Below are 144,179 nucleotides of genomic sequence, written 5' to 3' on the forward strand. Positions count from 1 at the left end.
TTCCCCAGACTGGACCGGCTGAGTGATGTCAGCTGACAGCGGGCTTCACCTGAAAACGGGTCACAGGAGTTCAGAATGAACTGCACTCCTCTGATCCACAGGAGAAGTACAGACAAAAGAGCTTTGCCTGAACTTCTCCTTCAAAGAATATGTTCCTCCAACATGTCCTATTCCTGATCTGTGCCGGCTGTCCCATGTCCTGGTATGAAGACGTCTCCTCTTCTCTCTGTATTGCTTCCTTTGTGTGAGATCCCCGGTGATCCTGCCAGTCCCTCTGATTCCCAATTAAAACTGACCACACTAGGCATGAGAGCTCAGTGTGGTCAGTTTTGTAGCTTTGCTGGGAGCTCAGTCTGCTCTCCTCCAATCACCAGACTTGTCCTCACACCCCCTCCCTGCACAGCCATTCACTGGGAAGACCAGTGAACTGAAGACAAGTGATCACATGAACAGTAGTAAGGAAGACGTCACTTCCTGACATCATTGCTTACTACTAGTGAAATCTGTGAATGATCACCAAGGTCACATGGTACAGGGCTATTCCCAACAGACTTGTACCATGTGACAAGCTCTGACCAATCACAGCTCTCACAGTATTTCTCAATGGCTGAAAGAATGCAGCCAGAGAGAAGGAGAAATTATTACTTTTACAGCCTTTATGGGTGTAAAAAAAACATAAATAATAATATAAAAAAAATAAAAATGTAAAACTTTTTTTGAAAAATTATAATTTTGGGTTATTTTTTTTACTTAAAAGATAGATGAATAAATGTTGGCTGATTTATGAAGAAAGATTATTTATTTGCAAAATTTCATAAGAAAATCACTTTTCTTTTTAATTTTTGGACATTTTCATTTATATAGCAAAAAAATAAAAATTCCAGCACTGAATACCACCAAAATAAAGTTTTATCTGCCTCAGAGTGCGGGAGTGTGACCTCATAGAGCGGGAGTGTGACCTCAGAGTGTGGGAGTGTGACCTCATAGAGCGGGAGTGTGACCTCAGAGTGTGGGAGTGTGACCTCAGAGTGCGGGAGTGTGACCTCATAGAGCGGGAGTGTGACCTCAGAGTGTGGGAGTGTGACCTCAGAGTGCGGGAGTGTGACCTCAGAGTGCGGGAGTGTGACCTCAGGGTGCGGGAGTGTGACCTCAGAGTGCGGGAGTGTGACCTCAGGGATTAGTATGGAGCCCTGTCTGATGAAGGAAACCAAGGGCTCTATTTATAGAACATTCATTGGACCAATGAGACAATCATTCCTCCAGCTGTGACAACATCCGGCCCTATGTTACATAACACAGGGATTTCCTATGATCGCCGGCTCCATCTAGTGGCCACAATGAGGTGATTTTTCTGAAATCTCTCCATCAGTAAAACTAGCCCAATATGACATTATGGCCACTAGATGGAGCCAATGATCATAAGAAATAAAATAAGGCCAAAACTCCTCCCAGCTGGAGAATGCTGGTCACATCCGTTCAACATTGTTCTCCATAGACCTCCAAGTGTTGGTGAAATCTCCCACCACAAAATGTACTCAGCCAATCACAGGGCTGGACTCCATTTTTATTGTTGTGTCCTGCAGAGTCTACAGTACTCATGCGTGTCGGAGTGTGATCTCACGGATGAGGATGAAGCCATGTCTGACCAAGGAAGATAAGGGGGCTATTTATAGAAAATGACATTATGGCCACTAGATGGAGACAACGTTCATAGAAAATAAATACGGGCAGAATGTCGGTCACATTTGTTCCTCAATTTATTTATTTTTTTTAGACCCCTAAATGGTTACAAAATCTTCCACCACAAAATCTACTCAGCCAATCACAGGGCAGGACTCCATTTATATTCTTCTCCTGCCATCAATGGCCAACCCGGTCCCACACTTCATCCATGTCTTTGAGGACCTCTGATCTCCTTATGAACTGTTTCTTCCATGATGAAGATCAGCCATGGAGTATATCTGAGGTGTATATCAGGGTGTGCTTCTTCCCCACATGAGAGCTGGGATGTCCAGCAACATTCATCTAGAAGACATTTCCCACACTCAAGGCACTAATACACCTCCAGGGTTGTGTGGGACCCCTGATGTACAGGAAGACAGGACTTCAGTGAGGAACATTTCCCTCACTCATGACAGGAATATGGCTTCTCCCTCATGTGAGATCTCTGATGTTTGTGCAGACTGTAGTTCTCTAAAAAACATTTCCCGCACTCAGAACAGGAATACGGCTTCTCTCCCGTGTGAGATCTCTGATGTGTGTAAAGATTGGACTTCTGTGAAAAACATTTCCCGCACTCAGGACAGGAATATGGTTTCTCCCCCGTGTGAGATCTCTGATGTGTGTAAAGATTGGACTTCTTTGAAAAACATTTCCCACACTCAGGACAGGAATACGGCTTCTCCCCCGTGTGAGATCTATGATGTGCGTGAAGACTAGCCTTGTCTGAAAAACATTTCCTGCACAGAGAACAGGAATACGGCTTCTCCCCTGTGTGAGATCTCTGATGTGAGTAAAGATTGGACTTATCTGAAAAACATTTCCCGCACTCAGGACAGGCATAAGGCTTCTCTCCTGTGTGAGATCTCTGATGTCTGCGAAGACTAGTTTTGTCTGAAAAACATTTCCCGCACTCAGGACAGGAATACGGCTTCTCCCCTGTGTGAGATCTATGATGTGCGTAAAGACTAGCCTTGTCTGAAAAACATTTCCCGCACACAGGACAGGAATACGGCTTCTCCCCTGTGTGCAATCTCTGATGTGAGTAAAGATTGGACTTATCTGAAAAACATTTCCCGCACTCAGGACAGGCATAAGGCTTCTCTCCTGTGTGAGATCTCTGATGTGTGTGAAGACTAGTTTTGTCTGAAAAACATTTCCCGCACTCAGGACAGGAATACGGCTTCTCCCCTGTGTGCAATCTCTGATGTATGTAAAGATTGGACTTTTGTGAAAAACCTTTCCCGCACTCAGGACAGGAATACGGCTTCTCCCCCATGTGAGATCTTTTATGCCTATTAAGATTGGATTTACAATGGAAACATTTCCCGCACTCAGTACAGGAGAAGCTCTTCCCTGTTGGAAGGCCGGCCCGGTCCCGCACAGTCTGAGGTTCCTCAGGATACGAGGAATCCGATGGTCCATCTACACTGGGTGGTGCCGGATGGACATTGGAGGGAGCCGGGTTTTCTCCTGGACTATACTGTGTGATGTCCTCATCTTCTACTTTCCAGTCTGGAGACAAAGTGAGACAATCCTCGGAGGTTTTCCTCATCTCCCGGCCATGGACTAAAATACAAAGACAAAGAGGATTACTAGACAGGAGCTGATTGGTTCCCCCAAACCAGGACTCCACCCACATCAGGCAGCTTGGTCTCTGAGGAGTTTACAATTCCACCCTCAAGGGAACTAGGAAATGGCTCCTCTGATCTCCTACCAGGTCATTTCTTTATTCATGGACCTTAGTCAGAGAGTGAGGAAACAACCAGAACTGTCTTTTATAGGAGGGACAGTGATGAGGGGATTATAGGACGAGGGTCCCCACCCCCTCTATCACTCATCGCCATCTTCCCAACACAAGAAGTACTGCACTTCCTTATTTAGTCCATGATTTAGTCATGAAGAACAGCGGGGCTGAGCCCCACCAGAGGTCAGAGAGTGAGGATGGGGGAGAACAACCAAGATGAAGACTGGACTGATCCTGAAGACCACCATCATTGGGGTATAGACTCCTCCCTCATTATCACTTTCTGTTTAAGGGTCCAAAGTTGGAGGATGTTATCACATTATTATCACCATGTAAAAGTCTGTGCTCCAATCACATCATCCGATATAAAATGTCCAGCTGGGAGGAAATGGGAGAAAAAGAAGTAAGGCCTATGTAATGTACAACATATTATATAGGATACAAATGTTAGGACTATACAGTATCAGAATGATGTAATGTACAACATAGAGTATATAGTGCAGGGGTCAGGAGTATGTAATGTACAATATAAATGATACAGTGTAATGGTCAGGACTCATAAAATTAGTATTCAGCAATCAGCAGACACATGAATTGTTACTGTAGACAAGTTGCAGAGATCCCACACCGCTGCCTCCCATCTCCTGAGACTGCACTCAGTGACTTGGGTCTGAGACACTACAGACATATCCCTCCACCCGGCACAGCCAGCAGATAACAGAGCAAGGAACCCTGGGAGAAATGTTCTGTCAGAGATCTTACTAGACCCGGGAATGGGGAAGAAGACTCAAAGCACACACCCCAGGTGCCTAGGTCTAGTAATGTCTATGGTGAAAATGAACATTTTGCTGCCAGCTGAACCCCAGAACCTCCATAAATCCAGTCTAGATACATAAATTGTGTCTGCAGCACAGAGAAGGAAGATTATCCGAGAGAAATCCAGGAATACAGGACGGGGAACACAGCTCAGGAAAGTGACCAGGGGATTACAGGCTGATATCACCCAGTCCCCGCCCTACTCTGGACCAATCAGTGAGCAGTATGGGTGGAGGAATGGATTTAGTGTTCATGACCCACCTGTGCTGATCTCTGTAGGAGTGTCCTCCTCTATAAATGTCCCCGTTATTCCATCCTCCTCCATAGACTGCTGATCATCCCTCACATACGCCTCTTCTTCTTCTGCTTTCACCTCAACTTTTATATCTATCAGATCTTCATCCCAATAAAATAATAATAGAAGAGCTCATCTGTAAAACATAAACTCCAATATTGTAGCATCACATAAAAAAAAATCACTTCTATGAGTCCATGTTCTTAATGTTCCATCCCACCAACCTTGTAATAGTGAGGGATGGTGTGACCTTCTTGTGTGGAATCCCGGGAATACAGAGGACGGGGACATCTCTCTGGGGGGTTCCTGGTATTAGGTGGCTCCATCATATCCTTGTGTCCTTCTGAAAACTCCTCCATCACTCCATACTCCTCATCCTCCTCTTTATACTCTTCTTTAACATCAATATTATCATCCCCGAGGATTCCACTCTGAAAGATATAATAAAACATTCATTGTAACAAACATGCTGTGTATAAATCACAACTACCAATAATTGTCATCATCTACCTGATGATGGTGAGGGATGGTGTGACCTTCCTGTGTGGAATCCCGGGAATACAGAGGACGGGGACATCTCTCTGGTGGGTTCCCATGACTGGATCCATCTGTAGGAAACACACACACTGACTGAATCCATTGTTTCTATGTGTTTATCAGATGATGGGGGATCTAGGTGGATCCTCCGTACTGCTCTCTCCTTTACAATAAAGTCTCCTCTTACCCGGTGATGTGAGGGGCGGCTGATTGTCCATCATGACGTCCTTGTAGAGATCCTTGTGTCCTTCTAAATACTCCCACTCCTCCATGGAGAAATAGACAGTGACACCCTGACACCTTATAGGAACCTGACACACACAATGATACAGTCACCATCCAGACACATCCCTTGTCTGTTACTGGAGAATGTCCCAGAATTCCCGGCACCGCTCACCTCTCCTGTCAGCAGCTCAGTGATCTCTCTGGTGACTTCTAGAATCTTCTTCTTCTTTCTCTCTTCTATCAGGGAGGGAGGTGGAGGCAATGTGATGTCATATGATCTCCAGACTTCACAGGAGGAAAACTCTACATCTGAACACAAAGAGTCACATCAAATGATATTCCCAGAATCCTCCTCACCTCTCCATTCAGGTCTCCATTTTATTAAAGCCCCACTTCAGGCTGAGGTATAATTCCCCCCCACAGGACCCCCACACTACGCAGGGTATAGGCTTGTTGCAGCATTCTGATGTCATTACATACAACGCAGGACCAACAGTCCCACTTTACATGTGAGGATACCAAGGGCCCCCACATCCTAAGAGCATCAGAAAAAATCAGATGGAGGGACATTGGGGGGAGGAGCTGTGAGGTCAGTGTGATGTCATAGGATTCTCTGACTCTGGATGGAGGGACATTGGGGGGAGGAGCTGTGAGGTCAGTGTGATGTCATAGGATTCTCTGACTCTGGATGGAGGGACATTGGGGGGAGGAGCTGTGAGGTCAGTGTGATGTCATAGGATTCTCTGACTCTGGATGGAGGGACATTGGGAGGAGGAGCTGTGAGGTCAGTGTGATGTCATAGGATTCTCTGACTCCGTATGGAGGGACATTTGGATGGGGAGATTTGAGGGGTCCTCTATATGAGGCTCCCATGCAAACCAAATCCTTGTTCCTGGGTGCGTCCTACCTCTCCTAAACTGAAGAGTGACCTTTGACCTTTACCATCCAGAAATCTGTCCGGAATCTGTGGAAGTAAGCTGTCATGTGATCAGGTGACGTGCGGAGGAACGGAGTGTAAATAGCAGACAATTGTCTCCAGAGCCCCTAATGGTGGGGATGGATTTGGCGGCGTGCTGGTGCCAAGTTTCCTCCCCCCAGGGTCACTGCAGGTGTGGAGAAAAGCTGTGTAAGAGGATATGGAGGAGAGATGAGGAGGAGATCCAGGAATCAGGAGAAAGGTCAGGGCAAGCAACAGACGAGCGCATCCAAGAGACCAAGCCGGGGTCACTACACAGAAAATCAATCCAAGGAAACAACAGGCAGGACGAGGAATAGCAAGAAGGAGCTGAGAGACAAATGAGAATATTGCTCAGCCAATGGGAGATGATCTCAGCATGACTTCCATCATGAAGGAGATGAGGGGGAGGGGAGGAAGTCACTGAAGGTGACCATAGATCCATGGAAATTCAGCTGGTTCAGCAGGGATCGCTCACATTTCCATCCATGTGTGGCCACTGACGGATAAAAGCCACTCCCCCAGTGGCTGCAGCCAATAGCTTCAGTGCTGATCCATGTATTCTGAGAGCGGAGGAGTCCCCCCATTGTCAGAATACAAGAGTGCAGCGGGGAGGATTCCCCCATCCACCTCCAATGTGTGGATGGGGGAATCACTTCAGTTTTTATGGTCATCCCGCTGGCTGAACGATAAAACTGAACCATGTAGGCCAGCTTTGGGAGCAAATATATTATCATCAACTCCTCCCCCTGAAGGGGTTCATCTGGGTTCCCACACTATATATGTGTGTATCATCATCTGCTGGAGATAGAAGATGTCACAGTGACTATGGAGGAAGAGGATAGACATGACTATGGAGGAAGAGGACGGGCATGACTATGGAGGAAGAGGACGGACGTGACTATGGAGGAAGAGGACGGACGTGATATGCAGGAAGAGGACGGGCGTGACTATGAAGGAAGAGGATGGGCATGACTATGAAGGAAGAGGATGGACATGACGGGGGGTTACTGGGTGTAAATAGGAAATAACATCTTATTACCTGCTCTTCTGCTACTTCCACCGATGTCTCTTTTTCTTTGTGCCACATGGAACTTTGTCTTTATTCCAGGTCACTTCCTGTCTGTACCTGACATCACTTCCTGTCTGTACCTGACATCACTTCCTATCTGTCTTCCATAGAGACTTCCTAACTGGGTAGAAATGAGATCACCACCTTGTGGAGCTCAGAGGAACTGCAGCCCCGAGAAGCATCTGGTAGTGTAGATCTCATTTGTTGCCTCAAGTTTTTGAAAATTTAAGAAAAAAACAAAATATTTTTTCTTTTCTTTTTTTATATTTCAAAACCTTGTGAGAAAAAATTAGATCAGGCTTTCAAAGTGGTCATTGGATTTCAGGCTCCTGTATGTGGCTAGGCTCCCAAAAAGTCTCACATATGTGGCAGAAGCAGAATGTATTTTGAGCTGTAATTCCACATATACCCATGGCTTGTGCAAGAAATAAATCATTTAAATTACAACTTTGTGTAAAAAATGTTTTTGTCATTTTCCAGAAACTTGTGGCAATAAAATAAATCTTCCATGGACTCAATATGCCTCTCAGCAGATATCTTAGGGTGTCTACTTTCCGAAAAGGGGTCATTTGGGGGTGTTTGTACTGTCCTGGTATTTTAGCACCTCAAGAAATGTGATGGGCAGTCAGAAAGTAAAAGCTGTAAATTCCATTATCTCTCCCATAGTTTGTAGACGCTATAACTTTCACACAAACCAATCAATATACGCATATTGGGATTTTTTTAACCAAAAACATGGAGCAGAATACATTTTGGCCTAAATTTATGAAGCAATTTTAGTTTTTTTAGATATTGTTTATGACAGAAACAAGAAAATATTGTTTTTTTCAAAAAAACATTTTTTTCTCAAAATTTTTTTTGTTTATAGAGCCAAAAATAAAAAGCGCAAAGGTGATCAAATATCACCAAAAGAAAGCTCTATTTGTGTGAAAAAAAAAAGGACATAAATTTCATTATGTACCATATTGCATGACCGCACAATTGTCCGTTAAACTAGCGCAGCGCTGTATAGCAAAAAAATGGCGTAAATTCCATTATCTATCCCATAGTTTGTAGACGCTATAACTATCACACAAAGCAATCAATATACACTTATTGGGATTTTTTCACCAAAAACATGGAGCAAAATATATGTTGGCCTAAATTTATTTATTTTGTTGTTTACAAACGGTTTTATTTTGCAAAAGTAGACTGTAAAACAGTACATTTTCAAATGATACTTACAGCAAAAACAAGGCACTTTTGAAAAATACAATACAGAAAAGTATATTAACATAAGAAAGAGAAGAAATAGAAAAGAATAGATTGCAAGTACATGAAATATGTAGACAATAAAGTAGGTTGAATGATACATCTGTCAACAGTATATGCCAGTCAACCTTCACTTGGAATGCTGTTAATCATGCAATAAATGTCTACAATCCCTCCATGATTCTCATTTTATATCAAATAAGTGCATCCCATCCAGTAAGGTATAATGAATACGTTCCATGAGCATCACAGCATCAACCCTGTGTAAAACAGAGGCCAGGGGTACGGCATTGGACCTCCAATGTAAGGCAATGACCCATAAAGTGGCAATACAAATAGTATGTATCAGTCTCATAGTGGCATCAGAGACCCCTGGGTTATGAGCCCCCAATAGACAGGTCTGTATAGACAATCGTACCGGGATACCCGCCAGTGAGGTAGCCACCTCAGATATCTTACGCCAAATCAAAGATATGGTTGGGCAATCCCAGAATATATGAACCAAAGTACCTGTGAGACCACAGCCCCAAAACATAAAGGGGACACCTGAGGGAACAATACATGTAGTCTTGATGGAGTATAATACCATCTGGTTAGAACCTTGAGGGCCGTCTCACAGACAGAAAGAGATCTAGAACACTTACATAGGTTATCCACCATGGAATCCCAATCCTCATCCGAAAAAGTGATACCACCATCCTCCTCCCATCTTCGTCTATACAAAGGGGGTGTAGGAGAAAAACAGATCAAAGATTGGTGATAAAGATCAGAAATAAGACCCCTTCCCCTAGGAGAGACACGGCTGATACGTTCAAAAAATGAAATCGGAGAAGAGGGTATAAGGCCAAAATATGAATTAAACAAATGTCTAATCTGTCGGTAACGATGGTACTCACGAAGAGGAACATCAAAAAACACGCGCAGCATATCAAAAGTAATAGAAGATCCTCCTCTTTGAAAATCAGATAATCTAATAAAAGATCGATCATACCACCTAGGAAACGACTGTGGAGGAGCTAGTAGGTTAGAATAACATTTTTCAAAAACACCCAAAACTTCTTGAGGTAGAGATGAGATAGCGCCGAGTTAGTGCGTAACTTATAGACATGTGGGGGGCGCAGAGAGTGATTCAATTTCCTTGCAAACATAATGGATGCGGAGTTGCTATGCGGCAAGAACGAGGCCTTCGACCAGCGGAGAGCTTTTTCAGTCTTTTGAGAAGGCAGAGTATTCAATTCTAAACGCTTTTGAGATAGTAACCGTTTATTAAGAAGAGATGGATTAGCAATATGTGTTTCTAATTCTCAGGTAAGTTGCAGAATTTGCTGCCATCGTTTTCTATTTCTGGAAGAAGCCATGGAGATAAGGCGGCCACGTAGGACCACCTTATGGGCTACCCATAGTGTGGCTGGAGATATATCAGGAGTAGAATTAGACTGAAAATATTCCAGAATAGATGTAACCACCTCTTGGCGAGAGTTAATATCAGTGAGCATAGAGTCATTAAGTCTCCAAGAGAAGGGGGTAGGTGCCAATCCTATAAATGTGATAGATAAGGCCATTATATTGTGATCTGACCAGGGACTCAAGTGAATACAAGCTGTCCTAGAATTAGATAGTAAAATGGGGGTACAGTAGATATAATATAATCTGACATAAGAGTCATGTGGGTGAGAATAAAATGAGTAATCCCTGGCTCCCACATTATGTGCCCTCCAGGTATCAACCAACTGGAGGGCATCCAGTTTTTTAGTGAGGGATTTTGGGAAAGTTTGGGAAGATTGCGAGGGAGAGCTATGGTCCAAAAGTGAGTTTGCTACCAGGTTAAAATCACCACCCACCAATAGATGGGGGGACAAAAACCTATCAAGAATGCTAAAAAATTGAGGAAAAAAGGAAGCTTGTGCCGAATTAGGCGCATAGATATTAGCGATCGTAAGTTCACGACCCGAAAGGATGCCTTTAAGAATGATAAACCTACTGTCCGGATCACGGTACTTACAGTATGTTGAATCTCAAAAGGGAATGAATTATGCTACAAAAATGGCTACACCTCTGCTTTTAGAGGAATGTAAGGTATAACACCCCTGCCTATAGGATTTATGAAAATATGTCGGGTGTTTTGCGGATGCAAAGTGGGTCTCCTGTAGTAAAATAATTTTAGCCCCTAATCGCTTATATTGAAGAAAGGCTGTTTTGCGCTTGTTTGGTGAATTGAAACCCTGGACATTATGCGAAATACATTGAATAACCATGGCAACATGGAAATAATTGCTATCGGCATAAAAGTACATATTGACAGGACATCTCTAAAAACTATTTGGCTAGACATTAGAATCAGCAGATCCACAACAAAGCAATAATCTGTAGTGACAATTTAAGGAACATCCAGACCCCGGTGTGGGCGCCAGGACATCCACAAATCAGCACAAAACCATTATCATGTACTAAGGCTTTATAAAGAAGAAAGATAGAAAGCAATAGAGGTGAGGTTTTAAGAACTTCTACAATTAAAAGGTTAGCTAGAAAACATGGATCAGGTGGGCCTTTTGCCATACCTGAAAAAACAGAAAAATCAAACATCAAAGGGCCAATCAGGCCCAAACCCTGACGCTGTAAAGCATGGAAACTAGAGCCGCCACTCCACAATCGGGAGGTGACATCTCCGGCCATGCCAAGCGGCAGGGTGGGGTCACGTGTCCAAGAGTCTTAAGATCATGAACATACGGGCGGTGTAATATAGGTCCGAAGACCTTAGTTAAACTTTACACATCCAGATATAAGTACCAAAAACGCAAACATAATATGCAGGATATAGAGACATCTCAATAGTGACCAAGAAAAACATCCAAAGGATGTATGAGACACAAACGAGCAAAATCCATCAATAACGGTTCATCCTGGTTCTTGTCTGACTCTCCTCCGTTCTCTTCTTGGAGATGGAGTGTGCCATATTGGAGATACCCGAGGAGTGGAAGGAGGACGTCGACGAGAAGGAGGATCAACCAAGCCCAATTTGGCCAAAATATCCTGGCCCTCAGGGAGAGAGGTAGCTGTGTATGTGCTTCCATTGTGGGGGACTATCAACTAAAAGGGGAAGCCCCATTTATAGCAGATCCGAGCTGAATAAAGGGTGGACGTAATTTCCTTCATTTTTCTGCGTCTCTCCAACGTAGCCGGAGAGACATCTGGGAATATTTGCAAAGCGGAGCTTTCAAAAATGATTGTTGGGATATTGTGGGCAGCCCTGAGTTTTCTTTACTCAGGAAATCCTTCATACAAAGGACAATGTCACGAGGTGGTTTATCGTTAGGAGGTTTTGGGCGCAGGGCTCTGTGAATGCGGTCACAAGCAAAGGACCCGGTGTCATGGTCCGGGAGGAGTGATTGGAATAGCTTGGTCATGGCTTTTGAAAGGTCACTCACAGACTCCGGGACTCCTCTGACTCGCAAATTATTCCTGCGGTTACGATTATCAAGATCCTCAACCTGTGCCTGCAATTGTGCAAAGGCTGTCTGTAAATGATCGTGATCCCTGGAAAGCTCACCATGAGCCCGGCTGAGTTCATCATGTTTGGTTTCCAAGCGGTCGGTTCTGGAGCCCAATGCCGCTATTTCCTGGGATAGAACATTCGTGCTCTTGTGGAGTTCTGATTGGAATTTAGCAGCAACCTTAGTGTACATAGTTTCCAGGCAAGATTCCAAGTCCCCCTTTGTAGGTTGCTGTGCACATTCAGTGTCCTGAGTTAATGTATGAACTACGGTATTCTGCGTGGGACCGGATGGAGATGCTCCTTCTGTATTATCTTGAGACATGTTGCTTATCTCATGCGTTTTAAGTAGGTATGTCGTAAGGGACTTTTGAGCTTGTCCCTTCTTTTTCTTGGTGGATGGCATATAGGAAGTCCCTTGGGGGTGATCAATTGAAAATTAGATGGCCCAGGAGACCTATAACGCCCTAAGCAGGTACGATGATAGTCACATGGATGCGGTCAGGCACATCAGCAGAATCGTTATATTGTAAAAATTATTATTAACTAGTTGCCGACCGCAGATAGCCGAATGACGGCTTCACCGCGGCCGGCCAGTTCTGGGTGGACGTCATATGACATCCCCCCAGAACGCGCTCTCCTGCGCGCCCCAGGGGGCGCGCACCCGGCGATCTCCGTGATCGCTGTGTCCTACGGACACAGCTGATCACGAGATGTGGTAAAAGGCCAATCATACCGGCCTTTTACCACGTGATCAGCGGTGTCCAATGACACGCTGATCACAGGGAAATGCAAGTGCCGGTTCTCGGCTGCACTTTCCTCACGCTGTCAGATCGTGAGGAAAGTACTGCCGAGAACCGGCAGTTGTCAGAGCGAGGATCGGCACCGATCATCAGGGCACTGATGATCAGTGCCCTGATGATCGGTGCCCAGCAGTGCCACCCACAAGTTCCGCCCACCTGTGCCCAGCAGTGCGCCCACTAGCTCCGCCCACCTGTGCCCAGCAGATCACCCACCTGTGCCCAGCAGTGCATCCACCTGTGCCCAGCAGTGCACCCACCTGTGCCACTCTGCAGTGTCACACACCTGTGCCCAGAAGTGCCACCTACCTGTGCCCAGCAGTGCCACCCACCTGTGCCCACCAGTGCCACCCACCTGTGCCCACCAGTGTCACTCACCTGTGCCCACCCACCAGTGCCACCCACCAGTGCAGCCCAGCAGTGCTGCCAGTCAGTGCCACCAGTCAGTGCCCAGCGGTTGTGCCAGACAGTGCCGCCAGTCAGTGCCCAGCAGTGATGCCAGTCAGTGCCGTCTATCAGTACCCATCATCAGTGTCACCTATCAGTGCCGCCTATCAGTGCTGCATATTAGTGCCGCCTATCCGTGACACCTCATTAGTGCTGCCTATCAGTGCCGCCTATCCGTGCCACCTCATAAGTACTGCCTATCAGTGCCCTTTAGTGCTGCCTATCAGTGCCCATCAGTGCCGCCTATCAGTGCCCATCAGTGAAGGAGAAAAATTACCTGTTTGAAAAATTTTATAATAGAAACAAAGAAACTTTTTTTTTTTTTTCAAATTTTTTGCACTTTTTTAATTTATAGCGCAAAAAGTAAAGCACCCAGTGGCGATTAAATACCACCAAAAGAAAGCTTTATTTGTGAGAAAAAAATGATAAAAATTTCATATGGGTACAATGTTGCATGACCGCGCAATTGTCAATCAAAGTGCGGCAGCGCTGAAAGCTGAAAATTGGCCTGGTAAATAAGGGGGTATAAGTGCCTGGTAGGCAAGTGGTTAAGCCGCAGAAATGCAGAGTGGACATAGGCTGCAACAGGCCCCCCAACGAGACCAAGGATCCAAGAGCTGGCTCCAATTCCCACCACAGGAGGCCTTTGGGCCCAGCAGGGGTCACATTCACGGGGAGGAGCACTTGGACCAGATAGTGGGAGCCACGGACCACCAAACGTTGGAGGGGGATCAGAAAACCAGCACCCGCCCCCACTATACTGCTTGTACTCACTGCGATCCCGATGGGACAGGATCAGGGCTGGATGGAGCAGGTCACACTAGGCCGCAGGCCTCCACCGCCTCAGAGGAGGGAAATAAGGTCCGCCGCCCCCCCCAGATATAGGGAATGGTCCAGCTGCCTCCGATGCCCCGGATGGGTCCACCTCCACCCAGATGGCTGCGGATTCTGTGCTGGGGCTCCGCAGTCGCACCAGGCCTCGGACCTCCACGGTTGTGGAGAGGGGTAATTCAGTCTGGATCCCCTCTCCCAAATGCAGAGGATAGTGAGGGAGCCCCCCTGTGACTCGGATGGGTCCGCGGTCGCCAGATGGCAGCGGAGATGAGGCCAAGGCTCCGCAGCCGCACTAGGCCGTGGATGTCCGCGATCACGGAGATGGGCAATACAGCCCGGATCCCCTCCTCCAGATGCAGGGGACTGTGCAGCAGCCTCCGGCACCCCGTACGATGCCCCCGCTGCCCGGATGACAGCGGATTACAATCCTGGGCGCCGGAGCTCTGGATTAGGTGGCCGCTCCGGTCGCCATTTTGGACATGCCCCGAAAAACCACTTTCTTGTCATCAGTGATGGAAATGTTCCTCACTGAAGTCCTGTCTTCCTGTACATCAGGGGTCCCACACAACCCTGGAGGTGTATTAGTGCCTTGAGTGTGGGAAATGTCTTCTAGATGAATGTTGCTGGACATCCCAGCTCTCATGTGGGGAAGAAGCACACCCTGATATACACCTCAGATATACTCCATGGCTGATTTTCATCATGGAAGAAACAGTCCATAAGGAGATCAGAGGCCCCCAAAGACATGGATGAAGTGTGGGACCGGGTTGGCCATTGATGGCAGGAGAAGAATAAAAATGGAGTCCTTCCCTGTGATTGGCTGAGTACATTTTGTGGTGGGAGATTTCACAAACACTTGGAGGTCTTTTTAAAAATAAATATTTCTACCTCCTGTATACCGGACACTTCCACCCCCTTCCTGCCCAGGCTGACTGGTAACTATCAGCGCTCTCACACTCTGAATGACAATTACACAGTCATGCAACATTGTACCCAAATTATATTTTTGTAATTTTTTCACACAAATAAATATTTATTTTGGTGGTATTAAACACCACTTGTTACCATTTTTCTTGTTTCTTGTTTTTACAAATAAATGGTCTTTCCTTATAAATGTAGACAAAGGTGTATTCTGCGCCATTTCTTGGGTACAATAACCCCAATCAGTGTCTATGATTCAGTGTGTAGGAGAGTTATAGAGTCTACAAACTATGGGATAGATGTCTGAAAATCCATCATGTCTGATGACGGCAGATCTCATTTCTGAGGATCAAAAACACCAGAACGGTACAAATTGTCAGAACTTTATCTGTGAGGAAATAATCCGTATACAATTCATGGAAACAGGCGGGATCTGGAATGAAGGAGATTCCCTACTAATTCTCACAAAGTAACCGACATCCCAGTTCTGTATTTGTGATAATTGGAAGACAAAATAAAACGCAATAATGTGCAAAAATATATATTTATTAATAATATAAATCAGTACAAAATGGGGATGAAATATAATAGGTGATGATAAATAATAAACAATACAAGATAACAGTACAATGATCTAATCCACAATAATGGGGAGAAATACAAGCCAGCAATTACTTCCAAATATTAATGAATTACATCCAACTGTCTGGAAATGTCGTGTAAGAAATCAGTAACTCAGCAACATGTGACAACAGATATACAAATCCCCCCCGTGATCTCTCTACACCCAGATATTCAACGCTCAACGTGTACCTTGCCATGACTTGATCTGGAATCCCATACACAGGCCAATCCAATCCGCTTACAATCTGAGATGAAGATGTAATGTTACATGAAGTAGTCTACCTTGTCATATATATACTGTATACATCCGGATAAACCATTGACTAGAAGCCAGAATCAGCCTACCGGGCACTTCTACCCCCTTCCTGCCCAGGCCAATTTCTAGCTTTCAGCGCTGTCACACTTTGACAATTGAGCGGTCATGCAACACTGTACCCATATGACATTTTTTATCATTTTTTCTGATAGATAGAGCTTTATTTTGGTGGTATTTAATCACCTCGGGGTTTTTTATTTTTTCTTAAACAAACCAAAAACTACTGAACATTTTGAAAAAAAAATTTTTTTTCTTAGTTTTTGTTATAAAATGTTGTAAGTAAGTGATTTTTCTCCTTCACTGATGTGTGCTAATGAGGCTGCACTGATGGGCACTGATGAGGAGGCACTGGTAGGTGGCACTGATGGGCACTGAAAGGCAGCACTCATATATAGCACTGATAGGCAGCACTGACTGGCACTGATAGGTGGCACTGATGAACACTGATAGGCAGCACTGACTGGCATTGATAGGCGGCACTGATTGGATTGATAGGTGGCACTGACTGGCACTGATTGGTGACACTGAAAGGCAGCTCAAATGGGCACTGATATGTGGCATTGATGTGCACTGGTAGGCAAATATGTGGCACTGATGGGCACTGGAATGTGGCACTGTTCAGCACTGACAGCTGGCACTGATGGACACTGGCAGGTGGTACTTCTGGGGCCACACTGATCATCAGGGGACACTGATCATCAGTGCCCTGATGATCAGTGTACATGTCCCCTCTGCAGAATGACGATTACTGGCTCTCCTCTGCTCTGTCAGTGTGACAGCTCGTGAGGAGAGAAATGCCGATAACCGGCATTTCCCTGTTTACATGTGATCATCTGTGATTGAACACAGCTGATCACATGACCAAGCCGACATCTTCAGCTCTTTCCAAGGGACACAGCGCACCGCCGATCGCCGTGCTGCACGCTCCCAGAGCCACACATGCTTGGTGAGAATGGGAGGACATCATATGATGTCCTCCCAGAATGAGAGAACCACTTTGCGCCCATCATTGGACTATATGGCGGGCGGGAGGTGGTTAAAATAAATCTTCCCCAGAAGAGTGAAACGAAAATAATTTATACTGCAGGTAAAATGACTTCACATTGTAGCAATTGTGCACACCGAGATGGACACGGTCATCCATCTTGTTAAGAATCTTCCAAGCTGTATCATCTCTACTCCCAAATCAGCTTTCCTCATCCCCGCTCCCTCTCTGTTGAGTGACATGTGGTCTGTTTGATGCAGATCACAGGCAGCAAACTCCATGGGAGGGCGTCATGGCTATAAATCCCACAACTGAGCTGGGGCCTAGATGTCTGTTAACTTTGCAATCTCGGCTCGTAAAGCCATAAACCAAGTCCTTCACTGAGTTCAAAACACATTCCAAGGGGTTGTAAAAACAGACTTACATTTAAAAACTCACTTTTCATATAAGTTTATATCTTCAAATAGAACATAATTACCTAAACATGGAGCCCATATTCGGACAGCTTAATTTAAGACCATTCTCCAGGTATATTACAACCCCTAGCTGGCATATACAGGAGAGCTGAAAATTACATCTTCTTAACCATTCCAGTGGATATTTCATATTTCATATCTATCCGTTCAGCCAAAGATTCTGCGTAATAATCTACTCGTGGATATGTATCCAGAATAAGTTATGAACCATAATATAATTTTTGCAGGCTTTGGTCATAGCCTGAGGTCTCCACCTACAACTCCCTCCCCAAATGAGGCGATTGGTTTACTGCTCCAGTCAGACACCCTGTGGAGTTGCTAGAAAAAGCTAAGCTAGGCTGAGTTGAGGTGGGTGAGCGTTGAAGATTCTCCCTTTAACATTGGAACCAACTTTGGGAAAAACGCCCTTTTGCTCAGAAAACTTGAAGCTGCTTAACCCAAGGCTTTTGACAAGTACTTTATCCCTCTAAACTCCTTTCCGTTATCTCTTTGCTGTGTTATTGTTCTCTGTATATTTTTATATATATTGGCTACATCTTTTTCTGTAAATATTTTTATTGCACCCTTTTGACCTTTTAGTAATAAATCTTACTTTCTGAAAGTGTTGAACTGTTTCTAAAGCTCTTTAATGCAAACTATGTATTCCTGCCTCTGAAGAGCGCTACTGTGTGTGTTTAACCCTCTGTATAACCTGCCTGCGGTGACAGTGGTGTACAGACAATTATTCAACCATCCTAGTGTTATTGCTGATATTGCCGAGTTTTCTCTTTCTCTGTACAAAAAGGCAGTGGTGGCAGTGTGAATGGTTAATTGTGTAATTAACCTGACCCAGTAACAATCGCTCAGGCTTCCGGTACATCGATTGTGGTCCAGTGAGCTGGAAAATCATTGTGCAGGGTGCAGCTGTGCATGACATTGTTACGCACATGACAGCGCGGTTTTAGATTGGCTAGTCCTTTGGTCATGAGTTTGGTGAGAAGGTCAGGGGTCTGACGCCGCGCCAGTCACATATTGGATGGCAGCGTATGTGGGATAGTTGCATTAAGAGCTTCGGTGAAGTGTTAGGAATTAGCTCTGCACTGAAGGATTGTAACCTTTGTGGAAACAGTCCTTAGAGACAAGCGGTGCATATGTTTCATATACAGTTGTGTTCAAAATAATATCAGTGTGTTGAAAAAAGTGAATAAAGCTGAAAATCCTTCTAATAGCTTTTATTTCCATCCACACGAATGCATTGGGAACACGACACATTCTATTCCAAATCACAACATGAAGAAAAATACATCAAATTTGTGTTGTTCCTCTAAAAAATTTAAAGAAAAGTGAATATTAGACGGTTCAAAAAAATCGCAGTGTTTGTATTCTTCTTTACAAACTCCAACATTCACTATATAAACTGAGAAATGTTTGAAGATTTTGCTTTCCTTTGAATGACTTCATGAATATTTGGTTGTAGTCGCACTGTTTCTGAGAACTGCTGTACATCTGTGTTGCATGGAGTCCCCCAACTTCTGGCCCCTGTGATCAGGTATTCCAGCCCAGGATGATTGGACCACATTCCACAGTTCTTCTCTATTTCTTGGTTTTGCCTCAGAAACGGCATTTTTGATGTCACCCCACAAGTTTTCTATTGGATGAAGATCCGGGGATTGGGCTGGCCACTCCATAACGTCCATCTTGTTGGTCTGGAACCAAGATGTTACACCTTTACTGGTGTGTTTGGGGTCGTTGTCTTGTTGGAACACCCATTTCAAGGGCATTTCCTCTTCAGCATAAGGCAGCATGACCTCTTCAAGTATTCTGATGGATTCAAACTGATCCATGATCCCTGGTATGCGATAAATAGGCCCAACACCGTAGTATGAGAAACATCCCCATATCATGATGCTTGCACCACCATGCTTCACAGTCTTCACAGTGTACTGTGGCTTGAATTCAGGGTTTGGGGGTCGTCTGACAAACTGTCTCCGCCCACTAGACCCAAAAAGAACAATCTTACTTTCATCAGTCCACAAACTGTTGCGTCATTTCTCTTTAGGCCAGTCAATGTGCTCTTTGGCAGACTGTAACCTCTTCAGCACACGTCTTTTTCCCAACAGTGGGACTTTGCGGGGACTTCTTGCAGATAGCTTGGCTTCACATCGGCGTCTTCTAGTTGTAACAGTCCTCACAGGGAACGTCACACCTTCTTTCATCTTCCTGGAGCTGATTGTTGGCTGAGTCCGCGCCATTTTGGCTCTTCTTCTATCCATTCCAATGGTAGTTTTTCGCTTTCTTCCACGTCTTTCAGGTTTTGGTTGCCATTTTAAAGCATTTGTGATAATTTTAGCTGAGCAGCCGATCATTTTCTGCACTTCTTTATATGTTTTCCCCTCTCCTATCAACTTTTTAATCAAGGTACACTGTTCTTCTGAACAATGTCTGGAACGACCCATTTTCCTCAGAATTTCAGAGAGAAATGCACTGTAACCACCATGTACAACATTTGCTGCCTTCCTTCCTTAAATAAGGGCAATAATTGCCACCTGTTTTTCAAAGAATGAATGACGTCACTAATAGAACTCCACACTGCTATTATTTTGAACACAACTGTATATAGAAAGACATATAGCAACAGCTCCTTCCTTTTTCTGCTTCCTATTCTATCTTTGCTTGCAATTATGCCTGGTGACGCAGAATGCAAGAAAATGAGCAAAAGTAATTTGAGTGCTGAATGTGCCTCATGAGGAATGGACATTGGTTGCAAAACTCGTAAAGATTTGATTTGGCACCTACAGGAGCATGATAGCCGAGCAGACCAGAACTCGAGGGAACCTGACCATGATGGGGTTCCCACCTCCTCAGATCCCAGGGGCTCAGAGATGGCCTCGCAGGATGGGCATACAGAGACTGACACTGGAGTATCATCAAATATTATCTTCACACCACCACCTGAGTGGGCCAGCACCAGAGTGCCTGTAACCAGTAGAAATTCTCCTTAGATGCAGGAAGCCCTGAAATGCATCATGGAGACAGTTCCTGGGGCATACCTAAAGTTCCTTGACTGCAAGGCAGAGAGGAAGGCCTTGGTATATGATATACTCCTGACCACTGCACTCTATACACAGGGCTGTATATGACATACTCCTGATCACTGCACTCTATACACAGGGCTGTATATGATATACTCCTAACCCCTGCACTCTATACACAGGGCTGTATAGGACATACTCCTGACCACTGCACTCTATACACAGGGCTGTATAAGACATACTCCTGACCACTGCACTCTTTACACAGGGCTGTATATGATATACTCCTGACCACTGCACTCTATACACAGGGCTGTATATGACATACTCCTGACCACTGCACTCTATACACAGGGCTGTATATGATATACTCCTGACCACTGCACTCTGTACTCAGGGCTGTATATGATATACTCCTGACCACTGCACTCTGTACACAGGGCTGTATATGATATATTCCTGACCACTGCACTCTATACACAGGGCTGTATAGGACATACTCCTGACCACTGCACTCTATACACAGGGCTGTATATGACATATTCCTGACCACTGCACTCTATACACAGGGCTGTATAGGACATACTCCTGACCACTGCACTCTATACACAGGGCTGTATATGATATACTCCTGACCACTGCACTCTATACACAGGGCTGTATATGACATACTCCTGACCACTGCACTCTATACACAGGGCTGTATAGGACACACTCCTGACCACTGCACTCTAGGCTGATGACCTGGGAAGGCTCTCAATGTGTCATCTATGAACAATTTATGATGAAGACGTTTGTCACTCACAACACAATTTTGTTTTTTCATTCAATAAACTTTTTATTGTAATTATATTTTTAACAAGATTGTAATCATAGAATCAGCAAATAACAAAGGAAGGAATCTGATTGGTCAAGAAGATCCCTTGTCTGGAATGTGGGGGCGGAGTCATTATTATTGGTGTACAATACAATACACAACGTGTTCCATTATTATAACAAAGTATTGTAGAAAAGATCCCAACATAGAAAATGGGGGAAAGGAGGAAATAAAGGCGGATATGAAGGGGAATCTGTGTACGGGGAACACCTTAACAATCACCACCATTTTATTCTCCAGGGCCTCTGATGTCACAGAATAGATGTTTGGGGGTTTATCTCATCTTCAGGACCAAAATCTGCATTTTCCCATGTGTGCAAAATCATGCAGAAACAGCTCTGGCAGTGAGAGGGTTAATGTGGGCTAGATGGGATCACTCTGCTGGGGTGACATTAGAGCTCCCCCTAGCTGCAGCCTGGTAATAACATTGCTGGGAGGTCTCTTCATTTCTCTGCTCCATACTTCCCGTCTTTATAGAAACGTCTCCTGACATTTGGGGGTCTATTCATAGAATGTTTGTATAGCAATTCCCTCAGTGAGAATTCATGTCCATTCCTCCTGTGTGAATGGGGGAACCAATGTTATTAGGATCACATCTGAGCTGCTGGAATGTCTTCCATTGATGGAAAATACATTGAAAACATCTTCTCCTGCCATCAATGACCAACCCGGTCCCACACTTCCTCCATGTCTTTGGGGGCCTCTGATCTCCTTGAACTGTTTCTTCCATGATGAAGATCAGCCATGGAGTATATCTGAGGTGTATATCAGGGTGTGCTTCTTCCCCACATGAGAGCTGGGATGTCCAGCAACATTCATCTAGAAGACATTTCCCGCACTCAAGGCACTAATACACCTCCAGGGTTGTGTGGGATCCCCTGATGTACAGGAAGACAGGACTTCAGAGAGGAACATTTCCCTCACTCAGGACAGCAGAGTGGCTTCTCATCCGTGTGAAACATCTGATGTCTGTAAAGATTGGAATTCTGTGAAAAACATTTCCCACACTCAGAACAGGAATATGGCTTCTCCCCTGTGTGACATCTCTGATGTTTGTAAAGATTGCCCTTCTGTGAAAAACATTTCCCGCACTCAGAACAGGAATATGGCTTCTCCCCTGTGTGAGATCTCTGATGTATGTGAAGACTGGACTTCACTGAAAAACATTGCCCACACTCAGGACAGGAATAGAGCTTCTCCCGCTTGTGAGATCTCTCATGTTTATGAAGAAGGGACTGCCGCACAAAACATTTCCCACACTCAGGACAGGAATATGGCTTCTCCACTGTGTGTGATCTCTGATGTGTGTGAAGATTGGATATCTGTGAAAAACATTTCCTGCACTCAGGACAGGAATACGGCTTCTCCCCCGTGTGAGATCTCTGATGATTATGAAGTTTGTACTTCTCTAAAAAACATTTCCCACACTCAGAACAGAAAAATAACTTCTCCCCCGTGTGAGATCTCTGATGTCTGCAAAGACTGGACTTCACTGAAAAACATTTCCCGCACTCAGGACAAGAATACGGCTTCTCCCCCGTGTGAGATCTTTCATGCACATTAAGCACTGATTTATGCCAGAAACCCTTCCCACACTCAGAACAGGAATGTGGCTTTTCCCCCGTGTGAGATCTTTGATGTGTGTAAAGATTGGACTTCACTGAAAAACATTTCCCGCACTCAGGACAGGAATACGGCTTCTCCCCTGTGTGAGATCTTTCATGCACATTAAGCTCTGATTTATGCCAAAAACCCTTCCCACACTCAGGACAGGAATACGGCTTCTCCCCCTTGTGGGATCTTTGATGTGTGTAAAGATTGAACTTCACTGAAAAACATTTCCCACACACAGGACAGGAATACGGCTTCTCCCCCGTGTGAGATCTCTGATGACTATGAAGTTTGGAATTCACTGAAAAACATTTCCCGCACTCAGGACAGGAATACGGCTTCTCCCCCCTGTGAGATCTTTCATGCACATTAAGCTCTGATTTATGCCGGAAACCCTTCCCACACTCAGAACAGAAAAATAGCTTCTCCCCCGTGTGAGATCTCTGATGTGTGTAAAGATTGGACTTCAGTGAAAAACATTTCCAGCATTCAGGGCAGGAATATGGCTTCTCCCCCGTGTGGGATCTCTGATGTCTGGAAAGATGGGACTTCTGTGAAAAATGTTTCCCGCACTCAGGACAGGAATAAGGCTTCTCCCCCGTGTGAGATCTCTGATGTGTGTCAAGTTTTGATTTTTCTACAAAACATTTCCCACACTCAGGACAGGAATAAGGCTTTTCCCCCGTGTGAGATCTCTGATGTTTATGAAGACTGGACGAATCTGAAAAACATTTCCCGCACTCAGGACAGGAATACGGCTTCTCCCCCGTGTGAGATCTCTGATGTGTGTCAAGTTTTGATTTTTCTACAAAACATTTCCCGCACTCAGGACAGGAATAAGGCTTCTCCCCCGTGTGAGATCTCTGATGTGTGTCAAGTTTTGATTTTTCTACAAAACATTTCCCGCACTCAGGACAGGAATAAGGCTTCTCCCCCGTGTGAGATCTTTGATGTTTATGAAGACTGGACTTATTTGAAAAACATTTCCCGCACTCAGGACAGGAATACGGCTTCTCCCCCGTATGAAATCTCTGATGACTGTAAAGATGGGATGTCTGTGAAAAACATTTCCCGCACTCAGGACAGGAATACGGCTTCTCCCCTGTATGAGATCTCTGATGTTTATGCAGACTGGATATCTGTGAAAAACATTTCCCGCACTCAGGACAGGAATATGGCTTCTCCCCCGTGTGAGATCTTTGATGTATGCAAAGACTGGACTTGACTGAAAAACATTTCCCGCACTCGGGACAGGAAAATGTCTTTTTCCCAGTATGCAATCTCTGATGGGCAGAAAGATTGGACTTGTCTGAAAAGCATTTCCTGCACACAGTACAAGAATAGGACTTCTCCCCTGTGTGAGATCTTTTATGCACATTAAGTTTGGATTTAGAATGGTAACATTTCCCGCACTCAGGACAGGAATACGGCTTCTTTCCTGTGCAAGACCTTTTATGCACATTAAGACCGGATTTATATTGGAAACCCTTCCCGCACTCAGTACAGGAGAATCTCTTCCCTGTTGGAAGGCCGGCCCGGTCCCGCACAGTCTGAGGTTCCTCAGGATACAAGGAATCCGATGGTCCATCTACACTGGGTGGTGCCGGATGGACATTGGAGGGAGCCGGGTTTTCTCCTGGACTATACTGTGTGATGTCCTCATCTTCTACTTTCCAGTCTGGAGACAAAGTGAGACAATCCTCGGAGGTTTTCCTCATCTCCCAGCCATGGACTAAAATACAAAGACAAAGAGGATTACTAGACAGGAGCTGATTGGTTCCTCCAAACCAGGACTCCACCCACATCAGGCAGCTTGGTCTCTGAGGAGCTTACAATTCCACCCTCAAGGGAACTAGGAAATGGCTCCTCTGATCTCCTACCAGGTCATTTCTTTATTCATGGACCTTAGTCAGAGAGTGAGGAAACAACCAGAACTGTCTTTTATAGGAGGGACAATGATGAGGGGATTATAGGACGAGGGTCCCCACCCCCTCTATCACTCATCGCCATCTTCCCAACACAAGAAGTACTGCACTTCATTATTTAGTCCATGATTTAGTCATGAAGAACAGCGGGGCTGAGCCCCACCAGAGGTCAGAGAGTGAGGATGGGGGGAGAACAACCAAGATGAAGACTGGACTGATCCTGAAGACCACCATCATTGGGGTATTGACTCCTCCCTCATTATCACTTTCTGTTTAAGGGTCCAAAGTTGGAGGATGTGATCACATTATTATCACCATGTAAAAGTCTGTGCTCCAATCACATCATCCGATATAAAATGTCCAGCTGGGAGGAAATGGGGGGAACAAAAGAGAATCCATATTATGTGTATATATAGCAGTGGGGGGAGGGGGGAGAGAAGAAGTCAGGAGTATGGAATGTACAACATAGAGTATATAGTGCAGGGGTCAGGAGGATATAATGTACAACATAGAGTATATAGTGCAGGGGTCAGGAGTATGTAATGTACAACATAGAGTATATAGTGCAGGGGTCAGGAGTATGTAATGTACAACATAGAGTATATAGTGCAGGGGTCAGGAGTATGTAATGTACAACATAGAGTATATGGTGCAGGGGTCAGGAGTATGTAATGTACAACATAGAGTATATGGTGCAGGGGTCAGGAGTGTGTAATGTACAACATAGAGTATATGGTGCAGGGGTCAGGAGTATGTAATGTACAACATAGAGTATATAGTGCAGGGGTCAGGAGTATGTAATGTACAACATAGAGTATATAGTGCAGGGGTCAGGAGTATGTAATGTACAACAGCCAGTATATAGTGCAGGGGTCAGGAGTATGTAATGTACAACAGAGTATATAGTGCAGGGGTCAGGAGTATGTAATGTACAACATACAGTATATAGTGCAGGGGTCAGCAGTATGTAATGTACAACATGAGTATATAGTGCAGGGGTCAGGAGTATGTAATGTACAACATAGAGTATATAGTGCAGGGGTCAGGAGTATGTAATGTACAACATAGAGTATATAGTGCGGGGGTCAGGAGTATGTAATGTACAACAGCCAGTATATAGTGTAGGGGTCAGGAGTATGTAATGTACAACAGAGTATATAGTGCAGGGGTCAGGAGTATGTAATGTACAACAAAGATTATATAGTGCAAGGGTCAGGAGTATGTAACATACAACAGAGTATATAGTACAGGGGTCAGGAGTATATAATGTACAATAGAGTATATAGTGCAGGGGTCAGGCGTATCGAATGTACAACATAGAGTAAATAGTGCAGGGGTCAGGAGTATGTAATGTGCAACATAGAGTATATAGTGCAGGGGTCAGGAGTATGTAATGTACAACAGCCAGTATATAGTGCAGGGGTCAGGAGTATGTAATGCACAACAGAGTATATAGTGCAGGGGTCAGGAGTATGTAATGTACAACAGAGTATATAGTGCATGGGTCAGCAGTATGAAATGTACAACAGAGTACATAGTGCAGGGGTCAGGAGGATGCAATGTACATCAAAGATTATATAGTGCAGGGGTCAGGATTATGTAACGTACAACAGAGTATATAGTGCAGGGGTCAGGAGTATGTAATGTACAACAGAGTATATAGTGCAGGGGTCAGGAGTATGTAATGTACAACAGAGTATATAGTGCAGGGGTCAGGAGGATGTAATGTACAAAATAAAGTATATAGAGCGGGGTGCGTGGCTTGGCGCATGACCATCTATGCAGCATTTCTGCACAGCTCCTGGCCTGGACCTCCTTCACAGGCTCCTATCTTCCTCCCAGGCTCTCCACATTCATCCTTATGTGCAAGAAACAACACTGGACCCCCAGGGAGCAACGGGGGACCGGTCTGGTGGCATAATAATCCGGTTCCTGGCCCAATCCACGGCCGAGGCCTTGGGCACCCCGGCCTCAAAGATGGCACTGATGGCTCTCCCCTCCTCATCCCTCTTATACACAGGGCTGCCGGAAGATGGGCAGGTAAGCCCACGGGGCTCTATCTCTCTTTCCCTGGGGATCCTGCAAAACCACCTTCTCCTGTACTGATACCACAGGACTTGCAGGAGTCCTGCAGCCCCTCTCCTATGCGGAGATTACGAGACACACAGGGTTCCCGCAGCCCCTCTTCTGCTATGAGATTACAGGACACACAGGGGTCCCGCAGCCCCTCTTCTGCTATGAGATTACAGGACACACAGGGGTCCCACAGCCCCTCTTCTACACTAAGACCACAGGACACACAGGGGTCCCGCAGCCCCTCTTCTTCACCATTGAGACCACAGGACACACAAGAGTCCCACAGCCCCTCTTCTACACTAAGACCACAGGACACACAGGGGTCCCACAGCCCCTCTTCTACACTAAGACCACAGGACACACAGGAGTCCCACAGCCCCTCTTCACCATTGAGACCACAGGACACACAGGGGTCCCGCAGCCCCTCTTCTTCACCATTGAGACCACAGGACACACAAGAGTCCCACAGCCCCTCTTCTACACTAAGACCACAGGACACACAGGGGTCCCACAGCCCCTCTTCTACACTAAGACCACAGGACACACAGGGGTCCCACAGCCCCTCTTGTACACTAAGACCACAGGACACACAGGAGTCCCACAGCCCCTCTTCACCATTGAGACCACAGGACACACAGGGGTCCCGCAGCCCCTCTTCTACACTAAGACCACAGGACACACAGGGGTCCCACAGCCCCTCTTCACCATTGAGACCACAGGACACACAGGGGTCCCACAGCCCCTCTTGTACACTAAGACCACAGGACACACAGGGGTCCCGCAGCCCCTCTTCTACACTAAGACCACAGGACACACAGGGGTCCCGCAGCCCCTCTTCTACACTAAGACCACAGGACACACAGGGGTCCCACAGCCCCTCTTCTACACCAAGACCACAGGACACACAGGGGTCCCACAGCCCCTCTTCTACACTAAGACCACAGGACACACAGGGGTCCCACAACCCCTCTTCTACACTAAGACCACAGGACACACAGGGGTCCCACAGCCCCTCTTCTACACTAAGACCACAGGACACACAGGGGTCCCACAACCCCTCTTCTACACTAAGACCACAGGACACACAGGGGTCCCACAGCCCCTCTTCTACACTAAGACCACAGGACACACAGGGGTCCCACAGCCCCTCTTCTACACTAAGACCACAGGACACACAGGGGTCCCACAGCCCCTCTTCTATACTAAGACCACAGGACACACAGGGGTCCCACAACTCTTCTACACAAAGACCACAGGACACACAGGGGTCCCACAGCCCCTCTTCTACACTAAGACCACAGGACACACAGGGGTCCTGCAGCCCTTCTCCGGCTTCTCTTTGTTCTGAGGATAGCTGGGATCTGCAGTCCCACATGCGATCCTTACACACTTACATCAAATCTCTCCCTATGAAGACGGATTTTGAGCAATGTGTGAAACATATTGAGCGTACAAACGGGAAATTTCTGCTCTTAAACAAGACGTTTGTACGTGTCTGGAAAGGATTGAAAGTACCGCTGATGGCGTAACTAACGCCTTACAAACCCACAAAGAGACCCTTAACTCCCACACGGTCTCTATACAACATCTCATGTACCAACAAGATGACATTGAGAACAGAAACCGCCGTAACAAGATGTAGATTAGGGGCACCCAGAATCCATTGAATCTAAAGATTTAGACACGGTGGTTACCGCTATCTTCAATCAACTCTTACAGCGACCTAAAGACACCTATATAGAGCCGGATCGAGTACATCGCACGCTGGGCACCAGGAATCCTGATCCATCTTTTGTTCATGACACCTTGTGCAGGGTTCACTACTTCAAGATCAAAGATGCCATCATGTGTGCAGCCAGCTTGCAGGATACCATTGTATTCAATGAAGTGCCGGTGATGCTATTTCCTGACTTCTCCCGCCAGACTCTGGCCATGCGCAGGGCTCTGCATCCTCTCACTCAGATGTTGCAGGAAAGGCATATCCGCTATCATTGGCGATTTCCGTTTCAACTTCAAGCTTCACAGCATGGTAAATCCGCTCAATTCTGCACTCTTGGAGACTGTCCCACATTCCTAGGTGTGCTCGAGCTACCTCAGGTGTCCCTCCCAGACTGGTCCTTTCAGCTCCCGACACCAGGTCTCCCATTTCCCTCTCCCTGGCAGTGGTCCGTCCAAAAGAAGCATTCCAGGTCCTCTTCCCAGAAAGATGATCTACTGTCCAAGTAATTTGAGACGTTTGCACCCTTTTTCCTATTTTTTATGGGTTGATTGCCTCTTTTGGTTGCTCCTGTTGGTTCAGTGACTTTTATATTTGTGCTTGTTGCCTTCCGGGCCCTGGGGCCATGGCTCAAGGATTGTTCTTGGGTGATACTGTCGCTGTTTGCTGTGGTGGACTGGGGTGCCTCCAGCCATGGTCTCAGGGGCCTTGGGCCCTCCCTCTATTCACCTCATCTGCACCTGGTTATGTGTATATGTTTATCTATTGAGGGAGGTGTCTATTTTTTCATGCCTGTTTGAGGGTTCATTGAATATGTTTTATAAGGGGGGTCATTCTTGTCTGAGGGGGACCCTCCCTGAAGTTATTAATTGCCTGTGGGAGGCCTGGGTCGGGATCGGATTCATGCACCTTTGACGTTCCCCACCTAGGTCTTCAGTGTACTGTGTTGTACCACACTGTATGTTTTTTCAGACAGCTTGTCTGTCTGTTAGTTTTTGTCTTCTGCTTTTCATTCTTTTTCTGCTCCCCCCCCCCTTTTTTTCTTCTTTTCCCTTCTCCTCTTTTTATCCTTTCTCTTCTTCTTTTCCTCAGAGCTCAGGAGAGGTTTTGCGCAGCGTTGTTTGTGATGCGTCTTTTTCCTATTTGCTCCACTGCCAATGACTATGACTCCAAATTAAATGTTCCTCTATTAATTGTAGGGGCTTCAACACTCCGGAGATGCGGGGTCAGATGCTCTATCATTTTCACAAATATGGCTTGCAGATACTGCTCCTTCAGGAAACTCATTTCCGCTCCGATGGTATCTCAGTCCTCCGCAATCATTATGATACTAAATGGTATCATAGTACTAACCCGCTGGCTAGATCTCGAGGGGTGTCGATTGCTTTTCATCATACCTTTGGCCCGGAGGTCTTGGACTCACTAATAGACCCAGTGGGTCGGTACCTCTTCCTCAAATTAAAGTTCCAAGATTTTGTTTTCACAGTGGCGAATGTATACGCTCCCAACCAAGATCAAGCTCCATTTCTTGCAAAGGTCCTCTCTAAGCTGTCCGATTTTGGGGGTCCCTGTTACATTGTTGGAGGGGACTTTAACGTAGCGCTTTCTCCAGACCTGGATTCTTCCATGGGTAAATCTTCTCTCCTTTCATCGATCTTATCCCTTATTAAGTCGCGCCTGCATGACCTACACCTTGTGGATGTTTGGTGAACCCAACACCCTTCAGAGCACGAATATAGTTATTATTCTGTGGCTCACACGTCATACAGTTGTATTGACTATTTCTTTGTGACGCAGTCTCTCCTTGATTGTCCGACTTCTTCCTCCATCGGTCACTTCCTGTGGTCTGACCATGCCCCAATACATCTTACGATTCAGGACCGATCATCATCTTTGCACCACTTTTCTTGGCGCTTGAATGATACTCTGCTCAAGGATTCTTTGTGTACCACAGAGGCTTTGCAGACTATACAACATTTTGTTCTTGATCACTCCTCAGACACAACCGTATCTCTTAATCAATAGGAGACTCTTAAATGTGTTATTAGAGTTCTTACTAAGCATGGCTCGTTTAAAAAAGTCTTGAACGGCAGAAATGCCTCGCTTGTTCTTACTCATTGTGTGCCTGGAATCTTCTCATAAGAGCACGATAGACCCGAGGATTGTGGTGGACATAACTAATGCTCGCAGAGATTTACTTCAACTGTTAGATTCTTCTTTTCTTATTGCACGAGACAAAGCACGCAACACTTACTACTTCCTAACAAATAAATGTGGTCAACACTTAGCACGAGTACTCCACCCCCGGCCATACCATCGTCCAATCCAGCACATCAAGGCGCCCGACAATACTAAACTACCATAATCGAGGAATTTCATCCACGTTTAAGCGTTACTATTCTCAACGTTATAACCTATCCGCAGTGCATCCTGATACTCTTCCTGCTTCTTCTCTTACGGCTATGTCTCAATACATTACGGAGATGGCACTGCCTGTGTTAGATACTCAGGATGCATTGGCTCTGGAAGAGCCCTTCTCGACTGTGGAAGTCCTTGGGGCGATCAAGGCCCTGAAGGCAGGTAAGTGCCCGGGCTTGGACAGGTTTACCCCTTGCTTTTACAAATTTTTTGCCGCCTCACTGGCCCCGCTTTTAGCCCAAGCTTTTAATACCATCGATGATCTGAATGTGCCTTCTTCGGCCTTTTTGTTGGCCAACATTTCGGTTATCCCAAAGCCGGATAAAGACCCATCTCTCTGCGGTAGCTACCACCCAATCTCTCTACTTAACCTAGATGTTAAGCTTTTTGCAAAGCTTTTAGCGAACCGCCTCTCACCTTTTTTACCAACTTTGGTTCATTGTGATCAGGTTGGTTTTGTCCCAGGTCGTGAGGCTAGGGATAACACCTCTAAAACTATCCATCTCATCTCTTATATCAAGTGACATGGCTTAAAAGGCTTGCCTCCTCTCATTTGATGCTGAGAAAGCGTTCAATCACGTTGATTGGCGTTTCTTACGTCTTACTTTAGAACAGATAGGTTTGGGCTCGCGCCCCTCCACAAAGGTCCCAAATTAAATTAGTGTATCCTCCCCCATTGTTATCTTATTTACAGCTACAAATCTAAATATTGTGTTGTGCCCAGATGTCCTACATTGTGTCCATCCTGTCCAACCAGTCGTTTGCCTAATTATAATATCTTCCCCACTAATTAGTGCCTTACTTTTGTATTAATGTATTTTCCCCATTGTTACACTGTTTACAACTGCAAACTCAATTATTGTGTCCATCCTGACCAACCAGTCCTTTCTGTTTACAGCTGCAAACTCAATTATTGTGTCCATCCTGTCCAACCAGTCCTTTCTGTTTACAGCTGCAAATTCAATTATTGTGTTTCAGTGTCCATCCTGTCCAACCAGTCTTTTCTGTTTACAGCTACAAATTAAATTACTGTAGTTCCATTCCTGTCCATTCTCTCCAGTGTCATCCAAAATGTCCCTAAACTCAATTAAGCCAGTCCCTCCATTGTCATCCTGCTAATGACCCCCCTCCACCTCTCGTCCTGCTCAGGGAGTTTAAGAGGTCAGTGCTGGTCTCTCCTGTGTGCCATTTCTGCTGTGCAACTACTGAGGGGTCCAGCTGCGGCTGGACTATAGTGGCCCCCTGGCTCTGCCTGAGCCCCATTGAAGGAAGGGAGACCCCTGAAGCTACATCAGCCCTGCCTGAAATGCTGTCAGCTTTTCCTGAGACCACCACATCAGCTCTGCCTGAGACCACCGCATCAGCCCTGTGTGAGTGTATGCTTCCCTTGTGCTATCTGACTGCTTATGAACTGCCTCTTGGATTACAAATTGCTGTGGAGACTTTAACTTTGCCCACCGGGGCTGGATTACAAGTATTTTGGACTCTCTCTCCCTGCACTACTCCCCATTGAGTGACTGTTGTCGGTTTTAATAAAGCTTTAAGTGTTTGCCATCTGCCTTGTGTGTTCTGTCCTTCTTACGCTTCCATCACACTTACCCTTGCTTTCTCATATCCGAAAGGATCTGGCGTCCTGGGGTGCTTTGGCGTTGCCCTGGTTCGGCTGCATCAACACCCTCAAAATGAACACCTTACTGAAATTACTATACGTTTTCCAGACTGTACCAATTACTGTACCTAAGAGTTTCTTCCTCTCCCTACATTCCCTTTCAATTAGATTTATTTGGCGCCAAGGTTTCTCACGATTAAAATATAGGGTGCTTTCATACCCGAAGTCCGGAGGTGGAGTAGGTTTACCGGACTTTGAACTACACTACAGAGCCATACTGCTGGCCCGGATCCTTGACTGGTTTCCCAGGCCCTTCCTTAAAGCCTCTTGTATGATTGAACAAGATTTGTCTCCGGTCGATCTTCGGGCTTTGCCGTGGGGTTATAGTCGAGACCACAGGCGTTTTCTCGGCCTATCCCCATTGACTGTGGCTGTAATGTGATTGTGGTACCAACAGGACATTGTTGCTCTTTTATCGTCTGATCCCTCTCCTTTATCACCCGTTTGACAACCCTGCTCTCCCTCAGGGCTTGGGCTCTTCTGTCATTGGTCCCTTTACACACACCTTATGGCCCATAGCCCGAGACTTTATCTGCCCTCAATCAGGTCTTCCGCTCCTGCGGGGCGGATCTCGGGATTGGTTGACCACTTTACATTTATCCACATTTTGCAAACTCCTACACTCTTCTTCCGACATTCATCGTCCGCTTACTGAGTTTGAGCGGCTATGCTCCCTCTCTAATCTGCCTAGACATACCCTAACCTCCTTATATAAAGGTCTACACAATGCTCTTTATTCCGATCTCCCTCCCTACACCAAGGCGTGGGCGCGAGATCTCGATAAAGACATCTTGGCTGCTGACTGGTCCACGTCATTCTATTTCACCTCTATTTCTTGTTATTCCCAAGAAAAGAACTTTAACCATTTGCCCCCCGCCCTATGGCCGAATGGCGGCCGGCAAATGTCATCAGCGTTCTGGGTGGACGCCATATGGCGTCATCCCGCACAGGCGCAGATTGCACTCCTGCAGAGCCACGCAGCGGCACAATCTGTCACCGGCCATGTACCTCAGACACAGCTGATGACAGATCTGAGTATCGGACCCCATTGCCGATACCATGTGACCTGCTGTGACCAATCACAGCAGGTCACATGACAGTTTTATACAATGGGTGGCTTCATTCATGCCATCCATTGTATACTAGTGTCTAGCTGTGAATGGTCACAGCAGGTCACATGCACATGTCATGTGATTAGCTGTGGCCAAATCACAGCTAAGCACAAAAAAAAAACCTGACTGAAATCAATGTCATTCAGGTAAATGCTTGCTTATAGCAAAGTAATTCTTTGCTATAAGCAAATTGTGTAAAAAAAAAAAAAAAAAAAATACTGATCACTTCACATAGTGAAATATGAAAATTAAAAAAAAAATAAATAAAAAAAAAATATATTTTTTTTTTCATACTGTCACCAGTCAGTGTCCCTGATCACCGCCATGCCAGTTATATGATGACGCTGTACTGCACTGGTGACAGTATGTAAAAAAAAATAGTGAAACTAATTTTTTTAATTTTCTGAAAAATGACAAAAAAAATACAACTTCAAAAAACTCGCTATGCCTCTTATGAAGTACGTCAGACTGTCTACTCTGCAAAAAGGGGTCATTTGGGGGATATCTTTACTGTCCTGACATTTGGGGGATATCTGTACCGTCCTGACATTTGGGGGATATCTGTACCGTCCTGACATTTGGGGGATATCTGTACTGTTCTGACATTTGGGGGATATCTGTACTGTTCTGACATTTGGGGGATATCTGTACTGTTCTGAAATTTGGGGGATATCTGTACCGTCCTGACATTTGGGGGATATCTGTACCGTCCTGACATTTGGGGGATATCTGTACCGTCCTGACATTTGGGGGATATCTGTACTGTCCTGACATTTGGGGGATACCTGTACTGTCCTGACATTTGGGGGATATCTGTACCGTTCTGACATTTGGGGGATATCTGTACCGTCCTGACATTTGGGGGATATCTGTACTGTACTGTTCTGACATTTGGGGGATATCTGTACCGTCCTGACATTTGGGGGATATCTGTCCTGTACTGACATTTGGGGGATATCTGTACTGTCCTGACATTTGGGGGATACCTGTACTGTCCTGACATTTGGGGGATATCTGTACCGTTCTGACATATGGGGGATATCTGTACTGTTCTGACATTTGGGGGATATCTGTACTGTCCTGACATTTGGGGATATCTGTACTGTCCTGACATTTGGGGGATATCTGTACCGTCCTGACATTTGGGGGGGATATCTGTACTGTTCTGACATTTGGGGGATATCTGTACCGTCCTGACATTTGGGGGATATCTGTACCGTCCTGACATTTGGGGGATATCTGTACCGTCCTGACATTTGGGGGATATCTGTACCGTCCTGACATTTGGGGGATATCTGTACCGTCCTGACATTTGGGGGATATCTGTACTGTTCTGACATTCTTGGACCTCAAGAAATTAGATTGGCTGTCAGTACTTCAGGATTGATCAATTTTCAGATCTATACCATAGTTTGTGAACTCTATAACTTTCCTACAAACTAAATAATACATCCTAATTTGGGTTATTTTCACCAAAGACATGTAGCAGAATACATCTCGGCCTAAATTTATGAAGAACAATTATTTATTTGCAAACTTTTATAACAGAAACAAAGAAAAACGTGTGTTTTTTTCAAAATGTTTAGATTTTTTTGTTAATTTAGCAAAAAATAAAAACCCCAGCGGTGATTAAATACCACCAAAAGAAAGCTCTAGTTGTGTGAAGAAAATGATACAATTTTAGTTTGGGTACAGTGTTGTATGACCGCGCAATTGTCATTCAAAGTGTGAGAGCGCTGAAACGTGAAAACTGGCCTGGGCAGGAAGGTGTAAAATTGCCCGGTATGGAAATGGTTAAGCCCCTTTCTCGATGGTACAGAGACCCCGTCTCTTTACACAGAATAGTTCCTTGTACATCCAATCTATGCTGGGGCTGTACCAAAGCCCCATATCTGGTGGGACTGCGACCTAATACACCCCTTCTGGTGGCAGGTCTTTGCTCTATATGACAAGATTTATGGTGAGTCCTTGACCCCCTCGCCGGAAATTGCTCTCCTCTCTATCTTACCGGGTTCACTGGCTTTGCAGAAGAAATATTTGCTGTGTTACTTTCTATCCGCGACCTGCCAATTGATACCTCTCTTTTGGAAATCGGCTACTCCCCCGCCTCTCTCCCTGTGGGTCTCGGTACTTCATGATACCATGTGTATGGAGGAAATGCTGGCATTTGCTAATGATACCTACGATAAACACAAGTTGTTGTGGTCAGTCTGGCCCCATTTCTCCTCCTCTTTATTACTCCGAGACGTGTGTTCCCCTGTTGTGCTTTAATGGAGTTGTGCCCCACTCCCCCTGGTGTGTTCCTCGGTGAGGCTCTGTAGTCCATGCTGGGGTACAACCAGTGGGATCACCCTGCTGGGATACCGATGGATGGTCACCTTGTCTGCACTTGTCACCATGCCTGTCTCCTGACTCTCTCCCTTTACTTTCCTCTCTTCCTTCAATATCTTTCCATCTGATGTCTCCCTTCTCCTTCCCTCCCCTCCTTGTCTGCACTTGTCACCATGCCTGTCTCCTGACCCTCTCCCTTTACTTTCCTCTCTTCCTTCAATATCTTTCCATCTGATGTCTCCCTTCTCCTTCAATACCCCCTTGTCTGCCCTTGTCACCATGCCTGTCTCCTGACTCTCTCCCTTTACTTTCCTCTCTTCCTTCAATATCTTTCCATCTGATGTCTCCCTTCTCCTTCCCTCCCCCCTTGTCTGCACTTGTCATCATGCCTGTCTCCTGACTCTCTCCCTTTACTTTCCTCTCTTCCTTCAATATCTTTCCATCTGATGTCTCCATTCTCCTTCCCACCCCCCCTTTTCTCCCTTGCTCTCTGATTGGGTATATTTTCTAGGCTTTATGGTATGATTTTGTTATTGTTGAATATCACCTGTTTGGCGACACCTCTTTTGTAGCTCTGGTTGGATACGTATTTCTCCATCCCCATGAATCATACTACTACCTATATTGTGCTTTATTCTTGCCCATTTTATTGTTGATATTCTTATAATTTTCCTGTTATGTAATGTTTGATTTGATCAAAAATCTAAAAAAGACAAATTTGCCTTTAAAGTATATAGTGCAGGGGTCAGGAGGATGTAATGTACAACATAGAGTATATAGTGCAGGGGTCAGGAGTATGTAATGTACAACATAGAGTATATAGTGCAGGGGTCAGGAGGATGTAATGTACAACATAGAGTATATAGTGCAGGGGTCAGGAGTATGTAATGTACAACAGAGTATATAGTGCAGAGGTCAGGAGTATGTAATGTACAACATAGAGTACATAGTGCAGGGGTCAGGAGTATGTAATGTACAACATAGAGGATTTAGTGCAGGGGTCAGGAGGATGTAATATACAACACAGAGTATATAGTGCAGGGGTCAGGAGTATGTAATGTACAACATAAAGTATATAGTGCAGGGGTCAGGAGTATGTAATGTACAACATAGAGTATATAGTGCAGGGGTCAGGGGTATGTAATGTACAACACAGAGTATATAGTGCAGGGGTCAGGAGTATGTAATGTACAACATAGAGTATATAGTGCAGGGGTCAGCAGTATGTAATGTACAACATAGAGGATATAGTGCAGGGGTCAGGAGGATGTAATATACAACACAGAGTATATAGTGCAGGGGTCAGGAGTATGTAATGTACAACATAGAGTATATAGTGCAGGGGTCAGGAGGATGTAATGTACAACATAGAGTATATAGTGCAGGGGTCAGGAGTATTTAATGTACAACATAGAGTATATAGTGCAGGGGTCAGGTGTATGTAATGTACAACATAGAGTATATAATGCAGGGGTCAGGAGTATGTAATGTACAACATAGAGTGTATAGTGCAGGGGTCAGGAGTATGTAATGTACAACATAGAATATATAGTGCAGGGGTCAGGAGTATGTAATGTACAAGTTATATAGTATAAGGGTCAGGACTCTCAGTATTAGTATTCTGTAATCAGTGGAAGCTTAAATGTTTACTGTAGAGGTGAGCTGGGATTAAACCATCATGAAACAGGTTAGATTGGAGGTGAGCAAATCCTTGGACAGAATGGTGGCGGTGGACGTGGTATACTTGGACAGAGGGGTGGCGATGGACGTGGTATACTTGGACAGAGGGGTGATGGTGGACGTGGTATACTTGGACAGAGGGGTGGCGGTGGATGTGGTATACTTGGACACAGTTCCCCACACACGGCTAATGTGTAAGGTAAAGTCTATGGGCTGGAAAAATCTGAATGTAAATGGATAGAAAACTGGCTAAAAGATGGTATTCAGAGAGTAGTGGGTAATGATTCATACTCTGAATGGTCTGGGGGTGCCAGTTGGGTACCGCAAAGTTCACTGTTCTTAGTGGGAGTACCCCAAGGTTCAGTGTTAGTAGAGTACCCCAAGGTTCAGTGTCATCAGTGGTGTATCCCAAAGTTTATTGTTAGTGGGATACCCCAAGGTTCAGTGTAATTAGTGGGATACCCCAAGGTTCAGTGTAATTAGTGGGATACCCCAAGGTTCAGTGTGATTAGTGGGGTACCCCAAGGTCCAGTGTGATTAGTGGGGTACCCCAAGGTTCAGTGTGATTAGTCGGGTACCCCAAGGTTCAGTGTAATTAGCGGGATACCCCAAGGTTCAGTGTCTTCAATGGAAGGGGTTAGTGGGGTACCCCAAGGTTCAGTTTTGGGACCCCGACTTATTAATATATTTATAAACAATATCGGGTCTGATATTAAAAATCCCAAGGGGGATATGATCACCATGTATGATACATAAGGGGGATATGATCTCCATGTATAATACATAAGGGGGATATGATCTCCATGTATAATACATAAGGGGGGATATGATCTCCATGTATAATACATAAGGGGGGATATGATCTCCATGTATAATACATAAGGGGGATATGATCTCCATGTATAATACATAAGGGGGGATATGATCTCCATGTATAATACATAAGGGGGGATATGATCTCCATGTATAATACATAAGGGGGGATATGATCTCCATGTATAATACATAAGGGGGGATATGATCTCCATGTATAATACATAAGGGGGATATGATCTCCATGTATAATACATAAGGGGGATATGATCTCCATGTATAATACATAAGGGGGGATATGATCTCCATGTATAATACATAAGGGGGATATGATCTCCATGTATAATACATAAGGGGGGTATGATCTCCATGTATAATACATAAGGGGGGATATGATCTCCATGTATAATACATAAGGGGGGATATGATCACCATGTATAATACATAAGGGGGATATGATCTCCATGTATAATACATAAGGGGGGATATGATCTCCATGTATAATACATAAGGGGGATATGATCTCCATGTATAATACATAAGGGGGGATATGATCTCCATGTATAATACATAAGGGGGGATATGATCTCCATGTATAATACATAAGGGGGGATATGATCACCATGTATAATACATAAGGGGGATATGATCTCCATGTATAATACATAAGGGGGGGATATGATCTCCATGTATAATACATAAGGGGGATATGATCTCCATGTATAATACATAAGGGGGGATATGATCTCCATGTATAATACATAAGGGGGGATATGATCTCCATGTATAATACATAAGGGGGATATGATCTCCATGTATAATACATAAGGGGGATATGATCTCCATGTATAATACATAAGGGGGGATATGATCTCCATGTATAATACATAAGGGGGGATATGATCTCCATGTATAATACATAAGGGGGGATATGATCTCCATGTATAATACATAAGGGGGGATATGATCTCCATGTATAATACATAAGGGGGATATGATCTCCATGTATAATACATAAGGGGGATATGATCTCCATGTATAATACATAAGGGGGGATATGATCTCCATGTATAATACATAAGGGGGGATATGATCTCCATGTATAATACATAAGGGGGGTATGATCTCCATGTATAATACATAAGGGGGGATATGATCTCCATGTATAATACATAAGGGGGGATATGATCTCCATGTATAATACATAAGGGGGGATATGATCTCCATGTATAATACATAAGGGGGGATATGATCTCCATGTATAATACATAAGGGGGGGATATGATCTCCATGTATAATACATAAGGGGGGGATATGATCTCCATGTATAATACATAAGGGGGGGATATGATCTCCATGTATAATACATAAGGGGGATATGATCTCCATGTATAATACATAAGGGGGGATATGATCTCCATGTATAATACATAAGGGGGGATATGATCTCCATGTATAATACATAAGGGGGGATATGATCTCCATGTATAATACATAAGGGGGGATATGATCTCCATGTATAATACATAAGGGGGATATGATCTCCATGTATAATACATAAGGGGGATATGATCACCATGTATAATACATAAGGGGGATATGATCTCCATGTATAATACATAAGGGGGGATATGATCACCATGTATAATACATAAGGGGGGATATGATCTCCATGTATAATACATAAGGGGGGATATGATCTCCATGTATAATACATAAGGGGGGGATATGATCTCCATGTATAATACATAAGGGGGGATATGATCACCATGTATAATACATAAGGGGGGGGGTATGATCTCCATGTATAATACATAAGGGGGATATGATCTCCATGTATAATACATGATGGGGGGGATAAGGGTGGATTGCTGTAGGAAAGTCCTGGATTCTTTTGTCTGCAGCACAGAGAAGGAAGATTATCCGAGAGAAATCCAGGAATACAGGACGGGGAACACAGCTCAGGAAAGTGACCAGGGGATTACAGGCTGATATCACCCAGTCCCCGCCCTACTCGGGACCAATCAGTGAGCAGTATGGGTGGAGGAATGGATTTAGTGTTCATGACCCACCTGTGCTGATCTCTGTAGGAGTGTCCTCCTCTATAAATGTCCCCGTTATTCCATCCTCCTCCATAGACTGCTGATCATCCCTCACATACGCCTCTTCTTCTTCTGCTTTCACCTCAAATTCTATATCGATTGGATCTCCACTCTAAATCAAGAAAATGAGAGAGAATATCATCTGTAAAATGTAAGATTTATGATTGTGACATCACACACAAAATCCATTGTCTCCACAAGTCCATGTTCTAGATGCTCCATCCCACCAACCTTGCAATGGGGAGGGATGATGTGACCTTCTTGTGTGGAATCCCGGGAATACAGAGGACGGGGACATCTCTCTGGTGGGTTCCCATGACTGGATCCATCTGTAGGAAACACACACACTGACTGAATCCATTGTTTCTATGTGTTTATCAGATGATGGGGGATCTAGGTGGATCCTCCGTACTGCTCTCTCCTTTACAATAAAGTCTCCTCTTACCCGGTGATGTGAGGGGCGGCTGATTGTCCATCATGACGTCCTTGTAGAGATCCTTGTGTCCTTCTAAATACTCCCACTCCTCCATGGAGAAATAGACAGTGACACCCTGACACCTTATAGGAACCTGACACACACAATGATACAGTCACCATCCAGACACATCCCTTGTCTGTTACTGGAGAATGTCCCAGAATTCCCGGCACCGCTCACCTCTCCTGTCAGCAGCTCCATCATCTTCTTGGTGACTTCTAGAATCTTCTGTGTCTTCTGTCTTGTAGGGATCAGGGATGGAGGTGGGGGGATGGTGATGGGATTCTGGATTCTCGAGGATCTTGTGGTCATACGATGAGATCTCCTTCTGGTGTCATTGTCGGTAGATTTCTTCATGACTCCTGTACAGTTCTGTGTGATACAAAGATAAATCTCACTCTCCCATAATCCCTCACTTCTATGGTCAGCTCTAGATTTATTCTCCAGGGATTGGCCACAATGTGCCGACTCAGCAAAGGACAGACATCTCCATCCAATGATATGATGACAATGGGGTCAGATTTATAGCTCCTTCTAGAAGTCATATAATAGAGTCACTAATGGTTTACTAGTAAGGCTCACTGACCCACCAGGAAATGTCACCCATGGATTTAGTGGTCAGTGGGCGTGGCATGCTGGTAATCATGGGTCTCCCTGATTGGACTAAAGCTGAGATTGTTCTCTTCTATAACCAATGCCGCCATCTTGTGCTATAACCAAATCTCATAGAGTCCGGACACTTTATGTATTCATAGTACTTGTGTGGATGTCGTTATTGATTACAGAACATCAGAAGACTTCAAGTGACTCTGAATCCCTCCCAGTGTACAGCCCAGTCAGATTTAACCCCTTCATTACACTCACCTCTCCAGTCAGCAGGCTGAGGATCTCCAGGGTGAGCTTCAATATCGTCTCATTCCGGGGAAATTCCTTCCTTACAATCTTCACAAAACCCAAAGTCTGCTGATTGTCCATCATGACATCCTTGTAGAGATCCTTGTGTCCTTCTAAATACTCCCACTCCTCCATGGAGAAATAGACAGTGACACCCTGACACCTTATAGGAACCTGACACACACAATGATACAGTCACCATCCAGACACATCCCTTGTCTGTTACTGGAGAATGTCCCAGAATTCCCGGCACCGCTCACCTCTCCTGTCAGCTGATGGACCATCATGGTGGTCAGTTCCAGAATCTTCTGCTCTTTCTCCCTCTCAGGTATCAGAGAATGAGATGGAGGCACCATGGTGAGGCTCCGGGTTCTGCTCCATCGTCCTGAGATTGGCTCCCCACTAGACTTCTTCTTTACAACATAATCCTACAGATCAGGAGACAAACAAAACAATATCAACCACCTGACATCATCTAAATGTGTGCAAAGATAAAATGGTCTATTGACCAGAATAGACAAGAGTGATGTCATGTGACCTCCCAGAACCCTCCTCACCTCTCCGGTCATGTCTGTGTGTTATTAATAGAGATAAGAGTGATGTCATGTGACCTCCCAGAATCCTCCTCACCTCTCCGGTCAGGTCTGTGTTTTATTAATAGAGATGAGAGTGATGTCATGTGACCTCCCAGAATCCTCCTCACCTCTCCGGTCAGGTCTGTGTTTTATTAATAGAGATAAGAGTGATGTCATGTGACCTCCCAGAATCCTCCTCACCTCTCCGGTCAGCAGGTAGATGATCTCCAGGGTGAGGTTTAGTATCTTCTCAGTCATGTGACTCCGGTCCTCCTCCATCCTCATTGGTGCCATCATGTGATCTATACAGGTCTCCTTGTAGACGGATAACTTTGGGAAATGAAAGTAAGAATGATTTGGATGGTATTGGTCACACAATAATAGGATGTGGATGTGAGGGGGGAATAGGAGGGTTGATGGACATTGAAGAACTACTCCCCCCATGGGAACACATTTTGTTTGGACTGTTTAGTGTTTACTACAGTTTTGAGGTCCGGGGCCCCTTTTCTCTGTTGGGTTTGTTTGGTCTCTGAACTGGTTTTGATGAGTTTTAGATCTGCAGACAAGGAATGATAAATCTGATCCTTCCTATGACTAGTTTGCTCTGAGGCAGTGCTGTGAGGTCAATGTCGGCTCATCATGCAGGGATGGTCACTTTACATCACCCGATGCCCGGGATATGTAGTTCTGGTGGCCGGGCAAGTATTGTGTTTAATCTTTATCCCTGCTGAGGGCAAGCCGCAGGGCTCTCCTTTCAGGTGCCAGCCTCTGCCACCCCGTGTGTGTGATCCTCTCCTGTACCTACTATGCTTCCCCGGCTCCTCTTGCCCATCTGTGGGCCCGGGTCAGCGGGTGTCGGAGAGAGCGGACATGTTCACTCCCTTCTTGTCCTGACCCAGAAGTGATGTTATGACAGATTTCCCAACCATCGAGGGCGGCAAAGAATGTAATGCGGTGCGATGTGCACTACATTACATCCAGTGGAGTACAGGGGAGACATTGGGGGTCTTTTAGACCCTGGATGTCTCAATAAAGAGAACCTCTCATCAAAAGTCATCACATAGAGGACTTTGTCCCCTTAAGTAAATTTTTTTTTTAATTGTAAAGAATTAAAAGTTACACCCAAGTACATAACTCCTCCCTTTAAAAAATGTTGAGGCCCCCCACCCCCACATATATGCACGCCCAAATGTAAGAGCACACGCTGGAGCGCCTACACGTGATAACATTGATTGTGATACACGTTACATATCGCCGGTCACACCAGAATGAGAGGATAATTCTAGGAGCAGACCTCCTCCGTACTCTATACTGATGACCTAGAAGGGGCTATAAATGTGTCACCTATAGATAATACCGGGACTAAAGGTTGTCACCATTTCAGCACACACAACTTAAGGTTTGACATGTTGGATATCTATTTACTCGCTGCAACCTCGGCTTTTATATTTTTACACATAAATGGGTCATTTATTGCTTTTTTGTGCCCTGAAATTAACTTAAGTATATTTTTTACTGAAATTTGGCATTTCCTAGACTTTGTGATAATATTTTCTGACATAAAAAATTAGAACTGCCGCTATTTTATTCTCTAAAGTCTCTACTTTCAGAAAATCGATATTTTGGGAGTTTTATGTCATCTTCAGGCCTAAAATGATTTTCTAAACGTGTGCAAAAAATGGCTCTGGGCGTGAAAGGGAGAAAGGATAAGCCGGACACTCCCCTTTCCTGAGGAGTAGCCAATCGGTACTCATTACACTGCAAGGTCTCTCCCCTCTCTGCTAGTCCCCGGGTGCAGTGCTGGAGACAGGCGGGGGAGGGGAGGAGGAGATAAACAGAACAATGTTACACATATTACACATTTAAATTGCTATAAAACTCTTTTAATTTTTTTAAAGCCCCCAACATTCCTAAAAGAGCCTCAGATTTATATATATTGTTGTAAATAGGAAATAACATCTTATTACCTCCTCTGCTGCCACTTCCACCAACGTCTTCTCTATACTTCTTCCCACGTCACCTCTGATCTGGAACTTCCTGTCTGTACCTGACATCACTTCCTGTCTGTACCTGACATCACTTCCTGTCTGTGCCTGACATCACTTCCTGTCTGCATTCCATAGACTTCCTGTGTGAGTATAGGTGAGATCAGCACCTTGTGGAGTTCAGAGGAACTGCAGCCCCGAGGACTTGGATTAAAAATGATGTTGGTCAAGGGGGAACACTTAGAGCCTAGGATGAATCCAACCCTACACCTCCTCCATATAGACAACGTAAACTGCATGAGTCCTAATATGAGAGGAGAGGTAGTGCGGGCTGTGACAAAATAAGTCCCCCTCATTCCCTCTTTACACCAAGTCATGGCCAGACATGCACGCCTCGGTTAGCAAGTCGCTGTGGGCGTGTGCATGTGGGTGGGATCTGTGACAGCCTCTGATGACTCCTCTGTCATCCAATAAAGCTGATGGACCTCTGATGTCTTCCTTGTCCTACGATGAAGCTGATGGACCTCTGATGTCTGCCTATCCTCTGATGAAGTTGATGGACCTCTGATGACTCCCCTGTCCTCCAATAAAGCTGATGGAACTCTGATGTCTCCCTAGTCCTACGATGAAGCTGATGGACCTCTGATGTCTCCCCTGTCCTCTGATGAAGCTGATAGACCTCTGATTTCTCCTCTGTCCTCTGATAAAGCTAATGGAACTCTGATGTCTCCCCTGTCTCTAATGAAGCTGATGGACCTCTGATGTCTGCCTATCCTCTGATGAAGCTGATGGAACTCTGATGTCTCCCTAGTCCTACGATGAAGCTGATGGACCTCTGATTTCTCCTCTGTCCTCTGATAAAGCTAATGGAACTCTGATGTCTCCCCTGTCTCTAATGAAGCTGATGGACCTCTGATGTCTCCTCTGTCCTCTGATGAAGCTAATGGACCTCTGATGTCTCCCATCTCCAATGAGGCTAATGGACCTCTGATGTATGCCTATCCTCTGATGAACCTCTGATGACTCCCTTGTTCTACAATGAAACTGATGGACATTTTGATGTCTCCCCATTCGCAGATGAAGCTGATGGACCTCTGATGTCTCTTCTGTCATATGATGGACCTCTGATGTCTCCCCATCCTCTGATATCCACCAGTCAATGTTCACTGAAGGAAGGGGGATCCAGGAGTGAACATTCACTGAAAGAAGGGGAGATCCAGGAGCGAATGCTCACTCCAGGAGGGAGAAATCCAGGAGTTAATGTTCACCATGGGAAGTGGAAATCCAGGAGTAAATGTTCAATGAAGGAAGGGGGGATTCCAGGAGAGAATGTTCACTAATCTCCCACCCCTCTAACTGGCATCACCCCGTGTGTCAATCCTAGGTGTGCTAATGGGCCCATGGCAGGGGTGTGTGGGGGGACCTAACTTTACCAGGGTGTGTGGGGAAAACCCCCATTGCTGGGCTATGCAGGGGGACCTACCATTACTTATGTGTATGGAGGAATCCATCATAACCTGGGTGTGTGCGAGAGGGCTCACCATTACCAGGGTGTGTGCACGGGGGGGCACCATTGCTGGGGTGTGTGGGGGAACCCACCATTACAATGGAGTTCGGGGGAGCCAACCATTACTGGGGTATATGGGGACCCACCATTTGTCAATAAGATAACACCGTGTTATCATTAGTTCATTTTTAAGTGGAGTTCCCCTTCATCTTCATACTTCTCCTAATGCTGGATGAGGGTCTGGTATGGATATTAAAGGGGAACCCCACACTTATTTAGTTTTGAAGCAGAGTTTTCCTTTATATTGTTAGACCTCACAGTTGAGCTGAACTTTTACTGCCCCCTATATCTGCAGAGGCAGTGGGCAGTGTCTACACATATCCCAGTAGTGATGGTTGTCTTCGCAGTCACAGCAGGAATTATCCCCAAGATGTCACTTTTGATGGGTGTAGCTCCTGCTGAATGTGACCCATTGAAGTGAATGAGGCTGTTCTTTGACCCCAACAAGTGCAGGCAATGCATGTGACTCACAAACTGCACCAAAAACACAAGGCAGGTGCATTTTTTATGTGGTTTGCCATGTTTTCCATTGATTTCAATGGGGAGGTGCATTTTTTGTGTGGCTTTTTTTTTTACCACACCAAACCTGCACTAAAAATGTGACAAGCAGGACTTCGAAAAATGCAGCGGCCCCGCATCGGCTGAGTGTGAATCTGGGAGGGAAATGTAATTTGTTGGCAATTTAAAACTCTTCTCTAGATTTGTAAATGTCAGGGACGTGCAATGATTGACACCCCCTTACCCAGATAATGGGGACTTGTAATCTGACAGATTCACACAAGAATTGTTCATTGCTGAAGGAGCCCCGAGAACCCTTTGGAGGACCCCTGACTGAGAAAGGCTGGACTAGGCAGTCATATATCTCTGCCCCCTTGGTGGGAGTGGAGGTGACCCCTCTATAAGTGTAGTGATCCCCCCAAAGGGGGTATGTTTGTTCACTCCAGCACTCTGCCTCCCAACCCCAAGAACTGTCTCAGCCCCAACTGACACCCCTGACAATAGTGAAGTACAAGGACCAATGAAAAGCACACACGGTATAATAAACACAGAGATCAGCTTTACTGTAAGACCTCTATGGGAAGTAATAAACATGAACAACAGGTATACGTTCGGTGATTCCAGAGAACAGCAAATCCTGAGACCGGAAGCAATATAACTCACTTTTACACTCAGGCTGCTTTCAGGGGATTCCAACCGTGAATAACCCCAAGAGCAGAGGAAACACTTACATGGCGCCCTCAAAGTGGGTCTAAACCCCTTTACATAAACTCAGCTCTATGATGTCCAAGCAGGAGGAGAGCAGAAGGATGACTCTCTGTGGTGTCAGACTTCTCCCTTCTAACCCCCGACACCACAAGCCCAATAGGCAAACACTGCGCCCAACTGATGCTTCATAGCTACTTTCCAAGGTAGAGCTATTCCCTCCCACACCATGCAATATAGAGGCCTGAATACGCATGCGCGTGCCCGTATGGCACCAGTAACTTCAGTCTCTTGGTAACAGGATGAATGTTGGGGTCTTCAGCGAGACACTTTCATTGGTGCACTTACACTCCTATGGTAAAGTATCATTGTAATCCCGTGGCAGGATTTGTATAGCAAAGCAAACACTGTGTCTGTATAGCAGGACCATCTACACAACCCAGTGCCTGGTGAGTATGGGAGAAGTGTCATGTCTCTGTGTGCCGTGTTCCTGTCATCTGCCAGGGGGCAAAATCCCTCTCACCAGATCCTGGGACTAAGGCCCAAACCATGGTCCTGGAAATGACCGGCTCCTGTGGTCACCTCACGATGAGCCCTTCACACTGTCGGTGTAGGCACTGTACTGTAGGCCACATCTCTCAGGTTGGATGTTCCCTGACTGATGCAGATACCTAAACATGCTGTGAACTGACCCTGAGCACTTCTCTGCCAGGTCCACACTGTCTCCTGCCACATGCAGACTGCCTCCCCTCAGGAAAAACAAGATGGAGTCCTTCACTCTGCTCTCACTAAGCATGCTGGTCTCTGTAGTTCCATCCCTCATATCAGCCTATCAGGCCGTTTCTGTTCAGGACTGCATATCCCACAATGCTTTGCAGCTGCACCTCCTGCTTGAGAAAGTCCCTGTCATTGGCTCCTTTAATACCTCTTCTGATTGGCTCTCTCTGTATTACAGTCTGAGAGGAGAAGGGAGGGGCTGAAATCCCTGACTGCCTTGTGTGTATCCAGTGCAAGTGTCAGATTTCACAGGAGATGCCAGTCAGCAGGTTACAGCAGTCACAGATAGGAGTCATTTCCTCCCTACACAAGGATCTACAGTCCATACACACCCAGCACAAGGCCGGGGTCACACTACCAGACGCTTCTCGGGGCTGCAGTTCCTCTGAGCTCCACAAGGTGGGGATCTCACTTCTACCCACACAGGAAGTCTCTCTGGAAGACAGACAGGAAGTGATGTCAGGTACAGGCAGGAAGTTCCGGGTGAGAGCTGAGTTGGGAGGAAGCAGAGAGGAGACGTTGCTGGAAGTGGCAGCAGAGGAGGTAATAAGATGTTATTTCCTATTTACACCCAGTAACCCCCCATCATGTCCGTCCTCTTCCTCCATAGTCATGTCCGTCCTCTTCCTCCATAGTCATGTCCATCCTCCATAGTCACTGTGACGTCTTTTATCTCCAGCAGATGATGATACACACATATATAGTGTGGGAACCCAGATTAACCCATTCAGGGGCAGATCATTCCCCCACTTCCGGGGCCGGAACATTCTCCTCATTGTGGAGAGGTGTCACCTTCTCACCTCATCAGTCTATACTAATGGATTATACCACTTTTATAAGTGGCGGGGAATGGAGAATCCTATGACATCACACTGACCTCACAGCTCCTCCTCCCAATGTCCCTCCATCCAGAGTCAGAGAATCCTATGACATCACACTGACCTCACAGCTCCTCCTCCCAATGTCCCTCCATCCAGAGTCAGAGAATCCTATGACATCACACCTACCTCACAGCTCCTCCTCCCAATGTCCCTCCATCCAGAGTCAGAGAATCCTATGACATCACACTGATCTCACAGCTCCTCCTCCCAATGTCCCTCCATCCAGAGTCAGAGAATCCTATGACATCACACTGACCTCACAGCCCCTCCTCCCAATGTCCCTCCATCCAGAGTCAGAGAATCCTATGACATCACACTGACCTCACAGCCCCTCCTCCCAATGTCCTTCCATTTGGCTCCTTTCTTTTTATTCTATGGTCTTAGGATGTGGGGGACCCTTGGCATCCTCATAAGCAAAACAGAACTGTAGATCCTGTGTTGTGTGTAATGATGTCAGAATTCCTTATACCCTGCGTAGTGTGGGGGTCCTGTGGGGGGAAATTATACCTCAACCTGAAGTGGGGCTTTAATAAAATGGAGACCTGAATGGAGAGGTGAGGAGGATTCTGGGAATATCATTTGATGTGACTCTTTGTGTTCAGATGTAGAGTTTTCCTCCTGTGAAGTCTGGAGATCATATGACATCACATTGCCTCCACCTCCCTCCCTGATAGAAGAGAGAAAGAAGAAGAAGATTCTAGAAGTCACCAGAGAGATCACTGAGCTGCTGACAGGAGAGGTGAGCGGTGCCGGGAATTCTGGGACATTCTCCAGTAACAGACAAGGGATGTGTCTGGATGGTGACTGTATCATTGTGTGTGTCAGGTTCCTATAAGGTGTCAGGGTGTCACTGTCTATTTCTCCATGGAGGAGTGGGAGTATTTAGAAGGACACAAGGATCTCTACAAGGACGTCATGATGGACAATCAGCCGCCCCTCACATCACCGGGTAAGAGGAGACTTTATTGTAAAGGAGAGAGCAGTACGGAGGATCCACCTAGATCCCCCATCATCTGATAAACACATAGAAACAATGGATTCAGTCAGTGTGTGTGTTTCCTACAGATGGATCCAGTCATGGGAACCCACCAGAGAGATGTCCCCGTCCTCTGTATTCCCGGGATTCCACACAGGAAGGTCACACCATCCCTCACCATCATCAGGTAGATGAGGAACAATCACTGATAGTATCATTACGATCTGTACATTCTCTGCATTGTTACCATTGATGTCATTTTTATTCTATATTCAGAGTGGAAACCTGAGAGATCCTAAAGTTGAGGTTAAAGAAGAGATAAAAGAGGAGGAGGATGAGGATGGGGGGATGGAGGAGTCAGAGCTTCTAAAAGAACACAAAGATCTGTACCAGGACACCATGGTGGAGTCATCCAGCTACAGGAACCCACCAGAGAGATGTCCCCGTCCTCTGTATTCCCGGGATTCCACACAGGAAGGTCACACCATCCCTCACCATCCTCAGGTAGATGATGACAATTATTGGTAGTTGTGATTTATACACAGCATGTTTGTTACAATGAATGTTTTATTATATCTTTCAGAGTGGAATCCTCGGGGATGATAATATTGATGTTAAAGAAGAGTATAAAGAGGAGGATGAGGAGTATGGAGTGATGGAGGAGTTTTCAGAAGGACACAAGGATATGATGGAGCCACCTAATACCAGGAATCCACCAGAAAGATGTCCCCGTCCTCTGTATTCCCGGGATTCCACACAGGAAGGTCACACCATCCCTCACTATTACAAGGTTGGTGGGCTGGAGGATCTAGAACATGAACTCATGAAGACAATGTGTGGATATTGTGTGTGATGTCACAATCATAAATCTTACATTTTACAGATGATATTTTCTCTCATTTCCTTGATTTAGAGTGGAGATCCAATCGATATAGAATTTGAGGTGAAAGCAGAAGAAGAAGAGGCGTATGTGAGGGATGATCAGCAGTCTATGGAGGAGGATGGAATAACGGGGACATTTATAGAGGAGGACACTCCTACAGAGATCAGCACAGGTGGGTCATGAACACTAAATCCATTCCTCCACCCATACTGCTCACTGATTGGTCCAGAGTAGGGCGGGGACTGGGTGATATCAGCCTGTAATCCCCTGGTCACTTTCCTGAGCTGTGTTCCCCGTCCTGTATTCCTGGATTTCTCTCGGATAATCTTCCTTCTCTGTGCTGCAGACACAATTTATGTATCTAAACTGGATTTATGGAGGTTCTGGGGATCAGCTGGCAGCAAAATGTGGATTTTCACTATAGACTTTACTAGATCTGGGCACCTGGGGTGTGTGTCTTGGGTCTTCTATCCCCATGCCCAGGTCTAGCAAGATCTCTGACAGAACATTTCTCCCAGGGTTCCTTGCTCTGTGGTCTTCTGGCTGTGCCGGGTGGAGGGATATGTCTGTAGTGTCTCAGCCCCAAGTCACTGAGTGCAGTCTCAGGAGATGGGAGGCAGCGGTGTGGGATCTCTGCAACTTGTCTACAGTAAATATTTAATCTTCCACTGATTACAGAATACCTATATTATGAGTCCTGACCCTTACACTGTATATTCTATGTTGTACATTACATACTCCTGATACTGTATAGTACTAACATTTGTATCCTATATAATAGGTTGTACATTACATCGGCGTTACTTCTTTTACACCCATTTTCTCCCAGCTGGACATTTTATATCGGATGATGTGATTAGAGCACAGACTTTTACATGGTGATAATAATGTGATAACATCCTCCAACTTTGGACCCTTAAACAGAAAGTGATAATGAGGGAGGAGTCAATACCCCAATGATGGTGGTCTTCAGGATCAGTCCAGTCTTCATCTTGGTTGTTCTCCCCCCATCCTCACTCTCTGACCTCTGGTGGGGCTCAGCCCCGCTGTTCTTCATGACTAAATCATGGACTAAATAAGGAAGTGCAGTACTTCTTGTGTTGGGAAGATGGCGATGAGTGATAGAGGGGGTGGGGACCCTCGTCCTATAATCCCCTCATCACTGTCCCTCCTATAAAAGACAGTTCTGGTTGTTTCCTCACTCTCTGACTAGGGTCCATGAATAAAGAAATGACCTGGTAGGAGATCAGAGGAGCCATTTCCTAGTTCCCTTGAGGGTGGAATTGTAAGCTCCTCAGAGACCAAGCTGCCTGATGTGGGCGGAGTCCTGGTTTGGGGGAACCAATCAGCTTCTGTCTAGTAATCCTCTTTGTCTTTGTATTTTAGTCCATGGCCGGGAGATGAGGAAAACCTGCGAGGATTGTCTCACTTTGTCTCCAGACTGGAAAGTAGAAGATGAGGACATCACACAGTATAGTCCAGGAGAAAACCCGGCTCCCTCCAATGTCCATCCGGCACCACCCAGTGTAGATGGACCATCGGATTCCTCGTATCCTGAGGAACCTCAGACTGTGTGGGACCGGGCCGGCCTTCCAACAGGGAAGAGGTTCTCCTGTACTGAGTGCGGGAAGGGTTTCCATTATAAATCCCATTTTAATGTGCATAAAAGATCTCACACTGGGGAGAAGCCATATTCTTGTCCTGAGTGCGGGAAATGTTTTTCAGAGAAGTCCACTCTTTACAAACATCAGAGATCTCACACAGGGGAGAAGCCGTATTCCTGTTCTGAGTGCGGGAAATGTTTTTCAACAAAGTCCTATCTATACAGACATCAGAGATTTCACACAGGGGAGAAGCAGTATTCCTGTCCTGAGTGTAGGAAATGTTTTTCAGAGAAGTCCCATCTTTACAGACATCAGAGATCTCACACGGAGGAGAAGGCATGTTCCTGTCCTGAGTGTGGGAAATGTTTTACAAGGAAGTCCAATCTTCACACACACCAGCGATCTCACACGGGGGAGAAGCCGTATTCATGTCCTGAGTGTGGGAAATGTTTTTCAGAGAAGTACAGTCTTTTCATACATCAGAGATCTCACACAGGTGAGAAGCCATATTCCTGTCCTGAGTGCGGGAAATGTTTTTCAACGAAGTCCCATCTTTGCAGACATCAGAGATCTCACACGGGCGAGAAGCCATATTCCTGTCCTGAGTGTGGGAAATGTTTTTCATGGAAGTCCAGTCTTTCCAAACATCAGAGATCTCACACGGGGGAGAAGCCACTTTCCTGTCCTGAGTGAAGGAAATGTTCCTCACTGAAGTCCTGTCTTCCCATACACCAGGGGTCCCACACAACCCTGGAGGTGTATTAGTGCCTTGAGTGTAGGAAATGTCTTCTAGATGAATGTTGCTGGACATCCCAGCTCTCATGTGGGGAAGAAGCACACCCTGATATACACCTCAGATATACTCCATGGCTGATCTTCATCATGGAAGAAACAGTTGATAAGGAGATGAGAGGCCCCCAAAGACATGGATGAAGTGCAGTAAATGTCGGGGTGCAGAGTGGTCAGTATATCCTGGAAATGAAGGACACAACTTCAGCCCTTCTTGGGTGTCGGAGTTGCGTTTCCTGATAATGATATAGCGGGTTACAGAGCTAGAAGCCGGGAGAGCCCAGATCTCGTTATCGGGGAACTTTACACAGACAACAAGAACTTCTGAAGTTGATGGCCTTCATTTCAAGGCTCTACAGAACAGTGGTGACCCCGAAGCGTCTCTCTGTCTTCAGTCCATCCTTCTCCCATCCCCCAACAGGAGGGAAGGAGAACTCCTCCCTAAACTAGGGGGGAACTTTCCTCTCATTATTTCCCTTGGCTTCTGTGTGGGTTTGGGTGGTTGGAGGAGTGCGGCACGAGAGGGAACACAGCTTGTTGTTCTATGTCTACATATGGGGTCTGGGTAGAGGGGATCCACCGGAAAATATTTCTACTCTTTGATTTTTTGCAAATTGTTTCTGTTTTCACTTTGAAGGGCGATATTATGTGTGGTTTGTAAAAGGGATTGGCCCAATAGTTACCACCCCACTTAGAGAATAGATTAACTAATATGACCAGCATTCATTCAGCCATGTCACATGGTGTTATTTTATTTCACACAGTGATTTCCTATGATCATTGGCTCCATCTAGTGACCATAATGTATTGAACTGTTTTTCCTGATTGAGGTGTTTTTGAATTAATACTTCATTATGGCCACTAGAGGGAGCTGATGATTATAGGAAATCAATGTTTATTAAAATACAGCAGAATTTGTCACGGCTGGACACACACTTGTCTCTGTCCCCCTACATATTATTAGTGTACCATGTGAGGGGTGGTGTCATACAAGTATCGGAGATCACATTCATACATGTATGAGTACAGTAGACATTAAAGACATAAATAAAACCTCAGGATTAAACCAACCATTGATTTAAAACAAAAAAACCCTATTCGTTCTTTAGAAGGCGCTAAGAATCAGTAATTAGCTCCACCTACTATATGAAAGGGTTAATAGTTCACTCACTTTTGCTCTGTGCCTACTAACTGGTTTGTTGTACATACAAGATGTTCCCGTGGGATGTGAATGCTGGTATCTATGCACACATTTCTTGTTTATAGAAATCACAGAAGTCACTATCCTGTTGTATTTTTGTTATGACGTGCCGTGGAGTAGTTTACTGAAATCTCTATTCTGTATTCTGATTGGTGCTTTATGGAAACCGCCTGAAATATGCCGCGTTATCATTTATTACTTAAAGCTTGATGAATAATAAAGAAGTCACATTTTGCATCACACATCTAGATGTCTGACTTGTATTATTCCCAAAGTACTTTGAACTGGATGTTTGTATGGAGGAGGAGGCCGGCATAAATTGATGTTCCTGACAGAAGTGGTGTCAGAAGTGGGATAGGATCGGCCATCGGAGGTAAGTGAGCATTTTTTGTCTTCCTTTGCCCTGATCGCCCCCTATCTCCACCAAGCCTCTGTGCTGCGGTAGCACGAGCAATTGTCCGCTGGAGCTTTGGGAGCTCGCGGGGTTAAACAGAACCTAGGTTGATGTATAAGAAATGTGTGTATGTCCTCCATACAATCATACAGAGTAGTGTGTTCAGTGATTATGTACGCTTGTAACTAGAGAAACTGTTCAGTAGATGTATTCTAAGTCTCTGTAGGACTGTGAGACGCCCCATCTACTCAGCGAGGAGATTTCTCCATTGACCTGGGATAGGTGAAAGCATGGTGACAGTCTGAAGGAGTCACAATAGGGGTGTACCTGTCCAGGTGATTTTCAGCCTTGAAGCACTTGTGCAGTTGAGAAAAAATTTGTCGGAGCTCTACGTGAGTTCAGTCCAGCTTCACCCGGCACAAAGACTCATCACTGGGAGAGAAACACATAGGCCAGCTCACATACAGTGAAGGAAATGCGTATTTGCTCCCCGGCTGATGTTGAATGTTCGCCCCTCACACAGAAATGATCGATCTAACAATGGAATGTTCGGTGTAACACTGAGAGACAGAATAGCAACAAAAAATTCAAAAGAAATGCATGTCTAACAAATGATGACTGATCTGCATGTTCATGAGGGAAAGAAGGATTTGATCCCCTATCATTCAGCAGGATTTCTGGCTCCCAGGTGTCTCTCATACAGGTAACAAGCTGAGATTAGAACCAGTCTCTTAAAGGGAGTGCTGCTAATCTCATTGTGTTACCTGTATAAAAGACACCTGTCCACAGGAGCAATCAAACCATCAGATTCCAAACTCTCCACCATGGCAAAGACCAAAGAGCTGTCCAAGGATGTCAGGGACAAGACTGTAGACCTACACAAGGCTGGACTGGGCTACAAAACTATGGCCAAGCAGCTTGGTGAGAAGGTGACAACATTTGGTGCAATCATTTGCAAATGGAAGAAACACAAAACAAGTGTCAGTCTCCCCAGGTTGGGTACACCATGCAAGATCTCACCTCGTGAAGTGTCAGTGATTATGAGAACAGTGAGGAATCATCCCAGAACTACACGTGAGGATCTTGTCAATGATCTCCAGGCAGCTGGGACCACAGTCACCAAGAAAACAATTGGTAACACACTACGCCGACAAGGACTGAAATCCTGCAGTGCCCGCAAGGTCCCTCTGCTCAAGAAAGCACATGTCCAGGCCCGGCTGAAGTTTACCGCTGAACATCTGAATGATGCAGAGGAGGACTGGTGGAAAGTGTTGTGGTCAGATGAGGCCAAAATCCAGCTCTTTGGCATCAACTCAACTCGCCATGTTTGGAGGAGAAGGAATGCTGCCTATGACCCCAAGAACACCATCCCAACTGTGAAACGTGGTGGAAACATTCTGCTTTGGGGGTGTTTTTCTGCTAAGGGGACAGGACAACTGCACCGCATCAAAGGGACGATGGATGGGGCAATGTACCATCAAATCTTGGGTGAGAACCTTCTTCCCTCAGCCAAGGCATTGAAAATGGGTCATGGATGGGTGTTCCAGCATGACAATGACCCAAAACACACGGCCAAGGCAACAAAGGAGCGGCTCAAGAAGAAGCACATTAAGGTCCTGGAGTGGCCTAGCCAGTCTCCACACCTTCATCCGATTGAAAATCTGTGGAGGGAGCTGGAATTTTGAGTTGCCAAATGTCAGCCACCAAACCTTAATGACTTGGAGAGGATCTGCCAAGAGGAGTAGCCAAAATCCCTCCTGACATGTGTGCGAACCTGGTGGCCAACTACAGGAAACGTCTGACCTCTGTGATTGCCAACAAGGGATTTGCCACCAAGTAGTAAGTCATATTTTGTGAAGGGGATCAAATACTTATTTCCCTCATGAACATTCAAATCAGTCATCATTTGTTAGACGCATTTCTGCTGAATTTGTTGTTGAAATTCTGTCCCTCAGTGTTACAATACACCGAACATTCGATTTTTAGACTGATCATTTCTTTGTGAGTGGGCAAACATTAAAAATCAGCAGGGGATCAAATACTTATTTCCTTCACTGTAATATCGCATCTTTGCTTTGCAGTGATGATGGGAAACTCCCAAGGTAAGGGGAAGTACCCAGACCCTCCGGAACCACCGTGTAAAGTATTCAGAGGAAGAAAACCTGTTAAAGAAATTTACTAAGGAAGATGGATCAGCTCTAGAAAAATCCCAACTACCAGCTAATGAGACATGTAAAGAGTATGTTGCCTGAGTGTCAGTTTGGATTTTTATGTTGTCCAATGGGTGGACAGCCTGGTGGGGTGGAGTTCAACCATGGGGAGTGCCAGTCCTTTTCCCAGAGATGGGGACAATGATGATGATATTCACATGGATATGATAAAGGGGATATATTTAGGGGACAAAACTGCCTTTCCCTATATATGAGAGGGGGAGCATTGAATTGGTTGAAGTATGCCCCAGGATATAAATGCCTGAAACCAATCCCTTCTGCCCCAGTAACTAAACAGACTAATTATTATTATTATACAGGATTTATATAGTGCCAACGCTATTTATGGCACTTATCGCCTGACACTGCGCTTCCTGATTATACTCAGCTGTATCCTCAGCTCCCTAAGGATGAGGATTATTTGTTGTCACATAATAGGAGGAGGCATGCATTACATTCTGCCCCAAGAGTCTCCCACTGATGAAGGAGGCTGTTTGGCAGTGATCGGTGGTGATGGGGAAGATTCTTCAGAAGAAGAGTCAGGTTCAAGTGTATCAATGCATGAAATTAATAAAGAGTGGAAAGAAACAAAAGTTACATTGGGAAGGACATTAGACCAGATGCAGCAAACTGTGACTGCTCTGACACCCAGGACCAAGAAGGAGGAAAATAAAAAAGGCAAGGTAGTAAGCAAGGCAATGAAATCAGGAGGACAGACATCCATGGTAAAAGAGCAGACAGTACAGGAGAGGGACGCAGCAAGTGAGGAGTCAGAAGATTCAACAGGAGAGGTGAGTCAGCAGGAGCAAGATAATTCAGAAGAACTCAGTATTATTTGAGGTCCAGAAAAGACGCTGAAGACGAGGGAGCCACCCAAGCTTACCCTTCCATCATTGTGGGATGTGATGTGGTGATAAAGCCAATGGTAATGAATGACGTTAATGGCATTATAAAGGGTTGTCCTGATCCTCAGAAAACCCCACTGCTGCCATTAACTACTTGAAAAGAGCAACGCAGAGGCAACAATGTTCACAACAGGACATGAGGATAATCATCGATGGAATTTTGGGATATGATATGGAATCAGGTTGGGATTGGACCACCATGCTTCATGAGCCATTTGGACTGACTGTGCACTATGAGTGGAGAACTGCCGTAGGACAGAAACAGATGTGGAAGGAGTTAATTGCAGAAATTAACAGTCACTAGCTACAGTAGTTGCTTGTAAGCAGAGCAGTAGGGAATCAATTATGGAGTTCCTAAAAAGATTTAAGAAGGTCTGAAAAGAAGAGGCAGGATGAAATCTGACAACACCAGAGTTAGGAATTATATATACAGGTGAAACTCGAAAAATTAGAATATTGTGAAAAAGTTCATTTATTTCAATAATACAACTGAAAAGGTGAAACTAATATATGAGACTCATTACATGTAAAGCAAGATAGTTCAAGCCGTTATTTGTCATCATTGTGATGATTATGGCTTACAGCTCATGAAAACCCCAAATCCACAATCTCAGAAAATGAGAATATTCCATGCAATCAATAAAACACGGATTGTACATAGAACAATATCGGACCTCTGAAAAGTAGAAGCTGCATATGTACTCAGTACTTGGTTTGGGCCCATTTTGCAGCAATTACTCCCTCAATGCGGCGTGGCATGGAAGCTATCAGCCTGTGGCACTGCTGAGGTGTTATGGAAGACCAGGATGCTTCAATAACGGCCTTCAGCTCTTCTGCATTGTTCGGTCTCATGCCTCTCATCTTTCTCTTGGCAATGCCCCATAGATTCTCTATGGGGTTCAGGTCAGACGAGTTTGCTGGCCAATCAAGCACAGTAATCCCATGGTCATTGACCCAGGTTTTGGTGCTTTTGGCAGTGTGGGCGGTGCCAAGTCCTGCTGGAAAATGAAGTCAGCATCCCCATAAAGCTTGTCTGCGGAAGGAAGCATAAAATGCTCCAAAATCTTCTGGTAGACGGCTGTGTTGACCCTGGACTTAATGAAGCACAGTGGACCAACACCAGCAGATGACATGGCTCCCCAAATCAACACAGACTGTGGAAACTTCACACTGGACTTCAAGCATCTTGCAGTGTGTGCCTCTCCATTCTTCCTCCATACTCGGGGTCCTTGGGCCTCTCCATTCTTCCTCCATACTCGGGGTCCTTGGGCCTCTCCATTCTTCCTCCATACTCGGGGTCCTCGGGCCTCTCCATTCTTCCTCCATACTCGGGGTCCTTGGGCCTCTCCATTCTTCCTCCATACTCGGGGTCCTTGGGCTCTCCATTCTTCCTCCATACTCGGGGTCCTTGGGCCTCTCCATTCTTCCTCCATACTCGGGGTCCTTGGGCCTCTCCATTCTTCCTCCATACTCGGGGTCCTTGTGCCTCTCCATTCTTCCTCCATACTCGGGCTCCTTGTGCCTCTCCATTCTTCCTCCATACTCTGGGTCCTTGGGCCTCTCCATTCTTCCTCCATACTCTGGGTCCTTGGGCCTCTCCATTCTTCCTCCATACTCGGGGTCCTTGGTTTCCAAATGAGATGCAAAAGTTCCTCTCATCAGAAAATAGGGCTTTGGGCCACTGAGCAACAGACCAGGTCTGTTTTTCCTTAGCCCAGGTAAGACGCTTCTGACGTTGTTTGTTGTTCAGGAGCAGCTTGACAAGAGGAATACGACATTTGAAGCCCATGTCCAGGATCCGTCTGTGTGTGGTGGCTCTTGATGCACTGACTCCAGCCTCAGTCCACTCCTTGTGAAAGTCCCCAACACTTTTGAATGGCCTTTTCCTGACAATCCTCTCCAGGCTGCGGTCATCCCTGCTGCTTGTGCACCTTTTTCTTCCACACTTTTCCCTTCCACATAACTTTCTATTAATGTGCTTTGATACAGCACTTTGGGAACATCCAATTTCTTTTGCAATTACCTTTTGAGGCTTTCCCTCCTTATGGAGGGTGTCAATGATGGTGTCAGGTCAGCAGTCTTTCCCATGATTGTGTCAACCTCGACAACCCGGACACAGCCCGTCTCCTCCACTTAACCTCCTCCTTTGCACTTGCACAGTGCATACAATCCACCACCCACTCCGACGGTAATATCCTTGATCTTGTCTTCTCCAACCGCTGCGCTCCCCACAACCTCACTAACACCCCCTTCCCTCTCTCTGACCACAACCTGATTACCTTCTCTATCTCCTCATCCTCCAATGCCTACCCCTCCAAATGTCACACTACTACCAGCCGTAACCTCCGCAACCTTAACCCTGCCTCCCTCCACTCCGCAGTTGATCAACTCCATGACCGCATCCTCCCCCTGTCCTGCCCCGACTTGGCTATGACCGCCTACAACAATGCGCTGTCAACAGCCCTTGACTCACTAGCGCCTTTAACCACACGCAACATCAGACCCCGACCACTCCAGCCCTGGCAGACTGATCACACCAAAACCCTCAAACGACACAGTCGTGCCCTGGAGCGACTATGGCGCAAAACCAAATCCCAACAAGCCTTCACCCGATACAAATCTGCCTTCCACACCTACACCTCCTCCCTCCATACTGCCAAACAAGCCTACTTCCTGACCCTCATCAAGGCCCTCTCCTCCAATCCTCGCCGACTCTTCTCCACCTTCAACTCTCTACTCTCGCCACCCCCACCTCCACCCAGCACCTCACTCACTGCCCTTGAGATTGCCAATCACTTCAAAAACAAGATTGACACAATTCGCAAGGACATTGCCGCAACTCACACGCCTTCTCAACCCGTCCCCTCTCACACAGCTACCCCCTCATCCCCCCTCCCCCTCGACATAACCCACAGGGACTTCGTCGCTGCTCAAACTCCCTCCAACCCCCTTCCCCCTCACTCAGCTACCCCCTCTACACCCCTCTCCCACGGCCCCACCACTGCTCTTACCTCCTCTCCCACCCCACCCTACATTCCTCATACTGAAGCTCCCCCAACACTCCGCACCTTTGACCTTACTACCATCGAAGAAGTCTCCCAGATCCTCTCTGATGCCCGCCTCACCACCTGCCCCCTTGACCCTATCCCCTCACAACTCCTACAACCTCCCTCCCCCTCCATCCTACGCTCCCTCACCCACATCTTCAATCTCTCCCTCTCCTCCGGCACTTTCCCTTCCCCTCTGAAACATGCACACATCACCCCCATACTTAAAAAGCCCTCCCTGGACCCCAATGACCCGAACAACCTCAGACCCATCTCCCTGCTCCCATTTACATCTAAACTCCTCGAGCGCCTAGTCTACACCCGCCTATGCTCTCACCTCAACGACAACAACCTCCTCGATCCCCTACAGTCCGGCTTCCGTCCCCTACACTCCACCGAAACTGCCTTACTCAAACTCTCCAACGACCTGCTAACCGCCAAAGCTAATGGCCACTATTCAGTGCTCCTACTCCTTGACCTCTCTGCGGCCTTCGACACAGTCGACCACCCCCTCCTCCTCAAAAAACTACACTCCCTCGGCCTCAGAGATTCTGCTCTCTCCTGGCTCTCATCCTACCTGTCACAACGCTCTTTCAGCGTTACCTATAATGCCACCACCTCCCTCTCACTCCCCCTCTCTGTTGGGGTCCCTCAAGGCTCTGTCCTCGGGCCCCTTCTCTTCTCCATCTACACCTCCTCCCTTGGCCAACTCATACACTCTCATGGCTTCAACTACCACCTCTATGCCGATGACACACAAATCTATCTCTCAACCCCCCACCTCACCCCCTCGGTCTCCACCCGAATCACACACCTGTTGAGCGACATATCAGACTGGATGTCGCTCCACTTCCTTAAACTGAACCTCTCCAAAACCGAGTTTCTTGTCTTCCCTCCAGCCCGGACACCACCCCCCATTGACTTCTCCATCATGTCCAACAACGCCACCATCAAACCCGCCCCGCAGGCCAGAGTACTTGGTGTCATTTTGGACTCCAACCTATCCTTCCAGCCCCAAGTCCAATCTTTAACAAACTCGTGCAGATTCCACCTCCGTAACATCGCCAAAATCCGCACGTTCCTAACTCCAGAAACCACTAAACAGCTCATCCACTCCCTCATCATATCACGACTCGACTACTGCAACTCCCTCCTCACTGGCCTGCCTCGCCGCTGGCTATCCCCGCTTCAGTCCATCCTGAATACGGCTGCCAGACTCATTCACCTTTCCAACCGCTCCGTTTCCGCCACCCCCCTCTGCCAATCCCTCCACTGGCTTCCGATTGCGCAACGGATCAAATTCAAAATCCTAACGCTGACGTACAAAGCTGTCCACCATACTGCCCCGAACTACATCTCTGACCTAATATTCAAGTACCGCCCAACACGCACACTCCGCTCCTCACAAGACCTCCTTCTCTCTAGTTCCCTGGTCTCCTCCTCCCATGCCCGCCTCCAGGACTTCTCCAGGGTGTCACCCATCCTCTGGAACTCCCTGCCCCAACCCATCAGATTATCACCTACTCTCCTCTCCTTTAGGCGCACCCTGAAAACCCATCTCTTCAGGGAAGCCTACCCCGCCCCCTGCTAACTTGCCGACCTCCTCCACTCTTCCTACCACTCCATCCCCCACAGCTATCTCCTCCTGTGCCACCACCCCCTCCCTCCTAGATTGTAAGCTCCAAAGAGCAGGGCCCTCAATCCCCTCATGTTTTGCATTGTATTGGTATTGTTCTGTCACATGTTCTGTCCCCCTTTATAATGTACAGCGCTGAGCGAACTATTGGCACTTTATAAATACTGTATAATAATAATAATAATAATAATAATTCCTACTGAACCAGACTGAGAGACCATTTAAAGGCTCAGGAACCCTTTGCAGGTGTTATGGCTGAATGAGCTGATTAGAGTGGGACACTTTGAGCCGAGAATATTCCACCTTTTCACAATATTCTCATTTTCTGAGATTGTGGATTTGGGGTTTTCATGAGCTGTAAGCCATAATCATCACAATGATGACAAATCACGGCTTGAACTATCTTGCTTTGCATGGAATGAGTCTCATATATTAGTTTCACCTTTTAAGTTGCATTACTGAAATAAATGAACTTTTGCACGATATTCTAATTTTTCGAGTTTCACCTGTATATACAGGCAGTTATGCAGGCATAGAAAATGGGAGTGGAGGCATCTATGGCTATGACATTGGGACATAACACCGTGTTACATACCACACATCACGTATTACAAATTCTGAAGAATCTTCCCACACAACACATGACAGCCCAAAGAGCCAGTGTGTATGAGGTCATTCTCACTTCCACTGTTCATGTATCTATTAAATACTCCTCTCCAAGTTCAGGACCAATTACTGTTTTAAATGGCATGCTTGGTTTGAAGTCAGAATCTGACATTCCTCCCGAGGAACATGATTGTGTTCCAGTTATACATGAAGACACTACTCCCAGACATGACATGTTACAAGAGCCAGTAGAAGGGAATGTTGATATCTTTGTAGATGGTTCATGCACAAGACCTAATGACAATGTCTACTGGTCAGGTTGTCCAACTTCCAGATAAGGTATGGGAAGCAAAGCCCTGCCTTATCTCAGCACAGGCTGCAGAACTCATAGCCCTGACCTGTGCCTGTGAATTATTTGAAGGAAAGATGTTAACATTTACACAGATTCCAAGTACACATTTGATGTAGTGCAGGATTTTGGCAGGGGATCTCATGCATCTTTAGTGAATGATCTTTTAGAAGCCATACACAAGCCCCGTACTATTGCTGGTATCACATGTAAAGCCCACACATCTTCACATGACCCCATAGCTCTGGGTAATGCATTGGCTGACCGTACGGCCAAGGAAGCTGCTGTAAAGCCTTCACAGGAGTCTGCCAGCCTTGTTTTGACTATGTTAGAGCCGCCCATGCTCCCGGAACAACAGTTACTCACAGAATTACAGTACACAGGCACTAAAGAGGATATTCAATATTGGAAAGACAAAGGTATGACATTGGACCAGAACGGTCTGATGTCCAAAGAGGGGATCATAGGGATACCTCAGCACAGTGCACCGGTGCTTATTGCACAGTTTCATGGCATAGGGCACAGAGGATGGCAGAGGACTTTGCAGGAAATGAAAAAACATTTTGTATACAGAATTTGTCACAACGGGTGCAAGATCAGTTAGGTGTGTTATTTGAGGAACAATAATACAGGACAACAGTATGGCCAACATGACCATCTTCCTCCACCACAGGGTCCTTTTGGGGAATTACAGATTGATTTTACACACATGCCTAACAAGAGAGGTAAGTATCTGCTGGTTATATTGGATACATTTTCAAAATGGCCGGAGGTGTTTATCGCTAACAAAGAGGATGCGTCCACTGTGGCCAAAATGTTGTGCAAGGAAATTATCTCAAGATGGAGATGCCCTCTGGTGATTCAGACAAGGGCCCATCATTCACATCCAAAGTGACTCAACAGGTAGCCAAATGAATGGTTATTCAGTGGAAATTTTACATCCCTTATCACCCGCAGAGTTCAGGAATGGTAGACAGAATGAACAGGACAATCAAGGAGAAGTTGAGGAAAGCTACTGGAGGTACATTTGTTAAGTGGGAGACTTATCTGCCCGCAGTGTTGGCTGAAATCAGGATGACACCAAACAAAACAACTAAATTGTCACCTTCTGAAATTTTAATAGACAGACCATTTCCTACCCCATAGACCAAAGGTCTGCTGGTGATTATGCCTGGAGAATTAGAGCTGATCCAAGAAACATACAGTCATGGCCGAAATTGTTGGCACCCTTGATATTTTTCCTGAAAATCAAGTATTTCACACAAAAAAGGTATTGCATTAACACATGTTTTGCTATACACATGTTTATTCCCTTTGTATGTATTGGAACAAATATAAAACAGAGGCAGAAAAGCAAATATGACATAATGTCACACAAAACCCCAAAAATGGGCTGGACAAAAGTATTGGCACCCTTAACTTAATATTTGGTTGCACACCCTTTGGAAAACATAACTGAAATCAGTCGCTTCCTATAACCATCAATAAGCTTCTGACACCTCTCACCCGGAATTTTGGACCACTCTTCCTTTGCAAACAGCTCCAGGTCTCTCTTATTGGAAGGACACCTTTTCCCAACAGCAATTTTAAGATCTCTCCACAGGTGTTCAATGGGATTTAGATCTGGGCTCATTGCTGGCCACTTCAGAACTCTCCAGCGCTTCTTTGCCATCCATTTCTGAGTGCTTTTTGACGTATGTTTGGGGTCATTGTCCTGCTGGAAGACCCAGGATCTTGGACGCAAACCCAGCTTTCTGACACTGGGCCCTACAGTGCGACCCAAAATCCTTTGGTAATCCTCAGATTTCATGATGCCTTGCACACAGTCAAGGCACCCAGTGCCAGAGGCAGCAAAACAACCCCAAAACATCATTGAACCTCCACCATATTTTACCGTAGGTACTGTGTTTTGTTCTTTGTAGGCCTCATTCCGTTTTCGGTAAACAGTAGAATGATGTGCTTTACCGAAAAGCTCTATCTTGGTCTCATCTGTCCACAAGACGTTTTCCCAGAAGGCTTTTGGCTTACTCAAGTACATTTTGGCAAACTGTAGTCTTGCTTTTTTATGTCTCTGTGTCAGCAGTGGGGTCCTCCTGGGTCTCCTGCCATAGCGTTTCATTTCATTTAAATGTCGACGGATAGTTCGCGCTGACACTGATGCTCCCTGAGCCTGCAGGACAGCTTGAATGTCTTTGGAACATGTTTGGGGCTGCTTATCCACCATCCGGACTATTCTGCGTTGCAATCTTTCATCAATTTTCCTCATCCGTCCACGACCAGGGAGATTAGCTACAGTGCCATGGGTTGCAAACTTCTTGATAATGTTGCGCACTGTGGACAAAGGCAAATCTAGTTCTCTGGAGATGGACTTGTAACCTTGAGATTGTTGATATTTTGCCACAATTTTGGTTCTCAGGTCCTCAGACAGTTCTCGTCTCCTCTTTCTGTTGTCCATGCTTAGTGTGGCACAGACAGACACACAATGCAAAGGTTAAGTGAACGTCTCTCCTTTTTATCTGCTTTCAGGTGTGATTTCTATATTGCCCACACCTGTTACTTGCCCCAGGTGAGTTTACAGGAGCATCACATGCTTGTAACATTCTTATTTATCCGCAGTTGTGAAAGGGTGCCAATACTTTTGTCCAGCCCATTTTTGGAGGTTTGTGTGACATTATGTCGAATTTGCTTTCTTTCCTCCCTTTTTTTGTTTTGTCCCAATACACACAAAGGGAATAAACATGTGTATAGCAAAACATGTGTTAATGCAATACGTTTCGTGAGAAATACATGATTTCCTGGAGAAATATCAAGGGTGCCAACAATTTCGGCCATGACTGTATGTGATGAATCGTATAAGGCTTTTGAATGGCATCTACCTTGATGTTTCTCTTTCTTTTCTGCTTCGCTCACAGGAACCAACACATCCTTTCAAGCCTGGAGACCATGTGGTTGTTAAAGCCCTACATAAGCACAAGGTCCTGGACCCACCTTATGGGGAGCCCGCAGTGATAACAGCCGTGACCCGTACAGCAGTTCTAACCACAGATTCTCAGGCCTGGATCCATGTGTCAAGGGTAAAGAAAGTCCAGGATTCTCTTCCACCTGAGGTGTTGACTACAAAAGAGGGTGAAGAAGGTGTCAAACACCCTGAAGCAGATGTGTTAGAGAGAAGCAGGCGATAGTTCCACTAGAAGACAGACGGACCGATAACAATCCCATACTTTTGCATCCACAAACCTCCTGGAATATCTTCCTTTTAATAGGTTGTCTTACAGTGATTGTATTTCTCCCGATTTGGGTGATTAGTACGTTATTATCACCCGCAGGACTTGATGTACATTTATCCACAGCTCAGGCCCGGATCTAGGGGGAGCTGGGGTGGGCTTTGTACCCCCATATTTTACTTGTACCCCCAGATCTCTGAGAGAGGATACAACTGATCCATGACACTTGATGGGGACAATTGATGTAAAGGGGCACTCTGATGAGGACATTTTATATAAGGGGCACACTGGTAAGGACACCTGATGCAAGGGAGGACTCTCATAAGAACCGTGATGTAAAGGGGAACTCTGAGGACTCCTGATGTAAGAAAGGACTCTGATAGGGACACAAGTTCTGTTTTATCATGCTAATACATACTAGTGTTCTCTCTGCACTACCTGTCATATTATTTCCAGGTTGTGACTCCATAGTACAGAAGCATACCAAACGAACAGGGAATACCAGTTCCATGCATCTCTGTCACACTATTTTCATTATGCCCCTCACCTTTTTTCTACTGCACCCCCAGATCAGGATAGATCCGGCCCTGCCGCAGCCCCAAAAAACTGACCCCTTGCCCCACGCACACATCCACATAAACTGTTGAAGCAATCAGAGAATGTCTGGGTTTATGTGGTACTGAGAGTGATAAATGTTCCCAATTTCCATCTGTCAGATATGCTGCCGATCATTTAGCTACATGTTTGATGGCCATTCCCACCCCAACCTCGGTTTTGTTGGACATTTTCAGAGTAATGACTAATGATACTGATGTAAGAATGGATGATGGACCATCTATGTCATTGTATGAGGACTGTCAGAACTGTCCAGGTCCATTCAAAGGCTGGGAATATATGACTGGTATGAAAACGTTGAATGTTCCCCCAGGAGATGTGTTACAATATGACATGTGATTCTGAAGAGATTCCCCGGTGTTGGGATCTCAGATTTCCATATGGCCCACATCACACAACCCGATCTCCTCAGGACAGGATTTTCTGTACGTCTAATAGAACATGTAGTTCAGTACATAACCCAATGAGCTGTCATCATGTTCTATCACAGCCCAGCCACAGTCAGCAGGTCACACTACCTTTAGGATGGTTGTTTTCTTGTGGAAATCCCACATATTCATATATTCCAGGAATATTACTGGAGGGCCTTGTACTTGGAGCCGTCTGAGTATGATATTGCCTGAGCATCCTAAAGCTATGGAGAAGGATCTAAGATCAAGAAGGAGGACCGAGATTGTATCAGAAGATTGTATATCAGACATTACACTGCTTTCCAAAGCTGAATACACTAGTTTAGTTGGATCTATTGTATGTAGTCTGGATAAAAGTCTGAATCGTACTTCTATGGCTTTGCAGGAACTGTTACTCCACCTCCAAGGAACCCGTAAAGCTGTTCTTCAGAATCCAGTGACTATAGATGATTTACTGCTTAACAATGATCATGGTTGGGAACATTGTGACGGAATGTAAGTGATCATGACACCTCTATACAATCACACATAAAGGCTTTACATGACTTGTCCTCAGGAATTAAACAGGATGTTCCTGGTAATGGGTGGGACGGGGTATTTGGATGGATACCCGGCCTAGGAAGATTGAGGCAAATAATGGGTGGTCTGATAATAGCATGTTGTGGCCTAATTGGCGTGTGCTGTTAGTATGAATCCATGCCTGAAGAAGGAAATGAAGGGGTCTGCTCAAAGAAAATTCATTGGACGAATATGATAAAAATTAATATTTAATAATGTAACACATTGATTTCCTATGACTGTCAGCTCCATCTAGTGACCATAATGAGGTATTATTCATGAAATACCTCAATCAGTAAAAGTAGTGCAATACTGCATTATAGCCACTAGATGGAGCCAAGAAAATCAGAGTAAGAAATAAAATATGGCCAATATTCAACCCATCTAGGCGAATGCCGGTCACATTCGTTCAACTAAATCTTTTTTTTTTTTTTAAATAGACCTCTAAATGTTTGTGAAATCTCCCACCACAAAATGTACTCAGCCAATGAAAGGTCATGACACCATTTTTATTCTTTTTCTGCTATCAATGGCCAACCCGGTCCCACACTTCATCCATGTCTTTGGGGACCTCTGATCTCCTTATGAACTGTTTCTTCCATGATGAAGATCAGCCATGGAGTATATCTGAGGTGTATATCAGGGTGTGCTTCTTCCCCACATGAGAGCTGGGATGTCCAGCAACATTCATCTAGAAGACATTTCCCGCACTCAAGGCACTAATACACCTCCAGGGTTGTGTGGGACCCCTGATGTACAGGAAGACAGCACTTCAGTGAGGAACATTTCCCTCACTAAGGACAGGAAAGTGGCTTCTCCATCGCATGAGATCGCTGATGGCTGGAAAGATGGGACTTCTGTGAAAAACATTTCCCGCACTCGGGACAGGAATACGGCTTCTCTCCCGTGTGAGATCTCTGATGTGTGTAAAGATTTGACATAAGTGAAAAACATTTCCCGCACTCAAGATAGGAATACGGCTTCTCTCCTGTGTGAGATCTCTGATGTCTGTAAAGACTGGATTTATCTGAAAAACTTTTCCCACACTCAGGACAAGAATATGGCTTCTCCCCCGTGTGAGATCTTTGATGTATGTAAAGATGGGACTTCTGTGAAAAATTTTTCCCGCACTCAAGACAGGAATACGGCTTCTCTCCTGTGTGAGATCTCTGATGTGTGTAAAGAATGGACTTCTGTGAAAAACATTTCCCGCAGTCAGGACAGGAATACGGCTTCTCCCCTGTGTGAGATCTTTTATGCACATTAAGATGGTATGTAGAACAGAACCTCTTCCCACACTCAGTACAGGAGAATCTCTTCCCTGTTGGAAGGCCGGCCTTGTCCAGCACTGTCTGAGGTGCCTCAGAATACGAGAAATCTACACTGGGTGGTGCCGGATGGACATTGGAGGGAGCCGGGTTTTCTCCTGGACTATACTGTGTGATGTCCTCATCTTCTACTTTCCAGTCTGGAGACAAAGTGAGACAATCCTCGGAGGTTTTCCTCATCTCCCGGCCATGGACTAAAATACAAAGACAAAGAGGATTACTAGACAGGAGCTGATTGGTTCCCCCAAACCAGGACTCCGCCCACATCAGGCAGCTTGGTCTCTGAGGAGCTTACAATTCCACCCTCAAGGGAACTAGGAAATGGCTCCTCTGATCTCCTACCAGGTCATTTCTTTATTCATGGACCTTAGTCAGAGAGTGAGGAAACAACCAGAACTGTCTTTTATAGGAGGGACAGTGATGAGGGGATTATAGGACGAGGGTCCCCACCCCCTCTATCACTCATCGCCATCTTCCCAACACAAGAAGTACTGCACTTCCTTATTTACTCCATGATTTAGTCATGAAGAACAGCGGGGCTGAGCCCCACCAGAGGTCAGAGAGTGAGGATGGGGAGAGAACAACCAAGATGAAGACTGGACTGATCCTGAAGACCACCATCATTGGGGTATTGACTCCTCCCTCATTATCACTTTCTGTTTAAGGGTCCAAAGTTGGAGGATGTTATCACATTATTATCACCATGTAAAAGTCTGTGCGCCAATCACATCATCCGATATAAAATGTCCAGCTGGGAGGAAATGGGGGGAACAAAAGAGAATCCATATTATGTTTATATATAGCAGAGGGGGGAGGGGGGGAGCAGAAGTCAGGACTATGGACTGTACAACATAGAGTATATAGTGCAGGGGTCAGGAGTATGTAATGTACAACATAGAGTATATAGTGCAGGGGTCAGGAGGATGTAATGTACAACATAGAGTATATAGTGCAGGGGTCAGGACTATGGAATGTACAACATAGAGTATATAGTGCAGGGGTCAGGAGTATGTAATGTACAACATAGAGTATATAGTGCAGGGGTCAGGAGTATGTAATGTACAACATAGAGTATATAGTGCAGGGGTCAGGCGTGTGTAATGTACATCAAAGAGTATATAGTGCAGGGGTCAGGAGTATGTAATGTACAACATAGAGTATATAGTGCAGGGGTCAGGAGTATGTAATGTACAACACAAAGTATCTAGTGCAGGGGTCAGGAGTACGTAATGTACAACATAGAGTATATAGTGCAGGGGTCAGGAGTATGTAATGTACAACATAGAGTATATAGTGCAGGGGTCAGGAGTATGTAATGTACAACACAAAGTATCTAGTGCAGGGGTCAGGAGTACGTAATGTACAACATAGAGTATATAGTGCAGGGGTCAGGAGTATGTAATGTACAACATAGAGTATATAGTGCAGGGGTCAGGAGTATGTAATGTACAACATAGAGTATATAGTGCAGGGGTCAGGAGTATGTAATGTACAATATAGAGTATATAGTGCAGGGGTCAGGAGTATGTAATGTACAACATAGAGTATATAGTGCAGGGGTCAGGAGTATGTAATGTACAACATAGAGTATATAGTGCAGGGGTCAGGAGTATGTAATGTACAACATAGAGTATATAGTGTAGGGGTCAGGAGTATGTCATGTACAACATACAGTATATAGTGCAGCAAGCAAGAGTATGTCATGCACAACAGAGTATATAGAGTAGGGCTCAGGATAATGTAATGTACAACAGAGTATCTAGTGCAGGGATCAGGAGTATGTAATGTACAACATAGAGTACATAGTGCAGGGGTCAGGAGTATGTAATGTACAACATAGCGTATATAGTGCAGGGGTCAGGAGTATGTAATGTACAACAGAGTATATAGTGCAGGGGTCAGGAGTATGTAATGTACAATATAAATGATACAGTGTAAGAGTCAGGACTCATAATATTGGTATTCAGTAATCAGTGGAACATTAAATGTTTACTGTAGACAAGTTGCAGAGATCCCACACCGCTGCCTCCCATCTCCTGAGACTGCACTCAGTGACTTGGGTCTGAGACACTACAGACATATCCCTCCACCCGGCACAGCCAGCAGACCACAGAGCAAGGAACCCTGGGAGAATTGTTCTGTCAGAGATCTTACTAGACCCGGGCATGGGGAAGGAGAACCAAATCACATGTCCCAGGTGTCTATGTCAAGTAACGCCCATGAATCAGAATTTTCCTGCCAGCTGAACCCCAGAACCTCCATAAATCCAGTCTAGATACATAAATTGTGTCTGCAGCACAGAGAAGGAAGATTATCCGAGAGAAATCCAGGAATACAGGACGGGGAACACAGCTCAGGAAAGTGACCAGGGGATTACAGGCTGATATCACCCAGTCCCCGCCCTACTCTGGACCAATCAGTGAGCAGTATGGGTGGAGGAATGGATTTAGTGTTCATGACCCACCTGTGCTGATCTCTGTAGGAGTGTCCTCCTCTATAAATGTCCCCGTTATTCCATCCTCCTCCATAGACTGCTGATCATCCCTCACATACGCCTCTTCTTCTTCTGCTTTCACCTCAAATTCTATATCGATTGGATCTCCACTCTAAATCAAGGAAATGAGAGAAAATATCATCTGTAAAATATAAGATCATATAAAAACTCCACACATTATCTTCATCAGTCCATGTTCTAGATGCTCCATCCCACCAACCTTGTAATACTGAAGGATGGTGTGTCCTTCCTGTGTGGAATCCCGGGAATACAGAGGATGGGGACATCTCTCTGGTGGGTTCCTGTAGCTGGATGACTCCACCATGGTATCCTGGTACAGATCTTTGTGTTCTCTTAGAAGCTCTGACTCCTCCATCACCCCATCCTCATCCTCCTCCTCTTTTATCTCTTCTTTAACCTCAGCTTTAGGATCTCTCAGGTTTCCACTCTGAATATATAATAAAAATGACATCAATGGTAACAATGCAGATAATGTACAGATCCTAATGATACTATCAGTGATTGTTCCTCATCTACCTGATGATGGTGAGGGATGGTGTGACCTTCCTGTGTGGAATCCCGGGAATACAGAGGACGGGGACATCTCTCTGGTGGGTTCCCATGACTGGATCCATCTGTAGGAAACACACACACTGACTGAATCCATTGTTTCTATGTGTTTATCAAATGATGGGGGATCTAGGTGGATCCTCCGTACTGCTCTCTCCTTTACAATAAAGTCTCCTCTTACCCGGTGATGTGAGGGGCGGCTGATTGTCCATCATGACGTCCTTGTAGAGATCCTTGTGTCCTTCTAAATACTCCCACTCCTCCATGGAGAAATAGACAGTGACACCCTGACACCTTATAGGAACCTGACACACACAATGATACAGTCACCATCCAGACACATTTCTTGTCTGTTACTGGAGAATGTCCCAGAATTCCCGGCACCGCTCACCTCTCCTGTCAGCAGCTCCATCATCTTCTTGGTGACTTCTAGAATCTTCTGCATGTTGTGTCTCTCAGTGTTTAAGGAGTCACATGGAGGCACTGTGATGGTCATATGATCACCTGACTTCAGAAGAGGAAATCTCTGTATTGAGGAGCCAATAGGAATATCATGTTAGACTCCCAGAATCCTCCTCACCTCTCCGGTCAGGTCTGCGTTTTATTAATAGAGATGAGAGTGATGTCATGTGACCTCCCAGAATCCTCCTCACCTCTCCGGTCAGGTCTGCGTGTTATTAATAGAGATGAGAGTGATGTCATGTGACCTCCCAGAATCCTCCTCACCTCTCCGGTCAGGTCTGTGTTTTATTAATAGAGATAAAAGTGATGTCATGTGACCTCCCAGAATCCTCCTCACCTCTCCGGTCAGGTCTGTGTTTTATTAATAGAGATAAGAGTGATGTCATGTGACCTCCCAGAATCCTCCTCACCTCTCCGGTCAGCAGGTAGATGATCTCCAGGGTGAGGTTTAGTATCCTCTCAGTCATGTGACTCCGGTCCTCCTCCATCCTCATTGGTGGGGTCATGTGGTTTTCTCTGTAGATGGATAGCAGAGAATTATCTGGACTGTATTGGGTGTATAATATTAGGGGGGGGATATAAGGGGGTAATAGACGGGCTGCTCTCAGTGGGAGATGGAACATGTAGATCAGGTTACTTAGTGTTTGTTGTGTTTCCTGCAGGTCTGTAATATCAGGAAAATCCTTGTTTTCTTGTCATTTGACTGGAGACAGATATGTGTATATGAAGCTCCAACAGGCTAAATACAGAGTCAGAAGCTGCAGACATCACAGGGGGTCCCTATACCTGGTGGGGGGGTCTGAGAGCAGCCATGATGTCAGTACATTGGAGCTGGTGATAGTGAGAGGTATTGAGGAGCCAAATGTACCCGGTTCAGTCTAGTTTGTAAATAGAGCGGCCTGGGATACATGGTAAGAGGGAACTTCCACAACAAAAACAAGACTGTGTGGGGTCCTCCTTACAAATACATAGCAGACCCTTATCCTGGATGGGAGTCTGGTACAGATATAAATGGGGGAAGCCCACACAATAAAGAAGGCTGGGGGTCCTCCCCAGATCACGCACCCCCTCCCCTAAACCATGCCAGGCCATGTGCCCTCAATATGGGGAGTGTATCTTGTAAAGGACCTCTTCTCCACAACCCTGACCCAGGGGGGTCTCCTGGTGGGGGACATATTGGAATCTGGAATCCCCCCTTCAAATAAGAGGGCTCTCAGCTACCTCCCCCACATGAATGTGTAAGGGTACATATACCCCGGGGGGCTCATTCAGAAAGAAATAATGTAAATAGTAAATAAAGACGTCACCCACATCACATGACTAGTCCTTTATTAATAAACAAAGATTCCCCCAAAGTAATCCCTCGTCACTCATCCAACAATGCAGATCTACATCATTAATAATGAACGATGCCCAATGAGAAAACACATGCTGACCGCCAACACCATCTGTTTCCAGAGACTACTCACCATGGATGACAACTCACAGTGACTATGGAGGAAGAGGACGGACGTGACTATGGAGGAAGAGGACGGACGTGACTATGGAGGAAGAGGACGGACGTGACTATGGAGGAAGAGGACGGATGTGACTATGGAGGACGAGGACAGACGTGACTATGGAGGAAGAGGACAGACGTGACTATGGAGGAAGAGGACAGACGTGACTATGGAGGAAGAGGACGGACGTGACTATGGAGGATGAGGACGGATGTGACTATGGAGGAAGAGGACGGACGTGACTATGGAGGATGAGGACGGATGTGACTATGGAGGATGAGGACGGATGTGACTATGGAGGAAGAGGACGGACGTGACTATGGAGGAAGAGGACGGACGTGACTATGGAGGATGAGGACGGACGTGACTATGGAGGAAGAGGACGGACGTGACTATGGAGGAAGAGGACGGACGTGACTATGGAGGAAGAGGACGGACGTGACTATGGAGGAAGAGGACGGACGTGACTATGGAGGAAGAGGACGGACGTGACTATGGAGGACGAGGACGGATGTGACTATGGAGGACGAGGACAGACGTGACTATGGAGGAAGAGGACGGACGTGACTATGGAGGAAGAGGACGGACGTGACTATGGAGGATGAGGACGGAAGTGACTATGGAGGACGAGGACGGACGTGACTATGGAGGAAGAGGACGGACGTGACTATGGAGGAAGAGGACGGACGTGACTATGGAGGATGAGGACGGACGTGACTATGGAGGAAGAGGACGGACGTGACTATGGAGGAAGAGGACGGACGTGACTATGGAGGAAGAGGACGGACGTGACTATGGAGGACGAGGACGGATGTGACTATGGAGGACGAGGACAGACGTGACTATGGAGGAAGAGGACGGACATGACTATGGAGGAAGAGGGCGGACGTGACTATGGAGGACGAGGACGGATGTGACTATGGAGGACGAGGACAGACGTGACTATGGAGGAAGAGGACAGACGTGACTATGGAGGACGAGGACGGACGTGACTATGGAGGACGAGGACGGACGTGACTATGGAGGAAGAGGACGGACGTGACTATGGAGGAAGAGGACGGACGTGACTATGGAGGACGAGGACGGACGTGACTATGGAGGATGAGGACGGATGTGACTATGGAGGACGAGGACGGACGTGACTATGGAGGAAGAGGACAGACGTGACTATGGAGGAAGAGGACGGCCGTGACTATGGAGGAAGAGGACGGACGTGACTATGGAGGAAGAGGACGGACGTGACTATGGAGGACGAGGACGGACGTGACTATGGAGGACGAGGACGGACGTGACTATGGAGGAAGAGGACGGACGTGACTATGGAGGAAGAGGACGGACGTGACTATGGAGGAAGAGGACGGACGTGACTATGGAGGAAGAGGGCGGACGTGACTATGGAGGATGAGGACGGATGTGACTATGGAGGAAGAGGACGGACGTGACTATGGAGGAAGAGGACGGACGTGACTATGGAGGACGAGGACGGATGTGACTATGGAGGACGAGGACAGACATGACTATGGAGGAAGAGGACGGACGTGACTATGGAGGAAGAGGACGGACATGACTATGGAGGAAGAGGGCGGACGTGACTATGGAGGAAGAGGACGGACGTGACTATGGAGGACGAGGACAGACGTGACTATGGAGGAAGAGGACGGACGTGACTATGGAGGATGAGGACGGACGTGACTATGGAGGACGAGGACGGACGTGACTATGGAGGAAGAGGACAGACGTGACTATGGAGGAAGAGGACGGACATGACGGAGGATTACTGGGTGTAAATAAAAAATCACATCTCATTACCTCCTCTGCTGCCACTTCCACCAATGTTTCCGCTATACTTTGTACCTCATGGAATTTCCTGTCTGTACCTGACATCACTTCCTGTCTGTACCTGACATCACTTCCTGTCTTCCATATTGTCTTCCTGTTTGTGTAAAGGCGAGAACATCACCTTGTGGAGCTCAGAGGAACTGCAGCCCAGAGAAATGTCTCCCTGAACATGGTCTTGTGCTATGAGTTCAGCTGTTTGAATGTTTTCTTGTAACATTTGCCCATTAATTATCCTTTGTGGGGAAGTTACAGACCTGGGTTATCCAATCTAATCCATGTGATGGCAATCAGCCTATAAAATCCTCCATAACTCAGCAGCAATGTCCCGAGGATTACATCTTTCTTAAGAATAACAAAAACAATTCATATTATTGTCTCTGCCTGGGGCCATAGTTGGGCCTGGAGGTGACTTGTCACATGAAGGATTCTCATCAGCTGCACTCTGTAATTCGCTTCCTCTTGATATTTCATTCTGTTGATGATGAAATAACTCCATACACATGATCTCCTCCTGATAAACCAAACTCCCGAAATATGTGTCACCCAAATGGGCTCGTTCACATAGAGTAGGGTTGGGACTACTCTATCCTTGTGAACGAGCCCATTGGGGTGACACACAGAATAAAATATGAAGAATGGGCTGATTACGGAGTGTGACTCTTCATCATCTTGTAGACGGTATAGTCACAGATGAGAACACAGGAGACCAAGTCCATATCTCATGCTTCCTAATTTATAGAGATAAGTATGGGGGCTCTAACCCTGTCCAATCACCTCTGGCGGGTGTTTCCTCCTCAGCCCTGGGGTTGGCTCTGTCTTCTGAAGGTGCCATGGGCTATATTATTATTATTATACAGTATTTATAAAGCTCCAATAGTTCGCTCAGCGCTGTACATTACAAAGGGGGACAGAACATGTGACAGAACAATACCAATATAATGCAAAACATGAGGGGATCGAGGGCCCTGCTCCTTGGAGCTTACAATCTAGGAGGGAGGGGATGGTGGCACAGGAGGAGATAGCTGTGGGGAATGGAGTGGTAGGAAGAGTGGAGGAGGTCAGCAAGTTAGGAGGGGGTGGTGTAGGCTTATCTGAAGAGGTGGGTTTTCAGGGTGCGCCTAAAGAAGAGGAGAGTAGGTGATAATCTGATGGGTTGGGGCACGGAGTTCCAGAGGATGGGTGACACCCTGGAGAAGTCCTGGAGGCGGGCATGGGAGGAGGAGACCAGGGAACTAGAGAGAAGGAGGTCTTGTGAGGAGCGGAGTGTGCGTGTTGGGTGGTACTTGGATATTAGGTCGGTGATGTAGTTCGGGGCAGTATGGTGGATGGCTTTGTACGTCAGTGTTAGGATTTTAAATTTGATCAGTTGCACAATCGGAAGCCAGTGGAGGGATTGTCAGAGGGGGGTGGAGGACACTGAGCGGAGGCCAGTGGAGGGATTGGCAGAGGAGGGTGGAGGACACTGAGCGGAGGCCAGTGGAGGGATTGGCAGAGGAGGGTGGAGGACACTGAGCGGAGGCCAGTGGAGGGATTGGCAGAGGGGGGTGGAAGCCAGTGGAGGGATTGACAGAGGGGGGTGGCGGAGATGGAGCCATTGGAAAGGTGAATGAGTCTGGCAGCCATATTCAGGATGGACTGAAGCGGGGATAGCCTGTGGCGAGGCAGGCCAGTGAGGAGGGAGTTGCAGTAGTCCAGTCGTGATATGATGAGGGAGTGGATGAGCTGTTTAGTGGTTTTTGGGGTTAGGAACGTGCGGATTTTGGCGATGTTGCGGAGGTGGAGTCTGCACAAGTTTGTTAAAGATTGGACTTGGGGCTGGAAGTATAGGTTGGAGTCCAGAATGACACCAAGTACTCTGGCCTGCAGGGCAGGTTTGATGGTGACATTGTTGGATGTGATGGAGAAGTCAATGGGGGGTGGGGTCCGGGCTGGGGGGGAAGACAAGAAACTACGTTTTGGAGAGGTTCAGTTTAAGGAAGTGGAGTGACATCCAGTCTGATATGTCACTCAGTAGGTGTGTGATTCGGGCGGAGACCGAGGGGGTGAGGTGGGGGGTTGAGAGATAGATTTGTGTGTAGATAGATAGATATGCACCCAATGTTTCTGGTGTCTGGGTTGGCGATGTGATTTCCAACACCATTGCTTAAGTCTGATCACAACATATTCATTCACAGCATGGCTGTCATGAGCAGACCCCATAGAACCATGTTGGGGCCCCTCTGGGATTCTGTACTCCTGACACATACCATTTTATATAAGAAGGACAATCCTTTGCAGCCAGTGGGGAGCCCAATGTGCACAAATCTCTTCTCCCCACTGGGGTGTAGTCAGCACATCATAATATTTCCTTTGAGGCTCAGTGAGGTGACAGATCATTCATCCGTATCTATGTCTACAGGGATGTCAGATCATTATTGCCATCTAGGTGTTCATTCCTCCAATCTTCACACTCCAGAGCCGACTATTCAGATTTTTATATTGTGACCATTTGTCTTCTACTGACCACTAAATGAAGAGAACACTGTATCTGTAATACTGAACATTGAATTCCAGGAATATCTGTCATATCATGCCACCTTTACAGGGTATGTTACATCCCAACCATTGCTGGTGTCCTCCATGTCTATAGTCACCTTACAGAGAGTATCTGAGCTGTTCCAGAAGGTTCTGCCAACATTCCATACCAAACCCTTATCTGAGCATGGCCAGGCCATGAAACAAGTGGGGAGGGGGTGTATTTCCTCCTTCTTGGACCATACCAGGTGACATACCCTCAACATTGAGATGAGGACTTGCCGGGGGGGACAAGGTTAAGGGTCTCTTCCTCTATACCTCTATTCACTCAGAAAAAGAGAAATTTAAAGAAAAAGAATTATCAGAAATGTCCTATGCTGTACATTAATGTCAATCATGAAATCTGATGCCCACCAAAATAAAAAATCTGATGTAATATGGGGATCAGGAGCCATTTCTCATCTGGGGTTCCTTGTATCCATATAACAGATGTGTGACAGGACTAAATCTGCAATTACATTTTACTGCAAAATCAAAGATGACAAAACCCCTCCCCGAGCAGTCATATATTTCTGTCCCCCTTGGTGGCAGTGGAGGTGACCCCTCTATAAGGATCTACAGTCCATACACACCCAGCACAAGGCCGGGGTCACACTACCAGACGCTTCTCGGGGCTGCAGTTCCTCTGAGCTCCACAAGGTGGGGATCTCACTTCTACCCAGACAGGAAGTCTCTATGGAAGACAGGAAGTGATGTCAGGTACAGACAGGATGTGATGTCAGGTACAGGCAGGAAGTAGAGAGGAGACGTTGCTAGAAGTGGCAGCAGAGGAGGTAAAAAGATGTTATTTCCTATTTACACCTAGTAACTTCCCGTCATGTCCGTCCTCTTCCTTCATAGTCATGTCCGTCCTCTTCCTCCATAGTCATGTCCGTCCTCTTCCTCCATAGTCATTGTGATGTCTTTTATCTCCAGCAGACGATGATACACACATATATAGTGTGGGAACCCAGATTAACGCCTTCAGGGGGAGGAGTTGATGATAATATATTTGCTCCCAAAGCTGGCCTACATGGTTCAGTTTTATCGTTCAGCCAGCGGGATGACCATAAAAACTGAAGTGATTCCCCCATCCACACATTGGAGGTGGATGGGGGAATCCTCCCCGCTGCACTCTTGTATTCTGACAATGGGGGGACTCCTCCGCTCTCAGAATACACAGATCAGCACTGAAGCTATTGGCTGCAGCCGCTGGGGGAGTGGCTTTTATCCGGCAGTGGCCACACATGGATGGAAATGTGAGCGATGCCTGCTGAACCAGCTGAATTTCCATGGATCTATGGTCACCTTCAGTGACTTCCTCCCCTCCCCCTCATCTCCTTCATGATGGAAGTCATGCTGAGATCATCTCCCATTGGCTGAGCAATATTCTCATTTGTCTCTCAGCTCCTTCTTGCTATTCCTCGTCCTGCCTGTTGTTTCCTTGGATTGATTTTCTGTGTAGTGACCCCGGCTTGGTCTCTTGGATGCGCTCGTCTGTTGCTTGCCCTGACCTTTCTCCTGATTCCTGGATCTCCTCCTCATCTCTCCTCCATATCCTCTTACACAGCTTTTCTCCACACCTGCAGTGACCCTGGGGGGAGGAAACTTGGCACCAGCACGCCGCCAAATCCATCCCCACCATTAGGGGCTCTGGAGACAATTGTCTGCTATTTACACTCCGTTCCTCCGCACATCACCTGATCACATGACAGCTTACTGCCACAGATTCCGGACAGATTTCTGGATGGTAAAGGTCAAAGGTCACTCTTCAGTTTAGGAGAGGTAGGACACACCCAGGAACAATGATTTGGTTTATACAGGAGCCTCATATAGAGGACCCCTCAAATCTCCCCATCCAAATGTCCCTCCATCCAGAGTCTATATGTCCTATGACATCACACTGACCTCACAGCTCCTCCTCCCAATGTCCCTCCATCCAGAGTCAGAGAATCCTATGACATCACACTGACCTCACAGCTCCTCCTCCCAATGTCCCTCCATCTGACATTTTTCTGATGCTCTTAGGATGTGGGGCCCCTTGGTATCCTCACATGTAAAGTGGGACTGTTGGTCCTGCGTTGTATGTAATGACATCAGAATGCTGCAACAAGCCTATACCCTGCGTAGTGTGGGGGTCCTGTGGGGGGGAATTATACCTCAGCCTGAAGTGGGGCTTTAATAAAATGGAGACCTGAATGGAGAGGTGAGGAGGATTCTGGGAATATCATTTGATGTGACTATTTGTGTTCAGATGTAGAGTTTTCCTCCTGTGAAGTCTGGAGATCATATGACATCACATTGCCTCCACCTCCCTCCCTGATAGAAGAGAGAAAGAAGAAGAAGATTCTAGAAGTCACCAGAGAGATCACTGAGCTGCTGACAGGAGAGGTGAGCGGTGCCGGGAATTCTGGGACATTCTCCAGTAACAGACAAGGGATGTGTCTGGATGGTGACTGTATCATTGTGTGTGTCAGGTTCCTATAAGGTGTCAGGGTGTCACTGTCTATTTCTCCATGGAGGAGTGGGAGTATTTAGAAGGACACAAGGATCTCTACAAGGACGTCATGATGGACAATCAGCCGCCCCTCACATCACCGGGTAAGAGGAGACTTTATTGTAAAGGAGAGAGCAGTACGGAGGATCCACCTAGATCCCCCATCATCTGATAAACACATAGAAACAATGGATTCAGTCAGTGTGTGTGTTTCCTACAGATGGATCCAGTCATGGGAACCCACCAGAGAGATGTCCCCGTCCTCTGTATTCCCGGGATTCCACACAGGAAGGTCACACCATCCCTCACCATCATCAGGTAGATGATGACAATTATTGGTAGTTGTGATTTATACACAGCATGTTTGTTACAATGAATGTTTTATTATATCTTTCAGAGTGGAATCCTCGGGGATGAGAATATTGATGTTAAAGAAGAGTATAAAGAGGAGGATGAGGAGTATGGAGTGATGGAGGAGTTTTCAGAAGGACACAAGGATATGATGGAGCCACCTAATACCAGGAACCCACCAGAGAGATATCCCCGTCCTCTGTATTCCCGGGATTCCACACAGGAAGGTCACACCATCCCTCACTATTACAAGGTTGGTGGGATGTGGAATCTAGAACATGGACTTGTAGAGACTATGGGCTCCAATCACAAAGCGGGATCTTCCCGTATCCCAGTATGTAGTAAGATGCTGCATTCTGTTTTTTAGTAGTGAATCCTGCGGGTAATTTACCACTGGTGTCCTTAGCAACACTTGTAAATAGCTTGTTGTTAAGGAGAGGGCAGCCGCCAGTGTCCCCAACAACCAGTAAACAAGGAGCGGATGGCCGCCAGGTTCCCCGCTGACAGCTGTGACAGGTCTGGTATGGGTTTTGAGAGGAACCCCGATGCCAAAATAATAAAAATAAAGGCGTGGTTTCCCCTCCAAAATCAATAGCAGACCCTTAGTGAGTGCCCACCTTCCTCCTGAACCATACCAGGCCACATATCCTCAACATGGGGTGGGTGCTTCAGGGCAGGGGCGCTCTACCCTCCCAAAAGCACATTGTACCCATGTCAATGGGGACAAGGGTCCCTTCTTCACAACCCTGGGCAGTGGTTTTGGGGGACTGTGGGTGGGGGACTTATTGGAATCTGGAAGCCATCTTTAACAAGGAGGCCCCCAGATCCCAGCCCCCCCCACAATGTGAATAAGTATAGAGTACATCGTACCCCTATTCATTCACCAAAAACATATAGTGTAAACAAAAACTGGAAGTAATTTTTGACAAGACAAAAATAAAGAAAAATATCCCCCTGATGTAGATCCATCGATGATCCAATCATGGTACTTGATAAGGGCACATGACCTGCTATGTTTCAGGAGGGGGGTCACTTGCTCGTCCCCCCTTTCCTGAGCTGCATGCTCAGAAAGGGGTCTGGTATGTATTTCTTTCATTTTGGCAAGGGGTCCCCCTCAAAATTCATACTAGATTCCCAAAGGGGGGGACCCTACAACATTTTCTTAATATTTCATTGCCAGTAATTCTTTTTTTCCGATTTATCGGTTGGTTAGGACATGGCAGACGCTCGCTCCCTAACAACCATGTTGTTTACTGGTTGTTAAGGATGCCAGCGGCCGCCCACTCTTTCCCAAGCAGTACACATTTCCTGAATGCCGCATGTCTCCACCACTAATTAATGACCGCATGCATTTCATTCTTTATTTCCTTCTGTGAATGTAACGCCTGTTCATGCGGTATTTACTGAGCGTGTTCAGTGTTTGTGGTCAATACCGCAACACGGGATAGGAAATGGACAGTTTCAGGATGGCATGCGGTATTTAGGGGAAATGTACCCACATATCACATGTGATCTGCTTCTGTGAAGGGAGACAATGTGTGGATTTTGTGTGTGATGTCACAATCATAAATCTTACATTTTACAGATGATATTTTCTCTCATTTCCTTGATTTAGAGTGGAGATCCAATCGATATAGAATTTGAGGTGAAAGCAGAAGAAGAAGAGGCGTATGTGAGGGATGATCAGCAGTCTATGGAGGAGGATGGAATAACGGGGACATTTATAGAGGAGGACACTCCTACAGAGATCAGCACAGGTGGGTCATGAACACTAAATCCATTCCTCCACCCATACTGCTCACTGATTGGTCCAGAGTAGGGCGGGGACTGGGTGATATCAGCCTGTAATCCCCTGGTCACTTTCCTGAGCTGTGTTCCCCGTCCTGTATTCCTGGATTTCTCTCGGATAATCTTCCTTCTCTGTGCTGCAGACACAATTTATGTCTCTAGACTGGATTTATGGAGGTTCTGGGGTTCAGCTGGCAGCAAAATGTTGATTTTTCCTATAAGCATTGCATAATGTAGGCACCCAGGACATGTGACTGGGGTCTCCTGCCTTGTGCCTGACTCCTCCAGGGGACCTTCTCTGTTATCTGCTGGCTGTGCCGGGTGGAGGGATATGTCTGTAGTGTCTCAGACCCAAGTCACTGAGTGCAGTCTCAGGAGATGGAGGCAAGCAACCCTTTAAGGACCTTAAATTACTGAATACCAATATTATGAGTCCTGACCATTACACTATATAATTTATATTGTATTTTACATACTCCTGACCCCTGCACTATATACTCTATGTTGTACATTACATACACCTGACCCCTGCACTATATACTCTATGTTGTACATTACATACACCTGACCCCTGCACTATATACTCTGTTGTACATTACATACTCCTGACCCCTGCACTATATACTTTATGTTGTACATTACATACTCCTGAACCCTGCACTATATACTCTGTTGTACATTACATCCTCCTGACCCCTGCACTATATACTCTATGTTGTACATTACATACTCCTGACCCCTGCACTATATACTCTATGTTGTACATTACATACTCCTGACCCCTGCACTATATACTCTATGTTGTACATTACATAGTCCTGACCCCTGCACTATATACTCTATGTTATACATTACATACTCCTGACCCCTGCACTATATACTCTATGTTGTACATTACATAGTCCTGACCCCTGCACTATATACTCTATGTTATACATTACATACTCCTGACCCCTGCACTATATACTCTATGTTGTACATTACATAGTCCTGACCCCTGCACTATATACTCTATGTTGTACATTACATACCCCTGACCCCTGCACTATATACTCTATGTTGTACATTACATACTCCTGACCCCTGCACTATATACTCTATGTTGTACATTACATACTCCTGACCCCTGCACTATATACTCTATGTTGTACATTACATAGTCCTGACCCCTGCACTATATACTCTATGTTGTACATTACATACCCCTGACCCCTGCACTATATACTCTATGTTGTACATTCCATAGTCCTGACCCCTGCACTATATACTCTATGTTGTACATTCCATACTCCTGACCCCTGCACTATATACTCTGTTGTACATTACATACTCCTGACCCCTGCACTATATACTCTATGTTGTACATTACATAGTCCTGACCCCTGCACTATATACTCTATGTTATACATTACATACTCCTGACCCCTGCACTATATACTCTATGTTGTACATTACATAGTCCTGACCCCTGCACTATATACTCTATGTTGTACATTACATACCCCTGACCCCTGCACTATATACTCTATGTTGTACATTACATAGTCCTGACCCCTGCACTATATACTCTATGTTATACATTACATACTCCTGACCCCTGCACTATATACTCTATGTTGTACATTACATAGTCCTGACCCCTGCACTATATACTCTATGTTGTACATTACATACCCCTGACCCCTGCACTATATACTCTATGTTGTACATTACATACTCTTGACCCCTGCACTATATACTCTATGTTGTACATTACATACTCCTGACCCCTGCACTATATACTGTATATTGTACATTACATACTCCTGACCCCTGCACTATATACTCTATGTTGTACATTACCTCCTCCTGACCCCTGCACTATATACTCTATGTTGTACATTACATACTCCTGACCCCTGCACTATATACTCTATGTTGTACATTACATACCCCTGACCCCTGCACTATATACTCTGTTGTACATTACATACTCCTGACCCCTGCACTATATACTCTATGTTGTACATTACATACTCCTGACCCCTGCACTATATACTCCATGTTGTACATTACATACTCCTGACCCCTGCACTATATACTCTGTTGTACATTACATACTCCTGACCCCTGCACTATATACTCTGTGTTGTACATTACATACTCCTGACCCCTGCACTGTATACACTATGTTGTACATTACATCCTCCTGACCTGTGCACTATATACTCTACAGTGGATATACACCCCTTAAAATGTCAGGTTTCTGTGATGTAAAAAATTAGACAAGGATAAATAATTTCAGAACTTTTCCACCTTTAATGCATGCTATAAAGAACTGAATTGAAAAACAAACTGATATCTTTTAGGGGGTAAAAAACAAAAAATACTAAAATAATGTGGTTGCATAAGTGTGCACACCCTCTTATAACTGGGGATGTAGCTGTGTTCAGAATGAAGCAATCACATTCACAATCATAGTAAATAGGAGTCAGTACACACCCGCCATCATTTAAAGTGCCTCTGATTAACCCCAAATAAAGTTCAGCTGTTCTAGTCGGTCTTTTCTGACATTTTCTTAGTCGCATCCTACAGCAAAAGCCATGGTCTGCAGAGAGCTTCCAAAGCATCATAGGGATCTCTTTGTTAAAAGGTATCAGTCAGGAGAAGGGAACAAAAAAATTCCCAAGGCATTAGATGTACCATTATTATTATTATACAGTATTTATATAGCGGCAGAAGGTTTGCTCAGCACTGTACATTATAGTGGGGGATGGTACATGAGACAGGACAGTAACAGAACATGAGGGGTTCAAGGGCCCTGCTCCTTGGAGCTTACAATCTAGGATACCATGGAACACAGTGAAGACAGTCATCATCAAATGGAGAAAATATGGCGTAGCAGTGACATCGCCAACAGTGACATCACCAACAGTGACCTCGCCAACAGTGACCTCGCCAACAGTGACATCGCCAACAGTGACATCACCAACAGTGACATCACCAACAGTGACCTCGCCAACAGTGACCTCGCCAACAGTGACATCACCAACAGTGACCTCGCCAACAGTGACATCGCCAACAGTGACCTCGCCAACAGTGACCTCGCCAACAGTGACATCCCCAACAGTGACCTCGCCAACAGTGACATCGCCAACAGTGACATCCCCAACAGTGACATCGCCAACAGTGACATCGCCAACAGTGACATCGCCAACAGTGACCTCGCCAACAGTGACATCACCAAGAACTGGACGTCCCTCCAAATTGGATGAAAAGATGCGAAGAAAACTGGTCTGGGAGGTGGCCAAGAGGCTTACAGCAACATGAAAGGAGCTGCAGGAATATGTGGCAAGTCCTGGCTGTGTGGTCCATGTGACAACAATCTCCATGTTCTTCATATGTCTGGTCTATGGGGTAGAGTGGAAGATGGAAGCCCTTTCTTAGGAAGAAAACCACCCAAGCCCGGCTACATTCTACAAAAACACATCTGAAGTCTCCCAGAAGCATGTGGGGAGATGTGTTCTGGTCTGATGAAACCAAGGTTGAACTTTTTGGCCATAATTCCAAAAGATATGTTTGGCATAAAAACAACACTGCACATCACCAGAAGAACACCATACCCACTGTGAAGCATGGTGGTGGCAGCATCATGCTTTGGGGCTGTTTTTCTTCAGCTGGAACTGGGGCCTTAGCCAAGGTAGAGGGAATTATGAACAGGTCCAAATACCAGTCAATATCGGCACAAAACCTTCCGGCTTCTGCTAGAAAGCTGAACAAAGAGGAGCTTCACCTTTCAGCATGACGACCACCCAAAGCATCCATCCAAATCCACAAAGGAATGGCTTCACCAGAAGAAGATGGAAGATTTGGAATGGCCCAGCCAGAGACCAGACCTGAATCCGATGGACAATCTGTGGGGTGATCTGAAGAGGGCTGTGCGCAGGAGATGACACGCAATCTGACAGATTTGGAGTGTTTTTGCAAGGAAGAGCGGGCAAATATTGCCAAGTCAGGATGTGCCGTGCTGATAGACTCCTCCCCAAAAAGACTGAGTGCTGGAATCACATCAAAAGGGGCTTCAACAAAGGATTAGTGTAAGGGTGTGTACACTTATGCAACCAGACTAATTTCATTTTTTATTCTTAATTCCCCCTAAACGATTTCAGTTTGTTAAACTGAGTTGTACAGTTTATAGGTCACATTAAAGGTGGAAAAAGTTCTGAAATTATTTATCTTTATCTCATTTTTTTTACATCACAGAAACCCGACATTTTCACAGGAGTGTGCAGATGTTTTATATCCACTGTATGTTGTACATTACATCCTCCTGACCCCTGCTCTATATACTCCATGTTGTACATTACATACTCCTGACCCCTGCACTATATACTCTATGTTGTACATTACATACTCTTGACCCCTGCACTATATACTCTATGTTGTACATTACATACTCCTGACCCCTGCACTATATACTCTATGTTGTACATTATATACTCCTGACCCCTGCACTATATACTCTATGTTGTACATTACATACTCCTGACCCCTGCACTATATACTCTATGTTGTACATTACATACTCCTGACCCCTGCACTATATACTCTATGTTGTACATTACATACTCCTGACCCCTGCACTATATACTCTATGTTGTACATTACATACTCCTGACCCCTGCACTATATACTCTATATTGTACATTACATACTCCTGACCCCTGCACTATATACTCTATGTTGTACATTATATACTCCTGATCCCTGCACTATATACTCTATGTTGTACATTACATACTCCTGACCCCTGCACTATATACTCTATGTTGTACATTACATCCTCCTGACCCCTGCACTATATACTCTATGTTGTACATTACATACTCCTGACCCCTGCACTTTACACTCTAGTTTGTACATTACATACTCCTGTCCCCTGCACTATATACTCTATGTTGTACATTACATACTCCTGACCCCTGCACTATATACTCTATGTTGTACATTACATACTACTGACCCCTGCACTATATACTCTATGTTGTACATTACATACTCCTGACCCCTGCACTATATACTCTATGTTGTACATTCCATACCCCTGACCCCTGCACTATATACTCTATGTTGTACATTCCATACTCCTGACCCCTGCACTATATACTCTATGTTGTACATTCCATACTCCTGACCCCTGCTTTATATATTCTGTTGTACATTACATACTCCTGACCCCTGCACTATATACTCTATGTTGTACATTACATACTCCTGACCTCTGCACTATATACTCTATGTTGTACATTACATACTCCTGACCCCTGCACTATATACTCTATGTTGTACATTACATATTCCTGACTTTTGCTCTCCCCCCTCCCCCCACTTCTATATATACACATAATATGGATTCTCTTTTGTTCCCCCCATTTCCTACCAGCTGGACATTTTATATCGGATGATGTGATTGGAGCACAGACTTTTACATGGTGATAATAATGTGATAACATCCTCCAACTTTGGACCCTTAAACAGAAAGTGATAATGAGGGAGGAGTCAATACCCCAATGATGGTGGTCTTCAGGATCAGTCCAGTCTTCATCTTGGTTGTTCTCCCCCCATCCTCACTCTCTGACCTCTGGTGGGGCTCAGCCCCGCTGTTCTTCATGACTAAATCATGAACTAAATAAGGAAGTGCAGTACTTCTTGTGTTGGGAAGATGGTGATGAGTGATAGAGGGGGTGGGGACCCTCATCCTATAATCCCCTCATCACTGTCCCTCCTATAAAAGACAGTTCTGGTTGTTTCCTCACTCTCTGACTAAGGTCCATGAATAAAGAAATGACCTGGTAGGAGATCAGAGGAGCCATTTCCTAGTTCCCTTGAGGGTGGAATTGTAAGCTCCTCAGAGACCAAGCTGCCTGATGTGGGTGGAGTCCTGGTTTGGGGGAACCAATCAGCTCCTGTCTAGTAATCCTCTTTGTCTTTGTATTTTAGTCCATGGCCGGGAGATGAGGAAAACCTCCGAGGATTGTCTCACTTTGTCTCCAGACTGGAAAGTAGAAGATAAGGACATCACACAGTATAGTCCAGGAGAAAACCCGGCTCCCTCCAATGTCCATCCGGCACCACCCAGTGTAGATGGACCATCGGATTCCTCGTATCCTGAGGAACCTCAGACTGTGCGTGACCGGGCCGGCCCTCCAACAGGGAAGAGGTTCTCCTGTACAGAGTGCGCGAAATGTTTCCGTTATAAATCCCATCTTAATGTGCATAAAAGATCTCACACGGGAGAGAAGCCGTATTCCTGTCCTGAGTGCGGGAAATGTTTTTTAGATAAGTCCAGTCTTTCCAAACATCAAAGATCTCACACAGGGGAGAAGCCGTATTCCTGTCCTGAGTGTGGGAAATGTTTTTCAAGGAAGTTCAGTCTTCACACACATCAGAGATCTCACACGGGGGAGAAGCCGTATTCCTGTCCTGAGTGCGGGAAATGTTTTCCAAGTAAGCCCAGTCTTAACACACATCAGAGATCTCACACGGGGGAGAAGCCGTATTCCTGTCCTGAGTGTGGGAAATGTTTTTCACAGAAGTCCTATCTTTACAATCATCAGAGATTGCACATGGGGGAGAAGCCGTATTCATGTTTTGAGTGTGGGAAATGTTTTTCAAGGAAGTCCAATCTTTACATGCATCAGAGATCTCACACAGGGGAGAAGCCAAATTCCTGTCCTGAGTGCGGGAAATGTTTTTCAGATACAGCCAAACTTCATTTACATCAGAGATCACACACGGGGGAGAAGCCATTTTTCTGTCCTGAGTGCGGGAAATGTTTTTCAAAAAAGTACAATCTTCATATACATCAGAGAACTCACACGGGGGAGAAGCCGTATTCCTGTCCTGAGTGCCGGAAATGGTTTTCAGATATGTCCAGTCTTCATAGACACAAGAGATCTCACAGGAGGGAGAAGCTGTATTCCTGTCCTGAGTGCGGGAAATGTTTTCACAGAAGACTGATCTTCGCAGTCATCAGAGATTTCACACAGGGGAGAAGCTGTATTCCTGTCCAGAGTGCGAGAAATGTTTTTTATACAAGGTCAGGCTTCACACACATCAGAGATCTCACACTGGGGAGAAGCCGTATTCCTGTCCTGAATGCGGGAAATGTTTTTCACAGAAGTCCAATCTTTACAAACATCAGAGATCTCACACAGGGGAGAAGCCACTTTCCTGTCCTGAGTGAGGGAAATGTTCCTCACTGAAGTCCTTTCTTCTTGTACATCGTGGATCCCACACAACCCTGGAGGTGTATTAGTGCCTTGAGTGCGGGAAATGTCTTCTAGATGAATGTTGCTGGACATCCCAGCTCTCATGTGGGGAAGAAGCACACCCTGATATACACCTCAGATATACTCCATGGCTGATCTTCATCATGGAAGAAACAGTTCATAAGGAGATCAGAGGTCCCCAAAGACATGGATGAAGTGTGGGACCGGGTTGGCTATTGATGGCAGGAGAAGAAAAAAAAATGGAGTCCTGATATAGAGCACTGGGCTGACTTTTCATTGGGGTGTAGCCTACAGTGAAGGAAATGCGTAATTGCTCCCCCCTGATGGTGAATGTTCGCCCCTCACACAGAAATGATCGGTCTAACAATGGAATGTTCGGTGTAACACTGAGAGACAGAATACAACAAATTCAGCAGAAATGCGTCTAACAAATGATGACTGATCTGTATGTTCATGAGGGAAAGAAGGATTTGATCCCCTATCATTCAGCAGGATTTCTGGCTCCCAGGTGTCTCTCATACAGGTAACAAGCTGAGATTAGAAGCAGTCTCTTAAAGGGAGTGCTGCTAATCTCATTGTGTTACCTGTATAAAAGACACCTGTCCACAGGAGCAATCAAACCATCAGATTCCAAACTCTCCACCATGGCAAAGACCAAAGAGCTGTCCAAGGATGTCAGGGACAAGATTGTAGACCTACACAAGGCTGGACTGGGCTACCAAACTATGGCCAAGCAGCTTGGTGAGAAGGTGACAACAGTTGGTGCAATCATTCACAAATGGAAGAAACACAAAACAAGTGTCAGTCTCCCTAGGTCTGGTGCACCATGCAAGATCTCACCTCGTGGAGTTTCAATGATCATGAGAACAGTGAGGAATCATCCCAGAACTGCACGTGAGGATCTTGTCAATGATCTCCAGGCAGCTGGGACCACAGTCACCAAGAAAACAATTGGTAACACACTACGCCGACAAGGACTGAAATCCTGCAGTGCCGCAAGGTCCCTCTGCTCAAGAAAGCACATGTCCAGCCCGTCTGAAGTCTGCCACTGAACATCTGAATGATGCAGAGGAGGACTGGTGGGAAGTGTTGTGGTCAGAGGAGACCAAAATCCAGCTCTTTGTCATCAACTCGACTCGCCGTGTTTGGAGGAGGAGGAATGCTGCCTATGACCCCAAGAACACCATCCCAACTGTGAAACATGGTGGTGAAAACATTCTGCTTTGGGGGTGTTTTTCTGCTAAGGGGACAGAACAACTGCACCGCATCAAAGGGACGATGGACGGGGCAATGTACCATCAAATCTTGGGTGAGAACCTTCTTCCCTCAGCCAGGGCATTGAAAATGGGTCGTGGATGGGTGTTCCAGCATGACAATGACCCAAAACACATGGCCAAGGCAACAAAGGAGCGGCTCAAGAAGAAGCACATTACGGTCCTGGAGTGACCTAGACAGTCTCCAGACCTTCATCCGATTGAAAATCTGCGGAGGGAGCTGAAAGTTTGAGTTGCCAAACATCATCCACCAAACCTTAATGACTTGGAGAGGATTTGCCAAGAGGAGAGGGACAAAATCCCTCCTGAGATGTGTGCAAACCTGGGGGCCAACTCCCGGAAACATATGACCTGATTGCCAACAAGGGATTGGCCACCAAGTACTAAGTCATGTTTTGTGAAGGGGATCAAATACTTATTTCCCTCATCACATGCAGATCCGTCATCATTTGTTAGACGCATTTCTGCTGAATTTGTTGTTGTATTCTGTCTCTCAGTGTTACACCGAACATTCCAATGTTAGACCGATCATTTCTGTGTGAGGGGCGAACATTCAACATCAGCAGGGGAGCAAATACGTATTTCCTGCACTGTATATGCTAGAGATGGTCTGCATATAAATGGAAGGGGGTCTGCTGTGCTGGGGGAGGGGTTTATGGGAAGGCTGGAGGAGTATATAAACTAGGATGGAGGGGGGAGGGAGACTTCAGTTTTAACGGGGTAGACAGATCAGACAGGTCAGTACTTGTTGGTGTTACAAAAAAACAGTGGAATTGGTACCATTTGTATGAAAATAAAAAATGCTCAAAATCCATGTGAACAAGGTGTCAGTGAATGGATAAGGTGTCGGTGAATGAATAAAGTGTCAATGAATTGAATGAACCAGGTGGCCGTGAATGGATGAGGTGTCAGTGAATGAACAAGGTGTCGGTGATTGGACAAGGTGGCGGTCAATGGACAAGGTGTCAATGAATGAACGAGGTGTCAGTGAATGAACAAGGTGGCGGTGAATGGATGAGGTGTCGGTGAATGAACAAGGTGTCGGTGAATGGACAAGGTGGCAGTGATTGGACAAGGTGGCGGTGATTGGACAAGGTGTCGGTGAATGAACAAGGTGGCGGTGATTGGACAAGGTGTCGGTGAATGAACAAGGTGTTAGTGAATGGACAAGGTGTCGGTGAATGGACAAGGTTTCAGTGAATGGACAAGGTGTCAGTGAATGGACAAGGTGTCAGTGAATGAAAGTGTTTGCTCACCAATGCCAGAAGTGTGCCCAGCACAATAGGTGAGTTGGAAGGTTTGGTGCATGAAGAGAACTAGGATTGAATTGGTATTGCTGAATCTTGGCTTCATTCCTCACATGACTGGGCCATTCATATTCCTGGCTAGGTTCTCTTTCGGAGAGACGGGGGAAATAGGAAAGGTGGTGGTGTCTGTCTCTATGTGAGAAGTGATCTCAGAGCGAGTGTGAAAGTGGACCTAGTTGATGGAGAGTGTGATGAGGCTGAAGTATTATGGGTGGAGCTGCACATGGGGGGCGGTACTACAAAGGTCATCATTGGAGTTTGTTATAGGCCTTCCAGTGTTAATGAGGAGGTGGAGACTCAGCTCCTCCCACAGATGGAAAGGGCTGCAAGGGCTGGGACAGTGATAATAATGGGGGATGGTAACGACCCAGAAAGTGACTGGAGTAATGGTACTGCGGGTGTAAACACAAAACAACCCCTCCTGCCCTCTATGGCCCAGAACAAGGGTGGATAGATGGACCCGGAACTGGAAGAAATTCCCCACCAAGGCATCAAAGGTTGTGCGGCTCTAAACAAGGCTGGGGAAGCCCCACCAATACTGGAAAGTGAAACAAAAAGTGCACCAACCTTGCGCATTACCTCAGTAAAATGTGATTTTATTGGATGTGAAAATATCCTCACAAACAGAGAAGTATAAGAAGTGTGTAAAGTCCTTAGTGAGACTTGACCAATCAGAGACCAGCGCGAGTCTAAACACGAGGGAAGGTTCTCAGAGTCAGGCTGACGCGTTTCGAAGGGAGTCCCTTCTTCATCAGAGCTGACTTGGCAATGAGAGCCCTCTTCAATATATACCCTGGGACAGAGGTTGGACCCTCCCACTTGGGTTGGGCAGTCCCGGGAAAGGAGGCGGGACAAAGGTGACATCACAACATGCTCACACAAGCAACAATACATTACACATCAAGAGGTATAGTAAGAGACATTAGAAACATTCACCGGCATTAAAAGCTGTAAGAAACGCAGGGCAGTGTAATATATACATGAGGAGGTCATATAGTCTGTGTATATATATATATCCCCATATAATAAATAATGACATATTGGGAATGCTGCATTGGGGTTCATGGGGATAATATTATTGGATCAGCACAATGTATAAAAAGTAAAAATGAATGAACTGAATCCATAATTCCTTTGGATAAAAGCCTGCTGGTTCCTCAATTGTTGGCTTCTTTCCATGGAGATAAATGTGAACACAAAGTAGGTATACACATACATTTCAATGGCAGCCAGAATGTCCTTGCTTTGTGTGGGCTGTCAGTGGGGTCATTGGGCAGATCTTTGTCTTTAGATGTATGGAGTATTCATGAGTAATGTTACTATACTGGCAGCAGAGGGAGATCAAGTGCTGCCATTGCCAAATATGGCTTCTGGAGGTGAATTGGAATGCACGCCAAAAGGTGCGTGGCTGTGGGGGCGCATGTGCAGTGAGGCGGTGGCACGCTGGAGTAGTCATGGAGATGGGCCTCCGATGGTCTATCGCACATGTGCAGTTAGGCGGCGGCACGCTGGAGTAGTCATCTAGATGGGCTTCCAACAGGCTATCGCACATGCGCAGTGAGGCGGTGGCACGCTGGAGTAGTCATGGAGATGGGCCTCCGATGGGCTATCGCACATGCGCAGTGAGGAGGTGGCGCGCTGGAGTAGTCATGGAGATGGGCCTCCTGTGGGCTATTGCACATGCACAGTGAGGCGGCGGCACACTGGAGTAGTCATGGAGATGGGCCTCTGATGGGCTATCGCACATGCGCAGTGAGGAGGCAGCGCGCTGGAGTAGTCATGGAGATGGGCCTCCAATGGGCTATCGCACATGCACAGTGAGGAGGTGGCACGCTGGAGTAGTCATGGAGATGGGCCTCCGACAGGCTATCACACATTCATGAGGTGGCATTGTGCGCTAAAGCTGGCTCCTCATTTACCTAGTGGAGCGCACTCCGGACATCCCGGAAGGACGGCTGTGAGATGTGTTCCAGCTGTGACTTCTGGTCTTCCCAGGGAGTGCCTCCAATGGGAGGGGTCTTATGCTGAGTTAACCCCTCACAAGTAAGGGAGGAGAGACACAGGAACTCGTGTACAGCTGTTTGCTGTTGGGGATAATACACTGAAGTGGAAATTGTATAGAAATCAAAATGATATTGAGAGAATCCTGCTTGAGGAAAACAATAGAGGAGGCAGCAATAATTACAGTGCAGGACTTACACAATGACACTTGCAGCACCAAGTATGGCATTATCACAGTTCACACTACAATAGATGGAACATAGAATCATTATTAATATGGGGTACAGAATAGAGAGGGGACAGTATCTAACAGTAATGATAATAATGATGGTACTAGTAAATATACAGTTGTGTTCAAAATAATAGCAGTGTGTTGATAAAAGTGACTAAAGCTGAAAATCCTTCTAATAACTTTTATTTCCATCCACACAAATGCATTGGGAACACGACACATTCTATTCCAAATCACAACATGAAGAAAAATATATCAAATTTGTGTTGTTCCTCTAAAAAAATGGAAGAAAAGTGACTATTAGACGGTTCAAAAAATTCGCAGTGTTTGTATTCTTCTTTACAAACTCAAACATTCACTATATAAACTGAGAAATGTTTGAAGATTTTGCTTTCCTTTGAATGACTTCATGAATATTTGGTTGTAGTCGCACTGTTTCTGAGAACTGCTGTACATCTGTGTTGCATGGAGTCACCCAACTTCTGGCCCCTGTGATCAGGTATTCCAGCCCAGGATGATTGGACCACATTCCACAGTTCTTCTCTATTTCTTGGTTTGGCCTCAGAAACTGCATTTTTGATGTCACCCCACAAGTTTTCTATTGGATGAAGATCCGGGGATTGGGCTGGCTACTCCATAACGTCCATCTTGTTGGTCTGGAACCAAGATGTTGCACATTTACTGGTGTGTTTGGGGTCGTTGTCTTGTTGGAACACCCATTTCAAGGGCATTTCCTCTTCAGCATAAGGCAGCATGACCTCTTCAAGTATTCTGATGTCTTCAAACTGATCCATGATCCCTGGTATGCGATAAATAGGCCCAACACCGTAGTATGAGAAACATCCCCATATCATGATGCTTGCACCACCATGCTTCACTGTCTTCACAGTGTACTGTGGCTTGAATTCAGTGTTTGGGGGTCGTCTGACAAACTGTCTCCGCCCACTAGACCCAAAAAGAACAATCTTACTTTCATCAGTCCACAAAATGTTGCGCCATTTCTCTTTAGGCCAGTCAATGTGCTCTTTGGCAGATTGTAACCTCTTCAGCACACGTCTTTTTCCCAACAGTGGGACTTTGCGGGGACTTCTTGCAGATAGCTTGGCTTCACATAGGCGTCTTCTAATTGTAACAGTCCTCACAGGGAACGTCACACCTTCTTTCATCTTCCTGGAGCTGATTGTTGGCTGAGTCCTCACAGGGAACGTCACACCTTCTTTCATCTTCCTGGAGCTGATTGTTGGCTGAGTCCGCCCCATTTTGGCTATTCTTCTATCCATTCCAATGGTAGTTTTTCGCTTTCTTCCACGTCTTTCAGGTTTTGGTTGCCATTTTAAAGCATTTGCGATCATTTTAGTTGAGCAGCCGATCATTTTCTGCACTCCTTTATATGTTTTCCCCTCTCCAATCAACTTTTTAATCAAGGTACGCTGTTCTTCTGAACAATGTCTGGAACGACCCATTTTCCTCAGAATTTCAGAGAGAAATGCACTGTAACCAGCATGTCCAACATTTGCTGCCTTCCTTCCTTAAATAAGGGCAATAATTGCCACCTGTTTATCAAAGAATGAATGACCTCACTAATAGAACTCCACACTGCTATTATTTTGAACACGCCCCTTTCAATGAGTGATTCAATGACACAGAATCAGCAGCATGCATGTCATGACTGTTGGGTTTGTTGGATTTCTATGACCCTACTACACCTGCTAGGAAATTATTTGCCATGTAGAAATATCATTTCTACCAAAAACAGTGATTGATCCGGTTAGTGATGTCTGACGGCTATTATTTTGAACATAACTGTATTTCTATATCATTATCATATCTCCTCTGAAGGTCTCATCTCCAAGGAGGATACGTTTCATGTTTGTAGTCATTGCACATCCAACCTGAGGACTGGTGACCAGAACTGGACGTCATACTCCAGATGTGTCCAAACCAGCATTTTGTAAAGTGGGAGACTGAACTACTTATACTGACCTCTATATCATTTATGAACAGAATTGGACCCAGAACAGAGCCCTGGGGTACCCCACTTATAACTCAGACCATTAAGAGGTACATTTATCATCACCCTTTGTATGCACCCAGTGACCAGTTTTCTCTCCATGTACATACACTATTGTCAGCACCAACATGCCTCAATTTGTGGATTAAGCATTTATGGGGTATCGTGTCAGATGTTTTGGTGAAGTCTATATACACTACATCCACGGGGGTTCCTTTATCCAGATTACAGCTCACCTCCTCATAGATTGTTAATAGGTTGTGTGGCAAACTTGCTCATCCTTGTTGGAGCGGAGTCCCCCTTTACACTCTGCTTTTCAGTGTTCTATCTGTTTATCTGAGGCATTTTCAAATCACTCCTCACATCCCCCTGCATTCCTGTGAGGCAGACTTTATCTCCTGGCAAATGGTGTGAAACAACCAGGAAGACATGAGAAGTGGAGCCAGCAGAGGTGTCATTTTTATCACCCAAAACTATGTAAGCCCACTCATTATCAAAGGGACCAGAATAAGTGCCCAGTCCTTAATGGTCAACTGTATGGTTCATATCACAGGATATGAGCTAGTAATTTAGTGTAGAGTTCCCCAATGACCACTCCCAAAATGGGTAGTCAGAGCCCCCCTGCCCCTGAGAGGAACCCTTGAAGACTTTTAAGTGAGTTAGAGAAACTCTCACACACACACTCAGGGATCTCCGAGCAACATCGTAACAAGGGGAGATCAAAGAAGCTTTCTGCTCACAACTTGAATTTGCTAAAACCAGGCAAGGCAAGTAACTTACCCTGTATTTTCTCGCTATTCTATGTTTGCTGTGTCTATATATACATATATATATATTTTTGTGATATCTCTTTGTACATATTTATTTTGCATCCAACGCTTTTAGTAATAAATCTTTCTTTCTGAAAGTGTTAAACTGTTTCTAAGCGCTTACTTGCAATTCACGAATCCCTGCCTTTGAAGAGACGCTACTGTGGTTATATTTCTGTATAGCAGGTCTGCGGGCCGTGCTATATAGATCAATATTTCAATCATTATAGTGTATATTTGATAACGGGAGTTTCCCAGTCTCCAATAAAAGTGGTGGTGGCAGTAGAAGGGTTAGTTGCGTAACTAACCTGACCCAGTAACAAGCGCATCCAGGCTGCAGGCACCGATTGTAGTCCATTAGCTGGGCAATCGCTGTGTAGGGTGCAGCTGGGTGGGGCCTTGTTACGCGCGTCACACCGCGGTTTTGGATCGGCCGGCCCTTCGGTCACGAGTTTGGTGAGAAGGTCTGGGGTCTGACGCCGTGGGCGTGACGTATTACTGTTAGTCGCGGCTGTGCGATTGTCGCCTGTTGGTGGCGGCGACCGCGGGTCGTGACATATTGTTGGCAGCGTACGTGGGATAATTGCAGTAAGAGCTTCAGGGCAGTGTTAAAAGTTGGCTCTGCACTGAAGGATTGTAACCTCTGTGGAAACAGTCCGTAGAAACAAGTGGTGCATATTTTATTTTATATATATGTGTGTATAGAGAGACACATAGCAACAGCTCCTTCTTTTCCTACTTTTTTCTTCTATCTTTGCTTGCAATTATGCCTGGTGAAGCAGATTACGAGAAAATGAGCAAAGCTGATTTGAAAGTTGAATGTGCCTCACGAGGATTGGACGTCGGTCGCAAAACTCGTGAAGATTTGGTTAGTGATCTTGTGGAGTATGATATCCGAGCAAATCAGAACTCGGGGGAACCTGAACATGGAGGGGTTCCCGTTACCCACATTGCCAGTGGCTCAGAGACAGCCTCACAGGATGGGCATACAGAGACTGACACTGGAGGATCACCAAAGGTTAACGTCACACCACCGCCTGAGAGCGCTAACACCGTGGTGCCTGGAACTAGCAGAGACTCTCCTCAGATGCAGGAAGCCCTGAAACGCCTCATGGAGATGGATCCTATGGCATACTTGCAGTTCCTTGAACGCCAAGCAGCGGCAGAGAGAGAGGAACGCAGAGCAGCGGCTGACAGAGAAACTGCGGAACGCCGAGCAGCGGCTGAGAGAGAGGAACGCCAAGCTGAGAGGGAGGCGGTGCAGAGGGAAGCTGATCGTCGGCATGAGCTGGAGATGGCAAGGCTCCAGCAGCGACCGGGTCAGAACCTCGGGTCCCTAGATCACAGGGACGGCACTCTTTCCGTGGGCGCAGCCAAGTTTCCCGCAATGGAAAAGGACAGTGACATTGACACGTACTTACTGTCCTTTGAAAAAACGTGCCGTCAGTACCATGTGCCCCAAGCTCAATGGGTTCGGTATCTGACACCAGGGCTACAAGGCAAGGCCCTGGAAGCGTTTGTTGAATTGCCAGAGGGGCAAGATGATGACTATGAACGTTTAAAAAATGCCATTATCCGGAAGTACCAGATGACCCCGGAAGTGTACCGCAAGCGGTTCAGGTCCATGCAGAAAGGACCTGGGGACTCTTACACGGATGTGGCAAGTCGCTTACGTACCACATTCCGACAGTGGACTAAGGGACTGAAAGTTGATTCTTATGAATCTTTGGAGGATCTCATGATCAGAGATCAACTCCTGCACATTTGTCCAGCAGACGTCAGACAGTTCGTCTTGGAGAGGGAGCCAGCATCTACTACAGCTGCAGCAGATCTGGCCGATACCTTCGTCCACACGAGAGTGCCGGAACCTCGCAAGGCTCCTCCAAACAGCTGGAAAGGGGGGAGATCGTCCCTAGCAACCTCTCCCACTTCGGTGAGTCAAGCTTCCCCTCCGCCCAACCCTGCAGCGCTTGGAGCCAAGCCATTCCTGCCTGACACCCGCAGATGTTTCACCTGTGGGAAAGCCGGACATCTCAGGACGCAGTGTCCTGAGCAGAAGCAGACGACATCATCTGGCCAGCCGGCCAGCAACTCTTCTTCTGTGCTGTTTGTTCGCAGGAAGATGCGGGTAAACCCCGCCAACTTGCAGCCCGTTACCGTGGGCAACCGGTCTGCAACTGGTTTCCGGGACACCGGGGCAGACGTCACTTTGATCCGGCCAGAGCTGATTGAGCCGCAGAACCTCATCCCAGGAAAGTTCCTGACCCTCACAGGAGTTGGGGGGACCCGTTCACGCACACCCTGTGCAAAGGTATTCCTAGATTGGGGTGCGGGGAGGGGGATGAGGGAGGTGGGGGTCTCGGATAAACTGCCCACCCCTGTTTTGTTGGGTGCTGACCTAGGCACTCTTGTTTCATATTACGCCCCTGCCGAGAAGACCCGGAAGGGCCCTCTGGAACTCTCTGGACAAGCCAAGGAACTGTGGACAGATATTGGGGTAATATCTGGGCCACCGGTGGATGGACAGAGGGTGGGGGCTGGGAATGGTGTGGGGCTGCAGGAGTCTCCATTAGCTGGAGAACCAGAAGAAATCCCCTGGCCTGGGGAGGTGTTGGACTCATGTGTCCCTGATATTATGAACATGACTGTTGAGGATCGTTGTGGTGACACTGAGGGTGATCTTACTAATGTTAGTAACATTGGGAATACAGTCTGGAATGTCAGTAATAATATCAGTAGCATTGATAGGAATGTCATGGATAATATCAGTAGCATTGATAGGAATGTCATTGATAATGTTTGTATTGTTAACTGCAATGTTGGTAATGCTAACAATGAGTATGAGATTTGTGATGAAACAAAGGATGCGTTTTCAGTGTTGGGGGCTGAGGTACAGTCTCTGGAGGCTGAGCAAGGGGATTGTCTGGATAGGTCTGTCCCTTGCCCAGGCTCAGAAGATTGTGCCTTGATAAGTGCCCAGCCATTGGCCTTGCATAGGACTAGGCAGCTGGCTGAGACTTGTAGTCCCACGCCTCAGGCAGCACTGAAAAGCGATTCCCAACGGAGCTTCAGAGGCCCGCTAGCTGTGAGTTACCCTGCTAAAGAAGGCACACCACAGCTGGCTGGGACTTGTAGTTCCCCACTTCAGGCAGCCCTGAAAAGTGAGTCCCAAAGGACCTTCAGAGGTAAGCTGGCTGGGACTTGCAGTTTCACACTTCAGGCAGCCCTGGAAAGTGAGTCCCAAAGGACTTTCAGAGGTAAGCTGGCTGGTACTTGTAGTTCCACACTTCAGGCAGCTCTGAAAAGTGAGTCTCAAAGGAACTTCAGAGATAAGCTAACTGAGCTTTGTAGTCCCACAGGGGAGACTGCTCTGGAAAGCCATTCAGATGGAAATTTTAGTCCAGGGCTAAGTGTGAGCCCCCCTGCTGGGGAGAGTAAACAAACTAGCAAAGAGGCTAGAATGACTGGCCTAGTCAGTGGGGGCTGGGAGCCTGAAAGCCTGTCAGTTAATCTCACTGGTCAAGGTGTGTTCACAGGCAGACAGACAGAGGTCAGAGGCAGCAGGCTTGGATTACGAGTGGAAGGAAGGTTGATGCTTGGGGTACAGAGAGAGGGCCTCCGGGCCCAGACCCAATCACCCTTCCCTAGCACTCGGGGTCCAGAGCAGCTGCCCAGGCCTCTGATAGATGGTGTCTGGATTCAGAAGGTGCCGGCTGATTGGGCCACAGAGGCAAAGGGAATGGCACAGTCAGGAATCCAGAGATCAGCTAGAGTCTGGGCAGTCCTAATGGTCGCGGTCATTCAGCAGGATACGATGACCAGGCTTTCTGAGAGCCTTGGGAAACTGAACACCAGCCCTGGGTTTGTGGCCTACCCCATGCCCGGGAGCCATGAGGCAATGGAGCATCCGGAAGGTGCCTACTGTTTTGCCATCATGGGCCTGAGCAAGGAGCATGGGCCACCATCTCTAACCCAGCAAGCTCCAGACGAGCCAGCCTTCACTACCCCATGTGGCTTGCCTGAATCCTTGGGAAAGCTAGTTGGGGTTGAGAAGGCACTGACCGCCATTCCTGCGGTCAGGAGTGGCCCGCAATGCGCAGTGGACGTGGGTGCAGTTGTCCACTTTAGGGGCCTCGCAGTGCTCGGCCCTGTCTGGGAAGAGCCACTTGGGCCCCTGTCACTAGTCTGGAACCAACCGCCCGTACCCAGTCGGACAGTCAAGAAGGGTAACTGTCAGAGGGGCATGTCAGTGGTTCAGTTTAGGAACCCATCAGAAAAAAGAGACCCCCAGAGGTCTGGGCGTGGGGAGACTGAGGCAGTTGAGGCCTGGTCTGCTCCCCAGGCCAAAAAGCAGGTTACATCAGTCGCGGGTACAGCTGGCTATGGTAAGACGCCTGGATGCGAGGATCATGGCTCAGCTGGACCTGTGACTGACCTAGCAGACAGGAAACTGGAGGAACTGGTGTCCTGGATGCTAGCAGGTAACGAGGATTGTCCATCTTGGATGAAGGTACCTGTGGGCCCCACTGGGAGGCGAGGCCCAGAATTCGCCTGTCCGGTTCCGGTGCACACGGACGCTACTACCTTCAGGCCAGATGTAGTCCTAAGCCTGAGGAAGAAGGTAGGAGAGGGAAATCTTCTTCTCTACCTTGATAAGAAGCTACATATTAATATGTTAGCAAAGGACACCCCTGAGCCAAAGTGTTTTGTGGACAGGTGGGCACCCCGGCAGTCGCCACGGGATTCAGATAGCTACAGCCGACTGGTACCCACCCGTGACCACTCACTTGGTCGGCCCAGCAGTGCTGCTGGAGAGAACGGCTTCCTGTTCAGACGGAATTTGGTCCTCCCGCAGTACAGCGGTACCAGGACGTCCCAAGAGGAACCTCTGGACAGAGGTCGGTTGCGTCAGGAGAGAACTTGTAGCTCACTCCTTGGCAACCACTTAAGGGGGAGGTGTGGCAAACTTGCTCATCCTTGTTGGAGCGGAGTCCCCCTTTACACTCTGCTTTTCAGTGTTCTATCTGTTTATCTGAGGCATTTTCAAATCACTCCTCACATCCCCCTGCATTCCTGTGAGGCAGACTTTATCTCCTGGCAAATGGTGTGAAACAACCAGGAAGACATGAGAAGTGGAGCCAGCAGAGGTGTCATTTTTATCACCCAAAACTATGTAAGCCCACTCATTATCAAAGGGACCAGAATAAGTGCCCAGTCCTTAATGGTCAACTGTATGGTTCATATCACAGGATATGAGCTAGTAATTTAGTGTAGAGTTCCCCAATGACCACTCCCAAAATGGGTAGTCAGAGCCCCCCTGCCCCTGAGAGGAACCCTTGAAGACTTTTAAGTGAGTTAGAGAAACTCTCACACACACACTCAGGGATCTCCGAGCAACATCGTAACAAGGGGAGATCAAAGAAGCTTTCTGCTCACAACTTGAATTTGCTAAAACCAGGCAAGGCAAGTAACTTACCCTGTATTTTCTCGCTATTCTATGTTTGCTGTGTCTATATATACATATATATATATTTTTGTGATATCTCTTTGTACATATTTATTTTGCATCCAACGCTTTTAGTAATAAATCTTTCTTTCTGAAAGTGTTAAACTGTTTCTAAGCGCTTACTTGCAATTCACGAATCCCTGCCTTTGAAGAGACGCTACTGTGGTTATATTTCTGTATAGCAGGTCTGCGGGCCGTGCTATATAGATCAATATTTCAATCATTATAGTGTATATTTGATAACGGGAGTTTCCCAGTCTCCAATAAAAGTGGTGGTGGCAGTAGAAGGGTTAGTTGCGTAACTAACCTGACCCAGTAACAAGCGCATCCAGGCTGCAGGCACCGATTGTAGTCCATTAGCTGGGCAATCGCTGTGTAGGGTGCAGCTGGGTGGGGCCTTGTTACGCGCGTCACACCGCGGTTTTGGATCGGCCGGCCCTTCGGTCACGAGTTTGGTGAGAAGGTCTGGGGTCTGACGCCGTGGGCGTGACGTATTACTGTTAGTCGCGGCTGTGCGATTGTCGCCTGTTGGTGGCGGCGACCGCGGGTCGTGACAGGTTGGTCTGACAAGAACGATCTTTTCCCATAAATCCATGCTGGGTACTACTAATGATACTATGTTCATCAGCACATTCTTGGGTATGGTCCCTTATCATCCCTCCAATAGTTTACAAACTATTGATGTTAGGCTGACTGGCTTGGAGCTTCCAGATATGTATCTTGGTCCTTTCTGGAATACTAGTACCATGTTAGCTTTTCACAAATCTGCTGCCACCATTCCGGTCAGTAAACTTTCCTGAAGACTAGGAATAACAGTAAATGACCTGGATACATTCTTTGAGGACTCTGGGGTGCAAGCCATCTGGTCCTGGTGATTTGTTCCTATTAAGTTTTTCTAGACTTTCTAGTCTTTTGTAAGGGACCACTACACTGACCACTGATAAAAGAGAATCCTTCTCCAATCAGTCACAAATGTAAGGGATCACTACACAGACCACTAATATAGGGGGATTGTAACGGAAGCGTAGGCAGGACAGAACACACGAAGAAGATGGGGAACACACAAAGCTTTATTGAACTCTGAAAGACACTCAATCAGAACAGTTCATGGCGCTCCGTGACATGCAGCTCGTAGGGACACCCACAGTAAGTGGGCTCACAGGGACTCAATGGGACTCCAGCTGTGAAGTCTGGCCTAGCACAGCTCCCACCCAGCTTTCTAGGGACATCGGGCTTATGGGGACTCAATGGGACTCCAGCTGTGGAGTCTGGCCTAGCACAGCTTCCACCTGGCTTTCCAGGGACATCGGGCTCACGGGGACTCAACGGAACTCCAGCTGTGGAGTCTGGCCTAGCACAGTTCCCACCCTGATTTCCAGGGACATCGGGCTCACGGGGACTCAATGGGACTCCAGCTGTGGAGTCTGGCCTAGCACCGCTCCCACCCAGCTTTCTAGAGACATCGGGGTCACGGAGACTCAACGAGACTCTAGCTGTGGAATCTGGCCTAGCACAGCTCCCACCCAGCTTTCCAGGGACATCGGGGTCACAGGGACTCAACTGGACTCTAGCTGTGGAATCTGGCCTAGCACAGCTCCCACCCAGCTTTCCAGGGACATAGGGGTCACGGGGACTCAATGGGACTCTAGCTGTGGAGTCTGGCCTAGCACAGCTCCCACCCAGCTTTCCAGGGACATAGGGGTCACGGGGACTCAACGGGACTCCAACTGTGGAGTCTGGTTTAGCACCACTCCCACCCAGCTTTCCAGGGACATCGGTGCGCACAACAGGGACAGTTCAGGACATGGGTAGTCTGTGCACGCAACAGGGACAGTTCAGGACACGCGTAGTCTGTGCACACAGCGGGGACAGTTCAGAACACGGGTGGTCAGTGATCACAGCGGGGACAGTTCAGAACACTCACGGTAAGCAGCTCCAGAAAGGGACGACCAGCGGTCAGCGTTCCAGGGACAACCAGCGATCAGAAGACAGCAGCAGCTCCCCAGGCACTCAGCAGCAGACGGCTTCCAGGGACACGCAGCCACGGACAGTGTGCAGGGTCCCTCAGCAGCAGCTCCCAGGGCACTCAGCAGCAGACGGCTTCCAGGGACACGCAGCCACGGACAACATGCAGGGTCCCCCAGCAGCAGCTCTCAGGGCACTAAGCAGCCGATAGGGTACAAGGGTGCTCAGTAGACAGGCTTACAGACTTGCAGGGTCTGGCAGGGTCTCAGCTGTGGGGTCTGACCTTTGAGGAGAAGGCTCATGCAGAGCTGTGGAGATTCCAAACCCTAGGGTATTGTAGAGGGCTACAGTCCTGACCTTTTGGGGTTCTGCAGAGTGCACAGCGGGGATGGCTGGGGAGGCTCGGTCCCCCTCACCCATGCCTCCCAGCATCTTTCCGGGAGCAAGATGATTCCAGCAGCATGGACAGGAACAAAGAAAAGAGGGCTGCTTCCTGTGTGAGTCTTTTGAAAACCATGTGGGATGCAGCTAGGTTGCCTCGGCAATGGCTGGCCCAGCACTGTCCATGAAAGCTACACCTTCATCGGAATGTGCAAGGGGGAAGGGAGGGGTGGAGGGATATAGAGGGGGATGGGAGAGGCACTGGCCCTCTGTGACAGGGATCCTTCTCTCATTGGTCATCAATGTAAAGGGCCACTATTCTGGTCAATAATGTAAAGGGATTTTTCTCCCATTGGTCAACAATGTAAGGAACCACTACAATACCACTGATATAAGGGGATCCTTCTTTCATTGGTCACCAATGTAAGGGACAAATACAATGACCACTGATATAAGGGGGTCCTTCTCCCACTGGTCACCAATGTAAGGTACCACTACACTGACCACTGATATAAGGGGATCCTTCTCCCATTGGTCCCCAATGTAAGGGACCACTACACTGACCACTGATATAAGGGGTCCTTCTCCCATTGGTCACCAATGTAAGGGACCACTACACTGACCACTGATATAAGGGGGTCCTTCTCCCATTGGTCACCAATGTAAGGGACCACTACACTGACCACTGATATAAGGGGGTCCTTCTCCCATTGGTCACCAATGTAAAGGACAAATACAATGACCACTTGGGATGATCTCTGGGTTTAGTTGTCGGAGAGTAGGGATGAGACGACAGTACAAACCAAACTTTGCCTGTTCCGGTCCCGTGTTTTGCAGGAGCCGATCATCACATATAGAAGAGACATTTCTACCACTTCTATATATAACAGCTTCCCGTTGTCACTGGTGCCTGAGGAAGACATGGATGGGTACAGCGGCCACACCCCCAGGAATCAGTGATGTCATTGGGAATCCCTGCCATGTAAGGAAGGGGGCGGGGATAGCAGTGACATCACTGACCAAATATGGTCACTGGCACATTTGGGAAATGAGGTCCCACCATCCCTGTCCCTTCCCTTATGTAGATGATGACAGTTTAGGGAGCTGTCATTGGGCTGGTGCTATTGTCGGGTACTATATACCCCATACTCATTCACATGGGGGAACGGTAAATGGGGGCCCCTTGTTATTAAAGGGGGTTTCCAGAATCCAATATGACCCCCACCCACAGACACCAGCCAAGGTGACAAGGTGCTATGCCTGGTGGAATCCCCCCTGGTAGGGTGACCCCCATGTTGTGGACATGTGGTCTGGTATGGATCAGGAGGGGGGGGCACACTACAGCCCCCCTCTGCACTCTGTATGGTGGGCTGTATATGATATACTGCTGACCCCCGCACTCTGCGCCGTTATTGAAGGGTGTGAGGTGTCACCGAGGAGCAATGTTCTATATTGAAGTTTGCCGTCATTGCACCGACACACACAATAGTTTTTGTTCAATAAATGTTTTATTATAATTTTACATTTAACAAGATTGAAGCATAAAAATCAGGAAATAGTAAAGGAAGGAATCCGATTGGACAGGAAGATCCCTTGTCTGGAATGTGGGGGCGGAGTCATTATTATTGGTGTACAATACAATACACAACGTGTTCCATTATTATAACAAAGTATTGTAGAAAAGATCCCAACATAGAAAATGGGGGAAAGGAGGAAAGAAAGGCGGATATGAAGGGGAATCTGTGTACGGGGAACACCTTAACAATCACCACCATTTTATTCTCCAGGGCCTCTGATGTCACACAATAGATGTTTGGGGGTTTATCTCATCTTCAGGACCAAAATCTGCATTTTCCCATGTGTGCAAAATGGGATGCTGGGGTGACATTAGAGCTCCCCCTAGCTGCAGCCTGGTAATAACATTGCTGGGAGGTCTCTTCATTTCTCTGCTCCATACTTCCCGTCTTAATAGAAACGTCTCCTGACATTTGGGGGTCTATTCATAGAATGTTTGTATACAATTCCCTCAGTGAGAGTTCATGTCCATTCCTCCTGTGTGAATGGGGGAACCAATGTTATTAGGATCACATCTGAGCTGCTGGAATGTCTTCCATTGATGGAAAATACATTGAAAACTTCTTCTCTTGATATCAATGGCCGACCCGGTCCCACACTTCATCCATGTCTTTGGGGACCTCTGATCTCCTTATCAACTGTTTCTTCCATGATGAAGATTAGCCATGGAGTATATCTGAGGTGTACATCAGGGTGTGCTTCTTCCTCACATGAGAGCTGGGATGTCCAGCAACATTCATCTAGAAGACATTTCACGCACTCAAGGCACTAATACACCTCCAGGATTGTGTGGGACCCCTGATGTACAGGAAGACAGGACTTCAGTGAGGAACATTTCCCTCACTCAGGACAGGAAAGTGGCTTCTCCCTCGTGTGAGATCTCTGATGTATTTTAAGAGTAGACTTTTGTGAAAAACATTTCCCGCACTCAGGACAGGAATACGGCTTCTCCCCTGCGTGAGATCTCTGATGTATTTTAAGAGTAGACTTTTGTGAAAAACATTTCCCGCACTCAGGACAGGAATACGGCTTCTCCCCTGCGTGAGATCTCTGATGTCTGGAAAGATTGTACTTGTGTGAAAAACATTTCCCACACTCAGGACAGGAATATGGCTTCTCCACTGTGTGAGTTCTTTTATGCCTATTAAGATCGTTTTTACAAGTGAAATATTTCCCGCACTCAGGACAGGAATACGGCTTCTCCCCCATGTGAGATTTCTGATGTCTGGAAAGATAGGACTTGTGTGAAAAACATTTCCCACACTCAGGACAGGAATACAGCTTCTCCCTCCGTGTGAGATCTCTGATGTGTGTAAAGACTGGACTTCACTGAAAAACATTTCACGCACTCAGGACAGGAATATGGCTACTCCCCTTTGTGAGATCTCTGATGTTTCTGCAGACTGGACTTTTCTGAAAAACATTTCCTGCAGTCAGAACAGGCATACAGCTTCTCCCCTGTGTGAAATTTCTGGTGCCTGTTAAGAACAGACTTCTGTGAAAAACATTTCCCACACTCAGGACAGGAATATGGCTTCTCCCCTGTGTGAGATCTCTGATGTTTGTGCAGACTGGACTTCTCTGAAAAACATTTCATGCACTCAGGACAAGAATACGGCTTCTCCCCTGTGTGAGATCTCTGATGTGTGTAAAGATAGGACTTCACTGAAAAACATTTCACGCACTCAGGACAGGAATATGGCTACTCCCCTTTGTGAGATCTCTGATGTTTCTGCAGACTGGACTTTTCTGAAAAACATTTCCTGCAGTCAGAACAGGCATACAGCTTCTCCCCTGTGTGAAATTTCTGGTGCCTGTTAAGAACAGACTTCTGTGAAAAACATTTCCCACACTCAGGACAGGAATATGGCTTCTCCCCTGTGTGAGATCTCTGATGTTTGTGCAGACTGGACTTCTCTGAAAAACATTTCATGCACTCAGGACAGGAATACGGCTTCTCCCCTGTGTGAGATCTCTGATGTGTGTGAAGATGGGACTTCTGTGAAAAACATTTCCCACACTCAGGACAGGAATACAGCTTCTCCCCCCTATGAGATTTCTGGTGTTTGTAAAGATAGGGCTTCACTGAAAAACATTTCCCGCACTCAGGACAGGAATATGGCTTCTCCCTTGTGTGAGTCTTTTTATGTCGATTAACAAGGAATTTAGAATGAAAACATTTCCTGCACTCAGGACAGGAATATGGCTTCTCCCCTCTGTGAGACCTCTGATGTATGATAAGTGTTGATTTTTCTACAAAACATTTCCCGCACTCAGGGCAGGAATACGGCTTCTCCTCCGTGTGAGATATTTTATGCCTATTAAGAAGGGATGTAGAATGGAAACATTTCCCGCACTCAGGACAGGAATATGGCTTCTCCCCCGTGTGAGATCTTATATGCACATTAAGAGCAGATTTACACCGGAAACCCTTCCCACACTCAGTACAGGAGAACCTCTTCTCTGTTGGAAGGCCGGCCTGGTCCCGCACAGTCTGAGGTTCCTCAGGATACGAGGAATCCGATGGTCCATCTACACTGGGTGGTGCCGGATGGACATTGGAGGGAGCCGGGTTTTCTCCTGGACTATACTGTGTGATGTCCTCATCTTCTACTTTCCAGTCTGGAGACAAAGTGAGACAATCCTCAGAGGTTTTCCTCATCTCCCGGCCATGGACTAAAATACAAAGAGGATTAATAGACAGGAGCTGATTGGTTCCCCCAAACCAGGACTCCGCCCACATCTGTAGTGGATTGTGATAGACAGTCCACGTTCTATTAGATGATCAGTAAGATCATCTGTGTGGAGGAACACACAGAAACCTAGTGGACTTTTCACCCAATCAATGTATATGCTTTGCCTGCATCATGAGACCTATAAATGTTACTTTTAGTTCCTCAATAAAACAGAGTTTTAGGAAGTTGGCAAACTGCATTTATGTGCCAGTGTTTTACTTCTACGTGCATGTATTCTCACATTAGACTCACTGGTAGATCACAACAGCTGTGGTCGGTAAGTGACCGCATCCAAAACACATCAGGCGGCTTGGTCTCTGAGGAGCTTACAATTCCACCCTCAACGGAACTAGGAAATGGCTCCTCTGATCTCCTACCAGGTCATTTCTTTATTCATGGACCTTAGTCAGAGAGTGAGGAAACAACCAGAACTGTCTTTTATAGGAGGGACAATGATGAGGGGATTATAGGACGAGGGTCCCCACCCCCTCTATCACTCATCGCCATCTTCCCAACACAAGAAGTACTGCACTTCCTTATTTAGTCCATGATTTAGTCATGAAGAACAGCGGGGCTGAGCCCCACCAGAGGTCAGAGAGTGAGGATGGGGGGAGAACAACCAAGATGAAGACTGGACTGATCCTGAAGACCACCATCATTGGGGTATTGACTCCTCCCTCATTATCACTTTCTGTTTAAGGGTCCAAAGTTGGAGGATGTTATCACATTATTATCACCATGTAAAAGTCTGTGCTCCAATCACATCATCCGATATAAAATGTCCAGCTGGTAGAAAATAAGTGCAATATAAGCAAGACCTACAGTATGTAATGCACAACTTATTATATAGGATACAAAAGTTAGGACAAAATAGTATCAGAATATGTAATGTAGAACAGGTCCAGGGGTCAGGAGTAAGTAATATGCAATAAAAATTATGTACTGTAAGTGTCACGACTCATATATATACATACAGTATATACACTACATTGCCAAAAGTATTGGGCCACCTGCCTTTCCACACACATGACCTTTAATGGCCCCCCAGTCTTAGTCCGTAGGGTTCAATATGGAGTTGGCCCCGCCCTTTGCAGCTATAACAGCTTCAACTCTTCTGGGAAGGCCGTCCACAAGGTTTAGGAGGGTGTCTATGGGAAGGTTGGACCATTCTTCCAGAAGCACATTTGTCAGGTCAGGCACTGATGTCGGGGGAGGAGGTCTGGCTCACAGTCTCCGCTCTAATTCATCCCAAAGGTGTCCTATGGGGTTGAGGTCAGGACTCTGTGCAGGACAGTCAAGTTCCTCCACCCCAAACTGGCTCCTCCATGTCTTTATGGACCTTGCTTTGTGCATTGGTGCGCAGTCATGTTGGAACAGGAAGGGGCCATCCCCAAACTCTTCCCACAAAGTTGGGAGCATGAAATTGTCCAAAATGTCTTGGTATGCTGAAACCTTAAGAGTTCCCTTCACTGGAACTAGGGGACCAAGCCAACCCCTGAAAACCAACCCCACACCATATTCCCCCCTCCACCAAACTTTACACTTGGCACAGTGCAGTCAGGCAAGTACCGTTCTCCTGGCAACTGCCAAACCCAGACATGTCCATCGGATTGCCAGACAGAGAAGTGTGATTGGTCACTCCAGAGAACACGTCTCCTCTGCTCTAGAGTTCGGCATCCGATGCTTTGCATTGCACTTGGTGATGGAAGGCTTGGATGAAGCTGCTCAGCCATGGAAACCCATTCCATGAAGCTCTCTACACACTGTTGTTTGGCTCATCTGAAGGTCACACCAAGTTTGGAGGTCTTTAGCTATTGACTTCTGCGCACTGTGCGCTTCAGCATGTGCTGACACCGCCCTGTTATGTGACGTGGCCTACCACTTGGTGGCTCAGTTCATGTTGTTCCCAGTTGCTTCCACTTTGTTATAATCCCACTAACAGTTGAGCGTGGAATATTTAGTAGCCAGGAAATGTCACTGATGGACTTATTGCACAGGTGGCCACCTATCACGGGACCACGCTTGGAGTCACTGAGCTCCTGAGAGCGACCCATTCTTTCACAAATGTTTGTAGAAGCAGTCAGAACAAATAACCCAGGAAGAATTGTTCTGTCAGCGATTTGCTAGTCCCAGGCATGGGAAAGAAGGTCCAAGACTCAAACGCCAAGTGCCAAGTCAAGCAACGTCTATGGGGAACATTTTGCTTCCAGCTGAACCCCAGAACCTCCATATATCCAGTCTAGATACATAAATTGTGTCTGCAGCACAGAGAAGGAAGATTATCCGAGAGAAATCCAGGAATACAGGACGGGGAACACAGCTCAGGAAAGTGACCAGGGGATTACAGGCTGATATCACCCAGTCCCCGCCCTACTCTGGACCAATCAGTGAGCAGTATGGGTGGAGGAATGGATTTAGTGTTCATGACCCACCTGTGCTGATCTCTGTAGGAGTGTCCTCCTCTATAAATGTCCCCGTTATTCCATCCTCCTCCATAGACTGCTGATCATCCCTCACATACGCCTCTTCTTCTTCTGCTTTCACCTCAAATTCTATATCGATTGGATCTCCACTCTAAATCAAGGAAATGAGAGAGAATATCATCTGTAAAATGTAAAGTCACAGAAAATATCCACACATTGTCTCCATGAATTCATGTTCTAGATGCTCCATCCCACCAACCTTGCAATGGGGAGGGATGGTGTGACCTTCCTGTGTGGAATCCCGGGAATACAGAGGACGGGGACATCTCTCTGGGGGGTTCCTGGTATTAGGTGGCTCCATCATATCCTTGTGTCCTTCTGAAAACTCCTCCATCACTCCATACTCCTCATCCTCCTCTTTATACTCTTCTTTAACATCAATATTATCATCCCCGAGGATTCCACTCTGAAAGATATAATAAAACATTCATTGTAACAAACATGCTGTGTATAAATCACAACTACCAATAATTGTCATCATCTACCTGATGATGGTGAGGGATGGTGTGACCTTCCTGTGTGGAATCCCGGGAATACAGAGGACGGGGACATCTCTCTGGTGGGTTCCTGTAGCTGGATGACTCCACCATGGTGTCCTGGTACAGATCTTTGTGTTCTTTTAGAAGCTCTGACTCCTCCATCCCCCCATCCTCATCCTCCTCCTCTTTTATCTCTTCTTTAACCTCAACTTTAGGATCTCTCAGGTTTCCACTCTGAATATATAATAAAAATGACATCAATGGTAACAATGCAGATAATGTACAGATCCTAATGGTACTATCAGTGATTGTTCCTCATCTACCTGATGATGGTGAGGGATGGTGTGACCTTCCTGTGTGGAATCCCGGGAATACAGAGGACGGGGACATCTCTCTGGTGGGTTCCCATGACTGGATCCATCTGTAGGAAACACACACACTGACTGAATCCATTGTTTCTATGTGTTTATCAGATGATGGGGGATCTAGGTGGATCCTCCGTACTGCTCTCTCCTTTACAATAAAGTCTCCTCTTACCCGGTGATGTGAGGGGCGGCTGATTGTCCATCATGACGTCCTTGTAGAGATCCTTGTGTCCTTCTAAATACTCCCACTCCTCCATGGAGAAATAGACAGTGACACCCTGACACCTTATAGGAACCTGACACACACAATGATACAGTCACCATCCAGACACATCCCTTGTCTGTTACTGGAGAATGTCCCAGAATTCCCGGCACCGCTCACCTCTCCTGTCAGCAGCTCAGTGATCTCTCTGGTGACTTCTAGAATCTTCTTCTTCTTTCTCTCTTCTATCAGGGAGGGAGGTGGAGGCAATGTGATGTCATATGATCTCCAGACTTCACAGGAGGAAAACTCTACATCTGAACACAAAGAGTCACATCAAATGATATTCCCAGAATCCTCCTCACCTCTCCATTCAGGTCTCCATTTTATTAAAGCCCCACTTCAGGCTGAGGTATAATTTCCCCCCACAGGACCCCCACACTACGCAGGGTATAGGCTTGTTGCAGCATTCTGATGTCATTACATACAACGCAGGACCAACAGTCCCACTTTACATGTGAGGATACCAAGGGGCCCCACATCCTAAGAGCATCAGAAAAAATCAGATGGAAAGACATTGGGGGGAGGAGCTGTGAGGTCAGTGTGATGTCATAGGATTCTCTGACTCTGGATGGAGGGACATTGAGGGGAGGAGCTGTGAGGTCAGTGTGATGTCATAGGATTCTGACTCTGGATGGAGGGACATTGAGGGGAGGAGCTGTGAGGTCAGTGTGATGTCATAGGATTCTGACTCTGGATGGAGGGACATTGGGAGGAGGGTCTGTGAGGTCAGTGTGATGTCATAGGATTCTCTGACTCTGGATGGAGGACATTGGGAGGAGGAGCTGTGAGGTCAGTGTGATGTCATAGGATTCTCTGACTCTGAATGGAGGGACATTGGGAGGAGGAGCTGTGAGGTCAGTGTGATGTCATAGGACATATAGACTCTGGATGGAGGGACATTTGGATGGGGAGATTTGAGGGGTCCTCTATATGAGGCTCCCATGTAAACCAAATCCTTGTTCCTGGGTGCGTCCTACCTCTCCTAAACTGAAGAGTGACCTTTGACCTTTACCATCCAGAAATCTGTCCGGAATCTGTGGAAGTAAGCTGTCATGTGATCAGGTGACGTGCGGAGGAACGGAGTGTAAATAGCAGACAATTGTCTCCAGAGCCCCTAATGGTGGGGATGGATTTGGCGGCGTGCTGGTGCCAAGTTTCCTCCCCCCAGGGTCACTGCAGGTGTGGAGAAAAGCTGTGTAAGAGGATATGGAGGAGAGATGAGGAGGAGATCCAGGAATCAGGAGAAAGGTCAGGGCAAGCAACAGACGAGCGCATCCAAGAGACCAAGCCGGGGTCACTACACAGAAAATCAATCCAAGGAAACAACAGGCAGGACGAGGAATAGCAAGAAGGAGCTGAGAGACAAATGAGAATATTGCTCAGCCAATGGGAGATGATCTCAGCATGACTTCCATCATGAAGGAGATGAGGGGGAGGGGAGGAAGTCACTGAAGGTGACCATAGATCCATGGAAATTCAGCTGGTTCAGCAGGGATCGCTCACATTTCCATCCATGTGTGGCCACTGCCGGATAAAAGCCACTCCCCCAGCGGCTGCAGCCAATAGCTTCAGTGCTGATCCGTGTATTCTGAGAGCGGAGGAGTCCCCCCATTGTCAGAATACAAGAGTGCAGCGGGGAGGATTCCCCCATCCACCTCCAATGTGAGGATGGGGGAATCGCTTCAGTTTTTATGGTCATCCCGCTGGCTGAACGATAAAACTGAACCATGTAGGCCAGCTTTGGGGGCAAATATATTATCATCAACTCCTCCCCCTGAAGGGGTTCATCTACGTATTACCTCCTCTGCTGCCAGATCCAGGAATGTCTCCTCTCTGCTTCTTCCTGATTCACCTCTCTAGAATGTCCTGAGGGTACCTCTCATCACTTCCTGCCTGTACCTGACATCACTTCCTGTCTGTACCTGACATCACTTCCTGTCTTCCATAGAGACTTCCTGTCTGGGTAGAAGTGAGATCCCCACCTTGTGGAGCTCAGAGGAACTGCAGCCCTGAGAAGCGTCTGGTAGTGTGACCCCGGCCTTGTGCTGGGTGTGTATGGACTGTAGATCCTTATAGAGGGGTCACCTCCACTCCCACCAAGGGGGACAGAAATATATGACTCCTCGGGGGAGGGATTTTGGCCCCTTTGATTTTGCAGTAACATTGATTGCAGATTTAGTCCTGTAGAACATCTGGTATATGGATACAAAGCCCCCCAGCCCAGAGTAAAGGGTGGAGAGTGATTGAAGTAGATGCAAAGTGGAAGCGGTGGACTTGCAGAGAACACTATACTGAGCACACAATATTGTCTGTCTCCATGGATTTGCACAGGATTTGAGATGATTTCCTATAGCAGCAGATCTGATGAGATGAATGAAGTGGGTGTAAAGTGGAAGCAGTGGATGTGCAGAGAATAGGATTTGGAGCCCCGAGCTCTTTATCTCTGAATGTCTCCACATATTTGTAGTGTATTTGTGATGATTTCTGTGCACACACAATAGGACAGCGCTGTGACACATAATGCTCTTCTAGATGACAGGGAATCCTTCCCTTTGTTACAGCAGCAGTCCGCTAGAAGGTTTTTGTAGGTTTGGAGTTGTTACACATAGCGCGGGTTTTATCCATTTATAGTGATGACATCATTGCCCAAATCTGGGGGTCACCAGCCATTTCCACCCTTTACTCCCAGCTGGGGTTATTATTATTATTATACAGGATTTATGGTGCCAACAGCTTGCTTAGCGCTGTACAATATAAGGGGGGCGGTACAATTACAACACATTTCAGTTCAGAAGGAATAGGAGGGTCCGGCTCGTACAGTTCTTAGGTGGAGGTGGGGTAGGCTTCCTTGAATAAGTTAGACAGACAGGGTGAGGGTTGACCAGACATACTGCAGTAGGGAGTTCCAGAGGATGGGAGAGGCTCTAGAGAAGTCCTGGAGGTGAGTGTAGAAGGAGGAGGTGATGAGGGAGCTAGAGAGCAAGATGTCTTGGGAGGAGCAGAGCCAGTGATATCTGTGGATGAGGTTGGTGATGTAGCTAGGGGCAGGGTTGTGGATGGCTTTGTAAGTTGTGGTTAGTATTTAGAATTTTATATGTTGGGTTAGTTTAAGCCAATGGAGGGATTGGCAGAGAGGGGCAGCAGTTGCTGATCGGTCGGTAAGGTGGATGAGTCTAGCGGCAGCCTCTGATCGGTTGGTAATGTGTATGAGTCTAGCGGCAGTCACTGATCGGTTAGTAAGGTGTATGAGTCTAGCGGCAGTCGCTGATCGGTTGGTAAGGTGTATGAGTCTAGCGGCAGTTGCTGATCAGTGGGTAAGGTGTATGAGTCTAGCAGCAGTCGTTGATCGGTCAGTAAGGTGTATGAGTCTAGCGGCAGTCGCTGATCGGTGGGTAAGGTGTATGAGTCTAGCGGCAGTCGCTGATCGGTGGGTAAGGTGTATGAGTCTAGCGGCAGTCGCTGATCGGTTGGTAAGGTGGATGAGTCTAGCAGCAGTCGCTGATCGGTTGGTAAGGTGGATGAGTCTAGCGGCAGTCGCTGATCGGTTGGTAAGGTGTATGAGTCTAGCAGCAGTCGCTGATCGGTTGGTAAGGTGGATGAGTCTAGCGGCAGTCGCTGATCGGTTGGTAAGGTGTATGAGTCTAGCAGCAGTCGCTGATCGGTTGGTAAGGTGTATGAGTCTAGCAGCAGTCGCTGATCGGTTGGTAAGGTGTATGAGTCTAGCAGCAGTCGCTGATCGGTTGGTAAGGTGGATGAGTCTAGCAGCAGTCGCTGATCGGTTGGTAAGGTGTATGAGTCTAGCAGCAGTCGCTGATCGGTTGGTAAGGTGTATGAGTCTAGCAGCAGTCGCTGATCGGTTGGTAAGGTGTATGAGTCTAGCAGCAGTCGCTGATCGGTTGGTAAGGTGTATGAGTCTAGCAGCAGTCGCTGATCGGTTGGTAAGGTGTATGAGTCTAGCAGCAGTCGCTGATCGGTTGGTAAGGTGTATGAGTCTAGCAGCAGTCGCTGATCGGTTGGTAAGGTGGATGAGTCTAGCAGCAGTCGCTGATCGGTTGGTAAGGTGTATGAGTCTAGCAGCAGTCGCTGATCGGTTGGTAAGGTAGATGAGTGTAGCAGCAGTCACTGATCGGTAGGTAAGGAGAACATGCAAACTCCAGACAGGTAGGAAAGTGGTTGGGATTCAAATCAATGACATTAGAGCTGCTGGGAGGAAGTGCTAACCACTGAGCCACTGTGCTGCAGAATATGTTTCTATAAAGGTGGGAAGTATGTAGCAGTGAATAGACCTCCCAGCAATGTTATTACCAGGCTGCAGCTAGGGGGCGCTCTAATGTGTACAGTGTGACCCCAGCAGAGTGATCCCATCTAGCTCACATTAACCCTCTCACTGCCAGAGCTGTTTCTGCATTTTTCTTTTGCGCACATATTAAACTGCAGACTTTGGGCCTGAAGATTAGTTAAACCCCCAAACATATATATCATGACATCAGAGGCCCTGGAGAATACAATGGTGATAGTTTCGAATTTTTGAGAACACAAATACATTATTTTACCAATTTGTTAGTAAAATATAAAAGATGAGGTTGTGCCAAGTCAATAGATACTTAACATGTCCAGCCCTACAATGGGGCGTGCCATTGAGATGATGAAAAACGTTATATATATATACACACACACACACACACTGCTCAAAAAATGAGAGGTACACTTTGAAAACCCATCAGATCTCAATGGGGAAAAGTCTCTTGCTGAATATGTATACTGATATGGACAGGGCAATGTAAGGACGCCCCATTGTTTGAAGGAAATGAAAATGATTGATCTACAGAGGACTGAATTCAGACACCATGAAAATCAAAGTGAAAAAATGATGCAGCAGGCGAGTCCATTGTGCTGAAATTTAATTGCAACTCAAAATGATACTCAGTAGTCTGTGTGGCCCCCACGTGCTTGTATGTATGCCTGACAACGTTGGGGGAGGCTCCTAATGAGACGACGGATGGTGTCCTGGGGGATTTCCTCTGAGATCTGGACCGGGGAACCACTGAGCTCCTGGACAGTCTGAGGTGCAACCTGGCAGAGTTGGACGGACCAAAACATGACATCCCAGAGGTGTTCTATTGGATTAGGTTTGGTGGCCATTCAATGGTGTCAATTCCTTCATCCTCCAGGAACTGCCTGCATACTCTCACCACATGAGGCCAGGCATTGTGATGCACCAGGAGGAACTCAGGACCCACTGCACCAGGAGGAACCCAGGACCCACTGCACCAGCATAGGGTCTGACAATGGCATAATAGCAGTCAGGGTGCCATTGTCTAGCCCAGCAATGGGCAAACTACGGCCCGCGGGCCGTATACGGCCTGACGGACCTTTTAATCCAGCCCGCGGAGCTAGGCTCCCGCTAGGCTTCTCTCACAGTCCGCCCTGAAGACCGGTATAGCATGAAAATCTGTCTCCTATGAGGATCTGTCCCCCTCGACGTATCTGCGCATGTGCCGGAGATCGCCGATCGGCTGCTAATGCCTGAAACTGGCACATGCGCAGATACGTCGAGGGGGGCAGATCCTCATAGGAGACAGATTTTCATGCTACACCGGAACGGCGCGGGAACACGGCGAGAGGAACGCGCGGAGCAAAGGTAAGTGAATTGACACGGGGGGGACTTGGGGACTTAATATGGGGGATGAATTAATATGGGGAATGAATTACTATAGGGGGGATGAATTACTATATGGGGGATGAATTACTATAGGTAGGATGAATTACTATATGGGGGATGAATTACTATATGGGGGATGAATTACTATATGGGGGATGAATTACTATATGGGGGATGAATTACTATGGGGGATGAATTACTATATGGGGGATGAATTACTATATGGGGGATGAATTACTCTGGGGGATGAATTACTATATGGGGGATGAATTACTATGGGGGATGAATTACTATATGGGGGATGAATTACTATGGGGGATGAATTACTATATGGGGGATGAATTACTATGGGGGATGAATTACTATGGGGGATGAATTACTATATGGGGGATGAATTACTATGCTTACTATGGGGGAATATTACTATACTTACTATGGATGACACAATGACACATACACATCATTCATCTACTCTTGGTCCGGCCCCCGGGTCCAATATATGAACCCATTGCGGCCCTCAAGTCAAAAAGTTTGCCCACCGCTGGTCTAGCCTGTAGAGGTCTGTGCGTCCCTCCATGGATATGCCTCCCCAGACCATCACTGACCCACCACCAATCAACAGTCATGCTGAACCATGTTACAGGCAGCATAACATTCTCCATGGCTTCTCCAGACCATTGCATGTCTGTCACATATGGTCAGGGGGAACCTGCCTCATCTGTGAAAAGCACAGGGTGCCAGTGGTGGACCTGCCAATTCTGGTGTTCAATGGCAAATGCCAATCCAGCTCTGTGGTGCCGAGCAGGGAGCATAGGACCCACTAGAGGACATCGGGCCTTCAGTCCACCCTCATGAAGTCTGTTTCTGATTGTTTGGTCAGAGACATTCACACCTGCTGGAGGTCATTTTATAGGGCTCTGGCAGTGCTGTTCCTCCTTGCACAAAGGAGCAGATACCGGTCCTGCTGATGGGTTTAGGACCTTCTATGGCCCTGTCCAGCTCTCCTAGAGTAACTGTCCGTCTCCTGGAATCTCCTCCATGCTCTTGAGACTGTGCTGGGAGACACAACCAACCTTCTGGCAATGGCACGCATTGATGTGCCATCCTGGAGGAGTTGGACTGCCTGAGCAACCTCTGTAGGGTCCAGGTATGGCCTCATGCTACCAGTGGTGACACCAACCCTAGCCAAATGCCAAACTAGTGAAAAACAGTCAGAAAAGATGAGTAGGGAAAAAATGTCAGTGGCCTCTGTGACGATTGCGGCGTCAGACCCCAGCCCCTCTCACCAAACTCGTGACCAAAGGACTAGCCAATCTAAAACCATGCTGTCACGTGCGTAACAATGCCACACCCAGCACAACGATTTTCCAGCTAATGGACCGCAGATCGACGTACCGGCAGCCTGAATGCATTTGTTACTGGGTCAGGTTAATTACGCAATTAACCCTTCACACTGCCACCACCTCATTTGTATACAGAGAAAGAGGAAACTCAGCAATACACTAGGATGATTGGTTAATTGACAGTATACCACTATCTCTACAGACTGGTTATACAGAGGGTTATACACTCATTTATTTATTTCAGGTACTTATATAGCGCTGTCAATTTACACAACACTTTCAACATATATACCTATATTGAACATTCGCATCAGTCCCTAACCCTCAAGGGGTGTACGATCTAAGGTCCCTAACTTACATTCATACATATACATACTAGGAACAATTTAGACAGGATCCAATTAACCTACCAGCATGTCTTTGGAGTGTGGGAGGAAACCGGAGCACCCAGAGGAAACCCACGCAAGCACAGGGAGAACATGCAAATTCCATGCAGGAGGCACCATGGTCAGGAATCGAACCCATGACCCATTTACTGCAAGGCAGACGTGCTAACCACTAAGCCACTGTGCCGCCCACGGGAGGGACTCGTAAATTGCAATTAAGAGCTATAGAAACAATTCAACGCTTTCAGAAAGTAAGATTTATTACTAAAAGGTCAAAACGGTGCAGTAGAAATATTTACAGGAAGAAGATGTAACATATATATATAAATATACAGAGCAATACAGCATAGCAAACAGATAACAGAAAGAAGTTTAGGTAAGTAAGTACTTGCCAAATAAATTCCTGTTGTTAAGCAGTTTCAAGTCTGATGAGCTAAAAAAGGGATTTCTGGTCTCTCATTGGGTTTCGTTGTTGCCGTGAGATTCTCCTTTGCTTTCTGTCCGATAGATGTTATATTGAACGGTCCTCACTTGTCTGACTCCTCACAAGAACTAACTGCGTCTTTTTCCTACACAAAACCTCTTCCCACGATGGACAAGCCAAGCCTTATTTGGCAAGAGGATTGTATAGACAGCCCCTTAGCAAGGTACGCTGAACGCGTTCCTGAGGGAGGGGGAAATCAGAGGAGAGAGACTGATTTGGGAGTTTAAGAGAAATACCAAAATGTAGTTGTTTGGAGCAGAATGGATGACCGCGCCCATCTCTGTGTGCATGATTGTGACAGCCTCCACCTGTAAAACCATGTCTGTTTTGGGGGTCGTCTCATTTTTGCCCATCTAGTGTACCTGTTGTTCATTTTATTAACACCAAAGCAGCTGAAACTGATGAACAACCCCCTCTGCTACTTACCTGAGCAGATCAATATCCCAGGAGGTTCATTGGCTTGGTGGTAGACTCTGATTAAAAAGTCTTCCTTTCATTTTTTTGAGCTATATATATATATCTATTCATATGTATGATTTGACTTTCTGAGTGTCAGCTCTTTATATTCCCATTTTTCTGACTGCTCTTCTTTATCAATGTCACACGTGAAGATCTCTTTGTATCATCTCAGCTTGAGTCTAGTAGGAACGTGTGGATTCTGTTTGTTCCTTCCACCTTCCAGTGGCAATGTTGCTGCATATTCCTCTCAGGAAATTGTTGGCCTCATGGATCTGTTGCTACTAGAAGGTTTGTTATGGAATGACCGAGGCTCTGTTTTCATCTAAAATATAAAATCTATAAAAGAGAGAACATCAACGCAGAGTTGGAGGAAACAGAACAGACCTCCCTGTTGACTCCAAACTGATCCCCAAAAACTACCCATGAACCCCAATCCCTTCATCCTGGGGGGAGTAAAGATTATCAAACCTGATAAGGACACCCCGTCCTGGACTCATCTCCATCCCATCTCTTTCCTAAATGTCGATGTCTAAATCCTCATCCAATTTCTATCTAAATGGCTGAATTTATCCCCAAATCTCCTCATTTATAAAGTCTAAGTGGGCTTTGTTCCCTATAGACAAGCAGCCGACAATGTCTGACACACAATCCTCCTGAACCATCGAGTCCATCAGAGATCAGAACAGATGCTGCTTTCTTTGGATATGTACAAAGCAGATGAGACACCATCATGGTCCTATCTACCCCCCACCCTAACTCACTGGGGTCTAGGTGATGTCTTCCTGAAATGGGTCATGGCTCTATACAACCCCCATCTGTGATGAGTCAATGCCATGGAGTCCAGTCTTCCTGCTTTCTGATTTGTTATGGAACATGTCAGGGATGTCACCCCCCTCCCCCATTCATTCTAGCACCAGAACCGCTGGCTGCGCAGGTCAGATCCAACCTGTGCATTAACCCTTTCTCTGCTGGGCCCTGAGATCCCCTTTTAACCCCTTGCCTACCGTGCACTGTCACCCCCTTCCTGCTCAGGCCAGTTTTCAGCTTTCAGCGCTCTCACACTTTGAATGACACCAACTTTTCATCATTTTTGAGACAGATAGAGCTTTCTTTTCTTTTCTTTTGGTGGTATTTAATCACCACCGTGGGGCTTTTATTTTTTGCTAAACAAACTCAAAAATGACAAAATTTTGAAAAAAAGTTTCTGTTATAAAATGTAAATAAGTCATTTTTCTCCTTCACTGATGTGTGATTATGAGGCTGCACTGATAGATGGTACTGATAGGTGACACTGATGGGTACTGACAGGCATCATTGATGGGAACTGAAAGGTAGCACTGATGGGCACTGATAGGTGACACTGACTGGCACTGATAGGCAGCACCAACTGGCACTGATAGGCAGCACTGATGGGTACTAATAGATTGCACATATGAGGAGGCCTTGATGGGCATTGACAGGTATCAGTGATGGGAACTGAAAGACAGCACTGATGGGCACTGATAGGCAGCAGTGATAGGCAGCACTGATCGGTACTGATAGACTGCACTGATGAGGAGCAACTGATGGACATTGACAGGCATCACTAGTGGGCACTGAAAGGCTGCTGGGCACTGATATTTGGCATTGATGGACACTGATATTTGGCATTGATGTACACTGATTGGAGGCAAAGGTGGGCACTGAAAGGCAGCACTGATGGAGCTGCACTGATGATCATTGCCCTGATTAAAAGTGTAGAGGAGAGGACTGCCAATAGCAGCATTTCCTGTTTACATGTGATCAGGTGTGATTGGACACAGCTGATCACATGGTAGAGCCTACGTCATTGGCTCTTTACCATGATCAGTGATCCACTGTGTCCCCGGGGGTGTGCATGTGCAGATAGAGTGGTAGGATGTCATATGTCCTCCCAGAACAAGAGAGCTCCCCCCCATCCCTCATTTCCCTATACAGTGGGCAGGAAGCGGTTAAACTCAGGTGGTCAGACCATTTTTTAAATGTTTCCATTTTTTTATTTTTTACAAACAGCCTTGAAAATTGAGAAAATCAAATCTACACAAAACTGTCAAAGAGCAATTTTGTCTAAAAATTATAATTTTTCACTTACAGTTTCCAAATTGTATAAAACCGTACATTTTATGAAAGCATAGGATGGGTAGAATGAAGAGAAGGTGACCCCCCAAATCACACATTTTCTGAAAGCATAGGATTGGTAGAATGAAGAGAATTTGCCCCCCCCCCACAAACTACATTTTATGAAAGCATAGTACCGGCAGAATAAAAAGAAAGTGACCTCCCCCCCAAACTGTACATTTTCTGAAAGCATAGAAGCGGGAGAATAAAAAGGTGACCCCCACTAAAACGTACATTTTCTGAAAGCATAGAAGCGGGAGAATAAAAAGGTGACCCCCCCTAAAACGTACATTTTCTGAAAGCATAGGGCAGGTAGAATAAAAAGAAGGGGACCCCCCAAACTGTACATTTTCTGAAAGCATAGAAGCAGGAGAATAAAAACGTGACCCCCCCCAAATCGTAAATTTTCTGAAAGCATAGAAGCGGGAGAATAAAAAGAAGGGGACCCCCCCAACCGTACATTTTATGACAGCTTAGGACCAGTAGAATAAAAGAAGGTGCTAGTGATTTTTCAGGTCCCGTAATATTTGTGCAAATGTTAATAAAATATATATATATTTTCACAAAAAAAATACATAAAAGTCATTGTTAGCCGAGACAAACAACAAAACTCACAAAATTCCCGCTAACTTCCCACTAAATCTAAAACTGGACTGCGGTAATCAATAAGAAATATTTGTACATTTTAGATTGCGCCTTTTTGGGAAATGGTGAAAATCAAATATTTGCAAAACTGTAAATGTGTAATTTAGTCTAAAAATCTGAAGGTTATAATTTTTCACTTAATATTTCCAGAATTTGTAAATGACCCCCAAACCAGACATTTTCTGGAAGCATAGAACCAGTGGAATAATAAAAAGTACTACAGATATATTAGACCCGCAATAGTTGGGCAAACGTTTATCCAATCTCTATTTTTATTAAAAATACACTAAAATCATTATTAGAGACATAAACACAACACAACGTACAACATTCCTGCTATAGTCCTACTAAGGCCTCGTTCACACAGGAAATCCTATAGTGTACGCCCTGCCAGGCCTCGGTTCCCCACACGGTGATGGACACGTGCTGTGCGGTCCCATTGGTGTCATTGGGGATTCAGTGGCTGCATGGAGGACACAGCTGCTGCTCCCACCCTGACATCCATGAGGGTGCACAGCCCTGAATGCAGACAGTGTGACTTCTGGGACATGCATCCACATGGATGTCAGATTGAGATCAGCAGCTGTGTGTGTGCAGCCGCTGCGTGCCAATTGGCATCAATGGGACTGGTTGTACAGGGATACACAGAGCACCGCTGTATACCCATGTGGGTGAACAAGGCCTGACATGGGCCTATGCTGTAATGTGCTCTGTAAGGATGAGGCCCCACTTTTTTATTATTTTAATTGTTTTTATAATTTTATTGTATTTATATTGTATCCAGGTCCTCCCCCATCCTCTGGAACTCACTACCCCAATCCATCAGACTGTCACCTTCCCTCCTCACCTTCAGGCGCTCTCTGAAAACCCACCTCTTCAGGGAAGCCTACCCCACCCTCACCTAACTGCTGTTCTCCTTCATTCCTCCTACCACTCCATCCCCCACAGCCACTTCCTCCTGTACCACTACCCCCTCCCTCCTAGATTGTAAGCTCGAAAGAGTAGGGCCCTCTAACCCCTCATGTGCTGATTGTAGGTGCTGTAATGTTTCATGTATTGTCCCCCCCTCTATTGTACAGCGCTGAGCAAACCCTTTGGCGTTATATAAACTAGATGTAATAATAATAATTTATTTTTTTGTGGGGGAGGGGGGTGGTTAGATATCAGAGGACTAAAGATATCCTCAGAGTCCTCAATGCAACCTCAGCTGCACTGTAGATGAATAAATAGGAGTCTACTGTACAGAAGCTTCTATTCATTCATGAAACTAAAGCACAGAAAACACTCTTTACTATGCTTCAGTGATGAATGAACACAGGAGTGATCGGTACTGATCACTCATTGTGTTCATTCAGGAAGGGGCTGGTAAACATGACATGCCAACCCCCCACTCTCCATCCTGAACACCACACTGATCTCCCACTCCAGCAGCAGCTACAGCCATGGGCGGGGGTAGAGGGGAAGCTGGCCAGCAGCACTGCAGGGAAGGTGCTTCAGGGGATCAGTAAGAGGTCTAAGGACAAGGGGGGAGTCTGAGCGGCAGGGGGAAATATTTAGACATTTTGATTCCTCGTAGCTCCCCTGCAGCAGCTGAAGCTGGTGGGAGGGGAGAGGAGAAGAGGCCAGCAGCAGGGAAGCTAAAGGTAGATCTGTGCTGTGGGTGAGCAATGGGCACTGCGAGGGGGATCAGTGCTGTAGGGGGGATGTTAGAGGTGCAGGGAGCCATCCTAGAGGACAGGCAGAGGGTCTGTGGAGTGGAGGGAAGCTCAGGAGACCATGAGGTTATAGCAGAAGGGGAAAGCCATGGACATATGACGTACTGACCTGGCCAGCTGGAAGCAGTTCTATAAGTCAGTACAACGTCCATCCATGGCAGCACAAGGGTTAATGATCACCCTGGGGGGGTTTTAGGGCACCAACATTTTCCATCATTTCATCAGCCCACACCATTCTAAGGATGGACATGTTGGGTGTCTATTTACTCGGCACAACCACATATTTTACCCCACAAAAAATTAGTAAAATCTTACATTTGTGTGCTCTAATATTACATTTAGAGTATTTATTTACGGAAATTTAATCTTGATAAATCATTGAGCTTAATCACGTGTGTGACGGGAGTGGCTTTTGGGGGTGGGGGGACCCCTGTATCAGCTCCCCATATTCCTCTTATGTGTAAGGAACCCTGTGTCTGATAGGGGTACAGGGTGAAATGGTCTAATATTGGTGTGGGGATTGTTCATTGTTCTCTGCCATGAAGCTGCATCCCAGTGTTCTAGCAAACTATTATGGGATGTAATGTTTGTGTATTGGTGTGGGGGTTGTCCATTGTTCACTGCCAAGTGCTGCATCCCATTGTTCTATTGTGTGTCTTGGTTTGGTGGGGGGTGTTTTCCTGCAGCCCTTCCCCCTGATGGGTCGGCCTGCTGATGTATTTCCTGTTCCTGGTTGTATTTCCCCACCCTGTGTATATATCTTGTGTTTGTGTTAAAATAAAGCCGTCCACTTCTTTTCTTAAGAAGAGTCTGGTGCTATTTCCTGTATGGTCAGCGGTGGGGTCCATGGATGGTGTTCGGACAGGGAAGCAGGAGTCTAACGGAAATACCCTACAGCAGTTGGGGTCTGGTTCTGTTACAATGTGGAATACAAAACTGGAACTACCACCATTTTATTCTCCAGGGCCTCTGATGTCACAGAATAGATGTTTGGGGGTTTATCTCATCTTCAGGACCAAAATCTGCATTTTCCCATGTGTGCAAAATCATGCAGAAACAGCTCTGGCAGTGATGTGGGCTAGATGGGATCCCTCTGCTGGGGTGACATTAGAGCTCCCCCTAGCTGCAGCCTGGTAATAACATTGCTAAGAGGTCTCTTCATTTCTCTGCTCCATACTTCCCGTCTTTATAGAAACGTCTCCTGACATGGATCCATAAATGACTGCGTAGCGATTATCCCGGGGAAAGTGCAGAAACATCCCTTCTGTGTGAATGGGGGAAGTGAAATATTGTTAGGATATTTGCTAAGTGGGTTGATATAAAATGGAAAATGCTGCATTGGGCCGGTTCTGGTTCTAATGGTCCAATGTCATATTTTCATTCAAGATTAATATTGTTGGTTTAGAGAACTTCCTTTCCTTCAATGTCTCCTGTAGTCACAAGTGTGGGAGTATGAGCTCAGGTATTAGTAAGAAGCCATCCTGACCAAGGACACTAAGGGGTCTTTTCATAGGAAATTCACCAGAAGACTGTGACAAGCATTCACTCAGCCATGAAATATGAGGGCCATAGTTCAAGTAACACAGTTATTTCCTGATTGTCAGCGCCATCTAGTGACCATCATACAGTATTTCTTCTGAAATGAACACATCAGTAAAAATAGTGCAATACAACATTATAGCCACTATATGGAGCCAACGAGCAGCATGAAGTTACAGGCTAAGGTCACCTTTGTTTCTAGAATCCATCCCCCCTGTGCACCAATACACCATTCATGTGCCTCACTGCACAAATATACAAGATGTCTCTGGTCTGGAGAACAAGGCCTTACCTTAGTCTTTGGTCAATGTCTTAGAAATCGTTCTCACTTCCTGGAATGTAGACAGAGGACGGAGGATCCAGTAAGACCAGGAAGTAGATTACCAGCTGATCTCATTAGGACACAAATCCTGCACTGACCTCATTGGTACACCCCTTTCACCCATCAATGTTTTCTTCACAGCATCCCCGGGAACTCTCCCCACGTGCATTGCCTGGCTACCCCAGATGGGCTCAGGCTGCATGCTAAATTCCCTGGGGCCACATGCAGCCCCCAGGACACCCCTGATGTAGTGCAAGGGCCAGCCTGATCGGATAGATGGTAGGTCCTCCTATTGTATCATTTTGGTAAATCTAAAGAAGATTGTACAATCAGATGGTATAGTGTACAGCCCCTTTATACACCTAAAATGACCTATTTGTCCTTTCAGTGTCATTAATTGGTAACGGCACACCCAGCACAGAAACAAGAACATATTTTACCACATTAAAAAACAGGTGACAAATCCAGCAAAACATGTGTAGCGCTCTTTGTACAATCCTTGCTGCTACTGGGGTATGATGGCCCCACCTGTATAAAATTCAGGAGCAGAATCCTTATAATCTGTGTGATCAGGACAAGATCTCTAACAAGCACTAGCTCCTCCACTCAAATGGGGCTTGTGGATAACAAGTGAAATCCCAACTGAGAAATGTATCATCCACATAGACAGTAATCCACACAGCATTGTATATGACAGTTAATGTATTGGAGAAATCACATTCAGTGACCATCCAACATAAAGTATCTTCCACACAGGAACATTAAAGCATTAACAGTGTTTTCTGCATGTCTCAGTGAGGGGAGGCTGCAACACTGACAGTCTGAGCTCTCTCTGCAGGAAATCCACACCTCTCTCTTCCACAAGTGCTCTCTCTGATGACCTCATCCTCAGTGCACAGAGAGCATAGCAGCCATATTGGAAAAGGGCAAAACAAACACTGCATAACAGAAGTATACACTGGAAAATGGGCAAAGAAATTATAACATCACTACACACGCAGTAAAAAATATGCAACACGCACCCCGCCAAAATGTCCCATGAGCTACTCTGCCATGTAGCACAGCCCATTGCAATTAATGGGCCGCCCTATGTGTGTCAAAAAACCTGCGTTCCCTCTACTCTGGGTGTGAATGGGGCCTGAAACGCACCGTGCGTGGGGCACGTCAGCAAGTATGTATTGAGCATTCATGGCGTGTGCATGTCACGGGACACAATACTTGGAAGACAGAAATCTCTCACTAGATAATTCGGGACTTTAATGGATTCTGTGTTTGTTTCTATTCGTTTTATGTGTATGCGTTTACATGCGTTTATAGCATTTATGACGTTTAAAGGGGAACGATGGATTATGAAGCTCTGTATGGACAAGGGAAGTCGGGGTTTATTGCACTTTATCCAGTTTTATGCGTTTGCCAGTTTGTATTTTTCTTGTTTTCTTTGCACATTTATAGGAAGTTCTACACATTTAGTTGGGCTGCAATTTTCCTATTATTTGTTTTCTCATCAGTTATATCATCACTTTTATCACTCTCTGTGTTTTATGCGTTTATATGCGTTTGCCATTTTTTATTTGTTTTCTTTGCACATTTATAATGGGGTACACACATTTCATTGCCCTGGACTTTGTCTGACCCTGTACTACATACCTGGTGGGAGATCTAAAGGAGATTGTTCAATCAGATTGTATAGGAAGGTATTATAATGAGGGAGGTGTGGTCCAGAGTGGTGAACACGCCCTGTGACGCCCCTTTCTGTGATGCAACAAGGAAGTGAAGACTTCTGGGAAGTGGCCTACAGGAAGTGAATGCTGAGATATCATGGACAGGAAATGATGCAATCTGAAAATCTGTTCCAATAAACTGACAGACAAGTGATGGTCCTGTGGATGAGGGGAGAGGAAAGCCCATCGGGACGGCCGGGCCAGAGACGGCATCAGAGAATGCTTCTGTGTATTATGGGAAGGGAAATTCTGTCCGGAAAGGGGAACTTCTCCTTCAAGTGTGGACCAAACTGGTCACGTCTGGGTGAATGATAGTCCATGCATTCAACAATTTATAAACTCAGCCAATGACTCCATTTTTATTCTTCTTCTACCATCAATGGCCAACCTGGTCCCACACTTCATCCATGTCTTTGGGGACCTCTGATCTCCTAATGAACTGTTTCTTCCATGATAAGGATCAGCCATGGAGTATATCTGAGGTGTATATCAGGGTGTGCTTCTTCCCCACATGACAGCTGGGATGTCCCGCAACATTCATCTAGAAGACATTTCCCGCACTCAAGGCACTAATACACCTCCACGGTTGTGTGGGACCCCTGATGTACAGGAAGACAGGACTTCAGTGAGGAACATTTCCCTCACTCAGGACAGGAAAGTGGCTTCTCTCCTGTGTGGGATCTCTGATGTCTGGAAAGATGGGACTGCTGTGAAAAGCATTTCCCGCACTCAGAACAGGAATATGTCTGTTCCCCTGTGTGGGATCTCTGGTGTGTATAAAGATGGGACTTAACTGAAAAACATTTCCCACTCTCAGGACAAGAATATGCTTTCTCCCCTGTATGAGATCTCTGATGCTTGTAAAGACTGGACTTCCTTGTAAAATATTTCCCGCACTCAGAACAAGAATATGGCTTTTCCCCTGTGTGAGATCTCTGATGCTTGTAAAGATTGGACTTCTGTGAAAAACATTTCCCGCACTCAGGACAGGAATGTGGCTTCTCCCCCGTGTGATATCTCTGATGTTTGTAAAGATAGGACTTTCTTGAAAAATATTTCCCGCACTCAGAACAAGAATACGGCTTCTCACCTGTGTGAGATCTCTGATGGCTGTGAAGATTGGGCTTCCTTGAAAAACATTTCCCGCACTCAGGACAGGAATACAGCTTCTCCCCCGTGTGAAATCTTTTATGCGCATTAAGCTCTGATTTACACCGGAAACCCTTCCCACACTCATTACAGGGGAACCTCTTCTCTGTTGGAAGGCCGGCCTGGTTCTGCAGAGTCTGAGGTTCCTCTGTGTGAGATCTCTGATGCTTGTAAAGATTGGACTTATGTGAAAAACATTTCCCACACTCAGGACAGGAATACGGCTTCTCCCCTGTGTGGGATCTCTGATGTATGGAAAGATCGGACTTCACTGAAAAACATTTCCCACACTCAGGACAGGAATACGGCTTCTCCCCTGAGTGAGATCTCTGATGTGTGTAAAGACTGGACTTAAGTGAAAAACATTTCCCACACTCAGGACAGGAATATGGCTTCTCCCCTGTATGAGATCTCTGATGCCTGTAAAGATTGAACTTCTCTGAAAAACACTTTCCGCACTCAGGACAGGAATACGGCTTCTCCCCTGTGTGATATCTCTGATGTTTGTGCAGACTGGACTTCTGTGAAAAACATTTCCCGCACACAGAACAGGAAAGTGGCTTCTCCCCAGTGTGAGATCTCTGATGTCTGACAAGATGGGACTTTTGAGAAAAACGTTTCCCACACTCAGGACAGGAATATGGTTTTTCCCCCGTGTGAGACCTTTGATGCCTAATAACAAGGAATTTATGATGAAAAACCTTCCCGCACTCAGTACAGGGAAAGCTCTTCCCTGTTGGAAGGCCGGCCCGGTCCCGCACAGTCTGAGGTTCCTCAGGATACAAGGAATCTGATGGTCCATCTACACTGGGTGGTGCCGGATGGACATTGGAGGGAGCTGGGTTTTCTCCTGGACTATACTGTGTGATGTCCTCATCTTCTACTTTCCAGTCTGGAGACAAAGTGAGACAATCCTCGGAGGTTTTCTTCATCTCCCGGCCATGGACTAAAATACAAAGACAAAGAGGATTACTAGACAGGAGCCGATTGGTTCCCCCAAATCAGGACTCCGCCCACATCAGGCAGCTTGGTCTCTGAGGAGCTTACAATTCCACCCTCAAGAGAACTAGGAAATGGCTCCTCTGATCTCCTACCAGGTCATTTCTTTATTCATGGACCTTAGTCAGAGAGTGAGGAAACAACCAGAACTGTCTTTTATAGGAGGGACAGTGATGAAGGGATTATAGGACGAGGGTCCCCACCCCCTCTATCACTCATCGCCATCTTCCCAACACAAGAAGTACTGCACTTCCTTATTTACTCCATGATTTATTCATGAAGAACAGCGGGGCTGAGCCCCACCAGAGGTCAGAGAGTGAGGATGGGGGGAGAACAACCAAGATGAAGACTGGACTGATCCTAGACCACCATCATTGGGGTATTGGCTCCTCCCTCATTATCACTTTCTGTTTAAGGGTCCAAAGTTGGAGGATGTTATCACATTATTATCACCATGTAAAGGTCTGTGCTCCAATCACATCATCCGATATAAAATGACCAGCTGGGAGGAAATGGGTGTAACAAAAGAGAATCCATATTATGTGTATATATAGCAGTGGGGGGAGGGGGAGAGCAGAAGTCAGGAGTATGTAATGTACAACATAGAGTATATAGTGCAGGGATCAGGAGTATGTAATGTACAACATAGAGTATATAGTGCAGGGGTCAGGAGTATGTAATGTACAACATAGAGTATATAGTGCAGGGGTCAGGAGTATGTAATGTACAACATAGAGTATATAGTGCAGGGGTCAGGAGTATGTAATGTACAACATAGAGTATATAGTGCAGGGGTCAGGAGTATGTAATGTACAACATAGAGTATATAGTGCAGGGGTCAGGACTATGTAATGTACAACATAGAGTATATAGTGCAGGGGTCAGGAGTATGTAATGTACAACATAGAGTATATAGTGCAGGGGTCAGGAGTATGTAATGTACAACATAGAGTATATAGTGCAGGGGTCAGGAGTATGTAATGTACAACATAGAGTATATAGTGCAGGGGTCAGGACTATGTAATGTACAACATAGAGTATATAGTGCAGGGGTCAGGAGTATGTAATGTACAACATAGAGTATATAGTGCAGGGGTCAGGAGTATGTAATGTACAACATAGAGTATATAGTGCAGGGGTCAGGACTCATAATATTGGTATTCAGTAATCAGTGGAAGTTTAAATGTTTACTGTAGACAAGTTGCAGAGATCCCACACCGCTGCCTCCCATCTCCTGAGACTGCACTCAGTGACTTGGGTCTGAGACACTACAGACATATCCCTCCACCCGGCACAGCCAGCAGATAACAGAGAAGGTCCCCTGGAAGAGTCAGGCACAAGGCAGGAGACCCCAGTCACATGTCCTGGGTGCCTACATTATGCAATGCTTATAGGAAAAATCAACATTTTGCTGCCAGCTGAACCCCAGAACCTCCATAAATCCAGTCTAGAGACATAAATTGTGTCTGCAGCACAGAGAAGGAAGATTATCCGAGAGAAATCCAGGAATACAGGACGGGGAACACAGCTCAGGAAAGTGACCAGGGGATTACAGGCTGATATCACCCAGTCCCCGCCCTACTCTGGACCAATCAGTGAGCAGTATGGGTGGAGGAATGGATTTAGTGTTCATGACCCACCTGTGCTGATCTCTGTAGGAGTGTCCTCCTCTATAAATGTCCCCGTTATTCCATCCTCCTCCATAGACTGCTGATCATCCCTCACATACACCTCTTCTTCTTCTGCTTTCACCTCAACTTTTATATCATTTAGATCTTCAACCTAAAACAAAGTAATAATAGAAGAGTTCATTTGTAAAACATGAACTCCAATATTGTGGCATCACATAAAAAAATCACTTCTATGAGTCCATGTTCTGAATGCTCCATCCCACCAACCTTGTAATGGTGGGGGATGGTGTGACCTTCCTGCGTGGAATCCCGGGAATACAGAGGACGGGGACATCTCTCTGGTGGGTTCCTGTAGCTGGATGACTCCACCATGGTGTCCTGGTACAGATCTTTGTGTTCTTCTAGAAGCTCTGACTCCTCCATCCCCCCATCCTCATCCTCCTCCTCTTTTATCTCTTCTTTAACGTCAAGTTTAGAATCTCTCAGGTTTCCACTCTGAATATATAATAAAAATGCCATCAATGGTAACAATGCAGATAATGTACAGATCCTAATGATACTATCAGTGATTGTTCCTCATCTACCTGATGATGGTGAGTGATGGTGTGACCTTCCTGTGTGGAATCCCGGGAATACAGAGGACGGGGACATCTCTCTGGTGGGTTCCTGTAGCTGGATGACTCCACCATGGTGTCCTGGTACAGATCTGTGTGTTCCTTTAGAAAGTTTGACTTTTCCATCACCCCATCCTCATCCTCCTCCTCTTTTATCTCTTCTTTAACCTCAACTTTAGTGTCTCTCAGGTTTCCACTCTAAAATAAAAAAATAAAAATGCCAACAATGCAGATAATGTACAGATCCTAATGATACTATCAGTGATTGTTCCTCATCTACCTGATGATGGTGAGGGATGGTGTGACCTTCCTGTGTGGAATCCCGGGAATACAGAGGACGGGGACATCTCTCTGGTGGGTTCCCATGACTGGATCCATCTGTAGGAAACACACACACTGACTGAATCCATTGTTTCTATGTGTTTATCAGATGATGGGGGATCTAGGTGGATCCTCCGTACTGCTCTCTCCTTTACAATAAAGTCTCCTCTTACCCGGTGATGTGAGGGGCGGCTGATTGTCCATCATGACGTCCTTGTAGAGATCCTTGTGTCCTTCTAAATACTCCCACTCCTCCATGGAGAAATAGACAGTGACACCCTGACACCTTATAGGAACCTGACACACACAATGATACAGTCACCATCCAGACACATCCCTTGTCTGTTACTGGAGAATGTCCCAGAATTCCCGGCACCGCTCACCTCTCCTGTCAGCAGCTCAGTGATCTCTCTGGTGACTTCTAGAATCTTCTTCTTCTTTCTCTCTTCTATCAGGGAGGGAGGTGGAGGCAATGTGATGTCATATGATCTCCAGACTTCACAGGAGGAAAACTCTACATCTGAACACAAATAGTCACATCAAATGATATTCCCAGAATCCTCCTCACCTCTCCATTCAGGTCTCCATTTTATTAAAGCCCCACTTCAGGCTGAGGTATAATTCCCCCCACAGGACCCCCACACTACGCAGGGTATAGGCTTGTTGCAGCATTCTGATGTCATTACATACAACGCAGGACCAACAGTCCCACTTTACATGTGAGGATACCAAGGGACCCACATCCTAAGAGCATCAGAAAAAAGCCAGATGGAGGGACATTGGGAGGAGGAGCTGTGAGGTCAGTGTGATGTCATAGGATTCTCTGACTCTGGATGGAGGGACATTGGGGGGAGGAGCTGTGAGGTCAGTGTAATGTCATAGGACTCTCTGACTCTGGATAGAGGGACATTTGGGGGAGGAGCTGTGAGGTCAGTGTGATGTCATAGGATTCTCTGATTCTGGATGGAGGGACATTGGGAGGAGGAGCTGTGAGGTCAGTGTGATGTCATAGGATTCTCCATCCCCTGCCACTTATAAAAGTGGTATAATCCTTTTGAATAGACTGATGAGGTGAGAAGGTGACACCTCTCCACAATGAGGAGAATGTTCTGCCCCTGAAGGGGTTAATCTGGGTTCCCACACTATATATGTGTGTATCATCATCTGCTGGAGATAAAAGACATCACATTGACTATGGAGGAAGAGGACAGATGTGACTATGGGGGAAGAGGACGGACATGACTATGGAGGAAGAGGACGGACACGACTATGGAGGAAGAGGACGGACACGACTATGGAGGAAGAGGACGGACACGACTATGGAGGAAGAGGACGGACACGACTATGCAGGAAAGGACGGACGTGGCTATGGAGGAAGAGGACGGACGTGACTATGGAGGAAGAGGACGGACGTGACTGTGGAGGAAGAGGACGGACATGATGGGTGGTTACTGGGTGTAAATAGGAAATAACATCTTATTACCTCCTCTGCTGCCACTTCCAGCAACGTCTCCTCTCTGCTTCCTCCCAACTCAGCTCTCACCCGAAACTTCCTGTCTGTGCCTGACATCACTTCCTGTCTGTACCTGACATCACTTCCTGTATGTCTTCCATAGACACTTCCTGTGTGGGTAGAAGTGAGATCCCCACCTTGTGGAGCTCAGAGGAACTGCAGCCCCGAGAAGCGTCTGGTAGTGTGACCCCGGCCTTGTGCTGGGTGTGTATGGACTGTAGATCCTTGTGTAGGGAGGAAATGACTCCTATCTGTGACTGCTGTAACCTGCTGACTGGCATCTCCTGTGAAATCTGACACTGGCACTGGATACACACAAGGCAGTCAGGGATTTCAGCCCCTCCCTTCTCCTCTCAGACTGTAATACAGAGAGAGCCAATCAGAAGAGGTATTAAAGGAGCCAATGACAGGGACTTTCTCAAGCAGGAGGTGCAGCTGCAAAGCATTGTGGAATATGCAGTCCTGAACAGAAATGGCCTGATAGGCTGATATGAGGGATGGAACTACAGAGACCAGCATGCTTAGTGAGGAGAGTGAAGGACTCCATCTTGTTTTTCCTGAGGGGAGGCAGTCTGCATGTGGCAGGAGACAGTCTGGACCTGGCAGAGAAGTGCTCAGGGTCAGTTCACTCCATGTTTAGGTATCTGCATCAGTCAGGGAACATCCAACCTGAGAGATGTGGCCTACAGTACAGTGCCTACACCGACAGTGTGAAGGGCTCATCGTGAGGTGACCACAGGAGCCGGTCATTTCCAGGACCATGGTTTGGGCCTTAGTCCCAGGATCTGGTGAGAGGGATTTTGCCCCCTGGCAGATGACAGGAACACGGCACACGGAGACATGACACTTCTCCCATACTCACCAGGCACTGGGTTGTGTAGATGGTCCTGCTATACAGACACAGTGTTTGCTTTGCTATACAAATCCTGCCACGGGATTACAATGATACTTTACCATAGGAGTGTAAGTGCACCAATGAAAGTGTCTCGCTGAAGACCCCAACATTCATCCTGTTACCAAGAGACTGAAGTTACTGGTGCCTGTCAGGCTCCGCCCAACGGGATCTCTAGTGGTCCACGGCATGGGGTTTCCCAGGACGCGGAGTCTAAGTCCCAGTCTGCCTTTTCACCAGGGCCCCTGATGGTGGGGATGGACTTGGTGCAAGACTGAAACCAGGTCGCGTCCCTGGGCACCCCCGGCGGTGGCAGAGGGGTCCCGCTGAGGGCATATGCCCGGGTTGAGCCTGCTGTGAAGGGGATGACAGATCCCGATCCGAGCTGGATGGACGGGATGACAGATCCCGATCCGAGCTGGATGGATGGGATGACAGATCCCGATCCGAGCGGGATGGATGGGCAACTAACAGGAGTAGGCGAGGTCAGACTAGCCGGGTCGGTATTGTGCGGGCAGCGTGGTACAGGGGGAGTAAGCGGAGAATGGTCGGGGTCACAAGCCAGGTTCAGCAGGTAGCGGGCAACGCGGTACAGAGGGTCAGGCAGAAGGATGGTCAGGGACGAGCCGGGGTCAGAGCAGGAGAGGGTCAGCATAAACAGAACAGGCAGAGTTTGGCAACAAGGAAGCGTACTTACAGGACAGGAACAAGACCTTGCGGCAACCTGGAGATGCACAGGGCAGCTTTAAATAGAGCGCCCTGTTCTCCCATTGGTGCGGCCGCGATCGCTACTGCGCATGCGCGGCCGCCGCCACGATCGCCGGCTGGGTCGGATCGGCCATCTGCGCATGCGCGCGCCGCCGAGGACCCGGGATCCCTGACATTGCCCCCCCCCCTACGGGCAACCTCCGGATGCCCAACCGACCCCTACCGAACGGCTGGTTCTGAAAAAATTCCCGCACAAGTCTCGGGGCGTGCACATTTTGGGCCGGCTCCCATGAATTTTCCTCCGCCCCATATCCTTTCCATTTAACCAGAAACTGAGCTCGGCCTCCCCTCTTCCTACAGTCTAAGATAGCTTCAACTTCAAACTCCTCCTCCCCATCCACGTCTACTGCCTCCGGTGGTTTAGACCTTCGATCTGGGAAGGGATCTGGAGTTGCTGGTTTCAACAGGGACACGTGGAAGACCGGATGAACCTTCATAGACTCGGGCAGTGCAAGCTCGTATGCCACCTCGTTGATCCTACGTTTTACACGAAAGGGCCCCAAGAATTTGGGAGCCAGTTTCTTCGAAGGGCAGGGCATTTTCAAATTTGCGGTGGACAACCAAACCTGGTCCTCTGGCTGCAAACTCAATTCCCCCCTTCTCTTCTTATCAAATGCCCTCTTATTGTCACCCTGGGCCTTTGCCATTGCTTCCTGCAATACCTTGCTATTGGTTGACAAAAAGTTCAACATATCCTGCGTGGCCGGGACTGCGACCTCCGGGATCAGATCGGGCAGGAATACAGGGTGGAACCCATAGTTTGCGAAAAATGGGGACTGTCTAGTAGCAGAGTGACTTGCATTATTATATGCGAATTCCGCAAGCGGCAGGAGAGTAATCCAGTCATTTTGGAGGAAGGTGGTATAGCACCTGAGGTACTGCTCTAGGGTCTGGTTTGTACGCTCCGTCTGGCCATTGGTCTGTGGGTGATAAGCTGAAGAGAACGATAACTTAATCCCCAGGGTTTCACATAGAGCTTTCCAGAACCTGGACGTAAACTGAACCCCTCTGTCAGATACAATATCCCTGGGAATTCCGTGGAGTCTTACCACTTCCTTAATAAACACACGTGCTGTCTCAAGGGCCGTAGGTGTGTCCTTTAGAGGTACAAAATGGGCCATCTTGGACAGGCGGTCTACAATCACAAAGATTGCTGTGTGGTCCTGAGAGGGTGGAAGTTCCACGATAAAGTCAATGGAAATCATGGTCCATGGCCTGTCGGGTATGGGTAATGGGCGCAAGAGACCCCAAGCTTTATTCCTAGTGGGTTTGTTTCTCTGACAAACGGGACAGGTCTTTATGTAGGTTTCGCACTCCCTGGCCATATTAGGCCACCAGAAAGTACGCTGCAGCAGCTCCAAGGTCTTACGTACCCCAAAGTGCCCAGCCAGTGGGTGATCGTGGCAGTATCCTAATACCAATGTACGGGCCTCCTCAGGGACCACAATCCGATCCTCCTTCCAAAAAAGTCCTTCCCTATTTAGTAAGGGGACACCGGGTGGACCTTGCATTCCTACGGACGCGGTCTGCAGTTGAGAATGGAGCTTCGATTGGAGAACTAAGAAATTTCCTGGGGACAGGATAGTGTCTGGCTTGGGATTCTCTTCGGGATCCCCAAACATGCGGGAGAGCGCATCTGGTTTTGTGTTCTTAGACCCTGGCCTATAGGTTATATGGAAAAAGAACCGTGAAAAGAACAGCGCCCACCTGGCTTGACGTGGCCTCAGACGTTTAGCTGTCCTCAGATATTCTAGGTTCTTATGATCCGTAAAAATCAATATTGGGTGTACCGCCCCTTCTAACAAGTATCTCCATTCCTCTAGTGCCACCTTAATCGCCAAGAGCTCCCGATCCCCGATATCATAATTCCTTTCCGCAGGAGTTAGTTTCCTGGAGAAGAAAGCCACTGGGTGCATGAGTTCTTTGATGCCCTTCCTCTGGGACAGGATCGCCCCGACCGCATTCTCGGATGCGTCCACCTCCAAGATATATGGCAAGGACGAATCAGGGTGGCTCAGAATAGGAGCTGCCGTAAACAACTCCTTTAAGGCTTCAAAAGCCCTCTGTGCCTCAGGTGTCCATTGGAAGCGAACCCCCTGCCTGGTCAGCTGGGTGATAGGGGACACTAGGCCCGAAAAGTTCTTAATGAACTTTCTGTAGAAGTTCGCAAAGCCAATGAAGCGTTGGACCGCTTTCTTATCGGTGGGGACCGGCCAATCTAAAATGGCCGAAACCTTTTGGGGATCCATGGCTATTCCCGTGGGAGAGATGGTTAGACCCAAAAACGAAATGCTACTCTGTTCAAAGCAGCACTTGTCTGCCTTGGCATATAAGCTGTGTTGGCGGAGCCGTTCTAACACGCGCCTCACGTAACCTCTATGGTCCTCCAAGGTTGGGGAAAAGACAAGGATATCGTCCAGGTATACAATGACGAAGATATCTAGGTAGTCCCTGAACACATCGTTTATGAAATGTTGGAAGGTGGCAGGGGCGTTGCATAGGCCGAAGGGCATAACCAAATATTCAAAGTGTCTGAATCTGGTACGGAATGCTGTCTTCCACTCGTCCCCCTCTCTGATACGAACTAAATTATAGGCACCTCTCAAGTCTAGTTTAGTGAAGACAGATGCTGACTTCAGCCTCTGAAACAGTTCGGGGACTAGTGGTAGCGGGTAACGGTTCTTTACTGTGACCTTATTCAAGTCCCGGTAATCTACGCAGGGCCGGAGGGACTTGTCCTTTTTCTCCACAAAGAAAATGCCCGCCCCGGCTGGTGACGTGGAGGGTCTAATAAACCCCTTATGGAGGTTTTCATCTATATATTCTTTTAGTACCCCTAACTCCCGCTCGGATAAGGGGAATATCCGCCCAAATGGGATTTCCGACCCTGGGAGGAGATCAATTGGGCAGTCATAAGCTCGGTGCGGGGGGAGAGTGTCCGCCCCCCGCTTGCTAAATACACCTAGAAAGCTATGGTAGACTGACGGAATGACTTGCGCCAGCTCCGCATCTGTCTCTAGACACAACAAAGTCGGTGGATTCGGGGAGAACTTAGGGAGGCAATGCTGCTGGCAGTATGGGGAGAGAAACTGCATAGAACCCGCCTTCCAGTCTACCTGGGGATTATGGGCTCGCAACCACGGGAGCCCCAAAATAATTGGAAATAGTGGGGATGCTATGGCGTCCAACCGAAGGAGTTCTTCATGATGGGTCGATACGGTAGTACGGATAGGTGGGGTCTCGTGGTCCACCACCCCTGACTTAATACGTGATCCATCTGCTAGAAAAATATTCAATCCCACCTCCTTGGTTTGTAGGGGTATTTGTTGCTGAACTGCAAAGTCTAAATCTATGAAGCAACTACACGCCCCAGAATCCACAATAGCCGTGGTCACCACTGTTCTCCCCGGCAGCTGAAGTGACACAGGTACCGCTAGATAACTAGTGTTGCCCACGCTGTTAGAAGTGACTGTAGAGAAAACAGCGGAACACTTACCCCCCTTGGCTGGACAGGTACGTACCACATGGCCTGCTCCCCCACAGTAGAGGCAGAGATGGTTGGTAAGACGCCTCTGGCGTTCCTCAGGCGTAAGTGTCGACCGGGTCCTTCCCGATGGCCCGGTCTCGGGTGTATCCATGGCATCCTGGTTCTGGCTTGCCGGCTGTAACTGGGTTGAGGCCTGAGGGGGTGTTCCAGTTGATCCTTGTCCCTGGTTGCATCTTTCCTGCCTGCGCTCCCGCAACCGGCGGTCAATTCGAATAGTCAAAGCCATCAAGGCCTCCAAAGTGCTAGGTACGTCTATTCGGGCCAATTCGTCCTTCAGGGATTCAGTTAACCCTACGCGGAACTGGTGGTGCAGAGCCGCCTCGTTCCATTGGCAGTCACTATGCCAACGCCTGAATTCGGCAGCATAGTCCTCCACTGTCCGATGACCCTGCCTGAGTGTATATACGGCCCTCTCGGCCGTTGCGGTGCGCAGCGGGTCGTCATACAAGAGGGCCATAGCCTCAAAAAATACCGTCACTGACTGCAACAGTGGGTCTCGCTTCTCTCGGAGCCGGTGGGCCCAGTCTTGGGGTCCCCCCTGTAGTAGGGAAATAATGAACCCTACCCTCATCGATTCGGAGGAAAAGGTCTGAGGCTGGAGGTCAAGGTATAGCTGACAGGAGTTACGAAAGGCCCTGAATCTACTTCGGTCTCCGGAAAAACGTTCCGGTGTGGGGACACGGGGTTCTGGTGCGGGTAACAACCCCGGAGTCTCCCTAATGGGTTCCCCAGACCCCCTGGTAGAGGTAGCTAAGGTCTGCATGCGTCTGTCCAATACCGTATAACCTTCCTGTAGGCCCCTAATTCCCAGTGTAAGGGTCTCCATCTGTTGGCAGATGTCGTCCAGAGGGGAAGTTCCCCTTCCAGGCTCAGTCATGGCCGCAAGGTACTGTCAGGCTCCGCCCAACGGGATCTCTAGTGGTCCACGACACGGGGTTTCCCAGGACGCGGAGTCTAAGTCCCAGTCTGCCTTTTCACCAGGGCCCCTGATGGTGGGGATGGACTTGGTGCAAGACTGAAACCAGGTCGCGTCCCTGGGCACCCCCGGCGGTGGCAGAGGGGTCCCGCTGAGGGCATATGCCCGGGTTGAGCCTGCTGTGAAGGGGATGACAGATCCCGATCCGAGCTGGATGGACGGGATGACAGATCCCGATCCGAGCTGGATGGATGGGATGACAGATCCCGATCCGAGCGGGATGGATGGGCAACTAACAGGAGTAGGCGAGGTCAGACTAGCCGGGTCGGTATTGTGCGGGCAGCGTGGTACAGGGGGAGTAAGCGGAGAATGGTCGGGGTCACAAGCCAGGTTCAGCAGGTAGCGGGCAATGCGGTACAGAGGGTCAGGCAGAAGGATGGTCAGGGACGAGCCGGGGTCAGAGCAGGAGAGGGTCAGCATAAACAGAACAGGCAGAGTTTGGCAACAAGGAAGCGTACTTACAGGACAGGAACAAGACCTTGCGGCAACCTGGAGATGCACAGGCAGCTTTAAATAGAGCGCCCTGTTCTCCCATTGGTGCGGCCGCGATCGCTACTGCGCATGCGCGGCCGCCGCCGCGATCGCCAGCTGGGTCGGATCGGCCATCTGCGCATGCGCGCGCCGCCGAGGACCCGGGATCCCTGACAGTGCCATACGGGCACGCGCATGCGTATTCAGGCCTCTATATTGCATGGTGTGGG

General features: G+C 46.6%; 4 protein-coding genes across 4 annotated transcripts; 1 reads left to right on the top strand and 3 right to left on the bottom strand.

The window, feature by feature from the left end:
- Positions 1-1,754: 1,754 nt before the first annotated feature.
- Positions 1,755-7,384, bottom strand: LOC149468095 (uncharacterized). The gene is made up of 2 exons (XM_089670666.1): positions 7,337-7,384; positions 1,755-2,923 (listed from the first exon to the last, which is right to left on the bottom strand). Exons 1-2 carry the CDS (start codon positions 7,382-7,384, stop codon positions 2,126-2,128), a joined length of 846 nt encoding a protein of 281 aa, XP_089526792.1. The 3' UTR covers positions 1,755-2,125.
- Positions 7,385-21,398: 14,014 nt separating this feature from the next.
- On the bottom strand, positions 21,399-111,001 carry LOC149468096 (uncharacterized). The gene is given in 3 exon segments (XM_089670633.1): positions 21,399-24,213; positions 69,455-69,905; positions 109,819-111,001. Coding segments are annotated over 3 exon segments (3,519 nt in total). The 5' UTR covers positions 110,992-111,001; the 3' UTR covers positions 21,399-22,318.
- Positions 89,946-91,250, top strand: LOC149468097 (uncharacterized). The gene has a single exon (XM_089670608.1). It carries the CDS (start codon positions 89,991-89,993, stop codon positions 91,239-91,241), a length of 1,251 nt encoding a protein of 416 aa, XP_089526734.1. The 5' UTR covers positions 89,946-89,990; the 3' UTR covers positions 91,242-91,250.
- A 20,449-nt stretch (positions 111,002-131,450) lies between the features above and the next one.
- On the bottom strand, positions 131,451-133,149 carry LOC149468098 (uncharacterized). The gene has a single exon (XM_089670667.1). It carries the CDS (start codon positions 133,147-133,149, stop codon positions 131,710-131,712), a length of 1,440 nt encoding a protein of 479 aa, XP_089526793.1. The 3' UTR covers positions 131,451-131,709.
- Between the last annotated feature and the right edge of the window lie 11,030 nt (positions 133,150-144,179).

Source organism: Staurois parvus, unplaced genomic scaffold (assembly GCF_062004578.1).
Source record: "Staurois parvus isolate SC_StPar_1 unplaced genomic scaffold, SC_StPar_1.0 ptg000092l, whole genome shotgun sequence".
NCBI lineage: Eukaryota > Metazoa > Chordata > Amphibia > Anura > Ranidae > Staurois > Staurois parvus.

Excerpts from the sequence above, each read along its gene's own strand:
- LOC149468095 (XM_089670666.1), bottom strand. The coding sequence starts at position 7,384 with ATGTGGCACAAAGAAAAAGAGACATCGGTGGAAGTAGCAGAAGAGCAG. Across the intron at positions 2,924-7,336 it reads TGGAAGTAGCAGAAGAGCAG|AGATTGCACACAGGGGAGAA; the intron begins GTAATAAGATGT and ends TACATACATCAG.
- LOC149468097 (XM_089670608.1), top strand. The coding sequence starts at position 89,991 with ATGAGGAAAACCTCCGAGGATTGTCTCACTTTGTCTCCAGACTGGAAA.
- LOC149468098 (XM_089670667.1), bottom strand. The coding sequence starts at position 133,149 with ATGAAGAAAACCTCCGAGGATTGTCTCACTTTGTCTCCAGACTGGAAA.